Genomic DNA, 143,683 nt, shown 5'->3' on the forward strand with positions numbered 1-143,683 from the left:
AATCATGTCAAATTGAGCAACTGGCAACCACTTCAAATATGGCTTTTGACAAACTAACTCTTGCCTACTTTTAAATGTAACAAAATACCTGATTGGTTGAATTTTAGCTCCTTGGAAGTAATAGCAAAACAATCCGTGAAAAAACCAACAGTTTCTTCCCTTATATATTTATACCCACAGTGTGGTGTATATGTGACACTAGTAAGCTCATATTACAGTGTAACTGTACAGAATACACTGTAACTATGAAGATGTTCTGCTGCATAAGTGAATCATTTAGAGTTAAGCTGTTTACTTCTTTGACCGGTAGTTTGTTCATGTAGATATCTGCTTTGTTATTTAAAAGGTAAATGACTTCAGTAAATACATCTATATGTCTATTTTTATGTACATCAATTACAAATATATGTATATTGTATGTATATATGTATATGTTTTTATGTATGAGACATAGTAAACATATGACTTATGATTGTTTTTCTTTAAAAACTATGAGATATATTGGGATATATCAGGATACTTCTGCCAATAAAATCATATGTTTTTATTGATATTTTTTATTTCCCACTTGTGTTTTGAACCTAATAATCTAGTGTTTTAATATGCATTTATCTACAAGGTGTTTCTAGTGCGTTTTACTTAATGTGTTACATACACTTTATACTTTGCTCTGTGTATGTATGCATTGCCACCAGGCCTTAAACAGAAAAAAGTTGTTTATTCTGCTGTCCATAGTTTTTGAAGTTTTATGTGTTGAATTATGTGTTTTGTATTTTTAAAAATTGTGCTTTCCAGACCTAACTCTGCCCTAAACATATGCTAATTTGAATTAAGCTTGAATGGAAGAGTACATTTTTTGATTAATGACATGACCATTGATGTCTTTTCATTTATTTTAAAGATGTGTGCCATAGTAATGTTGTTATAAATTTGGACATTGGAGCTTTTGGTTTACTTCAGTTTTATTTTATTGTTGTTTTGGGGGTTTTTATAAGTTGTTAGTCGTAGTGACCGTTTGTTTTATTACAGCAATAAGTTTTATTGTATTTCTATAAACCTTAGTTGTGATTATTGAGCATATATAAACAGATATATCCAACATGATTGCAAGAATGTCCAGTTTTTTAAACATATCCTTTTAAAGTTGAAGAGCAAACATTCTATCACTAGTTTCTAAATTATTTCTTCTTCAATGTAAATGCTTTGTTTTGTGCTTCTGATGCCGCCTTTGTAGTAGACAGTTATTAATTTCACAACAATAACTTTTCATGATTGACTAATAGTATGCCTTTTTTTTTTCCTTGGTTGTCTATAGCAGCCGCAACATCCATGCTTGATAATATTCATTCTCTAAGTAGCATAGCTTGGATTGTTACAGGTCTTCTAATTTAGGACGGGCCAAAATGGCTCATGAAAAGACTCTCTAATGTTGTATTTAAAGTATTTTTGGATTTTGGTGCAGTAAGCATACTCCACAAAGGAAAGATAACACAAAACAAATTACATCATACAAAGTTTCCTTGAAATGACTTTATTATTACTGAAACTTTACGTTGCTCTTCTTGTACAGTAAATTAATTGTGGCCTTTTATTTGGAGCTTATTTAAGATGTTTTAAGTATTGACTTGTTGATATTATGTTTATAGCTTTACTTTTCCTGAGAGATTTCCACTGTTCGATTTTTATTGTGAGGTATCGCTTTACATACCTGCATTGCATGACATTTTTACGCACGTAATTGTGGCTTTTGTTATATGTTGTCCAAAGTTGACGTTTCACAATTTATCTCAACAATGTGGGCCCGTCGCCTGCTTTAGTGGTGACGCTGAATAAATCTAAAAGACACAGCCGCCACCATCACCAGCAGCGCCACCTCTAATACAGCTTTTTGTTCTTCCTCCTTCGACTATTACTGCTATCATTATATCGCCACCGCCTCTCTCGCAGCTGCAGCTACACATCTACTCTATCTAGTTCACAGCAGTCGTGTAAAGGCGATGATTCAAAAATCTTACAGTATGTGTTGATGTAATGCAAAACACCATGATTGGTTTTAATGAATAATTACCAGCAAAGGCAATTAATAAGGTGCAGGAATCTTATAGATTTTTACTTATATTGTCATTACTTCCCAGACGGTTGTACTCTTGATGCTCCCTAACGTGACGGGCTGACAACTTGTGCTAGACAGTGGGGCATGACATTTTGAATAAAGGGGAAGATAAAAATTGTGTGCTGCGCTCTCTCCCATTCCCCGTCTGTCTCATCGACTTAGTGGTTTGCTTCCTTTCTCTCTCCTTTCTATCAGATTGGGACCATCTCAAATGAAGACGATACACGAGGAGCTAATGGTAATATACTGGAACGGGGGAAATAAACATGCTCCGGACTACTGTATATCAACCAAGCCTGCGTTCTTTACAATGGAAATGTTTCTGCCAGACTTGGTGAGGACTGGACAAATGTGGATTTGCTTTCTCTCACGCACACACAGTTTATAATCTTATGACAGTTGGCGAGCCTGCCTTACCTAATATATATATATCTTGTTAATCGTTATGGAAGATAATGATGTAGCTATGTAAGATGGAAGCGTGGGTTGGGAGGAGCTGAACAAGTAGCTGTTATCGGTGACTAGGCCACTAGACAAGTATGGGAGCTCTACAAGAGGCGACTGAAGTCAATGGAGACATGAAAAGCTTAAACAAAAAACTAGAAATTAGGAAAGTACCAAAACAAATTTCAAGCTGAAAAGGTCAATACAAAAAAGCAGAACATAGTTACCTGAAATTCTGAACACCATATCCAAGCGGTAAAGATGAGTGGGCAGTACGTTAGCTGATTGCGTAAAAAAAAAAGCTATGACGTAGTATTTTGAGTTGAAGACGCCTAATTCTCTGATTTTGACGTCATCGTAAAAACTCGTCACTCGGTTCCAATGCCGGGCGGAAGGTTTTGTGCGATGATTTTCATAATAAAAGCCGGTGACTGCTGACATTTTCCCTGATCGTCTTCGATGATTTTGTGTGGCTAGACGTGTCAACAGACTTTGACAATCTTGGCCTGATTTAATTTAAAGGAATAGTTTTTACTAGCATGTGCTGATAATTTTTTTTAGTGTTCGTGTTTCGACGCAATAGTCGACTTAACAGAATGATAGAGGGAAATACACCCCATGGCAATCAGAACACACCCGGAACACGTGCATCCCGCAAGTCATCAGCACAACGTATTTGAGCAGAGGGGCTCGTGCGCACGAGATAGTTGAGTGAGCGGCTCGTTCATACTCAGGGCCGCCGAGAGCCAGCCCGGGCCCCGGGACAGACGACTTCTCCGGGCCCCTTGTACTTGTAATCGTAAATTATTTTCCCAGTATATAATGTATGTTACAATTCGAATCTCAATATCTACACTTCATTCAGTGTCCACGACCGGTTAGTCGGACATTGCGCATTCTTTACGAGAACGACAGAGAGAATCACTTCAGATTGAGACGTTCTGTTATTTATTATACACAAAAAAAAAAAATACTAAAAAAACATAATTGTAATACAAGAATTCCAGCAGGTCAAATTAAACCATACAGCCCAAGTTCACTGTTATCCGTTCTAAATCAGAAAGTATACATCCTAGGTTGGTTCAACACCGACACTACGGCAGCGCGCAGGCTGCTACAACAGTTCTCATACAGATGTCCGTTTGAATCCACATCTAACGATACGTCTCTCCGAGCACCTTTCTAGCCACCAGCAATGTCCGTGTGCTCTGTAATGTTCATCAAACACATACACACAGTCTGTGTAAACCGTCTTATTCTCCCTCTAACGTTGACGGTGGAGATTAACATTGGGGGTACGACCTTCCCCCTCTCTCTCTCTCTGGAGGTAAACTCAAAAGGCAAAAGTCTTACTTTGAGTTGTCGGCACCAGCGGACAATCAAATCGTCAGTGTCCTCAACACTCCATTGCAACGACTTTTTAAAGACGACAGCGACGGCCCTCACGCGGTCGGTGTGTCGTCGTCGTTGTCAAGTACGAGAGTGGAGCCACTTGCTCAACACTCCCCAGCTGTGATGAGATGCTGCCCCGCCTATAGTCGTCGGCTCGGGTTGTTCTTCTCTGGAACTTCTCAGCTCGGCGATGTCCACCGCTCCAGTAGCAGATTCGGCGAGGAACTTCAGCCGCAGTTCTACTGAAGTTGCGATCCCAAAACACAGCAACAGCAGCGGCTCCGTAGCAAACACGGTACAGCAAGTCCGTCATCAATCCACTCCACTCACATTTAACACAATTAACAGCCGCCGCTGTATCAATCAGCTTCTCGATCGGCTGGATGGCTCTCTCCCCCCCCCCCTCAACTCGCTGCTCGATACTTCCTCTTGTTACTCGTTTCTCCCCCCCCCCCCCCCACCGACCGATGCTACGGTCCGCCTTAAATCTTCACCCCCAGTCCACTAGACCAGGTGTCGCATTCTTTCAGCCGCACGTGAGGTCCGAAACTCACGTGGGGTTCACGACCTCTATATCCGTCAACTAATTACGCCGTTGACTGTCATCGCAGAGGGGCACACACACAGGGCTGGCTACGCCACCCGCTCCACCTCCATTTCCTTTCACCAAACTCAGGCGCAATTGCCACAAAAAACAAAAACAAAGGAGGCACGGACTGATCCGTGACATTCAGTAACGAATATAGACTGCAAACAGTAGGACAAGTGCACTAGGATTACATCACTACTTGAACATAAAGTTGTTTACATGCGAGTGGTAGTAAATGAGGACAAATGATGTTAAAAGATCAGACTTGTAGCACCCCGCTCCACAGACCCCCCCCACCTTAGTAAGGACTGTTACGTCAGCAGCGATGTCAAAACCTCGACAGATTAGAAAACGGGTAGATGTATCACATCGCCTTTTGTTCTAAGTGCTGCGAGTTTGTTACTAAGCTCACTGACGTGCAAGGAAATGTTTCTCTTATGTAAGTGATTTATACTTCTACATGTAAAGAGGAAGAACCGAAGAAGTAAATGCCTAAACAAAGTCTTCATCGAGTGTCGTTAATAACCTCATTAAAAAAGTGTTTGCTGCGACGAACAGCAGAGCACAATCAGTATTCATTTTTATCAACTTACATAACAAACACGCAGCACCTATCGAAAGTCCCTTCCTATATTATTCTTTAGCAAACCGCACGCGCGCGCGCACACACACACAATAACTACAACACGCATGCTGTTACAACGTAAACAATATCTGAACTGAACTGTCGCCTTCAGACTCTTTAAAGCAGAAATTTTGAATTCATCCAACTTTTTACGAAGCATAAACTCGGTCGACTTCAACCCCATCAGTCACTAGCCGTTAAAATACCTGCTCAGTTTTTAGAAGACAAAAGCAACTTTTAATATTTAGGAGATTAGAAGGTTTTGTAAAATGACAGAAAAATAGAAATGTTTAGCATATTTTAGCTGACTCGTAATAGTTCATAGAAAAAGTTATACAGTACTAATATTGTCATTTTACCTGCTGACTAAAAACTTTATGAGCTTTTCTCACAAACTTCATTATTGTCAGTCAATTTGAGACGCTAGTCACTCTCATTGACACTGATGTTCCTGCCTTGTCAAATGCTATTTGCCAATAAACTCGATTACTATACTGTATGGTAGTGTGGGACATCGCAGTTAGGGGGCATGGAACATAGCACGCACACAGGGAGAGTGGAGGCTGGCGATAGGGGGGTGGTCGCTGGCCGGGTGACAGTCACGTGACAGAGGGAGAGCTGGAGGGAGTCTGTTACGACTGTAGCGGTAACTTGGCTCGTTTAAAGATCTGAAAATCTGCGGTGTCACACTTTCCTGTACAAAGTCACTTCAGTCATCCGTTGAACAGAGGATAGAAACGTATACAGCGGCTCACACTGTAATATTTCTCAGTATTATTTCAATGTTCAACACTCAACGTTATAACCACATAATCAGCGGACTGCCACACAGGCTACTTACATTCTCTTACTTCCAACTCACACTGAGTACTACTAAAAACTCAGAAAATCGAATAGCGACCACCTAGGTCTACCCAGCTTTTATAGATCCCTTCTAAAATGTTAAAAATACAAATAAAAAAATATTAAAAAATATATATAAAATTAAGACGCAGTACGCCCTGACCTTGACATCGCCACTTCCGCCAAGGCCCCGTCAACTAAGAAAACTCAATTTCATAACAGGTAGTGTGCGACATCGCAGTTAGTGGGATGGAACCTAGCACGCACCACAGGGAGGGTGGAGGCTGGCAATGTGGGGGTCGGGTGGTCGCTGGCCGGGTGACGCCACGTGAAAGTGGGAAGGTGTGAGGGGGTCGACTAGCGACAGGATGCAGGTGTGCGGATGTGGTTGGGAGGGGTGGAGGATGAAGAGGTGAGGGGGAGAATGAGAGAGACAGCTAGCGCCAGCCGACGATTCTTGAGAGCATAGGACTGACAAGTAACTTGAGCAAATAAAGCCGTTTTTACGAACCCTCGCTACTATGCCACTTTTGCTCGGTCCCGGTAGGTGGCATAGTAGCGATATTTGACTGTATACAGCATCATATATGACAGCTTCCTTGAAGACAACTAGCGCACAATAAGAAAGATTCCGAGGTGGCTTTGGGGGACGGATGGTGGGCAGATAGTATCTCCTTTTTACCGGGGGCTTTGTCGGCAAAGAGCAAAAGAAGGTCGGAGGCCGATGTGTTATTACAGGGCGATGCTGGTACATCGCCGGAGGTCGTGCGATCGTCCCACACCTTTAGTTACAGTAGTCCGAGTCCTCCCGGTGACATAACTCTCCTCCCTACCTTTATCCGGGCCATCCACCCACCGTGCGAACACTGTCCTACACTTAAATTACCTTTCTCATGCTAGCCTCCTCTTTAATCATCCTCCTCCAGCTCCAAACTTCCCGCGACACCACCGTGATCAATTTATAAGCCTCATATTGCGGGACAGCAGTTTTTAAAATGTTTTGCAATAATGTGTTCTATTTTGCTTGGCTGCGATAGTATTACAGGATAAAATAGTCTCATTGTATCAAGGATCTACTGTGTAGACTAATGTAGTTTGTTTTGTTTTGGTGATGGAGAAAAAAGTCTCAGTGTTGCTTAGTAACTACGAAAAAAGCAGCTTGATGTCTCTCGCTTACAGGCTGCAGCGCCAGGGGCGGGCCCACCATGTCGGTTCACAGAGTGGCACACATCAGTAACATACCTGCCTGATCTCCACTGTTCATTCCGATTTGCTTGCAGGGCCCGCCCCCTCCTCCACCCCACCTTCCCCGTAGTGGCACCTGTAGCCAGCAATCTCATGGCACGAACGTCTTCAGGGCGGTTCACACGCGATAAAATCTTTGGTGTCCAGCGGCCGTCACCTCTTGGCTTGTCTAGCGAGAATATGATACCCGCTGACTACACTTCTCACGACAGGCCCCAGCACCCCGAAATTGTATTCTACAGACTTGAAACTCAACTTCTGTATGTGTAATGCTTGGGTGTTTCTGTCCTTAGACCTTTCTTTAAAAGAAAAAGAAAAGGAGAAGAAGAAAAAAAAATCCACTGACCAAGGCCGGGCCCCCTTGACAGCCGCGGGCCCGGGTACACCAGACCCTCCTGTCCCCCCCTCTCGTCAGGCCTGTTCATACTCGTATTATGAGAAGAGTCATTTAAATTTTGTCCGACATCAGTAGGAATATAATGCTATGCACAATTCGTGTCTCTTTTTTTTTTGCACCCTACCTCCCCTTTCCCCCCAAAAACAGACAGTCGGTACCATCTGGCGCTAATTCATGTAATATTAAGACCAAATGTTAAGAGTAAGTAGAACGAATAGGATTAAGCATTTGTGTCGGTAGGCAACATCTCGACTCTAACTCTCAGTACTTAATGCAGTTTTGTGTACTAATGCACCCGGGCAAGTCAGAGGACACATTAAGAGCCCCGTTAGAGTAAAACGGGAATGGAGTTCCGTTAACTGACGTCATTTGTTTCCAGGGGTGCCAGCTGAGGTCATCAGCTCCAGGCAACGCAGAACAGACGGGTGTCGACTCTTGGTCGTTTCTGGCGACGGGCCAAGAACTGCTGGTATTTGTTCATTGCCTTTATGCTATATCCTTGTACCTCAACACACACACCTTTAACCACCTGCGAGGTTGGAATAACTACCGACGTATGACGTCCGTGAAATAATCAAGAGATAACGGGCATGTTCGACCATTGCTTGTTCGTTTGATCCCTTCCCCTATAGCTCACCGCTTCACGGTTGTAAACTTCCATCGTGGAATGTAAATTATATAATGCACTTATATAATTATCGAGCGAATCTATGTGAGAAAATAAATGTTACAATTTTTTAATCAAGTGAAAACAGTTACCGCAATTTGCTGATTTCTGTGCTCGCCGCAAAACTCGTTCTCGTGTACACTCTACTCCCCCTACCATCCACCAACCCCCGCCTATCATTTCCTCTTCTTTGTCCATAGATATGAGGCAGTCGGTTTGTTTTTGGAGTGAAAGAAAGTTATTTCCTTGCCCACGAATGATTGTAAATAAAAGTGTTGTGCGGACTGCTCCTTTCAGAGTCTTTTTTTTCTGAAGAACCCATCAGGGAATAATGAAATCTCAATAAAATGGCGATTATCTCACAAAATCAATTTGGAAAATCAACCCCTTCTGTTCGCCATGCCGGGCTCGATCGGCTGCGCGCTTTGGGTCGGGTGGCTAGGGCAGGAAGAAGGGGGAGGGTAGAGAAATAAACGCTAGTGACTTGCAGACGTGTCGCCCGACCCGGGGTAAAGGAAACAGCGGTCTCCAGGTGTCGCTGAAGCTCGACAAACTGGGACACCTTACCTTCCAGACAATGAATCCACCCGACAATCCTGCAATCACCCTCGGGTGGTTATCTTGACGTGTGACCCTCCCGTACGACACGTACCCTGCCTTGACCTTGTCGGAGTTTACCCAAGTTACTTCTCACCGACGCCGATGGGGACGTGACAGCGATGAAAGTAAGTAAATCAACCATTTACAAGCAACAATACTTGAACATTGTGTATAGTTCTTTCGTACCATGCATAGTACTGCAGTGGCTGACACAGTGGTCACCCGAGTACCATAGGTTGTATGGGGTGGGCGCTCAGCGATTTGTGCCAGTCGCTAACTGATCACCTCCACTGGGTGCCACCCGGTTTGTTGGAGACGGAATACATGAAGAAAAACGACAGTGCTTTCTGCTGTGGGACTATATTACGACCCTTTATGGACCGATCAACAGCAAAAACGGAATATCGCTTGGTGTCTCATGAAAGAGATTAGAAAATAATAATAATACTTAACTGCACCAGGTCCCAGCTTCTAGCTAGAAGCTACTCACAGGACACAACACACACACACACGCACACGCACACATGTGAGAGAGAAAGTCAATCTATTAAATATTTCTGTTTGGGGTATCTTTTTTGAAAGTGCTAAATGTGTCTGGGTATGTAATAATAAACGAAGGTTAAGAGCACAGTGTGTAGGTGCTCACAGCAACCTCGCTTTAAAGACTAGAAATATCGATCAAATGTTCGATCGATTTGATCCAATACCACTGCATGGTGCCATAACACGGTCACACTGATTGCATTAGAAAGACCGATCGCAAACAAAGCTTTCTCGGTTTATCAAGATAACTTCGCCTTGAATTTTTCTAGGACAAGCACTTATGACTTTTGTTCTTGTGTAAAACTTTCGTGTCTGGAAAGCAAGGCACGCGTGCGCAGACCTGAACAAGTATTTTGTTGGAATATTTTCACGTGTTTTCTGGCCATTGCTGACTGCATAAAGTCTCGGTGAATGTAAGTATAAAGCTTTGACACGATCCACTGCACGGAGGCCCCAGAGAACAAAGACTGTGGGTCGAAGGAACCATGCAGTCGGCGAATCGTCTTCCAGACTGAAACCGTGACCGTGACGTGGGACGTCTCCGAAGAGGGATCGACTGGTGTAACCGAAGAAGAACTATCAAGTTGTCCACAATGGACGAGTGAAGGTTCGATGTTGTGGCCTGGATGTGACGTGTGATGAGAGGATCGGGTGTTGGAAAACGTTACAGAAACGACCACAAGCTGTCTCAAACAACAGGCCTGAACTTTGAGTACTAAGACGGTCTGTTTGGGTCTTACTGCTGTATTACAACCGGTATGTGTACCAACACACACACACAACTATACACAACACACGCAAGGTCCTACAGAACATGTGTTCTGTAATTTATCTGTCAACACAATGCTAACTAATTGACGTCTCAGTCTCCTAGCTAGTCAAGCGTGAAGTGTGTAAAGAGAGAACACACTATCAAGATCGCCTAAATGATGTGTTGCTTTGACATGAAGACATAACCTTACAAACACACTCATAACTAATTTTAAATTTCAAATCGTACATTGAACGACATTGACTATAAGATAAGTTTGAAATTTATCCCATGGCAGTTCGAATGAAGCCTGAGAGTGTCAAAGGTCTCATTTTAAATAATAAAATTTGTATAACATCCAAGGAAAATTTTGAATGCGAGCAAGCCTGAACAGCATTAGAATACCTGACGGTTGGTCTGGCCAAGTGAATTGTTCATCCGACTTATGTACATTTATCTGTTCAAGCCTGACGTTCACTACAAGGTTGTTTCCGCGAGACACCGAAGCGTGACGGCGTAAGCATATGACTGAGTCTCGCGGTGCATGTGAGTGATGAGATGAGATGAGATGAGATGAGATGAGATGAGATGAGTTATTCTGTAGCAGTAGTAGTACTATATTAACGTTCAAACGCTACAGTTAATAGAATCCACGGTGTATACTGTAAGGTCTGTGGCTGTACCGGTGCTAAACTCACGTTTTAATGCCGGGGTTAATAAAAGCAACGGGTCTGTTGACCACGGTACTAGACTTTACCCCGCCAAGTGTACGTTTATGGCAGTACTAAAACAAAAATGTTAGAATGTCAGCTGCTCAACACTCAAACGGTAAGGATTAGCCAGGACTTTTTTAAAGGCTAGGAGCTTTCATAACAAATATCGTCAAATAGCTGTCGGGTTGGGAAAGGGGGATTTCCTTGTGTATTTAAAACACCTGCTGGGGTTTTTTTTTTTCTCTCTCTCTCTTTTTAAATCAACACTATAGCTAGGCTACATGAGTCAGTGCCAAATATAATGGCAGGTTATGTGCTCGCTTTTCAGTGACAAAGCAAACACGATCATACATGGTCACCTTTACGACAGACTTTTCATTTTAAAAGGCATTGGGGTGCTAGTCGTTTAGCATGTCTGAAATGATTAGTAAAACGTCTTCCTGTTGTGTGCCCGGTCTTTAACACTTGAGAGCTCTTTGTCGAGCTTTGGCAGAGCCAACTGTCAGTAGCGGCTTCTAACCTGCTATGAATTGTTATCACTCTACCACCTTAAATTATTTATCTGCAGCGTACACAGAAGTTCAATACTTTTAGATTTATGTGCGAGACCTGTTTGTATCTCTGTTATTCGTCCAAATGTGTCGACCTGAGCTTTCACGACTATGTTGATAACGAAAGAGTAGATAAGTGAAAATTTACAAGGAAGTATGAAGTCGTCTTTTGCTTCTTGATGGTTTTTGGAGAGTTAATTTATTTGTGGCATATTTGATCCTGTTGTTCCAGATAAACGATGGCTAGCGGAAAGACTATGACCCAGCCCAAAGACTTCCGCGGTCATACGATGAAGGTACGCCATGATAAATGCTCTCACAAAATAATGAATATACTTCAGTAAAGGTGTCGTCACACCATAAATAAATATCATCGCCACTTTTATCATAAAAGTATTAGCGTACATTGTTTTTATAGGCTATCCCCTATTCCCACGATAATGATAATAAGAATTCTTGATTTGTCTTTCGTGATGACAATGTTCCACACACAGTGTAATCATTCGTTCTGTGTAACTTCGCACGAACTTCTTCCTTGCAGGGGGACAGACTGACAGTTCAGGGCTTGGGCATCACCCCCCGACCCACCACCCCTGCTCACGATTTACTGCTGCCCAGTGGGGTGGTTGCTAACCCATCGCCAGAAGTGGCCTCGTCACGAGATTCTGTAGCTTCTGATGACGGATCCCTGGAAGACGGCGAGGCGTACACCATGTTGCAAGGGGTCAGGAGCATGAACAAGGTGTAAACCTGCTTTGATGTTCTACCCGGGGTGTGTCGCTTTAGAAGTGGGGAGAGCTGGGCAATGATATCGGAGGTCCTATGTTCATATACAGGATCTCTATCATCACTGCCTAACTTTTACTGGCGGCCTAGATTAGTGAGACTTATAATATCCCTCGAAGTTAAAGTGAATCTGTTCTGCGACAGTCTATTGCCCTTCAACTTCTAACCAGTAAAATATTTGATGTTATTCTTCTCGTTATTTATACAAGGAAAAATAGCAGTATTACTTTTTTAAGAAATAGACAAACATACGCCATTCAACATTAAATTTAGCTATACATTTAATTCAGCCTTCATTTATTCATTTTAATTCCCAACTGTAGGTTTTGGAGGGCCAGGTAGAAGCTCTGCGATTACGTCTTCAGGTTGAGGAGAGGAAGCATAGTGAGGACAAAGGAAAGCTAACTAAGGCAAAGGATGAGGTCATCTCGTCTAAAGAAACAGAGATAGAGGATCTCAAAGACTCTCTGGTCAATCGCGAGGAAAGGATCCAGGTGCTGGCGCGCGCAAGCGAGGAGAAGGACCGTATTATCGAGACCAAAGTGGGCGAGATTGACGAGCTCAAGAAGCTGGTTAAGCAGACAGAAGATTATGCCAATAAGCTCCATCGCCAAATCGGCAGAATCCGTGATGAGAAAAAAGTAGGTGATGTCAGGGTCAGAGACTTTTAAACTTATGTAGGAGAGTCATGCTGTTTTCTTCTTCATTAGCAATTTGTACCTTTAATCCCACCCTCTCCTCATTTTCTCTGTCAATAATGGCAAAATCCTAGTTTGTTTGTTTGTTTGTTTGTTTTTGTTTCTACAGGCAAGGTGTGTGCGTGTGCGTTCGCTTCTGTCTGTGAGAAAGGAAGAGTTCAGACTTGTGATGCCCAAACTTAAAGTACCGTTGGCTTTAGTCTATACAGAGAGAGAGAGGAAAGAAAGAGAGATACACACACATAGCAGAAAATAAAATGAACTTTTCTTTCTTTGACTTATACAGGCGTTGGAAGGGGACAGTCTTTATCAAGAACAAAACAGAGAAATTTCAAGACTTTCTGAGGAACTCGCCCTGCTGAAAACGCGACTAGCCGAAATGGAAATCGAGCTAAAGCGAGCTCTCAAAATAATTGAAGAACAAAATTCAAAGATTCGCGAGATGGACTTGGAGCGAGGCACCATCCACGACAAATTTCGTCAGGAGCTGGAAAAAGTCTGACATATTTTCAACCTTCTTTATCATCCACTATTTATAAGTGTTTTATGCCATACAGCTTTTCGTGAAGTGTAGCACGGGCTGCTTGCTTTGTTTAAAACTGGATCTTTGGTTGGGAAGGTTGCATCTTCTATCTTATTGATCAATACAGCCTAGTTTGCTAACATTAATACACATTGAAAATATATAGTGGTTAAAAGAAGACAGAGAGATAGCAAGCTAGATAGAAACTGCGCCTACAATAATTTCTCATTTTACAGGCAACAAAAGCTATGCGTCAGGAGGTAGAGCGCATGCGTGAAGTGATGCGACAAAATTATGAAGAGATGCGCAACATTCGCGACCAGAACAACCAGATGCACAGCGACGTGAAAGACATCAAAGAACTGCTGCTCAGAAGCAAGCTTACTCCACGGAACGAGGGCACCGGCGTGCAGCGGCCCCTGCCAGCCAGCCCCATCAACATGCTGCAACCGGCTGAGTACAGTTCGCGAAGCCCTGCGCCTCCAAAACGCGTCCCTCCCAAGACACCCAGCCAGGGAATCGTGCGGCAGTCGAGAGCAGGCAAGGGATCCTTCAATTCCGCGGTCAAAGAAAGTGTAGAACAGTTAATCCCATCGAGCAAAGACCGAGCCCTCGCCAAGGGCTATTCCCCGCTGGGGTATCAAAGTCCCAAAGCTACAGCTTCGTCCAGCACAAAGACCGGCGCTCAAGGGAGTTTGCCTCCGATTTGTTCAATGAAAGATGAACCTGCATCATTATCACCACCTGGTAATAGTGGGCAACAGAGAGCCAAGTCTGGATTTAAATTGGTTACAAACAGAAATTCTGAGAAGAAATAGGAGACATAAACTCCAGAGGTGTACTGCATTGCACCATCAGCAATACTTTATTAATGTGTGAAAGTTGTCATTTGCATGACAAAGAGAAATACCACCCAAACAACACACAAAGTTGAATAGGACCATCCAGAGATCCCTTTGTTATTTTACTCCTTTGTGGTTGTTTGCGTGAACCGCAAATCTAGGACCGTGCTAGAACTAAAAACTGGTGTGCTGATGTTGGTAGTCTTAGACTTTACGTAAGAATCTCTGAACTGTGATGAGCGATTTTTGTGATGCTGCTACCTGTGGATTACTTGTGATGTTTTTTAAAGCATCAACAAACTGTAGCTGTTTGTAGCACATTCCAGGACAACAGACTGTGATAAATTCTGTTTCAGGATGCTGACAATTTGTTAAAAAGTAAAAAATAAAGTGAGTGTGGAGGGGTGGGTGGGTGCGTGTGTGGGTAAGTGTGAGTACACGTATGCATGCATGAATACAAAGACCTTGAGAGGTTTTCATGTTTGTGGATTTAACTTAGATAAAGAGGAAGTTCCTAGTGACATAAAACAGAGCTGTTTCAGAAAGATCTGATTCTGCTGGCAGCCTATTTCAATTCTTTGCCATTATCCCTTTTCATAAAATACTTTAATTTTAAAAATAGTCTAAATGCACTTTAAAGAAACAAAACATACAAAATGTAAACTTACAAATTCTGCTTCTGCTGATATTGGGCAGCCAACATATCTTCTGATGGAAAAATTATGGCAATTCATTGTTTTGAAGTGTAAAACTGTGTATACACAGCAATACCTGTTACAGAATGGTCGCTCAGAGAAAGCTAGTAAATATTACAGTATCTAGAGTTGAATTGTGTTTCTATAAGAAAGTCATTTATTAAGTTTACTTGTTCACCCATTAATCACCACCACCACAACACTGTATACTACCTCTTCTGAATACTTTCATATCCATTTGCTATGTGATGAAGAGTTTCCAAGGTTTACATTAGATAATATTTTGTTCTGAAATGGGATCCATTGTGATCTCATTCTTAAACAGCTCAGCTTAGAAGCCATAGTTTTCAATGGTCATCTTTTTGCTTTTTTTTAAACAGTTTTCTTCTGTGACAGGGCATGTTAGGGCATCTGTTACTCAGGAACAAAAAGAACGAGAAAATATTTCCAAAACGCTACTATTTTTCATTTTCTGAGTTTCATAAACTCTAAAATTTATAGAAGATTTTTTTTTAAAAAAGCTAGAAGACTAAAAGAGGTCTGGTTCTTTTCTACAAAAAGTAGGATTTTTTCTTCTCCTTAAGCACTGACAAACTTCTCATCAGTTCCAATGCCCTGTGTATGCCACAATGCAGACTAAATGAAGGAGGCGGAATCTTGGATCTTGCCATCCAAGTTAAATGCAGGGAGGTAAAGACCTAGCCTATATCCTAAAACAAAGATTTGTCATATATTGATCAGATTTCCCCTACAGGTACTACCCACATTGATGTTAGAGATCATTCATGTCTATACAGATTACATGATCCTATTTTTGCAAAATAAAACCACATTTGAATTGCAAATGACTGGACTACTTCTTTATATTCACATGTTTCTTATCGCAACTCCTATGTCTATTAAAGTTCTCAATATAAAGATCACTAAAATACAAAGAAATAAATATTGCATTAAATTTGCATTTATTTCTAGACTAGATTTCAAATTCAACACAAGCCCTATATTTTCACTGCAATAAATAAAATACCCAAGTATTGCACAAAATTTAGGCAACATAAATTACAAGAACTCCAACTGTTCATGATTGTTACATGATACTCAATCTTGTATCTTGATATAAAACAGAAAAAATATGGAAACCACTGAAATACATTTAGAACTAATACACATAAGATTTTACTGTGACCTGCTAAAGTTATTCATAAGGCATTAGTTTCACCCCATACAGACTATGACATTTATGTTGCAATAACATATTTCAATAACACACACAACACAGTGAAAAAATTACAATTTATAAGTTATAAAGGAACTTATTCAGGGAAGAAAATTTCTGTAAACATTACATCCAATTCAGTGATACAGTACAACTGAATTACTATAAGCATCAAATAAGCAAAAAACCCTGAATGAAGGGATAACATCTAAAACAATCTACATGCAAACACACTGGTAATCATAACAGACCTGTTTACCCCTACATCTATATCATATCAGGGAAAACTGAATGTATAGTGGGAGATTTAAGTCTGTAGCCAATTTTTGATTCAGAATGCAGACTAGTACTATGAAAGACCCTCTGAGTTCATAAAAGTAGAGTTTGGCTGTCCTGATACCACTCCCTACTTTCCGAGGGGAAAAACAGGTCTGTCATAACACACACACACAACCAGACTATTTCCCTGTTAACAAGATTATCACAGTCTAAAGACGTTGGCCCTGAAAATAAGGACAAATGCAGAGCTTATACTTATCTTGTGAATATAAAATGCAACGAAAGGAAAAAAATCTTGTAAATCCCACTACACAATCTTAGTGTCTTCAAAGAAAACTTGCTGAGCACCATGTTTTTGATTGCTAAAAATACTTCTGAAATGGGCAAAGTCTAACTGGAAACTGAGCAAATGTCAAACCTTGATATTACTATTTCTTTTTTCCTCTTTCTTGCATACATATGAAGTCAGTATGAACAAGCTTGATTGCAAGTCAAATTGTTGAAGGTTTTTCTTTTTTGGACAGAAACATTAATGTAAAATCTAATGTCAAATCTGATTAACGTGTAAAATATATAATTTTGAATTTTCCGTTTCAGATGGACTTACAAATTTTTTCCAGCATTAAGGTGAATAATTACTGAATTTGTTTTTCTGACATTAAGCAGATGATCTTTCAGAAAAACTTTTTAACAAAGGTATATATGCTACATGTCAACTCTTACCTCAATATTTCAATGAAAAATGTAGTTATATGCATATGTCCACATATACATTTGTTTTGTGTATAAAGATGTGTATATAAATATGCATAAAACAAATTTTTAAAAATCAGATCATCCATCTCACATCTGTATAAACAGTTTTTTCTCTCCACTTTTGATTTTATGTACAAAGATCTTATTATCATCAGCAGTACGAAAGATCACAAAGATGCCAAGGCAATTGCATTTCACAAATAATCAAGAATATACAGCAGAATTTCCATCACAAAATATCAATTTCTGCCTTGTTCAAATTTAATTTTGAATATTTTGTGAAGTATAGCTTGAAAATTCAGTTCTCATAAACTTTACATAAACACTTATATTCTATTTTAAATAAATTAGTAAGCACTTTTGTTTATGCATTATCAAAGTCTGATATATTGGACATTAGACCCAAACATGGTACTAGTACTACAAGTCTAAATATAATAAAGACCTGATTTGAAGGTTTTTTAAATCTCCAATCACAATAATTATAAACAATCTACAATTTTTTTATAGTTGTGCTACAAAATGCAACCTTATGCTACATCCTAATGTAGTCAGTCTCTCCAAAATAAATGCCCCTTGTAGCAGCTTAGGGTTAGCAGAAAAGCTAAAAGTGCAGATGCACCAACATTAATTACCCTATTTGTAAGATTTAATGTCACACACAAATCTACTTGTACAGAGCATTCTAACTTGGACTGTACTAATATTCATGAAACTCATTAACAAGTACATTTTGCTTACATTCATCTGGCTATGATGTGCAAATAACTTTAACTAAATGAGGCTGTAGCCTTCAGACATGTGTTATAAGTTCATCACACACATTAGTCGAATGTACAACCATTACACTAACACTGTTAATATAACCCTCTGAAAAAAATGTCTCTTACCAGAATGCAACACTTCTATATTTTTTAGTAAATCCAATAGTAAATTAATTACACTGTGACACTGACCAAGCTGAAAGTGGAGCATTACAGTTTACAGCGTTCAAATGAGAGTGAGCAAGAAGAGGAAGACGATGCCAGTATAATAGTTTTTGACGTCCAAAACATGGTCTAAACAAAGTAAATACAACTAAAAAAACTCTGATAATCTTTCATTTTACAGCTATAGCTAACTGGAAAAAATTAGGGAACATCATTGTACAATATTCTATGATATCACAAAACGAAGTGTTTTGTGGTAAAACTTATGTGAGGTAATTTTGTAATGACTTTCAGAAGTTTGATGATAGGTGAAAATACATTCCCCAAAAAATTGTACCATGATAAGTTCTGCTCGAAAGCATCACTCAGCATAATTTTCACAACCTGCTATCTGTGATAACTTTGAATAAATTTCAAATATGAGAGAATTGCACAATCCCACAAACAATAGTTACTTCCTTTCAAACAGCAACTGCAATCAGGACATTTTACGCAACATGCAAGCCAATAACCCAACTGCATAACACCAGCACACCACTGACAAAGCTACATTAAAATTATTCCCCTACTGCAAACTCTCCTTAACGTATATTATGTGCACCTGCTATAACCCACTTTAACTTTTTGTTCTTGGAATGTGGTTAAAGGTGTATTTCGATGCAAGTAAAGTTATGTCATCAACTATAAGTAAAATACAATAAAATGAACTGTTCTAAAGACTCTTCAGGGACTTAAGTTTTACGAACAACTAGTACCTGAAATTTTCTCAGTATTTTAGCATTTGTCTCTGAGGTACAAACAGGATGGAATGACACAAGACTCAAAATGTTAACAAGACAACTGAAAAAATACCAAGAAGAATGTTTATGTAGGAATGTCTCCTGGTAATTCAGCAATAGAACGTGTCTGCTCACTGGGAATTTCTCCCTCTACAAGTCTTGCTCGGAAAGCAAAGACAGTGCTGCAGATCAAACATATGCTGCATATTAACCCCAATGCCTGTAGAAAAAAATTATCATGATTAAAAAAAATGTATGCACAACACATGTAGACAATAAGAAGAAATGTTAGACGTCTTAATTGTTTATACTAGAACTTGTTAACATTGTTCTGGACAGTGACATACAATAATCTGTAGAATATGCAGAAAACATGTTTTCATTGATGAGAGATTGGATTTGAGGGAAAAGCAATGCTTATTGAATGATAATCAAAACAGATAACAGCATATATTTTGAGGACAGAATGCCTTAGACCCAGGTACTTCAAGAAAAAGAAATGAGTCAATCACTGACCAATAAAGGTGTAAAGACTAAACTACATGACATGCTTATGCTGCAGATTCTATCCCTGATAAATCTAAACATTTTAGTCCAATTCCTTACACTGAGTTGGTACTTTACATTCCCATTACCCAACAAAAATAATCACTTTATCACTAAAGTATTGAGGAAAGCCTCAATTACTCTTGAAAATGGTGAAATAACTGAACAAACCATATACAGTGATACCTCGGTTCTCGAACATAATTCGTTCCGGGAGGACGGTCGAGAACCGAATTGTTCGAGAACCGAAGCAATGAAACCCAAAGGAAATAATGGAAACTGGATTAATTCGTTCCAAGCCCCAGAAAATGCCTATTTACTGGCCTAATTTGTATATAATATGTAGACAAACATGAGTCTCAACAAGAAATAAGAAATAAAAGTGTATTTATTTAAACAAAAACAAAACAAAAATGTACTGTACAGTACAGTAAATTGTGTTTCATTTACTGTACCTGTACCAAACTTTATGGCAGGAGGGAATGAATGTGGAGGGAGGAGGGAAGGGGGATGGTTATTGTCACTGATGACGCAAGCAAGGCGCGCTGGGCCGAATGAACGCCATTCGGCTCAACTCGGACGTTCGGATGTTCGAGTTCCAAATATTTGTTCGAATTCCAAGACAAAATTTTCTCGAATTTCCTGGTCGAATACCGATTTGGTCGAAAGTCAAGGCGTTCGAGAACCGAGGTATCACTGTATCTAACAGATGTAATGTAAGTACTTAAATAAGGGCCCATGTACAATCATATGTTCAAGAATAAATGTTATAAGAAGCTTACTAATGCACCCTCCATTGTTCTGAAAGACAGCTCAGCTTCTTTCACAGAGATAGAATTACCCAACTGGGCGAGTGACACCCCAAGAACCACAGATGAGAGGAGCAGTAGGGCACACAGTAATCCACTAACTGGTAGATCCTGCAATGTTAACAGCAAGGAAAACAATAACTATGCATATTAAACTGAGAAAATGCATCTTCTTGAATGACTTGTTGTCTAAAAATAACTTCTACTGAAGAGAGAAAGGAGGGTGATTTGCCTTACTAATACAATCAACAACATATTATTTTTCAATGAAACTATCTCATTTCTTCCAATGCTAACATTTTAAATGGTAAAACATGAATCATAAATTTCCTTTTTAAAGAAGAATATGCAAAGCCTAATCTTTAAGCACTAAGATTTTGCAAACTCTTACCATGCTTCTGTGTATTATAAGACACTTATAATTCTGCAGTATTTGCAAACGAAAAATGTTTTTCACATAAAAGCAGGTTTAAGGAATATCTAAAACTCAGACTTCACTGATACCCAGAGGGGGAAAACCTGAGTCCAAGTCACTGACCAATAAAGCTATAAAGACATCTTCATAAGTTAAGTAAAATGTTGCATTATTATTCTTGTGCTGATTTATCAATTGCATGCATTATAATTTCAAAAACTTACAATTTTTGGTGGAATAAAAGGTTTTCTGAACAAAATGAATACTACAGTTGCAGAAAGGATGATAATGCAGATCACAGATGATGCAACAAAAAAAGTGATGTTGCTAACAAAGTTGAAGTCATGGCTGTTGAGATCTCGGTAGGTTATTCCCTTGCTGTTCCACCCAGCTACCATAGCAAGTGCTAACACAGCACACAGCTGTCAAATAAAAAATAATAAATCATTAAACCAACAGAATGCCAAAATATAAAAGAGGAAATAATTTTGTTATCAACATTTTCAATGTAAACTGCATCAAAATAAAAGAGAATGTTACACATCAAGTAGATTGAGAAATGTGGTCAACGTGCATAAACATACAGCTTAATTATTAGCGTAAGTCTTTCGCTGAGAGAAACTATCAGCACAAATATTATGATACTTTGGTATTTTACATTTTTCCGCATGCAAAATCATAGTCATCGACAATTTTAAAAGTTCCATGGCAACAGGGTAACTATGTCTTGCAGTCAAACTATCTTTCGAAATTTGTCTTTGGTAGGAAAAAAATCTACTAATCCAATATTTTATTGTCACTATAAGGTATGTTACAAGAAGAACAGCAATCAGACAAATAGGTTTCTAACACTTTCTAGCTTACGATAAATGTTATGTATGAAAAAAACCACGATAAGCGAATAAATCCAACTCCGATGTCTTTATTATGTGGCAGAACCGAAACTTCGAATCATAATGATCAATAATTTAGAGGTCTAAGAATTTTCTCTAAAAGTTTATTAAAAGTGCTGTAAAAAGATCACGACAAAATATACCAGTTCCACTATTCGGATTGCATTTGCTGGAAAAAAGAATCTTCTTGGATTTGTTGCCGCCATCTTACAATTTTTAAATTAAGCTTTCAAGAACGCTTTCGAATTTAACAGAGTTTGGAGAGGTGATGACACATTACATTGTAATAAAATAGTTATATTTAAAATATTATTAGTTATTTCGATCGATTTGGAACTTAATATTGATTTCGAAACTAAATTACATATGTGACGAGCGCTTGAAAACGAGTCTGTTGCTAACATTCCATCTGAAGCGTCTGCAAGCCGAGTCACTGCTCAGTAAAGTGCTCTTTCAGAAGTTTCTGAAAGGTTGTGATGTTATGTAAGGGGTAAAAATGCAGCTTAAGCACACAAAAACACTTCTGCCTCCTCAGGTAAGAATCAGATTATAAGAATTTAAAAACAAAGTGTGGTTGCTAATGAAAATAATTGAATTAATATAGCTAGAAAAGACTCGCAGATATGAGCTTTTACTGGAATTACTAGTAGAATTTTAAAATGAGACAGACTGTAGACATAGTGCAGTTTTTAGATTTTTGGTGATATTATTACTACAACTATGAATTTAACTGCTTAAATTATCTACCATATTATGTCACAGGAGGGGGCAGCCAAAATATGTGCAGTTGCATTTTCGCCCAACAATCACAAGCTGGCAGTGTGTACTTCAGACAGAGTCGTTCTTCTGTACGATGAACATGGTGAAAAGAGAGACAAATTTTCTTTGAAACCTGCAGATGCAAAGGTAATTCTAGTATAACTGAACTCTATAACACAATTAACGTACTGTCATCTCAGATTGTTTTTTTCCCTTTACCTTTAGCATCATTGGGCTAATTAAAAATTAAATTACTACTATATTCTAATTATTCTACTTTGATTTTTCAAGTATTTTGTTTAATCTTTTACGAGTTATTCATATTTGTCATATCATTCTTTAAATGAATTCTGTAATCCTTGATTTGGCTACTTAACTTAGCATTGTTAATTTATTAACATTTTGTATGATGTATATTTTAAGTTGCTCATGGTTAACATCTTGATATGTTATACTTATGTGTGTGTGTTTCAATTTAAGTTGTACTTCATGCAGGGCTTCTGCTAAGGCTAAATTCTTTGGGGTCCCAGGGACCCCTTCTTCAAATTTTTAAGGAGTCCCTGTTCTTCGCCCAACTTTGGAGGGGACCCCATTGACCAAAATTGAAGGGGTCCTCCGAACTTTTAATGCGTACTGTACGCAATTTTCTGCGTAAGCAGAAGCCCTGCTTCATGGATACCTAACTGACTGGCATATAGTGTGAATACTCAGTAAAAAGTGCCACTGATCAGTTATATATTGCTCCTTCCAAGGGTAAAGTGTGACAACTAAAATAAGTAACATGAAACTTAAAGCAAGCTAGAAGCTAAAAAACATAAATTTAATAATTTGTACCGAATGATCAATGTTCTTTTAGCAAGTATCTAACAAAAATACTAACTTTTTTCCATTTGGAAACAAGCTAGATGACCAATAGAAAAAAACCCGACCTGAAGGGCGTCATTCTTTTCTTATATTCAGTTTGATTTTTTTTTAATGCTTCTTCTAAATCATGAATGCAATAAAAAATGGTTAGTACAAAACAGTTCCATACCATTATATCTGTCCAATCTTGGTAGGATAACAGGCTGGGTAGATGTGCTTCATGAATACAAGCCCAGCGTGTTAAGGTGTCAGTTTCTTATACAGCACAAGCATGAGAGACTGCTAAAATAAATAGTCAGTAGTTTTAAAAGAAAAGATGACATATGAGACAGGTGCTTGAACTATCTGAAAATAACTAGCTATTAACATGGGTCTCTTTTTCAGTATGGCAAAAAAAGCTACACTGTAAAGGGTCTTGCCTTCTCCCCAGATTCCACAAAGATTGCAGTGGGCCAGACAGACAATATCATCTATGTCTACAAAATTGGGGATGACTGGTAAATAATAATATAATGATGACATGCAGCTTTACACTCTTAGTGCAGACTGCATGACACAAAGTAGCATATAGCAGTTATCTCGATAATAAACAACAATTTAACAGGCAGACACTTCTGACAGTATCTGAAATCCTTCATGATGACAGGCATGTCCTGTTGGGAGAATTTTTCCACCTCCCATTGGGCTGGTGATTTTGTGTACTTGCATGCAGGACCAGCAGATTGAGGCTGTCCTTCGTTGTTTCAACCATGCAACTTCTGTTACTATGTGTAAATGAATGCCCCAAATTGCCCTCTGGGAAAAATAAAATCTTGTTATCTTATGAAATTGAACACCTGCTCTGAACCAGTACCAGTTAAGGGTTGATTGATGACTAAATCAAGTGACAGTCAATATCACAGGACTTCAAGTTAAAATTTTACAATAAATGTCTTGTGTACACTTTTAAAGACTCTGCTGCTATCGTGTACTTCATGTACTGTTCTCTAAAAGTGTGTATTGAAGTGTCTCCCTATTGTTCAGCTAAAATAAATAAATACAATACACAGAATGTAGTCATGTTGTCAAAATAGAAGCCATATTTCTTAAAATTTATGAATTGTGAGATTTGTGAATTGTGGAATTAGTTTTATAGGTTTATTTTTTTTAAGCCTACTTACAATATAGTATAATATCAGCAACATTATACATTTTATTAAACTCTGTCAGATCGAGTCTGAAAATGTTGATATAGCCTTCTAATTATTCTTTTGCAGGAGTGAAAAGAAGGTCATTGTCAACAAATTTGTACAGCAAAGTGCTGTGACATGCTTGATATGGCCACCAGACCAGCCTATTGTCTTCGGTTTGGCAGATGGCAAGGTAGAAACACTGCACCTTTTTCAATAATCTTTGATATATTTTTGCTGTGGGATAGGAGCTGGTCATTTTATGTTCTCCCCTTATGACTCCTCAAAAATGTTTATGAATAGTCTTTGTGTATATAGCAACAGTATTGCCGCATGAATGACATCATTTTGTCTGAATGCGTATGAATCACATGAAAAGATCTTTGATGCAAGTGTTGAGCAGAATAAATAAGAAGAGGCTGAAGTGAGAATGTTGGATTGAGGAGTGGAAGGCATTTTGTTGTAACCTGGATGCTAAACAAGAGCCAGTGCCGATCATTGTGCCAGTATTTATTTGTAGAAGGAGCATTGTGTACGATAAGTGTTAAATTGTTTTACTTCATCTCAGCACATCAACAATTATAGAGGAATTAACCCTGATTAGATTGTTTGTTTTTTTTTTTACATGTAACTTATTTGTGTGTCTGTGAAGAGAGGTTGTAACATTCTAAAAACATGTTATAATCTATCTATCTATTCCTCTTTGTGCATCAGGTTGCACATAAGGCCTCACCAGAGTCCGCCACCGATGTCGATCGGCTGAAACCGCTCTAGGTGACCCATTCCAGCCCTTTCCTTTCATCTCCCTTTTCCACTGTTCTTCTCCAAGTTTCTTTGGGCGGCCTCGTTTTCTTCGGCCGTCTGGATGTCCATCGTAGGGCGACTCTGGAAAGGTCTGCTGTCTGCTGGCGAGCACATGTCCAATCCATCGCCAACGCCTTCGTTGAACCTGCGTGGTGATGGAACTCGGTTTCACTTCTTCGGTGGAGTTCTTCGTTGGTGATGGTGTTTGGCCAAAAGATGTTAAGTATGCGCCTGAGGCATCTGTTTTGGAAGACGTCAAGCTTGTTACTGATGGTTTTGGTCATCTTCCAAGATTCTGATCCGTAAAGGAGGGTGCTGATCACATTTGACTTGAAGATTCTCAGCTTGATCTTCTGGCTGATGTTTTTTTTGCCTTCCATGTGCTCCTGAGTGAGGCAAAGGCCTGACTGGCTTTCGCCAGTCGGGCTCGAATCTCCACCTCCGCATCCCCAGTGTTTGACATTTTGGACCCAAGATAGGTGAAACTGTCAACTTCTCTCAATCTCTTCTCCATTTAGTTTGATGCTGTCTTGGACTCTGGCGTTCACTCTCATACTGTTAGTCTTTTTTTTGTGCTGACCTTCAGCCCAAGGTTTCCAGCTGTTTCTGAGAAGGCCTTTGTTTTTTCCTGCATGTCTTGGTGGCGGTGTGACAGCAGGGCAATGTCATCAGCAAAGTCCAAGTCTTCCAGCGTTGTTGTTGCTGTCATAGTCATGGTCCATCTGAGCCCTCTCCTCTCGCTGTCGGTGAAGTCTTCATGATCCAGTCCATGGCCAGGATGAAGAGGAACGGCGACAGAATGCAGCCCTGCTTCACCCCGGTACTGACGTTGAAGGGGTCTGTGAGCTCCGTGTCACAGACAACCTGGGATTTGAAATCGCTGTACAGCATTGCAATGACCTGAACAAGTTTTGCAGGGACTCCGTAATGCCTCAGGATCTTCCATAAGGACTCGCGGTGGATGCTGTCAAAAGCCTTCTCCAGGTCGATGAAAAAAATTGATGTACAGCGTGTGTTCCATTCGTTGCTCTGCTCCAGAATTCTGTCGCAGAATGAAGATGTGTTCGGAGCAGGATCGCCCAGGACGAAATCCTGCTTGCTGTGGTCGGAGGTCTTTCTCAAGAGTTGCCGTCAGTCTTGACAAAACAATCTTGCTGAAGACCTTGCTGGTGAGGGAAAGAAGTGTTATGCCCCTCCAATTATTGCAGTCTCCAAGATCTCCTTTCTTGGGTAACTTGAAGATGAGCCCTGTCTTCCACGCAACAGACCTGCCCTGATTCCCAAATTTGCCTGAAGATTTCAGTCAGCTTGGGAGCTGTCCACATTCACGTCTGCTTCAACATCTCTGCTGTTATTCCATCTGCCCCTGGTGCTTTGCCGCTCTTCATTGTCTTGACTGCTGCTGTCACTTCTTCCAGGCTTGGTGGGTCTGTGCAGATGTCAAGGTCTATAGCTGCTGGCTGGATGTCTGCAAGCTGAGGGGGATCTGGTCTGTTCAGAACCGACTCAAAATGTTCCCTCCAGCGCTGTAGTTTCCTGCCTCTCCCTCGACGACATTACCGTTCACGTCTTTCACTGGCACATCACTGTTCTTAAACCCGTTGTTTAGCTGTTTGTTTATCTTGTACAGTGTCTTCAGGTCATTTTTACTTGCTGCATTTTCTGCTTCATCTGCCAGTTTCTCTATGTGATATCTTTTGTCGGTTCTTGTCATCCTCTTTACCTCTTTGTTCAGTTTTGCATATCTTTGTCTGTGTTGTTCCTTCAGGCGTTCAGATCTGTGCTGTTGATTCTTTGTTTGGCTGACTTTCTCTCTTCTATCTTCCTCCATGTCTCTTCTCTAATCCACTGTTCTTTCTTTTTCCGTTGGAAGCCCAGTTATTTTCTCTCCTGATTCCTGTAAGACTCGATTGAAGTCGTCTAAGGTCATCTCTTGTTGGTCTCCTAGTGCCTGGAACCTGTTCTTTACTTCCATAGCAAAGGCCCTTTCGGTGGCTGGATTTTTCAGTTTGCCGGAGTCCACTCTCTGCTGACGTGCCTGTTTTCCTCGTGATCGACGCAGCTTCAGAGAAACTGTGGCTATCACAAGAGTGTGGTCACTGGCAATGTCTGCTCCTCTGTAGGCTCTAACATCTTGAAGTGAGCTCCTCCATTTTCGGTTGATGATGACATGGTCTATCTGGTTCTTTGTGATCCCATCTGGTGATGTCCATGTTGCCTTGTGGATGTCTTTGTGTGGGAAGAGTGTGCCTCCAATCAGTAGGTTGTTTTCTTCACAAAAGTCTGCCAGTCTCTCTCCATTGTCATTGATGGTTCCGATTCCATGTTTGCCCATGACATGATCCCTGCAGGTGTTGTCACTTCCCACCTTGGCATTGAGATCGCCGATGATGAGCAACATGTCGTGGGCTGGAACGCTTTCTGAGGCTGCCTGGAGCTGATCGTAAAAAGCATCCTTGTCTGCATAGCAGGCTAGCACTGTCAGCTTGGTGTACTTGGAATGGAATCTTGCTCTCAAAAGCCTGGGTCCATAAGGCTTCCATTCCAGCAGTGCCTTTTCCGTTTTCTTGTTGAGGAGTAGAGCTACTCCTTCAGAGTGCTGAGCGTCTGATCTTCCTGAGAACAAGATGGTATGTCCTGACGCTAGTCTCCTCTTTCCCGTGCCGGTCCATCTGACCTCACTGACTCCCAGGATGTCCAAGTTGTAGTTGTCAAACTCCTTGACTAATTGGAGCATCCTGCCAGTCTGGTACAAGGTCTGGACGTTCCAGCACCCCACCCTCAACTTCTGCCTCGGCTTCAGTAAATCCGCTGTCGGGGCGCCAGCTCCCTTTCGGGTTTGGCTGTCGTCCGTCATTAGTCCAGTCTCCTGGTGTGCTTCATTACCTTCGCCATCTGTGACGAGTTCTCTGGTTTTAGTTTCTGTAACAGGATTTTTTTTACATGGTGGGGTTGTTAGCCCTACCACAACCTATTTTACCTCTAGGTGAGGTGTCCACCTTAGTCGCCTCTTACGACATGCCTGGCTGGATGGCAGGGACCCTATTCTTGCAATGCTTGCTAGGCAAGCATACCCCGGGGTCCCACAGGGGACATGTTATAAACCTCAGCGAAAATTAAGAAACATTTTTTGGGTTCATCTCTCTGAATGGCTTACTAGTTGAAACTTGCACATTTTCAACACATTTTCAACACTTACTTTATAACTATAAGTATATGCTATGTATTTTTCTGATGGTTTATGTGCTATTTACAAGGTCAGATCAGCCAACACCAAAACAAACAAATCTTCAACAATATACAACACAGACTCTTATGTCGTTTCATTGGCACACAAGTAAGTAATGACTTCATCACTTTTTCAAATGTTAAAAACAACTTATACTGCCTCAGTGCATTTTCTTCTAAAGTTTTTGTCAAATATTGTTCTTGCATGATACAAACGTTCAGCTGTGAATCATATTTTATGTTTCTGAGAGAGAACTGCTTCCATTTATATGTGATTTCATGCCGAGGGGAAATGGGGAAGTTGGGGATAATGGGGAAAGGGTAGAAAAGATATGTTAGACGTTAGGATAGGTGTGGGAGAAGGGTTACTCTTCCATGATGCATGATGCTGCAGGTATATGTTACTGTTGATAGTACCCTCTGTCAGTTGTTGTTCCTTCAAACTGGACCTCACAATATTTCTCTTTAAGAAATATCAGTTCAGTTCTGCTCACTCATCAATTCTTCATCCAATCATTGTTATCTGTGTGCTGATGGTTACGTTTCTGTATGGTTGACTGTTGGGTTGTTTGTTGTCTTTCATGTGCAGTGCATTGAGCTTATGTCCACATAGGGAAATGCGTTTTGCAATTATTATGTCTCTTCTTTCAAAAGTTTGGTCTGTAGGCCTGGGGTGCTGACAGTGACTCAAATACAAGTTATTGACGGTCCTTCATCTCCTTAGTTTTGTATAGGATTGTCTGGAGTGCTATTTGTATGGCAGTTATATTCTACGCATCGATTGTGATTTATTTATAATTTAATGTTTTTGTATGTATTTTAGCAAGATGTTACAGGTTGCACTGATTTCAGACAAATCTATTAAATGTATGCTTGTTATTGTTTTTCTTTATTTTTTAAGTCCTTCTGGCAAGGGCATCCTTTCAGGCCATGCAGATGGGTCCATAATCAGATACTTCTTTGACGATGAAGGTTCAGGTGATGCACAGGTAATTCATATTATTGCTCTGGGATTGTTTCTTTGTATGCATCCCAAAAACCAGACTGGTTTGATTTTAGTATATTTATTCTGCATCATAAAGGCACACACGCAAATGATAATTCACTATATTTAATAGTAATATAAAAAGAGTAATCCATTGTACTCTTTTGTGAAAGATGCAAAATATTACAATTTGTTTGTTCAAATTATAGGTATGCAAGTACAACTCCACTATTTATGCCAGTACTAAGGAGACACATGGAATACCTAGACAGATGAGTCTCAGCAATGTCATGCACAGCACCATATTTGACACTTTTAAATTCAGTGACCCTTTTAAATTCCACAAATATTATCAACTAGGGAACAACTTTGTTGTTTGGTTGTTGTTTTTTTTTTGCGTAAAAGTGTTTGCATTGGTTCATAATCAGATTAATGGATTTCTTAAACTATATTGTTTCAGGGGAAGATCTGCACTCATCCATCCCCTCCATATGCACTTGCTTATTCTCAAACTGCCATTTTGGCTGCTGGATGCGACAAAAGGATAATTTCCTATGGACGAGATGGACGCAGCTTCCAACACTTTGACTACAGCCGTGAAGATGATGAGCATGAGTTTACAGTGGCAGTGTGCAATCCCAGTGGGCAGTCTGTTGTGATTGGCAGCTTTGACAAGTATGTTAATGCATGCTGAGACTGAAATGTAAAACTAAAGAAAAATTTATCTTTAGTGTAGGAGATAGCATTTATGGAACCAAGGCTTACATTCTTGGGCTAAAATTCATACAAATAAATTCCCTTTGGTATTGGTTTGTTTTGTATTTCAATCAAAGCTTCTGATCTTTGCCTGTTCAGACTGCGATTGCTTAACTGGAGCCCAAGGCGCCAGATGTGGGATGAGCCCAAGGTGAAAGAGATTTCTCACCTGTACACTGTGACAGCATTAGCATGGAAAAGAGATGGCTCTAAAGTGGTGGCTGTGAGTGTAAAATTCCTATTGCATGGTCTTCAAAAACAAAACTGTAAATTTCAGTCAGAATGTAGTCTACTTCACTACAGTTTCTGAAGAAACATGACACAGATTTAAAGTCTGCCCGCTTTGGTTGTGTCAGAATTCATCTGTAGTTTGGTAGTGATAGCAAAGACCTGATTTCTCCCTTTCCTTTACAATAGCTATTCAGTAAACTGTTCTTTTCAACACAGTTGTGACTTGAATATATATTGTTTTCATTAAAAATGCCTCATTCTTATCTAGGGAACATTGTGTGGAGGTGTGGAAATGTTTGACTGCAGCTTGAAGAAAACAATCATCCGAAACAAGTTTGAAGTCACCCATGTTGGCCTCAGTCAGGTGTGGACATTTGTATGGAGCAATTTATTCAGGTTTAAGGCATCTCAAAACATGTTTATGAGAATCATATTACTTTATTTCATGTTATGGTTGGGCATCTCTTGGATTCATAGCAAAATGAACAAGTTATTTATATTTCAGCTGAGCATTCATTACCTAGAACACATTGTACCAGGAGAGATTGAAGAAAAAAGATGAGAAAGTGAAAACTGCTTTGTTAGAGCATGAAAAGACATAACCTTTTAATTGCTTTATTACAGGCAATTGTGAGAAACATGTCCAACAACCAGAAGGTTTCTGTCAGGTCTCATTATGGCTATGAGATAGATGAGGTCCGTGTCATGGGACATGACCGCTTTTTGGTGGTACATACCTCAGATACCCTTATTCTTGGTGACTTGGAGACAGCTAAACTGACAGAGGTAACAAAAATTATTGTTTATTTTGGCATGATGAAAGTACTTACCCTATTTTTCTGGTTGATATGGCAGACATGCATGTATTTTAAAGGTTGGGAAAAGAATATCATGTCAGTTGATAGTCTGAAGGGTCAGTATTAATCACTGTTAGACAACCTATTGATAATTCATCTCAGAACACAGAAGCTCAGTCTTCTGAGTGGAGTGAAAATATTTCAAGTGAAAATTGTGCTACAAATGAATTCCTGAAAGCATTTGCCATCAATTTATTCTGGGTTTTTTTTTTGTGTGTGGTATTGTACAGTCAGAATAGTATAATGATATTTCTATTTATTCTTCATACTGTATCAGATGACATGACTATGTAGAATTTACTCTGCTGGCTACCACAATCCTAGTTGTTTGTTCCCAAGGGGCCAGAATAGACCAGGGAAAAGGGAGCACACAAACTCAGCCTGTTCGCTTCCTTCCTGTTGCATCTAGTGAGTGAGTTCATCTCTCCCGTTTTTCCTCTGGTTTCAACCACAATAGTCATGTTTTTGCTACCTCATCTGCTGTATACACCAGAGCCCAGGAGGTTGGGTTGGGCCTAGGAACATAGCTCAAAACATTCTGGCAACTTCTCTGAGAGAAAGGGCTTCTCTTGCACTGGTGCAAGTGAACCTACAGGCTCACCTAATCCAGTGACAGAGACTGCAGACTGCCAATCCCTGAGTCTATGCGGCTATCAGTGACTAGAACGCTCAGGGAAAGAGGAGAGTTGGGAGACCAAAGCAGACTTGAAAAAGAACAATAGAGAGTGAGGCAAAGGACGTCAGAGCCACATGGGCCCAACTGAGGGGAACTGCCCCAAACTGGGTCTGCTGGCAAGGTGTTGTTGCGGCCCTATGCTCTTTGAGGAGTAACAAGGACTAAACAACAAACAACAACATGCATTCATCATGGACAGTCTTCATTTGATCTTTACCAATAGACCTCCCTGCGCTTGTTTATTGGTCTGGACCCTAGTTCTCTTTGATGGGGAATGCAGTGGCACTTTGCAGCAAGATCTCTTCTCGCCATCACAAAGGGCTATTCAGGAGCTACAATGTCAGGATCTGCCAGCCTTCTACTCCATCCTGTTCCTGGTGCCAGATTGGGAATGGCGCTGTAGAGACTGGAGACTTATTCTGGACCTGAGCTGACAGTGCCTGTTCTCTGACTGGCAGGTTGGTGCGGATGGCAGTTTCAGTGAGAAAGTTTGCTTTCAGCATCAGTTTTGCGGATTTCTGTTTTCACTTTCTGATGCACCCATCGCTTCCTCCACTTTGCTTTTGAGGGATTTTACCAGTTTCTGGTAATGCCTTTTTGGACTTTGCCTGCTGTTGTGGGCTGCTACCCAGATCATGAGTGCAGTGCTGTCACATTTCTGAATAATGATGTGCAGTCCAATGTCAGCATCTCTTGAGAGTCTGCTGCTTCATGCCAAATACTTCAGACAAGTAAGAATGGACTTACATGATCTTATCTCACTTGCATATTTATTGGAGTGGCAGATTCATCCAGTCAAGTCCGAGGTGGAACCCACAAAAGACCCCACCCTCTGCACAATATCCCATTAAAAGTATGACACATTCCGGGGAGACGATATCATTGCGGATTTTCTGAGCTGGAAGGGGCAGATTGTTCATTATCAGTGGTCCCTTCATCCAACAGTCTTTCAGCATATGCCAAGGTGCTTTCAACTGCTAGTGGACCTTCTGGTGGTAGCTAGTATAGGGTAAACTCTACATAGTCATGTCATTGTTCATATTTTACTTATGATGATTATTATTGCTTTTAGAAAACGTTAACTGAATGTTTATTAACAGGTTCCCTGGCATGGGTCCGGAAATGAAAAATTCTATTTTGAAAATGAAAATGTAAGTCTGGACAATTTTAGCTTTTAGCTAACAGTTTTTAACTGAGTGCTTGAGTAGATATCGAGCAAGCCTTATGATGTATGTTTCTGTTGTATTCAAGATTCTTTATCTCTGTCATCGCATAAAATAACATTTATTACTCATCAACAGTTCATGTGAATTATACAGACTATCAAAGGCTAGCTCAAAGCACTTTACAAAGAAAAAAGTATTAACACCCAGACATAATAATAATGGTCTCAAAACAGAGGGCTGTTCTTATATTGAGAAGAACTATATTAAAAGCAGCTTTCTATATCTAATTATACATACATTAGAAAAGTCATTTGAATAAATTTATGATAGTCAATTTTTATACTGTGTTCTTTTGTTTCCGTGAGAAAAATAACTTATCAAAAATGACCTTTTAATAAAAGAGAGATTTATTCATTGATATTTTTTTCTTTTTATATGTGAAGGTCTGTATGATCTTCTGTCCTGGAGAACTCTGCCTAATTGAATATGGTGCAAGTGAAGTGTTAGGCAGTGTTCGCACTGAATTTATGAATCCTCACCTCATAAGGTATACACTTCCAAGCAGTTGTTTATTATCGGGTCATTAGCAAAAGAAAAGTTTTGAAGGGGAAAATATCTTATATTTAATTTAAACAACACTTTAATTATAGTGATAAAAGTGATTTATAAACATGCATGGATGAAATATACTTTTATATGTTTTTGTTAAATTATTGTTACTGTTTGAGGTCAGTTTTTACATGAACAATCTGTATGTTGGATATGTTATCAGTGTGCGACTGAATGAGAGAAAGCAGCGAGGTATTGGAGAGAACAAGAAGATGGCTTACTTGATTGATTTGAAAACAATTGCTATCAGTAAGCATAATTTTTTTTCAGTTTGAAATCTCTGATTAATTGTAAAGGAAGTTTTGATCTAATGCTTACAAATAAAAACAAATGCTATTATATATCATATGTAATGCCTTAAATATTGTCTCTTATACATAAAGGATTTTATTTTGCATTTTGCTTTCTTCCACATTTGTCAGCATGTAAACTCCAAACTCATATATCAGTTAATATTATACATAATGTAAAGAACAAAAGACAAGTGCAGACATGCATACACAGTAAACAAACACAGTTATCTGCTCTTCGACTAAGTTGTTTGTTTGGTTCATGCAGTGGACCTAGTGACAGGCCTTTCTATAGCTCAAGTGGGTCATGACTCCAAGATCGATTGGTTGGAGGTGAGGAATAATTACTGAATGTCTTTCCAGCTTATAAAACTCTGTTGTATATGTGAGATGTATTGGAATAGTCTGATAACTGCTCAGCTAAATAACAGCCTTTTCAAGCTGTCAAATAAAAACAGCACATGAAATTTGCTTACAAATTGTTGACAGTACCAGTCAATTTTAAGCAGTAAGTACCATGGTGCAATGTGCTAAAGTCAGGATGATCCAGATGTTTACTAACAACTGTTTACAACCATTTCAAAAATAATCCCAACTTTTAGAAAGTATGTCTAGTCATATGTTTGAAAGACCTTTTAGATCTTTGGGCGAAGCTAGAATAGATCATGTGGTAACATTTACAAGGCAGAATTCACTAGAATCAGAAACACGATCTGTTTTTAAAACATTTTTAAAAAAGCATTTTCAAACCTCTGTTTTTGATGTAACAAATGTATTTATTTTCTTCAGATATAATTAAAGCAATTTTCTTTGCCTTCTTTTCAGCTTAATGAAACAGGCCACAAACTGCTTTTCAGGGACAACAAGTTCAAGGTTTACTAAAAACTTGATTTTCATTTAAAGTCACACTTTACAAAGTAGCTAATATAGTAGTATAGGAATACATAATGCGCACACACACACGTACAGAGAGAGAGGCAACATGTACAGGCTGGGCGGTGACCCTGTGACCAAAGGAGAGCTAGATGGGGTCGCCTAATAACAGAAAACGGTGGGTGGGTACAGGGATAGTTTTGAGGTAAGTCTGATAGTCAGATGTTAGGTAAATAAGAGGGTCAGGTGGAGAGATCACAGGGTCAGTTGGAAGGGACATCGCAGAAGTGGGAGCCATGACCCATCAAGAGCAAGAGCGTGTATGTTTCGCCTTGCGGTACCATCAACCAGCAGAGAAAAGAATAAAAGTGCCTATTTCCTGCACTTTTTGTTCAGTTATTAGAAGGAGTGTTAAACCCTGTCACCCTGTACAGTTAATGTATATTGATATATTTGAAAGACATTATTCTTGTCATTATGTGTAATAGTTGTGTCTCTGTAGTTGATTTTGCTTTATTTATTAAAAGAAATGCATCATGCTGTTGAATTACATACAAATGCAAACCTGTGGTATGACTAGCCATTCAGTTGTCTGATGACAGGTATTGTACAAGTTCTGTTGTATTATCCATATATATTGCCTGTCAGGACCTCGAACTTTCTCAAGATTACTGTTTTCTCCAAAGATTTTTTAGTAATTTGTTTACCTGAACATATTTGAGTAATCTGTACTCCAGCTTCACTGTTTACATATTACCATTTGTTATTATATACTTTATATTGTGTCTTTTTTTAGCTGTACTTATATGACATACAGTCACAGCAGAAAGCCAGCATTCTGGATTACTGTTCCTATGTGCAGGTAATATTACAGTTACAGTTGAAGACAGTTTTGGCAATTGATAGGTTAATGGTTATAGAAGTGGCAATCATAGTTATACTATTTTCCTTGTTGTTCCATCTAAAAGAATGTAATACTTTTTATGTAAGATAGTGGCAATGCATGGCATTGGTATTCTTTCTCCCAGTAATGATTTAAACAAATTTAAATGAGAAAATCCCAACATTTGTATTTTATGTGTGATTTGTTCACACTTGTGTACATGTGTTTATCATCATTATGTGCATACACATGCCTGCCTGCATATGCATGTCACTTTAGTGGGTGCCTGGTAGTGATGTCGTTGTGGCTCAGAACCGAGGCAACCTCTGTGTGTGGTACAACATTGAGCACCTGAGAAGGTCACGATGACTCCAATCAGGGTAAAGTGGTCATGAGGTTACTTGCTATGCTGAGTTTCTAATTTTGTGCCATTATATAATTCTAGGTGTCTTCTATTAAACTTATAAAACCGACTTAAAGTGTCGTTGTAATATATTTTGTCTTTTACCTCCGCTTAGTCGATTTACAATTTCAGTCACACACATTTATGGTTTCAGAATGTAATAAAGTCTGCTGTGCTAGATTAATCATATGGAATTGTAACTTATATCAGGAATAATTTATTTATTTCCCTTATAGATGAAAGGTATTCTATGTGTGACCTGCTTGCTTAAGATAATGAATAATTTTACATTTGCTAAAAATTTTAATACCATTGCTAGGTATATTCAGCATATGGCAGCAAAGAAGGAATTTTGTTGCTTGATTTTTCTACCTTATTATTGTATGAGGAGGAAATAATAGTTTCATCTTTGAAATGCAGGGCAATATTGTGGAAGTTGGAAAGAATGGTGGGAAAACAGAAGTGATGGTTTCAGAGGGTCCCAGTAACGTGTCCATCACTCTTGATGAGGGGCTGGTAGAATTTGGTACTGCTATTGATGATGGTGACTATGGCAGGTAAATGGATTTCTTTATCTTGAGAGTTATTCCGTGTCCAATAACGTCCATTCATTTTCAGTGGGGAGGTTTGGTTTGTCGTCATTACTGTAAGGAAATGCATGTTTTCCATCATCTGCTTCTTTTGAATGTTACCCCTCACCCCAGCTTTCTCCATCAATCTTTTATTTCACTGAATTTTGCCAATTAACGATAATTCTTATGCCTGAATTCCTTTTGGTTATTGCTTGTAATTCTCCACCTCTTGACAGATTTTCTTGTTTCAGAAAGCATTTTCTGTCCAAATTACTTTTTTCTGCCCAAGGAAAAAAAAAGCATAATATAAAACAAACATGTTTTCACAGACTTTTCAACAGTGGTACTATGGGGAAATACAAGAATGGAAATTGATTCAGTGTTTTATTTGTGACAACGATTTAATTTTATGGATGGCCAATCAATCCAGATCATATCACACTTTTCTGATTCTGTTTGAATATGTTTCCAGACACAATGCTAAAAATATATGTGTGCACCATAATTTATGTTTCTCCTAACTAGAGCTGTGAGTTTTCTGGAAACACTGGAATCATCACCAGAGACTGAGGCGATGTGGAAGACGCTGAGCAAACTTTCCCTAGAGGAAAAACAACTTCACATTGCTGAAAGGTAACAGGAAATGACAAATAAACTGAACAGCCAGACTGACATGTTCATTGTTTTGATAGTACTGTGTTGAAAATCACAAAAATTGTGTAAATATAGTGTTTTGTTTGTCAGTGACATTCTGTACTGTATGAAGATTGTCATGGTCCTTATCTTACATATTTGTCCACCAGTTTTGTTCTTAAGCATGTGAACATTAGCATACCTACCTGATGCAATGTTTTTGGTGTCCGTCTGTAGATGCTACTCAGCATTGGGCAACATTGCAAAAGCTCGCTACCTGAAAGAGACTGTGCGCATTGCTGAGGAAGTCGAAAAGCAAGTTGTAAGTCACTTGGAATAACTATGATTAATGACTTATTACTTTTAATGTAGACGATTTCCTTATTTTATAAACTAGTAATAAATTTACATAAATGATTGTTCATGGCAGAACCGTGTGTTTAATATTGTGTGAATTTTGTGTAATGTATGCAGGTGGATAATTTTTTTCAAACTATAATTGCATTTGAATTTGCTGCAAACAAGATTTTCTGTGGCAGGGAGGTAATGGTTTTGACCACTACAAAGTGCGTGCTCGCCTGGCAACATTTGACAAGAGGTTCAAAGATGCAGAGAGTATTTATCTCGAAGGAGTGAGTGCTTAAAGAATATTCAAAGAAGTTTTAAAAACAGTAGCCCGTGACAAGTTTTGCTTTTTCAAAATAATAATGACCTTCAGTGGTCCATGTTTTGAACTGATCTTGCTGCTTGTGTATTTTTAGCATGGAGATACTTGAAAGAAAATCTTTACATCTGTAAACCAGCAAATATAGGCAAAGACAGCATAGAGTGTGATTTCAATGTTAGAAAAAAATCAGAATATAGTGAAAGAATAAAAGATAAGAACCATTGATTAGGTATACAAACATTTCACAAAGAAAAGACTTATAGCGAGGCTTCCAGTTTTAAGGACCCTTAAAAAGTACACCTTGAGGAGTAGTATGTATACTGTGATGTATGGATATAATACACATACTTTTGGAAAATGTAAAAATTTTTTGAATTTCTTTAAAGCTGTCATTAATTCAAATTATGTAATGTCTCACACCCTGGTACATAACTTTATTTATTCATGATTGCAGAACCATGTGGATGAGGCCATAGAGATGTACCAAGAGATGCACATGTGGGATGAAGCCATTGAAGTGGCTGAAGCTAAGGTGAGCAGCTGTCTGTGTGCTTTTCTAATACGTCTTCTTAACCATGCAAATATCATTAATCATTTGACCTACTTTAATTTTGATATCTACAAATTTGAGGGTAATTATTTGAGACTGGTAATAATGTAGGACTGATAATGTTTTAGACTTTTGCACTTAGCCTAGTTAAAAAGAAGCTTTAGGTATGGGCTTGCAGTATATTAAAGGAAAGAAAATTATTTTGAATGGCTGACTTAATTGTTGTTTGAATATTTTTTTCATGCTAATCTGTGCAGATGCATCCAGAGCTGGAGACACTGCGCCGCAATTACTACCAGTGGCTGATGGAATCTGGACAAGAGGAGGCAGCTGGAGAGGTTGGTCATTTCCGTCTTTTAATCATTTTGCTCAGTGGACTCAGTCCAAAATGCCGTGCTGTTCCAGTCCCTGGACCATTTCTCCTGCCATAGTAAGCTTATCATAAGACAAACCTCAGAAGGCCCAGAATAAAACTGCTTATACTGTGTTCTTGACATGCAGACCATGGTATGCTAGTCTGCAAGCTCCACTCGCTACCAGGACCTAGCTAAATGTTTACATCTACAAGTAACAAGTGTAGAGTATGTAAATAATTGTAGAGCTTTGGATTGCTGAATAATGTATTAGATGTTTGAGGATGAAAAGATTTGATTAGATGTCGATGGCCCAGTTTCAAGAATACTTTACTTTTGGCTGTCTTGTTTTGTCTAATATAGGTCAAAGAAAGAGCAGGAGAGTATTTAGCTGCCATCAGTCTGTACATGAAAGCAGGACTACCTGCCAGAGCTGCTCGGCTAGCTGCAAGCCGAGAGGTGAGCAAAGTCAAACCAAGGCAGTCAGTCTGTATTAAATTATTGTCATGTTCATGTGTGAAGATGTTCAGCCATTTTTTTTTTATAATCACTGGGTTTTCTTTTCTAAGTTAAAATATGAATGTTTCCCCTCTTTTTATCTGCAATTACAGAATTATTCATGATTCATGTCTTTAAACTCCAGCAATTACTAACCAAAGATGAAAGTTATTGCCTTGGGGAACCTGCTATATGAAGAGAACTGGGCCTGCCTGCTTCCTTTGTTAGGCACCAGTTTCCCATGGTTAACAGAAAGACTTACCATGAATTGTGTCATAGTAGAACTGACATTTTTTTCACCTCATGTCATTGGCGAAAATTTTCCAGGAAAAATAAAAAGAATAATATGATCAGGTGCTGTTAAAAAAGTTTCATTCGTATCAGTTAGCAATTAGGGAACAGAGAAATGATCCATGCTAACTTCTTGTCTAAGGAACTGATGTCCAACTCGGAGCTGATCAGCCGAATTGCAGGTGCTTTGATAAAAAGTGAACTTTACGATAGGGTGAGTTTGGCATACTTTTTTTAAAATCCCACCCTTACATGGAAGCGACTGAGAAAGAGACAAAAAGAGAAGAGGGAAAGGCTGTGTGTGTGTGTGTGTTAAAGTAGTGCAGTTGATATATTCTTGTGCCTTGATGTAGGATCTATTAATAACTATACAGCTGCTTTCCTGTTCCTATACTGTATTTATGAGAAGACTTACCTTCACAGGCAGGAGAACTGTATGAGAAGATCAAAGACTACCAGCGGGCCATGGACTGTTACAAAAAAGGAAAGGACTACCGCAGAGGTGGATTCACTTTATATTTGTATTATTGAAAAACAATAATATTGAAAATGTTTATAGTTGCATATAGAATCAGGCCAAAGTGGATAATACAAGATGCTGAGCCTGTAGAAACTCAAATACTGGACTGATCTAGAAATTTAAGAAATTGAGCGGGAATTCTGATTCCTTATCTTTTCACAAAAACCATGGCTGTCATTGTAAACTTGTTATATCAGAGAACCTTGCCAATAGAGTCCGAGCAAGTTTTAAGCTGATGCAGTTCATGCCACATAGCAGGTCTTCAAGCTAATCTACCGGTCCTTTGGTCTTTTGTTCCAGCTGTTGATATGGCCCGCTATGCTTTTCCTAGTGATGTTGTTAAACTGGAGGAAGAGTTTGGGGATTACTTGGTGTCACAGAAACAGTTGGATGCAGCCATCAACCATTACATTGAGGCAGGGTGAGTTCTTACCCTCAGTTTTGCTTTAAAGAAAAGAACAAAATTTGTCATTAGAGCTTAATGACACAAATCCTCTTTAAATGATTTAGTAATAAATGAAAAAGTGATTCAGTCTCTTTGAATCCAAAATCTTTCCTAGTAATTTCATAGTTTTTCAATTGTTAGATAAAGGATTACTTTTGTGCTTGCCATTCATATGTTGGCAGTGCAACTTCAAAGGCTGTGGAGGCTGCCATAGCATCACGACAATGGGCAAAGGCTGTTCAGATTCTAGAATTGCAAGATTCTGACATGGCTTCTCGCTATTACAAGAAAATAGGAGACCACTATGCTTCAGTGGGAGAGTATGAGGTGATTAGTACTTTGATAAAATGTGGGTGTATGTTTTATATTAACTTTGTTTGCTATGTTAAATATTTTAGTGCCCTTCCCCTCCACTTCTTCCAAGCTTCCTCATTTTACTTTGCATTTTTCTTCTTGCTTGAGATTCTCCAGTTATATGCTCTTTTCTTTTTTCAGAATAAAATCTGAGAAAGGTGTTTTTGGTGTTTTATGCCAAGTCAGTAGTAAGAGTAGATGATGATGATGATGACGATTTCAGTAGCACCTTTCCCCACCACCAAGGCAGGCTCAAAGTGTTTTACAAAAACAACACACAAGAATAGTTGTTTTCTGTGCTAGCTTATGAATTTTAGAACTAAGGAAATGTGAGTTATCACAAAGTAGCCAGAAAAATCCATGCAGCAAGAGCTGAATAAACACACTTCTCATCAGGATTGCAGTTAATGTCTTCTCCACACACACATTCAAAATCTAAACATGTAGCAAAGCATGAAACATATAGAATAAAATGTGAAGACTGCATAATCAGTCATTCAGTCATCCATTAACTGGTACTTGTTATTGGAGTTGTTACATGAACAGACAGTAGCTGACAAGGTCCACCACTTGAGCCGTTTTGGGTGAAAGTGACAAGTCCAATCTTTGACGTTTATAGGCCAGTTCTTCCTCTGGCCTGAATACAGAACCATGTCAGTATCACTGCAGAGAAACTTTTAGCAGAAGAACAGGCTGGTTTCAGACTAGGTAGAAGCAGAAAGTGGCATTAGCGAGGTCAGGAAGGTACTTTTCTGCCACTCTAGTCAAGGGTAATAAACTTGTTGGTAATCTTGGGAAAGAAGGCTAAGGGTGTAGATTTTGGTGAAAACTTTCCATGGGGAAAGCATTGACCAAGGCCTAACATCCCCAGGTTCATGATCAAGGTGTTTTATCAATAAAAGGATCTCAGTGGGGTCTTCTTTGGAGAGAAGCTGTGTGCCTTCTACTGTGTAAGTTCAGAGAAAGGTACATGAATGTGAGACAGGAAGTCTGCTTGCCAATAAAGATCATTCAGGCATTGAAAAGCAAGTGTCTGAGGAGACTGCTGCAAATTTTCTTTGTGGAATGTACAACAAATGACTTTGTCTGAGCACTGGAACCACCCTGACGAGACACCCAGAACCTATTTTCCTAACAGTAAAGAAGCACAAACTAGTCTGTTTGGCTACCTGACCTGGCACGTTACTTTAAGACCATCCTCCAAGCTGCCTTGAAGGGGGTTCAGCACCAAGGTGGACAGAGAAAGAAACGGCAGGAAAATATGATGATGATGATCTCACTACTGGAATGCTCCATAAAGCAAAATAATTCATATTTTCAGCTTATTTCATATGTAAGTATTATATTTACTTATAACACTGCAGGACTGACTTTCTATTTGTTTAATGCATTTGTTAGCTTTGTTTAATGCATTTGTTAGCTTTGTAAATGTCTTTGTTGTGTGTAGTCTGCAGAGAAATTCTATGTGGAGGCAGGCTGCATGCGTGAAGCAGTGGACATGTATAACAAAGCTGGCATGTGGGAACAGGCTCATAAGGTTTGGCTTTCTTTCACTCTGTTCAGAATGTCAGATGCTGACAGTTTTGACTACTGTCCCTAAACTGTTTGCACCTTCTTGCACTGGGCCATCTTGCAAATATTTGGTCATTCTTTTTTTTATATAGAGTGTATTTTGTGCTTATTAGAATTATTGTGTCTGACCTAGCTGGCTGCTACATACATGAAAGGTGAGGATGTATCCAGTCTATACATTGCCCAAGCAAGACAGTTGGAAGAGCAGGGCAAGTTCAAGGATGCAGAAAGGTTAGCTCAGAATTTGGTGCATACTCAATATTTTTTAGCAAAAGTGGAGTAGTTTAAGTGTGGTCATTCCTATTAAAAAAAGTGACCATATTTCTCTAGGTATGGCACACTACATATAGGTGGAAGGCTGTGATTGTCTAATCATGAGACTACAGTACACCCTTTTTAAGAGAGTGGACTTCTGTCATGTTCATCATCAATTTGCAATGACTGTGTTTGTCTTAAATATGTTCTAGGCTCTATGTGGCAGTAGAGGAGCCAGATCTGGCTATCACCATGTACAAGAAGCAACGAATGTATAAAGATATGGTGCGCCTTGTCAAGACTTACCACAAAGATCTTCTACAGGACACACACCTTCATCTTGCCAAGGTCAGCCTTTTGTGCTCCTTTTAATGTGCTGTGAACTTTTTGTTGTGGTCTCATGAAAATTAAAATGGAGTAGCCCGACTCTTCAAAGAAGCCAACATAGGAAGTCAAGAATGAATTTTAAAAATAAAATATCCCATTTATTTGTTGTATTATTATGAGATTCATTCAATATGTGTGCATGACAGCTTAGTTATTAGTGGTATATAAGAATCATAGGACAATGATTGCCTTTTGAGATTTTTGTACCTCTGTCTTTTAAACATAGTGTGATTCACTTGTTCTATGACCATATTTGCTTTCCCTTTAAGGAGCTAGAGGGTGAGGGTAATCTCCGACAGGCTGAGCATCACTTCACGGAGGCAGGTGAATGGAAGGCTGCGGTTAATATGTATCGATCCCAGGATTTGTGGGATGAAGCATATCGTGTAAGTTAATATGTATCAATCCCAGGACTTGTGAGATGAAGCATATTGTGTAAAACTGATTGACTTCAAGCTGGCCTTTTCGTTAACATTGAAAGAAGCTGCTATTTTCTTAACTTTTACTTACTATAGATCACAATCAGTAAAGAAGTAAACAAATTTCTGGTATGAACACCTTGTGTTATTACAGATCTTTCCTTTAGCAATTACCTGTTTTTCTTTCTAATATGTATTCAGCTGGGTCATTACCTTGTTCAGGACACTCTTTGTATGATTTTCTTGCCATGCTGCATATGTTACAGGTAGCTAAAGCACATGGAGGTCAGACAGCAGCTAAACAAGTGGCCTACCTGTGGGCCAAAAGTCTTGGTGGGGACTCAGCAGTCAAGCTTCTCAACAAGTTTGGGTTACTGGATCAAGCCATTGATTATGCCACTGAAAACTGGTAAGTTGGGTTTTTGAGTCGGAAAAGGGGACTGAGCATTGAAGAAAATTGAAATTTATTTTTGAAACATATGTTAAAGGGCAATGTTATTATTGTTCATTCCTAGTAGAGAATGTGGGAACAAGTGTTTCCACAAAGATGTGACAGAGACTGAGAGGAAGACGTGTGCCTTCTTTTCAGTGCATTCGAATTTGCCTTTGAACTGGCGCGCATTGCAATGAAGGACAAGCTGCCAGACATTCACCTGAAATATGCCATGTTCCTGGAGGATGAGGGCAAGTTCAGTGAGGCAGAGGCTGAGTTCATCAAGGCCAGCAGGCCCAAGGAGGCTGTCCTCATGTGAGTGCTTATTTTGCATATCGTCGTCTTGTTCTCTTAAACCTTACAAGGATTTTATTAAGCTGCTCTTATAAAAGCATGTGTGCTATACATTGTATATAAAACTCTGAGAACCATCATGATATTCACTGAGTCATTTTACAAGATATCAGCAGTTCTGAGGTGCCCATGATGCTCTAAAACTATAATTCATGCTGAGAGACATTTTGGAATAGCTGTAAATTTTATGAATAAGTCTCTTCTTCTCATCTTATACAGCTGCATAATTTGTTGTTCTTTATATGCTTGAACTAGTTCTTGTGAGCTATAAGTATTAAGTTATTTGGGAATCAGTAATTTGACTTTCTCGGCATATGTTCATACCTCACACCAGGTATGTACACAATCAAGACTGGGGTTCAGCTCAACGTGTAGCTGAGAGCCATGACCCAGATTCCGTGTCTGATGTGCTGGTGGGACAGGCCCGCTATGCTTTTGAAGAGAAAGAGTTTGCTAAAGCAGAGTCTTTCTTGTTGAGAGCTAAGCGTCCAGAACTGGCCATCAAGTTCTACAGAGTAAGCTATAATCCCAGAGTTATACTGCATAGAATAAATAATAATAGTAATAAAATGTTTAGCTATATAGTGTTCTACTACTACATTAGTGTCATCCTCTGAATTCTGATAAAGTACTCAAACATTATGTAGGCATAAATTGTACAAATGGAAAACAATTGAAAGCTATCAGTGATATGGGGCAGAAACCAGGCAGAAACTTGTGACCTAGAACTCCTAATATTTCTTAATCAAGCATGAACAGTTTTTCTCACTTGACCAGTATATTATTATTTATGAGATAGCTTATTATTATTTTGACTGCTGAATTCATTTATATAATTTTTGGGTGGGGAAACAGGATTCTGGCATGTGGCAGGATGCTTTGCGTGTGTGCAAGGAATACTTGCCACATAAGCTACAGCAGTTACAGGATGAATATGACCATGCAATGACCACCAAGTCTGGCAAGTGAGTGCTGTTCATTGCATGTGAATTATCTTTCATTCCCTTCTTCCTTCTTTCCTTTCCTGGTGGGTGCATCAGTTAAAATGCCTTCACTGAAGCATGTCATTAACTATCAGAATTATAAAGCTGTCTCATTTCGTAATTTTTCATTTTGTGGGTTTGAGCAGTTATAAGTCATAATAAGAAATTGACAAAAGTATTAATATATTTGTAAATTACAGTAGTATTTACAAACCAATGCCTTCTTTGACAGTGGGAAAGATGGAAAGATGTGAGTATTTTCATGACGTTTTCAGCTCTCTAAACATGCTTTCTTTTTGCACACTTGTAAAAGGTCATTTTTACTGAATTAATTATTCAGTTTGTTTTGTCACATTCCATAATTGCTTCTTGTTGCTTCATTCCTGGCATCTTTCACTGGTGCACCCTTTTTTTTTTTTTAAAAAAAAAGGGGGTCATCACATATTACTTCGAGAAACGTCAAACTGAATCTTAATGTTTTAATTAGTTTTAAATATTTGGGCCTTTTTCTGTCTTTTTAAAGTCTTTTTCTCATGTTATAAGCATTTTCTCTTTCAAGCAAAGAACTTGCTACTTATTTCTTTACAGCATATTTTAATTCATATACTCTGGTCTTTTCTTTGCAATAGTGTTTGACTTATTTTTCATTATGCAGTCTCTTTAAGCCATTTTAAGCAATGTGTCCCTGTCATACATTTAGCCTGCAAAATTTTATATAAAAATACTTACAAATCTCTCTCATTGACAATGACTTTATTTCAGAAATGCTCATTCATAGTTGTTCCATTAATAAAATCTCTCCAGCTTCCTTTATTGTTGTGTCCAATTTTTTCTTCATTTGTTACGTCATGTTGGTTTTGAAATAAAATGAATAGTCTTTGATAGAAGTTATTTATAACCTCAGATAACCTAAATAAATCATGTCTTGTCTCTCGTATCTCCCACTTTTACCACTAACTGTGCACTGTGACCAAACATACCAAGAAATTTTGGGAGTAATGGGAGAGTCCCTGACATGCCACTGAAGGATCTTTGTGTAACAATTAGCCTGTCCTAATTGGCTAGTGTGACAAAGGGCTGGTATTTACTTATATATGAAGACTGAGAGGCTGACATGAATAATTCATTGGCATGACTGGCCTATAGAAGACTACTTTCAAAGTGTGACCCATGCACTCTGAATGAACAGCCCCAGCCTCTAACATGGAGGACTGAAGAAGTGGTAGAGTGTGAAGCCATGTCACTCTGAAAGATGAGAGCATAACTTGAAAAAAAAATGTTTGAGAAATTAGAAATAAGCACTGACCAGTAATATAGTTTGTTTTAAATGGTTTGGATTAGGGGGGCAGAGAGCATGGTGAACCAGGCAAGGGAGTGGGAGGCCTCTGGGGAGTATGCGCGGGCAGTGGAGTGCTACATGAAAGTCACGCCATCCATGGTCTCTGATCAAAATGTTCTGGAGAAATGCTGGATGAAGGTGTGTATAGGACTTTGCTCAGAGTGTAGAGAAGATATCTCCTTTCATGCTATATATTAGAGTTCTGTTGATGTCAGAAATATTTTGTAATTATTACAAAGCTTGCAAATCAGCCTATATTCATAACAAGTAGCAATAGCAATATCATTTCACACAATTCATTATTTTTGGGTAATGTTTTGAGGCTGGAGACTTAGCTATCAAGTTCCTTGGTGCCCAGAAAGCTCAGACAGTAGTGGAGGCAGTGGGACCACGCCTTGGTGAAATTCACAAGCACAGCTCTGTGAGTGTTCTTCTTTTTTCATTGTCAGACTGATGTTCCCTACAGGGAAACCTTTATACCTATGTGACTGAAAACAAGTGGTAGCACTTAATAAGAGATATGTTATCTGCAGAGAATTTGCAATAGAAATATTTCCATATATTTTCAGGCAGCTGAGCTGTATCTAAGCCTAGATATGGTAAAGGATGCAGTTGACATGTTTATTAGTGGAGGAGACTGGAACAAGGCAAAACGAGTGGCCAGGGAAATGGAGCCCAAGTAAGTGGTCAATGTTTATTGACTACCCATGGCAGGGTATGCACTTGTGTTAAGTCTGCAATTATCAGTCCTGTAAATCCTTTCAAGACTTTTGAGAAGTCAACAGGGGAATGCACTCCACTGTTCTGTGTCAGATTACACTTTAGTAGATGAAAGTTTGAATGCATATCGATCATGTAGCCTATGGCCTGAAATACCAGCTTGAATCACAAATTAGATTTGAAACAATGACTTAATGCTGTATTGGAGGCATAGCATATACCAGCTCAGGCGTAACAAAATGTTTTCTAGACATGTGAGCATCCCTGCCTGTGTGTGATTAGGTGAGAGTTTGTGCTTTCTCACATGTGTTTGGCACTGGTTCTGGAATCCTACCTCCCTACTAACCCATATGCTTATGAATGCATGTATGTCCAACACTTCTGTTAATAATCTGAATAAGTTTTGGAGGAATAAAAGACTTTATTGATGGATGATTACAAAGAAAACCATTCTTTCCAAAGGCTTGAGCCGTATGTGGATGAACGCTACAAAGAATTCTGCCGTAATCAAGGGAAAGCTGAAGATGTAAGTATATAGTTCATTCTTTAATTTTCTAGAAAAGTAGCAGGTTTCTTTCATTGCTATTTTTCAAATATGTAAACATTGCTGCTTGTCCAAATGTCCGTGACATAAATTAGATGATTTCTTAAAAATTTGTTAAACTTATTTGTCTAATGAATTCGCTCTAATAATCAATTTTTAAATAATAAAAATCAACAATAATAAATATGAATGCAAAAGAGAAATCCTATAATTATCTGCAGAATGCTGCAGACTTCTGCTTAAGTTACAGATGATGGCAGCACTAATTACATTAAAGTTTGTGCTACTGCATGTATCAGCACTTACTTTGCAAATAGGTGGTTAAGTTTCTGCGTAAAGGAGTGTCAAAATGTACCAGAACTACCTTACCAGACACATGTAGTAACAACATCACTGATATTCTTGCTAAGCAATATTTTTTAAACTTTTCTCATTGTCTCTCACTGGTGTGTAGCTGGCCAGCGTGGATGTGATTGGAGCACTGGACATGTACGCTGAGAAGGGTCAATGGGACAGATGCATTCAAATGGCAGAGCAACAGGTGATTACACCTGCTTTAAATCTTTGCATAAGGAGTATTGTACTGTAACAGGGAAGATGGGGGTTGCTTTCCCAATCTCACCACAATGATAAACACAGTCAACATGTATTGTCATGGATAGAATGAGCTTTACTCATACTCCGGTTGATGTTGTTGGCAAAGGTGAAACATTCACAAGCAATCTAGCAATATCTGAACTCCTCAGCACGGTGATGCACCCACCTTTTCTCTTCCTGCTCTGCCTTCTTGTCGCTACCCCTCACCCCAAATCTAGAATCTACCCTATTGCCACCCTTTCCCCCCACCTATCTCCATCTCCCTGGGAAACCCAAGTCACAGGTCATGAGATTGGAAAAACCAGGGGACATAAGATCAGGAGGCTGGAGGTAGGGCTGCCACACTCCCTTCCCCCTTTTGGGATCAGACATCAGACACCTTCCCCATTGTGTGCCAACCTGTGTGTGTGTATGTCTCTCCTTGCCTAACCTCAAGCTAACATATTACATTGTTGGATATTTTGTGAATTTGGTTAAAGAACAGTAGCATTTACAACCTCTGCACAGGTCATCATTTGTTATTTTCACATACAATTTGTATATAAGCAATTGCTAAATAGTATCAGACTTTTTTGTGACCTTCATATCTTTAGGGGTAATAATAAAACTCTGGGATGGCGCATGTTTGTGTAGTCATACTTATTTCCTTTTATGAAAATGACTTTTACAGAATTCTAAGGTGCTGCACAAGTATGTTGCTCTGTACGCCACACACCTTATTAAGGGAGGGAACACAGAAAGGGCTCTGGAGCTTTATGCCAAGTATGGAGCACCTGCACAACCTCAGGTGAAAAAAGAAATGGTGCCATTAGTGTGCTGCTAGGTGCACTTGGGTGTTAACATTTGTTTAATTATATTTATCATAGTGTTTCCTTTGAAATATGTTTTTTGAAAAAAAAATAGGTCACCAAAAATATTTGGTATGTTACAAATATTTTATAGAAAAAAACTACTAGAACTATTTATAAAATAATTGGAGTATGCTTGTTCTTCAATTTCAGAACTACAATATATACAAGCGGATCTTTACTGACATGATCAACAGGGGAGACCTGAATAAACCAGAAGCCTACAAAGTTTGGGCTGACCTCAGAGACATGTTATTTGATCTGGTAATGTGACAATTGCCAAATGTCTTTCTGCAGTGACTATTTTCTATGAATTTTTATAAAATCTTTCACTCATGAGATAATGTTTTTCCGTTAGCATGGTTTTTGCTATTTTAATATTATCTCTTCTTTCTGCTTCAGTGTGAGAGCTTTGTAAAATCTGCAGAGGTCAACAGTGCCCAGCATGAGGAGTTTGAGACGATGTTATTGATTGCTCACTATTATTGCACACGCAGTGCTGCTCTCACTCAGAAGTCTCTGGAGACAATTGCTGGCAAGCTAAGTGTTTCTCTGCTGAGACACACGGACGTTGTGCCAGCTGACAAGGCCTTCTACGAAGCTGGCATCATATGTAGAGTAAGTGTGTCATAGCAAAAAGTTCAGTGGGTTGTGCTGATGCCATGGATTTTAGTTCCTTTTTGCCATATGTTGTTAGACTCATTGTTGTGCTGTTTTCTTTGGCTTTTCTATTATCTCGGATTTTTATAATTATTATTTTCCAGGCATTAAACATTGTTTGTGGAAGTTTGCAAAGCAAAATAATGAGCCATAAGCACACCTTTAATTCATGAAAGCTTGGAAATTTATCATTTTTTCAAATGGTCTAACTTTTTTAACATTATGCATTAAGTGCTTTCTTTGTTTTTTGGCAGAACCTGGAATGGGAGAATATGGCTTTTGTGTTTTTAAACAGATATTTGGACATCAGTGAGGTGAATTTCTTTATGATTTTTTTTATTATTATTATTCAAACGGCAGGATGTTTGTGTGTGAGTTCTATGTATGGATGTGTGTTTTGTGTGTGTGCAGCATGAGAGTACCAATAGGAAGCAAATATGAGCAAGGGAGAAATATACTTTGTGTGTATGAAATTAGTACAGTAATTTTTCCCTCTCTAGTCTTTATTTTCATTGTAGCTAAAAATTTGCTGTCTTTTTGTACTTTCAGGCTATAGAAGAAGGAACTCTGGATTTGCTGGACCACAGTGACTTTCGGGAAACAGACATTCCCTTTGAAATACCTCTTCCAGAGAAACCATTTTTAACAGTATGTCATTCAAAATGGTTTTGAATTTTTCCCAGGCCTGGTTGTCAGATACTCAATTACTGAATCTAAATATTTAAGGCTATTTCCTTTATAATAGAAAATATATCAGACATTTATGTCAGAATTTTTTTAAAGTAAGGGAGTTTCTGAAAATGTGGTAAGTTTTTTTAAACAACACTTGTAATTAATTATTTCTGATTTTGAAATGAGTACATAGTGCAAGAAAAGGATATTAGAAGTTAGGGAGTTAATTGAACATTAAAACTTAGCTAACCATGGCTCTGGTTGTTAGTCACGTGATTGAGTATGGTCCACAGAGTCAGCAGCATGAGGAGATCAAGGAGTGGGTGCTCGCTGTCTCCATGGATCAGAAGATTGAACAAGTCCTTCGCAAGGATGAACGGGGGACTTATGAAGCTTCTCTTATTGCTCCAGATACCGGCATCAGATCACTGCCTTGCGTGATAACAGGTTGGAGTTTGATGGCATAATTTGATTCAGAAATCATTCATCAGCTAAAATTAAGATGTAGTTTGGTGTCATGCAGTTTCAGCTTTACAGTATTTAACTGAATGTTTAGCTTAATTTTGATAGGTGTTCAGATCAAACAGTAGTTTTTAGGATCTGTAACCCTAGATTTTTGGGAGACATTTTATCTTCATAATTAACCATGGGTAAATAACAAGAAAACACCACAGACAGGAATACTTCTTGCATTTTGATGAGGACGTAAAGCAGTCAAAAAAGATTTGCAAGGATCATTGTCATTTCAAGTACTATAATTACTATAGCTGAAAGAAAGTTGCTAGCTTTGCTCGTTCAATCAGAAAAAGAGAAAATGGTGAAGATGAATGCTGTCTTATTTACTTAGAAATTATTTGCAGCTGGTGGAATAAAGCTTAGCTGAAAGACTTCGATTGATTGTTTCTCTGAAGGACTTTATTTAAGTTTCTATTGTGGTTTTTTTTAATTTGTTTTGTTTTGGATGATTTGCAAGATTCATAAACAAGATTTTTTATAAACCTCTGTGGCAGGTTATCCTGTTCTGCGAAACAAGATGGAATTTAAGAATACCAATAAGGTAGCCAACAAAGATGATTGGAACAAGTTTCTCATGGCAACCAAGGTCTGGAAAATTTAAGAGCTGTTAAGTCCTAGAGAGGGATGGGAGCAGGTTAATCGTTGTACGATATTAATATTTCTCTAAAAATCAGATTTTACAATGAGACATAGTTACAAAGTATTTCACTCAATGCAACTGACTGATAATCCCTTTGTTTATGCACAATAAGACTAAAAGAAGGGTCTTCTGGTGGGCAGTATTCAGAAAGTAGTGTCCCACTATAACGTGTACCTTCTATGTGGTTTAACAATACAAGATGTGTAAAGTTATTGATATTCATGTATGGTGTCACTATGGCAGGTGAAGACAGTTGTTATTAAGTCATTCCAGTCTTTAAGAATAAAAAGAGATAAACTCTTTGCAGGGTCTGCTGGCTATAGCATTATTCCTCCATATTTTCCAGGTTTCTCACAGTCCAGAGCTTCAAGATGTGCTGAAATTCATTGGCAAATGGTGTGGCTCAACACCCAATCCCAGTTACTCTTTTGGTGTTGAGTCTTGAAAACTTCTACTTATAACATTCCAGAATTATTATAATGCTCGAGATGATGCAGAACTCCCTACCTTCTTCTCGGGACGTTTAATACCTTGTGCTAGAAGTTAATAGAGGGTGTTTAAAGATCCTTCTATAAATCCACAGGACATTTGCTGCCAACAAAAAAAAAATGCATGTGTAAAAAAAAAATTTCTGTAGATACTGGTGCAAGGATGTATAAGATGGAATTACTTTGCTTCTAAGGCATTTTTTCCACATTCATGTTTGGTGAGAACATGAAAATAGTGGTTTGTCATTCACAAAGCATTCAAATAAAACATTTGTACATTGGTTGATCATACATATTTTATTAATGGCAACTAAGGCACCCTTCAAACATATCATTTTATTTAAAACTACGTCTTCAAAAATAATATTAGATGTCTTCTTCTCAGTCTGATATGCCATTTGCTAAAGTCTGTATCTAAAATGGATAAATCCCATTTAAGCAAATTGAGTCACACAATGTATGTTTTTTTTAAAAATACTTTGTCATTAATTCAAATACAAAATAATGACATTGCTGCATTAATAGCAGAACATTTTTTTGGGAAAAGTCACATTTGGCATGTTTGGAGTAATATATTGAACTATATAGGTTCAAATTACTTTTGCTTAATACAAATGGTACAAATATTATTGACTAAAACACGGGGTCTTTCATGTGTATAAGATCTGTGATTATCTCAGTTTTTAAGGAGCATAAAAACTGTATACATGTACTTCACTTCCATACATATAGTAATGAGCATTTTTGATGAATTTCTTTGAAAATGTTTTTACAAAACTGTGAATTTTATACTGTTCAAACCACAAATGTTTATCTCTGGACTGCTGGTTGTCTGCTAAGACCAACTCTTAGCATCTCACGAAGTTGTAGGCTGTCAGATCAATGAACTATTTAACAGTTCAATCTGCAGAACCCCAATAAAATTCTCATAGTCAACAATAGACTTTCAATAAATTTGTTACTTAGTTAGTTGTTAATTTTTTTCATTTTTTACAAACATCCTTGACCTCAGCTTCCCACGACTTGGAGCCAATAAACTTTAGATAACAGACTATAAAACTTGAACTTTTGTACATCCATGAACAAGAGAGTTTGCATTGTCTATTCTTCTTATTGAAGTTGATACTTAAACTACAAGCAAATTTGTGCTTTGGCCTTTGTTCTTTCTTAATGCTGAAAATTTTTTTGCAAGCAGTCTAGAGATACATGTCCAATTGTCCATGGTTCAGACTATGTTGATTTGATTAAAACTACACAAGCTGTTATCCTCTGTATCAAGGTGTGTATCAGAGTGGTATCTTCATTTGTGATGAAACAAACACATGCCAGCATACATCATCTTACTCCACATTTGCCCACGGGTTAGAGACCAAAGGTACACATGTACACCATGTCTGTACATAGTAATGAGTATTGTTGAATTCTTTTGAAACTGTTTTCACAAAACTGTGAAGTTTATGCTGTTAAAACAACTCTTGTTCATTTGATTAAACATTAGACACATTAGCAATGGCATCTTCTGTACTGCTGTGGGCAAGAGAGTTTTCCACTTGCAGGCTCAAACAATAACCATGCGACCTCTTGTTCCAGAATCAAGTGAAATCAAACCTAAAATATGGTCTGTGAAACACTTACACTATGTTTATCTATCAGATTTGTCTGGTTTCCAAAAACACATTGTAATTGTGTTGAAAGTTTTCTCTTTTAGTGTTGATTTTTGTTGATCATTGTTAATGAAGGAATCACAGTCACCAAGTTTAGTCATAGCATGCCATAAAAATAAACATAAAAAAGTACTTCACACATACTGTTGGAATGTAACAAAAACAAACCAGACAGACAAGAACTGGAACAGGTCTTAGATAAGTATAGACTGGCATCAAACAAACAGCTGCATAGTGGTAACATTGTTTGCCAGCCATCCCAATTCAACTCAGATAAATAAAAATCTTACCCTAACAAAGAATTCTAAAAACTACACACCCGCAGGAAAGAGGTGTCAGGTTAAAAAGTAGCGACTAAAATAATAACTGAAAGCTAAGAACTGTTTTTCAAAAATCACATTCAACAGTTAATTAAATGTCTGACTTTATTAATTGCATTCTGGATGTGATGATCCAAGGACAATGAACTATCAAAAATTACTCAAAAGTTCCCAAAATTAACAATTTACCGTTTACATGCCAAGTTAATGCTGCTGGTGGAGATTGGTAGTAAGGAAGAACGGGATCAGCTTATAGTCTGTACATCTAATTATACAGCTGCAAGATTATTGCAGATGTGCATTCCTTGACAATCAGGTTTCCCCCTTTTAGGTTGGACCATTTTAAGTCCAGTATGAAATAAAGGCACAAAAAGGCAAATATGATCATTTCACTTGATAAAAAAATTGTACTCAGAACAGTATAGGAAAAAAACCTAGATTTCAAGGCAACATTTCAATTTCTGTGATCAACAGGGATGTGATTCAAAGTATGTTTATAAAAACAAAGTGAAAGCATTTTCCATTTAAAAACCACAAGTAAATGTGATTAAAGCTATTTTAAGAGTAAGAAATATTTGTTACACGTGTCAAAAGTTTAAGATTGCATGTACATCCACTTTCTCTTAAAAAGGAAATGTTATATATCAATGGGTATAATGCTTGACTCATTTATGACATAATACTCATGAAGATACCAGTACCTCTTACATCCAAAAAATTAATAGCTGTAATAGTAATACATCATTACAGCACTTTTAAAAAATAATTCCAATATTTAAAAAAATTGATTGATTAAAAATTCATGAAAAGCTGTGATTTATTTCATTTTTAATTATATTAAACGAATATATCATAGTAGCATCAGGGAAAAAATGTCACAACTCATAATTTTCTGATTCCGATTTAAGCATACAGTAACTAAGCATATCACTATTTACAACATCAGCTTAATTCATGCTGATTATTGCACTTGAATGTGAAATAATCATAACAGCCCTCAAACTATAGTCTGGGGCTTAAATTCCTGTAAGCATAGAACAGAATACCTTCAAGCATTAAACACTTTTCTGGGATTGTGTTTCAGAAGGTGATGATAGCATTAGGTACCATTTTTTCATGAAAATGATTTTCAGTTTGTTTTTTAAGTTTTTGTACAGTTTATTAACATGTCTTTCACATTAAATATGCCTTATCATCAGAAGCTCTGATATTTCTAGATGGTGAAGCCTATAGGACTGCCCTAATCCCTTGCGCCAGCTAAAACTCAGGCAAACTTTTCAACTTTACCTCATGGAGGTGGAAATTCTTCTCTTTTAAAAGGCCTCCTTTGCTTTCATAAGTTTCCAGTAATTTTTGCCAAACAGCATCACACCGTAACAGCTCTGCATTCCCTGTATGAAGCATGTCCACAAACAACATATAGCTTTCATACATTCGACGCATTCGTTGTTCTAAGCACAGAAACATGTAACCAAATCAACATTTTTCACTATCAACATTCTCACTATCTAACTCACCAACAATGATAAGCCCACGTCGTGCACGTGTGAGAGCCACGTTAATCTGATTCCGATCAACAACAAAGCCCATGTACTGACTGCACCAGCCATCGGAGGGATGCTGCTCTATCATGTATGGTGGTAGAGAGCGTACTGTACTAAGTATCACATAGTCCCACTCACCACCTAAAACAGTACAAAAATCCTTGCTATGGGTTCCAAGGTGATACATGCTTTGAGCATGAGAGACAATCTTAAAAAAGAAGTTAAACAGAGGCTTTAAGAGATAAACATTTCACTTTTAACAGTTACCTGGGACTGAAAGCTCTTAAGAACTTTCTCAAGTAACTGCGAGTAATTCCAGATATCTATACCATGTTGATGTGGGCTGTTTTTGGATGTTCTTGGCATTAAATAAGCTTTTAATCTCTCCTTGAATTTGAAAGGTAAACTAAGATAATTATGATAACTGACCTTGACTAGAGACAACGGTGCTGACGTCTAATGTTTTGACATCATCTCTCGCAAATAGTCTGCGTTCGGTAGTCCAGAGATTCTTCAGCTTTTTGTAAATGTCATGGCGTTGAGCATTGTACTGTGTCAGTACTTTCAGTTCAGCTACTGGAATATTGTGACGCCTCTTTAGGTACTTGAAGATTTCAGTCTGTAAAACATGAACCTGCTTATTTCATCTCACACATTCAGGAATGCTTGCACTGAATCTGTGAATGCCAAAATCATGTCAAAACTTAGCACTGTCATTGTATCTGTTTTGTATGGCTATTGTCCCAGTTGCAAATGTCTGTGGGTTAAAAGATAGGAAGACTATATATGTGTGTATGCACATGTGTATGCATGCGTACAATGTGTATGCATGCATGTATATAATGTGTTAATGTGTGTAAGAGTGTTTATTAAATGTCATCCACTAAAGAATCAGTAGTACAGATATGAATGTGCAACTGTGCATGCAGGTAAATGCTTACAGTATGGTTGGGGTGTGTGTTTTGAGGGGAACTAAATGTGTGTTCCCATCTGCATAACTATATGTGGTGTACATATTCATGGAGATATATCATTTTCAAGCATTCATTTATACTTATATATATATTGTGTAAGTTCATTTTCTTCACATAGTGGGTCAATCTTTTATTAATGCTGCTGATGCTTTTTGTGCGTGAGAAAAAGTGGATGAACTCAAGTACAGCATATGTGTGTGTGTGTGCGCCCATCTGTCCATGTGCACATTCACAAGCATGTTTGAGGGTTGGGGGTGGATAGGTGTGTTGCTGGGTGGAGAAATGAGTGGCCAAAGGATTGTTCCCTTTTTTCTATTTATGCTTTTGCTTTTTTTAAGTCTATGACAACTGTTCATAACCAGGGTTTTTTTTTTATTCAATAATGCTTTTATTTAATGATTGTAGACTAGGAAGAATTAGAGGCACTTTTAATAGCTTTAATAGAAGTAACTATTAGAAATTATCTTTACTTTCTGATTCTTCCTGGTATTTTTATGTATATTTTGTACATGTATTTCTTAATTCTCAGTGCGACTAAAACATATGTTTGCTACCATGACATAAAACTAAACCATTATACGCACCACTTTCTGTGCCTCCATTTCATTGGATTTAGATCTTTCATTGCCTTCATCACTGGTGACTGTGAGGGTCTCCTCCTCCCCATGCACATCAACAAAAATGTGAGGAACTCTTTCTGGCCAGAAGGGCAGTGGATCTCCTTGTCTATCATTCACTGATCTGTCAGTTATGAGCTGTCCATTATAGAACATATTTGATGGAAACTCACAGATTTCTGAATGCTGTTATAGAGAATAAAGAATAAAGAACAGGATGTGAATGTCAGGTTATATAGCAGCAGTGCAAAATCTTGCTTAAAATATGAAACCAAATTGGAGGAGAACTTACTATTGTGGCTTTTTCTTCAACCATTAGAGAGAAAAATAGAATGTATCTGACCAAGGAATTTACAAAATAGCCATAATGCACTTTTAGAGATAACACGATCGATGAACTAGTAAGGGTATTTCTTTGCAGCTTAGGTCACTTCTGCATGGATTTCATTACACAATTTTAATGCATTAAATGCCTTCAAATAAAGAGCAAGTTCTGAGAGAACTATACAAATGTTTGTCACTCTACTACTGTAATTAAAATTTATCAACACTCGTGACTGAAGAAGGATGATCAAAGGCTTTCAGAGTGAATTACGATGTGATCATCTTCTGGCGATATTTTATTAACTTAAGGAACAAAATACATGTGAATAAAAGAATCAACAATACAGACTAAGCTTGACCATACCATTCTGTACTGATCTGTAAGGAAAACCTTTTTGAAGTTTCTCTGAATCCTTCTTTCAAACAGACGCTCAAACAATGACTGGGTAAGTCCAAGTTGTGCTGCTTCTCTGCATTTAACAATTGGCCGGAGCTGCTTGTGATCACCAATCAAGACTACCTGCTTGGCCTTATGAGCCACAATGGGCACCAGGCTATGAGGCTCTTGTGACATGGCACACTCATCGATGATCACCTGTTTTGTTACAGGATACTTTCAAATTATCAAGTGACTAAATAGTAATGCAGATTGTATGGATACACACAAATGATTATGATAAAGATTCAGATATAGAAATCAACAATAGTCATTTTTAAGGTGTACATTGAGGGAAAAAATATTGGTGGAATTAATTAAATTTCCCAAAAAGAAAATCACACCAAGCAACTTCAGAAGTGTTCTTCTATGCAAATGAAAATTACAGTTATGTTACTAGTTACTATAGAAATCCAGTAATAAAATTATACTTTTAAGAGTTTATTTGACAATAGAGCACAGTTCCTTGCCTTATCATTCTCACACCTGCACTCAAGGAAACACACACATGCACATGCACGTGTACACTCTAAACCAGACCTGAAACACAGAGCCCCTTGTTCCATCCCTAACTCTTTTGGTGCCACCAGTAAAACAAGTTGAAAGAATAACTCTGTAGTTCTGGAGCTCCTGAACACTGGCATCGTACAGAAGCTTGCGATACTCTCTGGCTTCCTTACTGCTCATTCTGACATTCTGGAGGTTGTCCATGTAGTCTTCAAACCTTTCATCATATGACTTGATCTGCTCAGCATATGGCTTGCCAGGCTGGCGAATGACATGATGAAGGCTAATATCCTAGAACATGAAAATAAGAGATGCTCAGTCTTCTGTAGCTGTGTTCGTGACACAAAGATGTAGAGCAAATGCCAGGCTGCTTTGTATTTTCTTATGTTCACTTTGGGAGATGATTTCAAATGCTTGAAAGAAGAACACATATATGCACATGTCATCAAAGATTTTACCTTGCAGTCCTAGCAATAATAAAACAAGTTTTAGCCTGTGCTGTAAATGTATGGATTCATATTCCTCCACACACACTCACACATGCACGTATGCAGGCACAGGAACCATGCAACCTACACAACAGTAGCCTTCACATCATTTTACACAGTTTATTTTTATGTATATTTCATACCCTCAGTGAAGGATCACTCTGGACATTTCGAAGCCCACCTCTATGGCCTAAAATTGTCTTTGGATCTGGGTAATCGTTACACTCGATTGTCGAACCGTACACTCTTATTATCTTTGGACATGCATCACCCAGTTTCTCCTTCAACAACCCTGTGTAGACAAAACCACTAGAATGTCTTATTTTGATTCCAAGCTACATTTATTTTTTGACAGAGAAAAAAACTAACAGTTACATCAACATACTGAAACTTAGCAAAAAGTTGAAGCTGAAATTTAAGGTGTATTTAAGGTAGTTACTAGTAGTATATATTATTTTATAATTTTAAGCACCTAGGCATTGCAGAAAATGTATTATTAACTCACCAGCAACTAGATCCACAGACCTGTTGGAAGGGCCACAAAAGAGAATTGCTTTTCCTTTGCCTTCTCTCTCAAGCTGACTGTTGATCTTGTTGAACAGATACACTAGTTTCACCCCCACACAAGTCTTGCCTGTACCTGAATGGTGGTAACGAAATGAGAGAAGGCCTGAAAAAATGTCGATTTCTATCTACTGTCCTCTATCAGCATTGTCAGCATTTGTGTTTTAAATATGTAGTCTACATTTTATTTTAAATTTAGTATAATCTATATTTTTTTTATAAATACCATGGTCTAGTGGGTTCAAATTTTTTGCCATATTGTTACTAAAGGAAGAATGTAGTTAAAGCCTAACTTTAAATCCAAAAGGTGAAATGGTTTAGTGAGTTTGCTCAGTTGTATTGTAGCAGTATTTTCATCGTGTCTTGAATTCACTTAGTAATCCAATATTCAGACCTGGGGGCCCCTGAATGAGAGTAACACAGTTAGTCAGGGATGCTTTTATTGCTTCCTTCTGTTTGTCATTGTTGGGTGGAAGTGAAGATCCGATAATATCCACTTCATGGTTCTCATTATTCATTCCAAGCAAGGTACGTCGTTCATCTGGTAACAAAGAACAAAAAGTAAAGAAAAGAAAGAAAATTATAAAAGTTATTCATACACCATTTTTGAGCTTAATCACATCTTAAACAAGTTGGCACAGGAATGAGTTAGGATAGTCAGAAAAACTATAATGCTAAGGTAGTGTACATTAATTAAGTTGCCATGTTTTCAAGTCACTATAAACACTTCCTGCTACATTCCAAAAAGAGAACTTGAGAATATTGACATAGTTTAGCCTATGCAACTCACAAATATTGGATAATAAGAACCTACACAAAGGTTTGGTAAAAATATTATTTACACATCACTGGCATGACATAAACATGATGTATGCACAATCACACGTACTCCATTGCATAAAATATACACACACATGTCCAGTTAATAATTGTTTCTCCTGAGAAAATCTTCCCTTACCTGACAACGCACTAAGATTTGGGCAGATTTGACCAAAAGCAAGGGCTCGTGGAAGCACAAGACTCTCGTCTCCTAACTGAAACAGCATCTTCTGTGCCTGTCTTGTTTGCATACATACATTCATGCACATAAATCTATATTCACGTACTTACACATGAATGCACTTGGATGTATCCAAGGTTTACATACAGCTATACATGTACTTTCTCCTAAACACACCCACCTACCCACTAATGATTGGGTAAAACTCAGTGCTAGACATGGTTCCCCTAATCTGGGTTGATTATCTCCCTTCTGTTCTCAAGATAAACATCATGAACAAAACATGATCAACAGCACAGACATCCGCATTGTACATGGAGACATGTTGTGCAAGACTTGTCCAGTGGGAGAGCTGGGACTAATATGGGTACAAATTTGATGCAATTTTTATGTGTTTCATGCTGATGATTTTAGGCAAGCATTCAAGGACAAAAGAGGGGAGAGTATTCACCTAGATATAAGGAAATAGTCTCTTGCACAAAATTGTACCCCACGAGAAAAAAAAAAAAACGTGTGCATCCCACTAGACCTTTAAGTTCATCTAAATTTCACACTAGCATAAATAAAATTTGAATTTTCTTTTCTTAAGGGAAGGGCAAATAAATGTCTAATAGCTTTGCTCTTTATCATTGTTTTTTACTTATTATCATTTTAGTCCTCATTCTATGTATTTCTAGTTATGCTTGAAAACAAATTACACAGGAAAGACCATAAGAATTTGAATAATATTAAAAAAGATTGATTACAAATATCTCACCTGCTTACAGGAGATTTTGGAAGGATCTCAACTGTCACTTTGCCACCAGTCCCATCCAGCAGCTCCATGGGTGGGGCCTGGCAGTTGTAGTTAAGAACAAAATCTATTACAATGTTCTCCTCCCTATTGTTTCCTGGGATATATTGGTCAACTATCATCACACTGCCATGACCCACCCACCAATAGCAGCTTTCTACAGCACACTTCACACTTGATGCCCTCACTTGAGAAGCTGTGGACTCTTTGCAATTCCCCAAGTACTTGATGCACAAGTAGTCCAGGGGGCAATCAGGATCTTCTTCCTCATCACTCATTGTAGTGCCACCAAACTCAATGCATCGGTCAAAGCAGAAACTTGAAGGTAGTTTAAAATGACCTTTGTATACAACAGATCCATGTGACTGTCGATCAACTTCTTGCTGAAATTTGATTTTGACATTTTCAATTGTAACTGCATCCTTACTATGCCCTGCTTCTGTAGCTGCTTCCATCTCCAGCAAGCCCAGCCAAGCCTGCATGTAGCTGATATGATTCCTAAACATGCACCCCTGGGTGGGTTTAGTGGAAGAACGTGACAGTGCTGACACTGGATTTTTCAAATGCTGTGTGCAAATGCTTGCTTTGCGCGTATGTTGGACAAGTCCCACTTTCAGTGAAAGAACACCTCTCTCAGGTTCAGCAGACATCTGAACTAAAAGCACCTGCCCAACTGAGATGCTCATACTGAAAGGAACTGGATGCAAACTGACTGTGCCATCACCTTTCTCAGATGAAATAACATCCACTCCAGCGTTTTCATTAGATGTGGGCCATGGTGGTTCTGGTATTGCACCATGAGGCTCTTCAACCAAAGCTCGCAGTATTTCAGCCCAAGCACTTTGGCTCACTGTTTCAGTGAGCTGGTGAGTGTTGATGTTTACCGTCAGAGGCTGAGATGGATTGGAAGCAGCACTACCGGTTCCTGCTATGTTGTAAATTCTAGAATTCCATAGGACAGTCACATCTGAAGGCTGTCCTCTCCTGTCACAAGTCACCTGTGGCTGTGCACTGACCCCTAGCATGCTGAATGATATTTCCTGCGTTTTATTATGCACATGCAGCAAAGAAGGCAAGCATAGAGTTATTTGGTCATAGTCCACATCTTTCACATATGCCCTAAACAATAAAGGGTCTGTGGAGATTCTCTCAGCAATCCCCAGACTAACACATCTCTTTTCAAAGGCAGCTTGCCTAGCAGCAACAATATTCAGGTGTTCACAGAGTGCGGTGACCTCCTCATGGGAGTAGTCAGGATTCACACCATCCAGGTGTGCATGTACGAGGCGTTGTACATGTAGGTCAGCATACCTCCTAATTGGAGAGGTAAAATGTGTGTAGCAAGGACAGTCAAGGCCAAAATGTTGATGATCAGAGAGGTCTAGTCCATGGGAACATTTATATTTGGCTGCCTCAGTCATTTCCAGCCAACGTTCACTGGCAAGACATTGCAGTGGGTGTAAAGCATCCATGAAAGCTAGTTTGTCTAGGTCCTGTGACAGACCTTTCTGGACAATGAGCTTATGGTCCTCCGATGGTAACTCTTCCCTGACAGAAAGTTCACTGCCTGGAGTTACCTTTTTGCCCTGTAACTTCATTACCAACTTTGCAACATTTCCTTCTCTCTCTAGCCATTTCCCACGCTCTTCAAACGTGGGAGGTTTCTGAAGAAGAAGAATCATTACATCAGAAAATTTTGACTTCAAGAGATGTGCTATAGAAGTATTAGTGAGCACCATGAATTCTTCCACAAGAGCATGGGCCTCAAAACACTCTTCTTCTCTATCATGCATGGTCTTCAAACGAGGATCTTTATATGGAACAAAGAATCTTCTGTCTTTGAGACGTTCTCGTCTGAGATTGGATGCAAATTTGTGCAGCTGAAGAATGTCTTGGCACAAGAGTGGATCAATATCTGCAGGTAGCTCATTGTCAATAATCTTTTGTGCTTCTGCATAGGAAAACTTTCTTTTGGATCTTATTAGAGTTCTTTCTATCAGCAACTCATCATCATTCTTCAGATTCCTGACTCATCAAACTTGTAAAATATGGACACTGCCAAACGATCATAGTCTGGCAAGAGGCTGAGCAAGTCATTGCTCAAGGGTTCTGGCAGCATGGGATGTGGCTTGTGATAAAGTGGGTAAAATGTGGCTGCTCTCTCCATTGCCTCATTGTCAATGGCACTGCCTTTCCTTATGAAAGCTGCCACATCAGAAATATGAACTCCAACCACCACATCATCATCTTCAGTCCAAACACTCAGAGCATCATCTAAGTCCTGGGAGTCCTCTGGATCTATTGTGAAGATTCGCCTGCTGGTCAAGTCTCTGCGTGTTGGAGGATCCTGAAGGACTTGACCATCCCCACTGATAAAAGACTGTGTATCATTGACAACTATACTGGGGAATGTCTTAGGCACTTTGTATTCAATGCAAAGTATCTTTAAACCTTCTTTATAGCTTCTCCCACCCATTTGGAGATCCAGTATAGCTCCCAGAGGATATGCAAACTGCCTTCTCCAGCAAAGAATGACAACTTTAAATATATACTCTTCTCGTCGTTCAGGATCTATATCAACAAATTTCTTGTGTGCTATGTACCCATTTTCATCAATTGTTTTGATTTCCAGTTTGTACTTTGACATTCTGGGGAATGTGTTCCTGACAGCATCTGACATTCTGGGGAATTTTTTCCCGTCAGCATTATTCATGGAACATATTTTGGGCACAGTTTTACACAGTGGTATCAGAAGACCACCTCCTTTCTGGTCAAGCGTGCATAAAAGGATGGGATGCTTCACATCTGCATAGCGAACTCTCTTTGTCATCCCAATCACACGACCATACACCATCTTTTCAGTCTGCTTTGTGGGGTCTCTAAGAAATCTGTGCTTTGTTTCATGACTTTTAACTCTTCCAGTTTTAGCCAAGACTTCCACAATAACTTCATCATCCATGTATGTTCGCCCACATTTGGATCTCCCACAGATGTGAATCTCAGAGAACTCATTTTTACTGTCCAGAACTTTGGCTACGGCTTTGTGTGCAGACTTTATCTTCAACTGACATCGCTTATATTTTGTTGAATCTTTTTGCACATCTTCTTCTAAATTTTTAAATCCCTAAAGTCTTCATAAATTGGCAACTTTGAGCTAACAATTTCTGTGTCAAACCTATCCAATGCACTGTCTAGACAAGGCAGCTGGTCTTCACCATCTTCATGCTGATTACTTGCCAAACTCTTTTGAAACCAGTTCTTCTCATCCACAAATGTTCTGTCACCTGAGGACCACTGCACATCTTGCTGAATCTGAAACATTCTTTTCTGGAAACTAATTGGCTGCTACCAGAATAAGCAAGTGAATTTTTTTTTGGCATAAAACTGTCTATATTCCAACATAATACCTCTAGTTTCAGTCTATTTTAATGTCCTGTCATTGTGAAGGGTTTAAGATATTTCCACAGGAATGTCAGTCCGGCTAATTATTGTGACCTCCTTGTGTTGCATGTGATTATATGTTTGAGCTTGCTTTTGCTCTAGACTGCCTCCATTCCTGAAATTTTTCAGACTGTTGAAGAAGCTCTTCATCACTTCCTGAAAAGATGTATAGTGTATGAACAATTAATAAATAATAACCCAAAACCTGTGCATCCCTTAGCATAATAATACCATAGTTCTGAAATCTAAATGTACCATTTTTATACAATTTACTTCTTCACATAAAAGACATTGACTTAGTAAAGTCCACTTTAATAAATGGTTTACAACTGACCACAGAATCCTATTTTACTGTGGCTATAAAATGTTTGATTATGGAACATCACCTACAGGGAATCTTGATAAGAATGCATGAAGAATGCATGAGTCCAGAGACTTGCAGTTACCTTTCCAGCCTGGATTTTTCCTTTCATCCTGATTTCATGCAATACTTTACTCTCTCTGACTGCATTTTCATTTTAGTTGTAGTGAAAAAAAAATTATATCTTGTTTGCTATTTTGGCTTGTAGTTGGATTCTTTGGAAAATGGTCACTTGATATTAAACCTTAATAATTATTATTATTGAAGGACTGCTGATACCTGTCGCTGAAGTTTAAACAAAATCCTGATTTTGGTGCTGAACAGCAAATTTCTCCCTAGAGTCTAGACCTTTCACAGTAATGAGTAATTAAATTTCATGTTTTCAATATTTACTCTTTCAGAACAATATGTGTTGATACTCTTACTTTACTTGTACCAATGAACAACAAAAAAGGCCACTAACCCTACTCATCGATCTTGTAAGAATTTTATTGTCAGTTATCTGCCTCTTCAAGATACCCATCAACTTCCAGTGACCTTGCGTGAACAGTGCCATACAGCAGTAATTCTGTATGAGTCTGTGTCCTGACTGAAATGTATGCATGTGCTTCATTCAGTATGAAAATAAGTAAGAAAGGTTTCATTTTTGTCCACTGCCCTTCTAAAAGGTTTCCCAGGTTGTATTTTTATTTAACAGTATTTTGTCGACATAGCTGCTGAGCTCATTAGTACAAAATACTAGTTCCTAATTAAATAGCCTCATTTGATCAGCTTACAAACATTATGTTGGCAGTAATTGTATGATGTGTGTTGACACCTGACAAGGCATCTTGATAAATAGTTTATAAATAGCTCTATCTTTATATTTAGATTGAAACAAAATTGAGAAAGTATATGATATATATGTATACAGTCTTTTCATGTTTGGTATTAGGTCAAACATGAGAGTAATTATTTAATGCTGATATAAAGTTTAGTAAATGTATTTTGTGATGGTATTGTTGAAAATGAATCAGATGTTAGTGATAGTTATTGTCAAGTAGCTAATTTTACCTGCAGGTTATCGATCACTGCTAATGACACATGTATCATTGTTACTATGTGTATGTGTGGAGAGGGGAGTAATTCTCCAATAAAAATTTGAATTTTGTTTCTATCTTTTACCTAAAGAAAACTGGGTAAAACAACATAAAACAAATTTGCCAGAAAAATAGAAAACAATTTTGCCAGAACCTATTGTGAGCATACCATATGCATGCAAGTCAAACTTCCCTTACCTCAAGAATCATATAACTTGCAGCATGTCTTGACAATGTAAAACAAAAGACATTTTTCATACCTGCCTGTACTTGTTATTTTTCTTTACATGTATATATTGCCTGCAGTGGCTTAGAGAATACAAACCTTCCCTGTGATGATTGCTACTTCCAGCAGACAATGGTGACTTGTGATCTCATCGTATATGCACTGGCATTCTCAGCCTGGACATGTGAAGTCAATCCCCATTAGCTCCAGAGGATTTTTGTTGTTGTTGGTAAAAACAATGTGGCTATATGTGACTGTCCACCAAAAGGCCTTATAGACGTAATCTTTGTTAGGTCTGTGCAAAATGGCACTGCATATTTTTATAATTGATGGCAAGGACTGTAGCATGAACTCCAGATTTGTTATACGGTCACACATACTTGTTCTGTACTTTGAATTTCAGCTGCCATTGTCGTGCTGATTAAATACAAATTAACGTTTTCCTTGAATCGTCAGCGGCAAAAACGTCTACTTTCTCTTTCGATTTATTAGGTGTCGTAAGCCACCAACTCGATCGTTCACGATCACATGCCTCGAATGTGATAGACGGTAAGATAAGATCGAAGTATTAATTGTAGTGCGTGATGAGTGATGTGTAGAATATATTTATCACATTCCTTCATCCAGCCACCTCCAATGATTGAGGATTTAAGCTTGATCGACGCACCTCGAGCTGTCAAGGTTGACTTTTAAAACTTGTCAATACGAGATCAGCTCTCACATCATCATCTCCCTCATTGTTTACCTTGTATGTCAGTGTGAACGCGTCGGTGGTGTGATAATCTTGTTCTGGCGGTTCTGACTCCATTGGAGTGTGTGCGTGCTTCGATGGCTTGTACGAGACAATCTTTGATGCTGAATTTTTGCACCACATATATGCCATTCCCTCCTGCCAGCCATTTTAAAGTCTGTGATAGAAATAGAGGTCCCGCGCTGATGCTGAAGATATTTTTTTATTAGGATGCAACACTTGAAGCTGGCCTGTTCTCCTGCTAGCAGTTTCTCAGTGGTGTTGATGTGATGCTTTATTTGATTAGTAGATTAAACCTACCACTCTGTAGTTCTGGCATTGCTTGCTGTCTCCTTTTTTACTTTTTGAAATGGGTATGACTAGAGACTATACGTCTATCCTTTGGTTGATTCTTAACGATCCCAGACGAATTGGCAGTGATCGAGGGTCTTTTATTGTTTCATCCCCATCTGCTTCCGCCGTTCAGCTGCGAAGGTATATAGCACGAAAAGTATCGGACCCAATACAGATCCCTGCGGGACGACATATCTCAGGACAGAAGCATCTGCATGTGAGTAAACATCATTCACACACACAGTCTTGGTTCTGTCCATGAGATAGGATTGAAATCAGGACAAAGCAACATCAAGAATACCAAAGAGTAATGAAGTCTGTGTAGAAGTATAGAATGATCTACAGTATCAAATGCAGCTGTCAAGTTTAACAAGATGACACTGGTACTTTGTCACCGTCAGCACTGAGTAGATTATTCACAACTTTTAGAAGTGCACATTCAGTATCATGGCCTTTTCTATAAGCTGACTGGAAGGGACCAAGGATGATTTTCCTCCAAGTGCAAAATAAGCTGGGAAAAAACAATTGCCTGAACTCGAGAGGAAAGTGCCAAGACATGAGAGAAACATTAATGAAATAGGTTATATATGTGGTAACAGGAGATCTAGGCAATTAACAATCAGAGAGGATGGAATAGGATCAAGCTCACATGTTTTAGGGCTGCTTTGTGGATAAATTTCCATAACCAACTGTTCAGTAACTGGCTCAAAATCATATAACTTAGGACCGTTGTAAACTGTATCTCACACTGATGAAGTTGGAACAAGCGCAGAGTCAAGCTTTTGTTGCATCAATACAATCTCACTGGTGCAGAAAATCTGCAAATTTCTTTTAAATCTTGTGCAGGAAACACTAAGGGGAGTGGAATACTAATGGTTTTGCTAAGTAGACCGTTGCTGGAATTAAATAACTGTTTCGTTGGACTTTTTTTCGGGACTGCTATTGTAACCTTATCTCGGTTATGGTAGAACTCTTCCTTTAGGCAAGCATGGAAGTCGGAGCATCTACTTGGACAGAGGTAACATTGTGAGACCTGGCAGAGACGCGGATGGTATGATATATTTCTTTTGAGAATATCGATCCTTACTCTACATCCATGAGTCTGTGTGTGATCAGACTGCATAGAATGGATCAGCACAAAAACTGATATCATATGCCCAATGTTAATCAAAACTGAAATACTTCCGCCCATCAGTCTTTCAACTGTCGATAAAACAAATAAAACCACAAAGATGTCTGCTAATCCATCGGAACACATGTTCCATATAAGACACTTATTCATTCACACCAAGACCCAGTGTCTGCCTTGGTTCTGCCTAAAATATTGGGTCTCGTTACATCACCAGAGTTTTCATTATCAGCCCCCAACATCCCCAGAGGTGGATGCGGTGTACAGAATTTACAGCTCTCATGCTTATGCACCACAAAGCTTTTTATTCCTGTCCGTGACATTTTAGAACAAAGATTACCTCTTATCTGCATCAACGAAAATATTGTTATGCATCAAAGTTATCGGTCGCATTTTTTCTTTCACGCCCGACAATCATCCCAACGTGAACTGAAAGGTGCTCGCCCTTTGACCGGAAGCACTTGGGAACGCTGGGATACCCATGCGGCCTTTCCTCACGTAGACGTCATTTTGAAAGGTGCTTATTGAGGTTCTCTCGAGATAAAATACTTTTTCGACTGATTTTAAATGTTGTTTCACTTAGAGATAATCAAAGATTTTCATCTGTTGTCTTAGGGATCTGACAAGCGGATAATCAAAGATTTTCTTGTGTTGTCTTAGGTGTCTGACAAGCAGTAAATATGCAGAACGAAGCCGGAGAATTCGTGGACTTGTACATCCCACGTAAATGGTAAGTGAGGTTGGGGAGAATTAGGAATAGTTAAATACATGTATTGTACTGTTAAATACATGTGACTAATATTTAATAAAAGTCAGTTTTAAATTTCACAAATGATTTATTCTGGTGGTTCAAGTCGTTTGATTAAGTAAACCGTTTTTTATTCTAATCTATGCCTGATTTACAAGAACGGACATAAGAGGGGGAAAAACGTGACAGGTTTTCCACTGGCTATGTCAGATTGTGAACGCTGCAAATATGATTATTCAAATTTAATGAGGCTTCACTAAAGTGACAAAAAGTCGCTGCATGGTTAATCAACACATTGCAAGAAAAAATTAAACATGTGATCATAAATTTTTAGCTGTCGGCTGTGCTTTATTGGTCCTCTTCTATGTGTTGGGACTGTTGCTTCACTAACACTTTTTTTGGTTGGAAAAAGCCACCTAAATTAACATGTTTGTTATTTTACTTTAGCTCAGCGAGTAACCGCATCGTTGCATCAAAAGACCATGCATCTATTCAGATCAACATTGCAGAGGTTAGTTACCCTTTTTTTCCTTGACTTTTTGTGTTCTCCATTTTTCAGATGAGCCATGAACTAAGTTTTGTATTAGTACATTATTTATAAAATGTTCAAATTGTATATGTAAATCATGCTCGAATTCTTGGAAGTGCCAAAAGAAAGTATTACTACTATCACCGTATAAGTTGAAAATAAGTTATCTTATAGTTTCATCTGAACATCTATGTAAAGAATTATTAACTTTTGTCTTTAATGATAATAAGAGGTTTTATTGTGCAGCATCACAATCAAAGATGTTCGCATGGCACTGACCAGCAGTAATAAAGAAATTACATTGGAAACAATGATAGCTGACAGTAACTTTGTACATCAAACACACAGTTTATTTCGACTATTTGGATAATTTTTTAATTTTTCCTATCTAGGTTGATGAGTCTACTGGGCGTATGACTGGTGTGAACAAGACATATGCTATCTGTGGAGCCATTAGAAGAATGGTAAATTTATTTATTTTGTTTATTGTTTGTAATTCTTTCCCATGTACAATTTTTTTTTTTTTTTACTTTACATTTGCCCCTTGTACTCAGAGAACTGCATTTATCAGGGCTGAAAAAATACTTAAGAGTTAGGCTTTTTTATGAAATGAGTAGGTAAGTATAAGAAAATATGAGAACAAAACTAAAACTTAGTCTTTATCTCAATCAAATTTTGATATATTGCTGTTTAAAGTTTGTGATTTTTGTCACAACTAAATGTATTTTATTTTGGACCATGTTCGATGTCACGTACAGCACCTTGAAACATCCTGAAATACTTTCTTTGAGAAATTATAACATTGACTTTCTACTCGGGAACTGATAAATTAATTTGCAAAAAATATGTAAAAAAAAACACCCATCAAAATCTGAAAAAATATACTTTTGTTCATCATTTTGCACAAATCACCATATTTCAAGGGCATTGTTACTAAATGCACCAAAAACATTATTTCAAAGTAAACAAGCTACTCTTTTATTCATTTCTACAGCAGTAAGACCTTTTCTGTGAGATGCACCTCACAATATTTTAAAATCAACTCTTTCATAGAGAAAAAGGTTCAGCTTTACTGGACAGATTTGGTTCAAGTTTGAAATATTGCTAAAATGTACACTATCTTTAAATCTATGTTTAAAAGATTATTAAATTTTATTAGAAAACACATTTCCACCAGTCTGACTGAAAGACCTATATATCATGAAAAATGCTTGTGAACAAAAGTATAAATCAGCCCAACCATCAGAATGTGTTACATGGAAATTGGCAGGCCTGCTGCTGTCAGTTTTCATGCTGGGTACCATCCTCACAAAATACATGGGATTCTTTCAACACGGAGCAAAGCCATATTCTGTCATACAGCTGAAAAAATGTTCTTTATTTATATTTCTCTTCCTGGTGGTCCATTAAATACTTTTAAATGATCATTTTTGCGATTGCCCACTTTCCAACGGTGTGTGGGTACCTTTTTAAATAATAGATGCTGTTTACCTCTAAAGCCAGCTTTCTTAAACTCTATAAATAAAGAAGTGCAAAAAGTGCTGTTGAGCTTGATGATATATTATTCAGGGGTTGTAATTTTCACTTTTTAAAAAAAATTGTGGCCACACTAAAACCTAGTGTTATTTTTACTGTGAAGATTTTGTATTACTTTTGTTTAAATTTTTTTGCTTTTAAGTCAGACTGCAGCTCTTCTCAAGGGGGTTAATCTTTTTATACCCTTTTCCTTATACCTGTTGGTCCCCTTTGATAACATATTCACAAATGCTTATTTGGTTATATACTTCAGACTACTTTGTGAGGAAAACGTTTCTTATCATAAATCAACATAATTTTATCATTAAAACAATCATTGCTGTAATTAGCAGTAAAGTGACTAAAGCAGTGAAGTTTCTCTTTGCCCTTTCTTTTGACAAGTTTCCTACCTGAGGTTCCAGCCTTTGAATCGCTGAAAATTGCCATTGTCCTGCATTAATATGATGCATTCAAGCTTTTCTGTCTCTTGTAATTTTTTGCAAAAAGCTTACTTCCTTGTTATGCACATTTTTGTTTCTTACACTTCCAAGTTAAGGAAGCCAAAGGTTGTCACTGATTCAGTTAATAAAATGTTAAATTTTAAAAAGGTTTCTCAAGACAAGATCTTTGGCGCTGACAATTTTATTAATAGAAATGTAAACAACAGTTCCAAGGTGCTCATTACTTTTTCTATGCTCATTTGTCTTTATATCTAATAATTGTTAGGAACATGATTTAAGTGTTAGATCATTTTCCTAAATCAGATATAATTATCAAAGAGATTTGTCTTTTCAGGGTGAGTCTGATGACTCCTAATTCGCCTGGCAAAGCGTGATGGTATTATTGCTAAGTAAGTAATCTTGCGTAGTAGGCATTTTTTAGATTTGCATAAAAATATCTTTAATTCAGAAAGTTAATTCTATACATGCATAATATGATGTGTCTGCTTTGTTCAAAGGTTATAACTTGTTGCTTTTCAAAAGATCTTTTCTGTTGAGGAAAAAACTTGAATGTAATAGGAATTTTAATGATTCAGTTTTACTATCCAGAAATTAAATTTGTCCATTATGAATGGATATGTGCAATTACAGCACCTGTTTAAATATTGAAAATTTTTTTCAAATGTGTGTTTTGGTTCTAACAAGCTTTTAGCAGCTAGGGCAGAAAAAGGTGTGAATGTATCAAATAACATGTTGGATCATAGATGTTCAACTGAGATTTTTGGTCCATGTTTTAAGTTTATTTTTATTTAAAGTCTTAATTCTTTAATGGGTTTTTGACGTTGACTTTTCTATATGTAATTATTGACTTGTCAACTTTGAATGTTTTTGTTTTGTATGTCATTTTTGAAACTTATGATCATAGTAATGATCTCATGGCTACTTTCTGTTTCAGGAATTTTTGAAAGCTGATCCTGAGGCATGTTAAGCTCTCACCAATAAAACTGACCTGACTGAAATTTTGGGCTTTTGTTGCTTTTAAGTATGTAAACTTTGCATGGGCTTAGTTTTTACAAATTATTCCGTGGATTTTTTTTTTTTTTAAGAATTGATGTTGATGTCCACACTTGCAGATCCAAGTGCACCTGTTCACACTGTTCATCCCGTCTTTGGCAGTGGATATAGGAATTAATACTGGAAATTTAAATGAAGAGGTTTTATTGATCAATTTAAAGACCGAAAGTTAAAAGCAGATAAAAAAGCAAATGTTCATTCCTTGAAAACAACCACTGTGGAACGAACCCTTGTGTGGACGCCTGGAGTGTATACCAGATTAATAGCCAATAAAGTTGCATAATTAGTAATTGTAGCAGTAATAAATTTAATTTTGAAAGACCATTATTTGACCTGGTTAAAAAGTACACTAAAGGGCGCTGATTGAGAACCGGTTTACACACAAGTATGACCGCACAATTCGCTGTCAAGGACCGCCTTGAGACTAATATTTGCAAGAGGTACAAAAGAGAGCCAGTATGCTGACGTGGTCTTATTGCAGGAGACCGTCGTTTTAACTGAAACCATACTACATCTTGCTTGCAAGTTGTAATTCCTACATGGTTGCGGTAAAATGACCGGGTGTTTGTACCCGAGGAGTGAAATCAGCGAGGCGGAATAAACCAGACGGTCTGCTGGAGTCAGGTTCAACGCCTCCATGCGCATTACGCACGCACGCGCGCTCTCGTGGGTGGCGCACTGAATCCTTTCCACACGCAGACTCGACAATCAGAAAAGGAAAAAAGGCTGTGTAGGAGCTCGGAACGAGAGGACATTTATGAGCAGGGGAAATCGGTTGTGGCTGAATCGATACAGTTTTATATCACATCACGGTGTTGTGTGAACACCACGCATCAAAACTTTTAAAAAGCCGTTGTGACTGTGGTGTGTAGAGTGATGTTTTTATACCCCTCCCCCACCACCCAAAAAAAAAAAAACCCTGCTAGAAACTCGGAAGACTGTGTAATTTGATGTTACTGCGCCTCACCCTCCACAAAAAGTACGTGCTAGTCGATGAGAGGATTGGTGGGGTTAGGTCGGAGTATACAATACACTTTACTATGTGTGGATGTTGGGGCTTAGTGAAAAAAATTCAAATCCATATTTCTGATTGAAGAATTAAGAACAAACTATGCAGTTAATCGTCGCGTTCAAAGCACACCTGATACTAGGTTTTCGTGCGCACACCGAGTTGACATGGTTGTCCTTCACTTCATTATTGTTTTAGTCGCTTTCAAATCTCTGGTTTCTCTGCCTTGCTGTTCTTTATAATATTGGTATTGTTATTTATTCATGATGGCTTTATTTGGTTCTTGCGGCTTTGTTTGCATCTGGATTTAGCCAGTATGCAGAGCGATCACAGTTATGCAGTAAAACATACTGGATAGTGTATGAACGTACAGCCATACAATAATGCGTAGCATAAATCAAATATCTTATAGTAGATGTCGGTTTGTTTGTGGATGCGAGCAACGCAGTTTTTTAAATTGTTTTTCCTTCCCTTTCCCCTGATTTACCATTCAATTGTTTAGCAAAGTATCTTTGTTTTCTTCAAAAAAAACATCCTCGCTCACTGCGGTTGTTTTAGAGCAGGGGTGGGCAATTAATTTTCCAAAGGGGCCGGATGAGAAACTGGGATGGTTCTAGAGGGCCGGACTAATATAGTTAACTCAGTTTTACCCAATACTGTATATATAGTATATTTACTGGTGGGCGGCCAGCGGGCGGGCCGGTCAGAGACAGGAGGCGGGCCGGATCCGGCCCGCGGGCCGCGTATCTTTTATTCCTAAACGATGAAGCAGCTTCGGAAGCCTTCGGAACTTCGGAAGCGTGACGTCAGCGACCTTGCACACTTCCCTTCTAAGCCACCCTCCGCTTCACTCTTTGAAAGCTATGAAACTTGTTCTGGGGGACTAATTCTACAACTTTTAAATACTGTGAAGGGTGTCATAAAGTGAATTGCGACAGGTAAAATAGCTCAAGGCCTTAAACTGATGACAGGTTAAAGTAAAATCACTGAGGGCCCATCCAACACAAGCGAGACGATGTTTCTACAAGTACGTTAGATTGCAAAGCTTCGTTAGCTTCGCCTCTGTAGTCTAGTGGTTACATGAGAGGCCTGATGTTTGAAAGTAGGTGTGTTCGAAACTTGGGGTGGCGATCGTTTTCATTTTGCTTTGGATTGCGCTACATCCAGTTCTCTGCGGTGATTAATGGACAGCAGTGAGTCACCTCACTGTATGAGTGGGGCACACAGACACATTTTGTTTGTGTATGTTGTAAAGAAACACGATCTCACACATGCAAAAACAAGATTTAAACATTCTTTTGTGGTTTCAAAGGCAGGTTTAAGATTAGTACATTTAAATTATGACATGTTAATTAATAGACTTCAAGAACAAAGCAACTTGCAGCAAAGATTATAAACAACTTGTAATTTTGTTTTGTTTGAATGACGTGCTTTCAACATTAAAAAAAAATTAAAATTATATTTTCTACAAGTACAATTCACAATAAAAACTAATCAAAATACATTTCTTTTCAATTTAAAGTCAGCAAAACTGTTTTCCACCAAGCAGTCAAAATCGCAAAAGAAGAATTTTTTAAAAGTTTGAATCTGGTAATTGTACAGTGCTTTTAAGAGAGTGCATGTCGAGCATGCAATCCTGATTCAAAGCAAACCCATACATTATTTTAGGGGGGAAAGGGGAGGAATTGAAAGCATTCTTAATCGCTCTAATTAAAGTTCCTTTACCATTAGCAAAGCAATTAAGCCGATTCTTGTTGTTGTGTGTCGAGATAAAAGAAGTCGCACATTAAAAAGATGACGCCCACTAGGGCGCGTTGATCTTTGCTCACTTTTAGTGTTGTTTGTAACAAAACAGAAAAATTAACATTGGAACAGCTCTGCTTGTGTCTTTATAGTCTGATGTGGTTTTGTTTAGTACACAGAAAAGTTCTACTGCACGATTATTATAAGCTCGATGACATAACCCAGACATCGGTTTTTCGTTTCCCTTTTATTGTATGGTGATGCAGTAGCGTAGGAAGATGTTCCGCTTTGGGGAAGTAAACTCCATGCTGACAGTAAACGAGGTTCACATTCTTGTCCCTATAGTAGTTTTTTGTTGTTTTTTTTTTTTTTGAGGGGGCGGCTGTCCCCTGGGTTCCTACTCCACTGTAGTACCGTTCGCTAGACGCATCACTTATTAATCTCTTGCTTTGATCGCCCCTCCGTACAAAGTGCAAGGACCGTGCGATTCTCGGAAGGAAGATTTAAAATAGTCATGAGAATCAAACAATGAAAGTCACCTGTCGATAGTATCTGAGTCATTAACTGCGTTAAGTGTTGTACGCTCCCTTTTTTTTTTTTTTTTTTTTTTTTTCGTGTCGTGTTTTTTGTTAGTCTTCTCTCCCTCTCTCCAGATTTTGTTATGAGCTTTGCACGATTTTTACCTTAAGGAAACTTAAGTAGAAAGGATCAACGATGTAAACATCCAAAGAAAACTGGCAGGCGTTCGTCAAAGTGCTGGATAGACCGGGATGTGTGGCATGCAGGACGAAATGAGAGCAGTCATGGCTGATTTTACTAATGGACGATTGGTTGAATTGAAAGAATAGAACTAGAATCAGCCCCAAGACAATAGAACTTTTTTTTTTTCTTTTTGACGACTCTATATTAAATATTCACCGGGGCTAGTGTACACGTGTGTGTGTGTTTGTCCCCGTCTTCCGCTATAGTTTTTTCTCGCAGTTTTAAGAAAATGTCGTACGTATAGTCATTTCCGTCTTCTAGCTGTTAGTATTTAACTATATTTATTTTGTCCTTTTATTCTTTCCCCTTGAAAGCACCTACCCGTGGTATTAGATGCCAACTTTTTCATGTTGGACAAATGTGTTCGAGACATAACGGTGGTTAAAATGTATAGCTGGCCATGACCCATGGATACAATGACATGTATACCTTTCATGCTTTTACCAATTCTCGGTTATGGCGTCACTAGCTAAATTGGTGTAAAGTTAACTGTTGAAGTTGAGAGTATTCAACGGTTTAGACTCTATGACGGTTCATAACCCGTACCAAATAATCTGCACCTATATATATACATTCAATCTTTTGACTGGGTGGCGTAAATAGCATTAGACTAGAAAAGAAAAGCTGTCAGGTATACATGTACTCGAAAATTCTTTCGGACAACAATCTGCGTCAGTGTCGTTACATTAAGTCACAACAGAATTATCAAGCCCATGCTTTCGCGCTCCCTCTTTTATCGATCTACTTGGTCACTGAACATTTTCACAAGGATATGGAGTTCCACAAATAAGCCTTAGAGCGGGTGGCATGCAAAGACAGGCCCAGATATGGTGCGTGAACCTTGCGGTGTACATTCCACCATCGGACGGCCTATCATGGCTTTTTCTCAGTGGTGTCTAACCAAGCGGTACCAAACACGGTGACACAGATCACACAAATATTTTTAGTTTGGTTTGACGCTGGTCGCCTGGTCGATCAAAAAGAAGAGGAGGGGAGGAGAGAGAGATGTAAGATGAAACTAGTCATCGGCCAACGTTCACGTTGACGGAAACAGAGTTACAGCCCTTAACGCACGACGCCTGGTCACGTGACAGTCCGCTGTTTCGCTTGGAGACGCGAGCTGGTGGCAAGTTTACGAAGTTGGGACGCGGGCGTTGACGGAGTAACTTTTGTGCTAAAACGCTTCAGACTTGGTTGTGGGTGTGAAACACATGCTACAGGAGTTATGAATAGGCCATGAGTCGAGTTTCTGGCTACCCGAGTCGGCCTCCATCCAGGCCGGCCTCCGAGCAGGTAAGAATTTTATTGTCGTCTGCTTGTGTGCGACTACAGCGAAGTCACTGTATTATTCATATTATTATCGCTCATTTTGAATGAATAGCACAGCTTGATATATTGTGTATCAAGCCGAACACCAATTATACATAAAGTTATTCTCACCTACTTTAAATAAAGTTAAAACAAATTGTACTAGTTTTTAATAGACTTCAAGAACAAAAGAACTTGTTTGTTCCAAAGTTTATAAATAACTTGTAATTTTGTTTGTTTATTGGAATGACATGTGCATTTCAACAGATTTTAAAAAATATAAATTAAATATTTTCTATAACCAAGTATAATACAAAATAAAAACTAATCAAAATAATTACTTTTCATTTAAAAGTCAGCAAACTGCTTTGCACTAAGCAGTATTACAAAAGAAGAAATGTAAAATTTTGATCATGTTAAGTGAAATTGCTTTCAAAACAGTGCCGAGCAATGCATTCCTTGACTCAAAGCAAACCCAATTAAGTGTCTACGTCAATTCAATGGCCCATTAAGCTCCATGTTCATTGTCAGTTTATGGGAGGTTCACCTAGCACAGCACATTAGAGTTTTTTTTAATTTTCCTTAGTGGCCTGAACGATCTTGAAGTTATTACACACTGTAACCTGATCAGCTAAGTGCTGATAGTACTTCTGGCAAGAGCCACTCAGTGCCACAATTAACCATCATATGTGTGTACACTCATTATACACATTGGAGTATCTATCTTCTTTCACAGAAGACCTTGTAACTAGTTATGATCAAATTTATTCAGACCTCCATAATATTTTGTTGCAAGGAAGATACTTTGCTGTTAGAATTAGCAAACTTAAGTTGCACAATACATTTTAAAGAGCATTCTCCTGCAAGTCAAGTATGGTGGAGTATAAAAAGAATAGGGAACTTTTCCAGGGGAAGTGGGATATGGATTAAGAGAGGACCTAAAAGGAACAGTTAGGAAAAAACCTAGTAAAGTGGAGTTTAAAGCTGAAAACCAGAACAGAGCAAAGCAATAGAAATTCACATCAAACTGAAGAAAGAATTTTCTGTTGGTCAGCAAACAATGTCAACCCTGTACTTCAGTCTCAAAGTAAAGCACATAAAATCAATATATGAAGTCTGCCAAATAGAAACCCTCTTGAACTAATGTGTAGACATGTCACATAGCCAAGATGGACCACTCATTGGTCAATCTTTGAAAGGTGTACTATTGTTTGTTCACCAGACAGTATGCCTGGCAAATGTCCTTGGTGTTGTATGTATTGTCATGCTAGGTTCTTCAGTCAGATGTTGCCAGGTAGGGAACCTTTCTTTATAGGAGTCATCTGAGTACTTCATAAGCTTAGACTGAAGCAGTAAATCATGTTAGTGTCACAAGAAAGTCAGCCAGAACTAATGCAACTAAGTTTCTTTATTAAAAACAAAAACAAGGTAGTAAACATTAAGATGAATCTTCAAATAATCAACATCAAAGCACCAATCTACATTCTGTTTTATATAACTTAAATAGAAACACCACTGTGATAAGTATTATGTATATCATCTGGATTTTGTTTTTTGTGAATATGATAAAATCTTTTTTAATCTTTAAAATCTCGTAAAATGACCATACTTTTTAGGTAAGAGGTAAGTGACTATAATACATTTCAAAACAGAAATGTTATGGTGAGGCATGAATACTCTTCACTTGAAGGAGAATGAACGAAAACTATTTTTTCTTATCAATATAAGATGCAAATTTGCTGTTTGATTATCTAAATGGGTCAAGTCTTTATGTTATTTCTAAATCTATTTGGACAGTGATCATTCTGTAATATTATCAGTGATAATCCAGTGCGTTTGTGCTAATAGCTTAGGACAATGAGACAGTAGCCACTACGCTTAAAAGAAATGCTGGGGGGTTCTACTGAGATGTATGATAATGTAATCAGATCAACAACATAAATTGGTTGTCCCAAGAAAGGGAATAAATATGCACGTATATTAAGTGGGAATAGATTTGAATAAGTTTGCTTTTGGATATGGTTTAACAAAAACGTTTTTGATTATGCTTCATTTATTAATACATAAAGAATATACATGGTGGCACACAATAAAGCTGGCCTGTCTCTAACCACCTGCCATGAGTATGTACACAGACAATGCATAAAAGTGATCAGGGTTAGGGTCATGTAACATGCCAATCAGTCAATAAAAAAATTAAAAAACAAGTCATAAATAGATATAGAAAAGAAGATAGTGGAGACGTAGTTTAACACCAAAGATAAACAAAGAAATAGAACTATCTTGATAGTAAAACACTAACATGCATACTTACAAAGAAACTTAAAACACTTGATTACCTAAAAAAGAAACTATTGTCTTCCCACGCTATCCGTCTTAGCTGTTGATCAGCAGGTTTTTAAAGGAACAAAACAAATTGAAATTCAGTACTGCAAAGCAAGATGAGCAGCAGACGCACATATTATTAGACACTCCAGCCATTGAGGAGAATCAACACTGTTTCATTTTGCTGCATCATGTTACACAATCAACATTACCAAAAATAAAGTAAATAAAATAATTTCTTTAGGAGAGTCTTATAGTGAGGAAGGGTGGATGTGAAGAAATGTAGAGTAAATGTCTGTAGAATTCCTAGTGGTAGAGCTGTAGGCTATAGTTGTTTTTTTTTTTCAGTCTTACAAATCAATTGAACAAGTTTCTGTGAAATTTAAGGATGCAGTTGAAGGCTACTACAGGATACCTTGAGTAAATATAGTTACTGTATATGAGGTACATTTCAAAAGTTGTTTTCATCATGATTTTATAGCCTTAAATCAAATAGGTTTCAAACTGCAAGGTATTGCCTCTAGACCTTTTTTTTAAATCTGCTTTAATATTACACAGAGTTAGAGGGCCATTTTGGGTGTGTGTGAGAGAGAGATTGACACAAAACATGCTACCCTCGCCGATGCAGCTGACACGTCTGATCTAGTATCTTATATCCAAAGACTGAAAATTTCTCATTGTTGGTGTGGAATTGCCCACCCGCAGAGACACCTTTTGTCAGGACGGCTCTGTGTGCGTGCACGCAGCCCTAGAAATAACATCTCAAAGAGCATTCTGCGTGACCATACTTCGGGTAGAGACATCGAGCCTGTCTGATCAGAGGCTAGCTAGACAGCGAACTGCACGGTGCACTTGGTGTGATCATACTTGGAGCACAACCCTCACCTGTCTTATCACTGGCCAGCATGAGATACTGAACTGCATGGCTTTTCACACGACGACTGAGACCAGCGAGAGATCCGATAAAGAGGGAGAGATCGAGTGGGAGGTAGATAGATAGAATATTAATAATGAGGTGTAACGAATAATGAGATGATGAAAGTATGGTTAGAAATGAACTAAGGATAGTCTTTTTTCTGTCCAGTAAACGGAAGGTCGTTTAGAAGAAATCGAACTTCAAGAAAAACGAAATCTCGTTGGTAGTTATAGTCATCGTGACTAGAATATACAACTGCAGTTGACACTCTGATTAAAGCTGCTACTGTTTGCTGCCTGCTATTGTTGTGGACACAAAGTCAACGAAGGGGGAAGGAAAACACACATTCTTTTCAAGGAGATTAAAAGCGAAGGAAAAGAACAGAAAAATCGATCATGCGAAGGAAAGAAACCCCACTGCGCTGATCAGTTTGAAAACAAAAAACAGTGAAGATCAGACAAAGTCAATGCCATATCTCCTTCCTTTAAAAGCAACATAAAACAAAAACAATCAAAAGAAACAAGATGCGATAGATGAAGTTGGAGACCGGCGAAGCTGACATAGTCGAACTGTCTGCAGAAACCCAGTTATTCGAGTTGTCTGCTCTATAGCTAGTCATGGCTGAAATTATGGACGTCTGGATGGCTTTCCGCTGGCTTATTTCTAACATGAAAATTCACTGGAAGAACGAGCGATCCATAAGTGCGAACCTCTGTACTTGGCATTGTGCCTCTGTGCCAGTCAAGGGCTGATACAGTTGCACAAGCAATTCCACCGCTTTTGAAAATTTTGAAACCAACTTTCATACATTTTTGTACAGTACACAGTTAAGTATAAGATGAAAGAGAGCAGTTTTTTTTTTCTTCGTTTACTATAGCCGGTGTTCACACAGTCCAAGACAATTTTAAGGATATGAAGAGAGCCTTTGATGTTGTGAATGCAATCGAGTTTTTCTTATCAGAAAACAACAGACTGCAGTAATGTACCGTATGTACAGCTAGGTAGTTTAACTCATAGCCGGTACGGCACAGTGTACTCGTTCCTGCTTCTATTATGCATAGCGTGATTACAGCGCAATTTTTTTTTTGTATTTCGTCTCATCACCACTCGAGCAGCCATGTTCTGTTTTTTATTATTGGGTGAATGGGATGAGTTCACGGAAATCTAATTGCTTTTACTTTTTTTATAGCGTGTTAGCACCTGTCTGTGGTAGAGGTGGTTAACATCATCATCAGTTGGCTCTACGTCAAGTTTTGTCATAACAACCTGCCATCTCACTCTCTAATTGCTAGCGTACCCGATGACAGCCTTGGGCATGCTGTCCGGCTATCTGTTTATGGACTTTATTTTAATTTGATGTGTCGAGAGGATGAAAGAAACATAAAATATCCCGCGGCTCTCACACGGCACCGCTCTAGCAGAGCTCTCACGCTCGTTGGTGGATATAGCATAGGAACGTTTGCCGACCTGTTTGAGTGGGTGTGTTAGGAATGGCAGAATTTGTTGACTCAAGGTTTTGGGGCTTGACGTGAGTGGTTGCTGACAAATTTATCCTTGTTTTTTTAATTGAAAAGATTTACTGACAGATTCATGATGAGTTACAGCTATAAGCTAGCTCTCTCTCCCCTCTTTCTGTTTGCGTGTGCGTGTGTTTGCGCGCTCGCATGTGCGTGCGACGTCACTCAGTTCTCACCTTATCGCCCACCATTGTCCTTCTCTTGCTATTCCCCCTCAACCAGTGGTCTGATATGGCATTGAGGTGTGATCACAGAGATCAGACAAAAACGTTTCCGACTCGCTCGATTTTTAGTCAGTAAACGGTCTGAAGAAAACTGCACTTGCTTACTTTTAGACTTTTAAGGGAAGTGGTTTTTAATACATGGTTAGATCCTGTGACTGATGAAAATCCACCTCTCTTGGATTACAAAATGTGTACCCAGTCCTGGTGGTTAGCTGGCGTGTGTGTGTTGCGAAAAAGAAAATCGAGGAACATAGTGAAATGAGAAAAATCTGTCTTGTAGAAGAATTGCTGCTGCTGCTGCTGCTGCTGCTGCTGCTGCTGCTGCTTTTTGTGTACTGCTAACCATTCTTTTCCTTTTGTTTTTTTATTTTGTCTGTTGTTACTGTTTCTGTTTATCTTTTGGCCTCTGGAGAAAACACTGTTTGCAGACACTAAAGATGCTGAAGAGTCTTCCTCTCTGCCATTACCATGCTTACGTAACAAAATGGGAAGCCTTCGACACTTGAAGCTGAATGCTCCGTCATTATTACAGAATAAAACATTGAACGACTCTTTCATAATGGCTTGCTCGAGTAGGAGAGCTTTCAGAATATCAAATGCGAGATGGAAAAATGGCATATCAATGCTAGACTTGAGTTTGTCGTTACAGGCTGCAGTGTGTAGCTAAGGATCCTTCTTAACCAGACAAATATTGACGAACATTGACCAGTTTGGCAAAGTTTTTATATATCAGTCACGTGGAAACGCTGTAAAACTTGTTCAAACCTTGATCCATGTTGGTCGATTGATAACGGCCTTAAGACAGATATGGCCAACACAAAACTTTGATGTGTGAGATGTATTTTGTAAGTCTCTTCCGCTTTTCCTTCTTGACGCAATGTTTGCTCAACCGTAATATATTCGTGGGATTTCATAAATCATGAGCTGACGGCATGTTAGCACTTCGGTGTTTGAGCATAGAGAAGTCGAGAGCTGGCAAAAAGTTTTGAAAAACTAAATTACTTTTTTTTATATTCTACCCTCAGGACCGCTGAGACCCAGCACCGGCCCCTGCCAGACGACTTCTCCAGGCCCCTTGTAATTGTAATCGTAAATTATTTTCCCAGTATATAATAATCTGCTTACAATTCGATTGACCAAGGCAGGGTCTCCTTCGCAGCCATGGGCCCGGGTACAGATCCCCCCGTCCCCCCTCTCGTCAGTCCTGCCTACTCTAGGACATTTCAAGCGACTTTTTCAGGATTCTTAAGGTTTATGAAAGAGAAATATACCAAACACAGTAGGCGGAGTACGCCATTGTACATATCTATACGAAGATGTAATAAAATAATCTGTAGATTTTCCTCAGCTTTAAGTCAGAAATTCATCAACTTGCTTTCTTATGGTGACATTAAGAAGTCGTCTTGCCGTTGTCAGAGATTTATTGCACAATTTAGCAATGGCAATGGCAATGCAAAGAATCTCGCACCTTCAGTTGTTCCCGCAGATACGACTGGTCAAACACGAACTCGCTTCCAGCTTTGTGGACAGTGAATAGACGTTTTTGTCGCATGGCAACCGGTCAGGTCTTCGAAGAACAGGACTTTGGAACTGGCGCAGCATACCAACATTGGCGTGGGATTTGTTTGAAGACTGATTAAATAGATAACCGGTAACCAGTTACGGATATTGACACTGGACCAGTGGTGTCTTGACAATGGCCAGCTTTTTCCACTGCAGTCTTTCCACCTTTAAGTACTTTTGAAATATTGATCTTTACTGGGGATAGGGTGGAGGAAGGGCTTGCTTCTGATCTGTCCTCTTTCTTGTTCTTTCCACTCCAACAATTCTCATTGATGTTGAGGGCCAATGGGAAGAAACACGTTCTGCTAATCCTACCCTCGTTCATAAAGAATTCTTTTTCTTGTCCACCCGTTCCATCTTTGGCTGACTGTCCAAGTGAGGTTGCCCAGCGCGTACGCTGTTGCCGTAGAGACGCAGCAAACACAGGGCGGCAGGCAGCAGATCAGCAGTGGCTCGATGCAGCGCTCCCGCTGTGCAGCTCTCTCTGTCCGCTGTCGTTCCGGACACGCTGCTGTGCGCAGTTCAGTCAGCCGGACAAGGACCACGTGCTGTAGAGCGTGAGGAGAATCATATTGTCCGTGAGCAGCGAGATAACAGTCATGTCCGGCTCTTACGGGGGACACACATTCCGCTCGGACTGGTCCGAGAGCGACTCCGCAAGAACATTGACCATCGACAGGACATCGAAGAGAAGGACCAGCGATCCTATAGTGACGTCCTCGCCCGAACAGGTGGTGTTGTGTTTATGGGCTTCAGAAATCGTCCTGCGCTCGAAATGCGAGCAGACATATCTTCTGCTAATCTTTTTCTCTTATTTTCTTTCTTTCACGTATTCTCTCCACTTTCTGTCTGTTTTCCTGCGTCTCTCTCTTTCACACACACACACACACAGAGTGAAAGAGGAACGTGCGAACTTTCGTGTACTCATACATAAAAACACGGAAATTTATAGGCACACAAACAGCAAAGTGTGAAACAACGTTTACAAAGCGTCTGAAGCCATTAACTTTTTTATTCTTACTTCGCGTTTCAGAGATAATGTCTATCAGACTTAAATTTTTGTGTGGTTATGGAAAGGTCTGTATGCTGTCAACTAATAAGAGAATTAACCCCATTAAACTTACGTAAAATAAAATCTATTTTATGAGTTTTTGCTGGCATCTGCATGGATATTGATTATTGTATATCAAGACAGTAACTAGTCATGGGTATACATGTATTTATATTACTGTTTTCACGTCCACACTTTCTTCCAGAGCTACTTCTTCTAAGAGGATTTTAGGAAGGCCTAAAAAATTATCTGTTTTATTTTTTTAATTTGTTTTTACAGCTATGTGATTTACACGTGTACAAAGTGCCTTTGGACTTATGGCGCACCCCACTCAACAACATCCTCAACCAGTCTGTTACAGACACCGTCTCTCTGGGCATCATAAGGTGAGTTTTTACCGATTCCAACCCCAATCTCAGCTTAGAAAAAATCCATCCGTGCCATTAAGTCTTGAAGAAAATTCTTTTTTCGAGTGAAAGACTTGCAGATTATGAAATCATTTGTTGGAGTCACCAAATTTTTCCTATTTTTTTTTTAATTTTTTATCTTATATACGCACTCAGTATCTCTAGGCAGAGTGTAAAGATACTAGCACGAGCAGTCATGAAATATAGTCTACTCTCGAATGCCCAGCAGCCTTCATGCATGTGCGAAGGACATGAACTCACTGAGTCACGTAGCACAGGGAAAGACAACTGCAGGCCTACATGCGTGACGTCACAACTCCCTCTCACGGGATCAGATGGGATTTGCGATTATTGCTGGAACTTTTCAGTTATTTTTTAAAGTAACAGCAGGCGACCAGAGGTCTATTAATTACTCAAACTTGAACGAGACTGTTTTGTAAGAGTCTTTGGCTTAGAGTCGCAGTGAATGGCGTCTCAAGTTGAACTACATGTTGTAGTGCGTGACTGTAGCAACCAGGGCACGGTGCTTGCTCCTCTAGGTCTGAACACAAAGCTCGACGACATGATAAATTGGTCTTTTCATTCAGCTCTTGGTTTAATTTCTTTACTTATTTTTTGGATTAACTTTGCTACGAGTTTCATGAGTCATCACTTACAAAAATTAAAACAAAACAAATAACAATCGAATAGGAGCATGACCGGTCTGATTACCAAGTGGCTGAGAAATATTGCGTGGGTCTTATGTGTATCGGAGTAACCTGTCAGAAAGAATTTGTAAATGTGTTTCTTAAGTGAAATATGGCTGTAATAACTGTGTCCGATATTTAAAAAAAACGAGTGAAGCGCTAGTTCACGGTGACTTGCAATTAAACTAATGACAATTTTATCAAGTGAATCATGAAGCAAGAAAAAAAAACCAACAACTTAGAACCATTGTATCCTTTTAAGACTTGAAAGTAATTTAAGTAAGTATATGTAAGTTTTGTCGAGTATTTTTGTTTTCATGTCATCACTACAGCACATTATGAAGTCAGCTTATGCGAAGCTGTCTTTTAACAGTCACCCTAGTTGATGAAATATTAGAAACAAATCGAGATCAAAAGCCTCCAGGGTGCTTCAGAAAATTTCTTTTGTTACAGTCCCAAGCGACTTGCATGTGATACACTAGACTGACTAGAGCGACAATAAGCTATGCGTTTCCCTCAATCTCCCGTGACGGCATTTTCAGTGATCTGAAGATGACCATTGTAGGCAAGCGTGTTTTAATTTCGTGCTGTGCCCAGGGACGTTTAACCTGTGCTTTCCAAGTCAACGAACTGTTGAATAGGTAGTTTGGCTTTTGTAACATTGTTTGCCTTCGAGGTGTGTTTGTGACCGGTAGTTTAGTGACGGCTCTCACAATGAAGATCACTCGGCCACTTGGTCCTTGTTTGCGCATGTTTTGCGAGCAAGCAGTACCGAGGGTTGGTATACAGTGGGTCGTAAACGAAGAAATTTCCAGCCACTTTGATAATCACGCTGGTGTACCGAATGCAGACCCCCCATTTATTTACTATAGGCTACCAGCGCTTACTAGGGACGCATCGCCGAGCGCTTTGAAAAAACTGTTTAAAGGGGAACAGGAGAATGCAAATAACCGAGAAGGGATAGGGGGCTAGAGTGTTGTGTTATGTTGTGGTAGTGTTTGTTTTAGCCCTCATTGGTTACGGCAACACCAATGATTTTAAGGTGCGGCGCTCGCTTTGCAAGAGAGAGAAAAGAGTCCTTAAACATTTCACTTATAATTGTAATATATACGCTTTTTACTGTTGGCAGGTGTGATACAGTAGGACGGTCGTGTGCATGCGTTTGTATGTGTAATGTGCGTGTGAAGATCATTCCCTAACCTTTCAGGTCGTTAGGGGGTGCGGTGTTAGAGACCTCACTTTCGGGGCCAGCTTTACTTTACCATCTCTCCCTCGCTGCCTTACTTTCGCCAACCCTCTTTCGGAGTCAGGTACCCGTTCCCGCCAGCTTCATCGACTGGGGGAAGTTTGCTGCGCTACTTGGGAACTGAACCAGCGCACTCGGCTATCCGCTTCCCCTCTCTCTCTTTCTGTGTGGGTTTATGTGTGTCACAGAAAGAAAAATTTAATTTACGCTCCTGAAATTTCAAGTTTCAGACAGAGAGCGTGGAGATGGGGAGAGAGAATTGCCAACAACTAAAACTATATCATGGCAAAGTGGTCCTGGGAACACGCACTACTTTTGCAGAAAGAACAGTGTGCCTGAGACGAAATCTTAATCCAGGAGAGAGAGAGACATGACATCTTTAATACCACAGACTCATGGTCATTATGACATAGTGAAAATACAAAACAGCATATTCAACAGCAATCTATTGGCAAATGTACATTTTCATATAATTTGACCCTGATATGGTCATCAGGCATATTCTCTTTCCAAACGGGGGTGACTAATTTTATATATATATAGGTATTTCATTATACTTCCATCCATCTTTACATACACACCTGTATAAGTAGTTGAAACATTATCTATGGAATAGCATGGTATGTACAGCTGGATCTAAATATACACAAGCAAGAAACTTATTCCAGGGGATAGAGCTCATATAACCTTCAAATCAAATAAATCAGTATGAAAAATTTCAATTCACAAACATTCAGATACGTGTCTACCCAGAGAGAGAGAGGGGCAAAAAGGCGCAGGCAGACCGACAAAGAGACAGACATAAGTGCTATATACAGAGAATTTTCTCAGACACTGTTCTTATTAACTCATCAAAAGTGAAACAAATTAGCACTTGATATTTTAATGTCACTGGGCTTATCCCGATATGCTACAGTTCGATAAGAGCAGGTGTCGGCCATGGAAAGTCTTTGGCGGCCATACTGCATGCAAAGTTCTTGAAGAAGAAAACAGTGCATGCGTTCCTTGCGGGCTGTATTCTTGACTGCTGTTATCATTCCAGTGCATGTCTATCTGAACATTCTCCGACCATATTCTTATGCATGTTAAACTAAACAAGAAAGAAAAAGAGGGAGATTATTGTGAACGTACTGAATGGCTGCGCTTTTGTTTCAAGTGCAATGTGTCATGGAGATAAGCCTGGGCAAAACAGTACATCCTGTAGCGTCAGGGAGGGCCTTGAAGAATAAGGATTGAGAATTGATTATTTCCTGTTTTAACATAGGTAGAAGTATATTGTACCTGAAAGAGAGGTCAGGGGTTGCACGAACTATCTTTTTTTTAAGTCCCCTAGAAGGTCATTTGTTTTTTCGGAGGCTGACAGCTGTACGAAATCGAGTTTCCCCAACTCCCCAACAACCACCCTCCCAACCAAGCCCAACAAAACAACAACAAACAAACAAAAAATCCACAAAACCCAAGAGAAGGGCAAATCAATCACAAGAACCCGACTGTCAAATTATACATCAAGTCATATAAATCATACATGATCGCCGAATCCTTGCAGACATAATTTTTTTATGCATAAATAGCTACACACGACAGAGACAGCAATACAAAGCAAGTCGACCTTTCAAACGGAATGTGAGAAGAAGGGCTGAGCTCATTTGCTCAGAACACGATGATCTGACGACTGAAGACCGTGTTATAGACACAAAGGTCTGCCTCCTCCGTCATGAAGTGCGTGGCCTGACCAGACGTCCCGACTCCTCCGCACGCTTCCTCTCTCATCCGAGGCACATTGCGCGTCCTCGCCATGGTTACACTCGACTGTTCTGCCGTCTTTCCCCCCGAAATGTTTGTGGATCCACTTCAGATCTTAGCAAACACATTGCAAAGCAGCCACAGTTTACCGGTGGAGTCCTTGACAATACAGATGTTGCATGCGCTGTTTAATTATTGATTTGTTGTTTCCCAGCAAGTGGAGTTTGTCCCCTCGGGAGGTTTCTCTAGGCTTCTTCATCATGATTGGTCTCCTAATTGACCCCTTCTTTGTACCCTCTTCCTTGTCATCCTGACCTCGGGCTTGAGGTTTTGTCTTGGTCGAGGAGGAAGAAAAGTTAGAACAATACGTCCAACAGCTCCTTTCCTTAACGACGTACGCGTAGAGAGGAAGATGACAAGAAATGAAAGCAAGAAACGGAATGGGGAAAGAAGTAGTAAACCAGGTGTTCGGTTTAAAGGATATACAATAGGAAGTGTTGTTAGGTCAGAGAAGACAGGTGAAACAAGTGTTCGGTTTATCCGATATCTGGTAGCACCCGCTTTTATTCCAGAGATACACATCTTCCAATTGCAAAACGCGTGTGCAGAAGTACACACACACAGACGATATAGGAGGTGGTAATTTAGAGCTAGCTAATCTTGTCTGAAAATTGGACAGCAGCTGAGCTGTCCCCGAGGTGGGAATGTTAATCAACAATTGGTGGCTTGATGAGTCAGTAACAGCCGCCTACTGTCCTGCTGGAAGGTGCTTGGTGCAGATTCTCCAGAAGAGTATCGCTATCGCCAGGTATTGTGACTGCGGGCGGTAGTAAATCTCTCAATAAGGGCAGCATTGTGGACCGAATCAGCAGCTAGTCAATTGGGTAGAGGCATATTTTACCAATCCCTATAGAGGTTGAAAGGGGTAGCGTGTACGACAACCTCTTGCTATGCGAAGTGAATTAAAAAGTGTTTCCTAATCTTTGGGGAAAGGTTGCGCCAGAAGTACTAGAATAATAATATAAAAAATTGAACCTATATGTGGTAAGGAGAAGCAGTGGATAAGAAACACGTTTTAAAATTAGTTTATGCCAAGGTTATGCGTTTATTATATAACAGTGATGCCCAACCTTTTTCGGCCTGCGGGCCATATCCATTTCGGACAGCCGTGTCGCGGGCCAATTCGCCGCAAAAATACAAAAAAAAAAAATAGAGCAGATACCATTTTTTATTAGAAACAAGTTGTACTTACCATTAATTATGTACTAATTAGTGGGATATTGGAAGTTGTTTTCCCGAAACCAACCTCTGAATGACTGAATGTCCGGCTGCATCGCAGAGACACCAAGTCGGAGCACTGAATCGAAATGTTCGTCCATCGAAAAAAAGATTGAGAGACGCCCCTACGTGGGGATAAATACTTCTTCCTTTTTTTTTCGTTTTTTAAGGTCTTCTTTTATTACTAACATGCCGATTTCTTGCAATGTGGGCAGAAGCTTCGCGGGCCGGATGGCACCGCGTCGCGGGCCGGATATGGCCCGCGGGCCGTAGGTTGTGCATCCCTGTTATATAAGAACCCTGATATACCAATATAATATATACCTATATAATATGGTATTATACGATATATTTTACATTATGATTGTGTAAATATGTTCATAATACATGCATACACACATTCGTGTATGCATCTATCCGTATATGAAAGAAGTGTGAAAGAATGCAAAGCGCGCGTGTGTAGAATGATGTAATTACTCGTGTATGTAGCTTTGTGTCCGCACGACTGACGGAAACTAATTGTGTGTCCAGGGTGCCGCCGGACCTTCCGCTGATCGACCTGCGTGCGGAGATCACTCGCCAGCTCGAGGACCAGGCGCCCAAAGACTACGTCTTCCTTCGCAGTGTGGGACGTAGTCTTACATGGGTAAGTGTGCAAGTTTCGGTTTACTTCACTTTGAGATCGTTATCAGCATCATCACCAAAGGAGTTGTGGACATTTTTATTGCAATACTTTCACCGGGTAGAAGAAAAATAAGAAAGACAGGATAAGAAAAGCAAACTAGAAGTGATGGCTCTTATCCTGAAGGTCTTTCACTTTTTAAAAGGGGTTAAGCCGAAAGAAAAAAAAAATGCATTTGTTTGAATGCGTATGCCTGATCAGCTCAACCTTTGTCTGCAGTTGGGTTGGCTTTTTGTAACCGCGTCGTTATCTTTTAAATCATTTGTCGGATTCTCTGATCACCAAATTCAGATCGCAGTTGAGTGGATTTACAGTGAGTGCATGAAAGCGTGAACCAGCGACCCCGGCTGATGTCAATCAACTACTTTGGTGAAGGAAACCCACACACGGCTCAGAGCCCCCGTCATTTTCATGTGATTTCATTTGCTTTGAGTTTTCACACTTGACTTCAGCTGTCAGTCATAATACCTTGCCTTGCTCACCATTTATGAAACACGAATTAAAAAAGCGTGTCTCCATGCTTGTACTGTCTGAATGGCCTTTGTGGCTGTACGACAGAAATGCCGTCTCTACCAGCCTTTTTAAGTGTCGTGACATCTAGGTTAAAATAAATAGTGAAGTTCCCTGCCCTGGCAAAGTTCAGGACAAACTACACGGCTTCGTCATGGGCAGTCAATGCACTGCAATATTTTATAGTGTAATATTTTTTATACATCCTCTCTGTTACGATTCCCGGGTTATAGCTGTGTCAAGATCCTGTTGTCGATGTGAAATAAATAACACACCTGCATTTCAAGTAGCTGTATACTACCCATTCTTGAATGAGCCCCATATGATTTTTTTATTATCACGTGAGTCTTTTAAACAGAGGTCGCAACGACAGATATTTGCGTAAACAAATATCTATGAAATGATCATATGTAAACTAGAATGTTCTACTAGAATCTTATTTCCCTCCAGCTTTTTATTATCCTTGATACCATAAAGAAAACTCCAAAAGATCGATGTTGTATCGTTTAAGATCATCTAGTTGAGGAAAAGGGTACTAGTTGTAGTTCCGGCAATGTGTGCTACACATATACAGCTGTTAAATGTTTTCTCAAAATGTTTGTTAAGGTCTTAGGGTTTAGAAAGTGCAGTTTTGTAAAATAAATTCATCGAGATGTAAACCGTGTAATCTTTTAACATATAAATAATTTAAAATACGCTTAGGAATAAAGGTATTTAAAAACACAGCCAAGCTGCTTTATAAAAAAATTTTCATCCTTCGAGAGACAGAATGGCTAATTCTATCTATCTATTCCTCTTGGTGCATCAGGTTGCACATAAGGCCTCAACCAGAGTCCGCCACCGATGTCGATCGGCTGAAACACGCTCTAGGTGACCCCATGTCCAGCCCTTTCCTTTCATCTCCCTTTCCACTGTTCTTCTCCAAGTTTCCTTTGGGCGGCCTCGTTTTCTTCGGCCGTCTGGAGTCCATCGTAGGGCGACTCTGGAAAGGTCTGCTGTCTGCTGGCGGAGCACATGTCCAATCCATCGCCAACGCCTTCGTTGAACCTGCGTGGTGATGGACTCGGTTTCACTTCTTCGGTGGAGTTCTTCGTTGGTGATGGTGTTTGGCCAAAAGATGTTAAGTATGCGCCTGAGGCATCTGTTTTGGAAGACGTCAAGCTTGTTACTGATGGTTTTGGTCATCTTCCAAGATTCTGATCCGTAAAGGAGGGTGCTGATCACATTTGACTTGAAGATTCTCAGCTTGATCTTCTGGCTGATGTTTTTTGCCTTCCATGTGCTCCTGAGTGAGGCAAAGGCCTGACTGGCTTTCGCCAGTCGGGCTCGAATCTCCACCTCCGCATCCCCAGTGTTTGACATTTTGGACCCAAGATAGGTGAAACTGTCAACTTCCTCAATCTCTTCTCCATTTAGTTTGATGCTGTCTTGGACTCTGGCGTTCACTCTCATACTGTTAGTCTTTTTTGTGCTGACCTTCAAGCCAAGGTTTCCAGCTGTTTCTGAGAAGGCCTTTGTTTTTTCCTGCATGTCTTGGTGGCGGTGTGACAGCAGGGCAATGTCATCAGCAAAGTCCAAGTCTTCCAGCGCTGTTGTTGCTGTCATAGTCATGGTCCATCTGAGCCCTCTCCTCTCGCTGTCGGTGGAAGTCTTCATGATCCAGTCCATGGCCAGGATGAAGAGGAACGGCGACAGAATGCAGCCCTGCTTCACCCCGGTACTGACGTTGAAGGGGTCTGTGAGCTCCGTGTCACAGACAACCTGGGATTTGAAATCGCTGTACAGCATTGCAATGACCTGAACAAGTTTTGCAGGGACTCCGTAATGCCTCAGGATCTTCCATAAGGACTCGCGGTGGATGCTGTCAAAAGCCTTCTCCAGGTCGATGAAATTGATGTACAGCGGTGTGTTCCATTCGTTGCTCTGCTCCAGAATCTGTCGCAGAATGAAGATGTGTTCGGAGCAGGATCGCCCAGGGCGAAATCCTGCTTGCTGTGGTCGGAGGTCTTTCTCAAGAGTTGCCGTCAGTCTTGACAAAACAATCTTGCTGAAGACCTTGCTGGTGAGGGAAAGAAGTGTTATGCCCCTCCAATTATTGCAGTCTCCAAGATCTCCTTTCTTGGGTAACTTGAAGATGAGCCCTGTCTTCCACGCAACAGGGACCTGCCCTGATTCCCAAATTTGCCTGAAGATTTCAGTCAGCTTGGGAGCTGTCACATTCACGTCTGCTTCAACATCTCTGCTGTTATTCCATCTGCCCCTGGTGCTTTGCCGCTCTTCATTGTCTTGACTGCTGCTGTCACTTCTTCCAGGCTTGGTGGGTCTGTGCAGATGTCAAGGTCTATAGCTGCTGGCTGGATGTCTGCAAGCTGAGGGGATCTGGTCTGTTCAGAACCGACTCAAAATGTTCCTTCCAGCGCTGTAGTTTTCCTGCCTCTCCCTCGACGACATTACCGTTCACGTCTTTCACTGGCACATCACTGTTCTTAAACCCGTTGTTAAGCTGTTTGTTTATCTTGTACAGTGTCTTCAGGTCATTTTTACTTGCTGCATTTTCTGCTTCATCTGCCAGTTTCTCTATGTGATATCTTTTGTCGGTTCTTGTCATCCTCTTTACCTCTTTGTTCAGTTTTGCATATCTTTGTCTGTGTTGTTCCTTCAGGCGTTCAGATCTGGTGCTGTTGATTCTTTGTTTGGCTGACTTTCTCTCTTCTATCTTCCTCCATGTCTCTTCTCTAATCCACTGTTCTTTCTTTTTCCGTTGGAAGCCCAGTATTTTTCTCTCCTGATTCCTGTAAGACTCGATTGAAGTCGTCTAAGGTCATCTCTTGTTGGTCTCCTAGTGCCTGGAACCTGTTCTTTACTTCCATAGCAAAGGCCCTTTCGGTGGCTGGATTTTTTAGTTTGCCGGAGTCCACTCTCTGCTGACGTGCCTGTTTTCCTCGTGATCGACGCAGCTTCAGAGAAACTGTGGCTATCACAAGAGTGTGGTCACTGGCAATGTCTGCTCCTCTGTAGGCTCTAACATCTTGAAGTGAGCTCCTCAGAATGGCTAATTAAGTAATCAAAACAGTTAGGAAAGTGAATTATGGGCAAAAAAGAAGAACCAACACAGACGCCATTGATAAAACAGACGGAGAGAAGCAGGTCGTGGGGGTAGAATCCAGGTGAGGCCTGCCACTATCTAAATCGTGAATAAGCAAGTTCCGGTATGGCGCCAGTGGTGCATTAGCTGCGTATGAATGTGTGTGCACTTCAAATCGCATTTTTTGGTGTTATGCTCCCGGGGTTATCACCCGCAGGCTTTTAAAACCTAGTAAATAATTTGTGGGGATAGTTCCTGTTGTTCTGACTTGAAGAGCAGCGAACTCCGTACGTGAACTCATGAGGCACTCGACAGTGCCAGCGGTGCAGCTGATTAAAACACAAAACATTTGAAAATCGCGAGAGTTATTTTAGTCCACAGTTAAATACAGGAAAAATCACCAGGCAGTTATGAAACACCAGTTATTACCATCAAGTATATCACAGATCTATCAAAGCTTCCAAGAGCATGAAGTAAAAATAGTTTGTTTTCAAGAAAAACCCACACAAACGCTCGCTAGTTGTGTGCAAAAGGATCAGGTTACATATTATACCGCATGTCACATTCCAGTATGAAAGTTCTGGTGTCATTAAAAACTAGACTTCATACAACAACAATGAGATAACGAAGTGGGTGTGGGCATCATCACAATGGCAGACAGTTTGATTTTTGTCGCCCTGCCTTTTCTTTTTCTGTCTGCTGTTCGCCAAACCGGTCCTAAAATTGATGGTGGATCTGGTTCTGTATAGCCCACGGTTAGGTGTTATTGAAGTTTTAAGCTTGTTTACTTAAGCTTCTGAACTAGTCACCATTATTGTCACTTTCATTCCGTAAAAGCATTCGGCATTTGCGCAGGTATTGCACAGCATGGCCCAAATGTTCCTCGATGGGAGTCGTCAACATGTTATTCTGCTTAGTCAATAGAAATACCTCACTACGTCTCTGTCTTGTCTCTCTCTCTGTCACGCGCGCGCGCACACACACATTATCACACATCCTTTCATATACATAAAACATTTATTTATACATTTTTATATTTATTGCTGTTGCGATCAAGAATTCCAGGCTGACATGTGTTATAGCGTGCTAGTCATGAACCCTCCCGCTCCGCAAACTGTCGACACCCGTTGCTAACAGTACAGCCACTACTGCTAGCACCAGTTCAGGTGTCACCATCAACACCCATGGGCCGAGAGCCAAGACGGTTGACGAGTGCTGGTAACCAACAGAAACGTTCGGTCAGCCCAGACGCTAGCAACGGTGCGGCCAGCACTGTACAGGTGACTGTGTGCCGCACCTTACACACGGCAATCAGCAGGTCCGCAACATTTGTCTGCTGTTTGGGGGCCGCACGAGCAGAGGGCAAAAAGGATTCCCTAGTCGAAAGGTTGGGTGATACGAGTCTCAACATCAAAACGTATTTACGCCGCCAAATAAATTAAGGGGCGGGGTACTGTACACCCCTTGCGCGCTTTGTAACGTCAAGTACTTCGGATTAGAACTTGTGTTGAGACAAGAGGGCTTGGCTCATTGTTGGCGCCGACCTCAGGACTTGGGTTGTTTTAGAGGGCATCTTTTGACATGCAAGGAGCGATAGGTTAGCATGTTCGTGGGCAAGAGGGCTGCGTTTTGTGCTCAAAGCATGTCATCATGTCTAGGATTAGAGTTCAGGAAAGTTTTTTTGTCTTCATTACCGGGTCAAATAAGTTTTCATAAGTTTCCTCTCACTTGTGAACAAACACATCATATATGCTGTGTGATGAAACATTTCTAAAAGCTGGAAGAAATGATCTCATGTGGGAATATTGGGCATTTGGTTTAAAGAGTGACAGAAGTAATATGTATGTACAAACATGCACATCATGCTACGTAATGACAAGCAGAAAAGTCATATGCATCGGCCGATGACAAGTGTCTATAATGATAAAGGAAAACAGCGATGTGCATGGGGTAGGGGTAACCACACAAAAATAAAATACATGTACACTCGCTCACTCGCACGCACGAACAAACGTTCGCACATAAACATGTGCAAACGCAAACATTCATTGAAGATCCATTGGTCAGAGTAGGTAATCGTACTGTGTTACGGTTATTGATGATCCCTTAAAATAGTCAAATTAAGGAACCTTAATGTGACTCTCAGATTGAAAATTCCTTTAATTAGTCAAATGAGTTAACCTTTAATGTGTTACTCTTCTCTTTTGGTTTTTGTATGAGCTTGCATGCACAATAAAAAACCATTCAATCGCCTTTGCTATTATTATTTTGCTATTTTTCAGCGCGAAACACGATTTAACGGTTACAGGAGAATTTCTGTTAGAAGGAGTTGCAATTTTTTGCGTCCGTTCCGACTCAGTGAACGAAGCAAATTGCTTGCGTATTTGTGGCTATGCAGACCGATCTTTCAATGGCCGGGCAAAAAGCACTTTGCCTCTCTCTCGATTCGTTCCTGATGTTCAGCCTGTTGACGGTTGAAGACCGTTTAATACCGCTGCTCAGTGTAGGTTGTGTCGCTGCATCGATTGACAACAAACAGGAAAAGAGAAGGTTTATTCGTTTGATAGCGCAGTCCTGTGTTCTTGCAGTGAAAGGGGGCAAGGGGAATTTCTCCCCGTTACTGTTCTCCCTCTGTGACCAATGTACAGAAGTTATCTAGCCAGAGGCTGAAAAGAACAGGTACCCTGACCTGATCAAAGGGTGGCTTCGATCGGGATATGGAGCTGTGAGCGCGTTGTCAGGGCTGCTGTGTGAACTGACTTCGTGTTGAGTCCTACTGCCTGGAGAGACCGGACTTTTCCTAGCAGACAGCGCCAGGCCTCGATCCTTAACTGCGTGATCACCTTGTGTCCCTGACATCAATCAGCCACTTTCATTGGGATGGGGGACGAATGCAGTAGAGTGAGACGAAGAACTGAAAATAAACACGCAACGATAACATTCACTTTGACGATATTCCGGAAGACGTGTTGGAACAATTCTATTTGTTTCTTTTATTTTTTTCTTGTTTTCTTTCTGTTTTTTATTTTTTTGGTGGTGTTTCCTGTATTTTTTAATTTCTTTGTTCATTTGTTTGTTTTTAAAAGCTTACATATAGACCAATATATTCCCAAGTGAAATAAATGTCTTAGAAAATAGCGATAAACGTTCGGGGACATTTCCAGACAACAGCATCGCATATCTTTAAGATTACATATCGCTGAACAGTCTGGACCGATCTGAGTATCGGTGTCAGAAGTCTCAAAGGTTCACCGGAATAGCCAGCACCGTTAAAAGAAAGGTATATTGAATGTGTCGTGCAATGTGTAACAGTGAGCCGACCTAATGTCTATCGTAAGGTCGCCCAGTCACGTCAGACGGAGATTTGTACTGCCTGACGCGCACCCAACAACATCAATATACATATATACTAGCTGCTTGATCCCTTACTTTCAACCTTTGTTTTTCCCCACATTACATAATCTAACCAGATTGCAGACATTTTAACCTCTTTTAGTACTATGACTTTTTTAAACATATATAGCAGTATGGGCTATTCAATGGCCACGAAGAACTGAGAATTATAGAGATGTAGGCGCAGAATTGTAGATGTTGTTTTCTTTGTCTTGCCCTCTAGCAACGTGGCAAGTTCCTGCTGCGTTGTGTATTTTGTTTGTTAAGCAATGTGTCATGCTCTTTCATCAAAGTGAACCACTTTCACCTCTTTGTTTACTTCTGCACTAGACAGAACGTTGTGTTTGCTTGTCAGAGGCTGCAAGAACAAGAAGAGCATGTCAATTTGTCTTCTTTGTGTTTTTGTCCACAGCTCAAGTCCAAACAGGAGATCCAGCTGAAGGCGAAGCATTTTCTCCCGCCTGTGGTGAGCCTTCTTTTTATTGGTTCTTCAGGTCCCGGTGACCGATCTGTCAGATCTCGAGAGCAAAGCTACAAGATCGCGCAAATCCCCTAGGCCACAGAATTGAACCGACCAAAAGGCAGTGAAGAGAAAAATGGTCTGTGATAATAAGTCTCGTGTGCCCAGCACCAGGAAAGATAACCTTTGAGAATCCAGTCTAGGCGCTGTTATTACTTGTGGTCAAAAATAATTTGTTTTCCACTTTCAGCGTCCCCAGCATCAGAACGCATTCTTGGTCGCAAGTTCTAGACAGTTCCTCTCCACACTCTTGAAATGAATCGGTCAAATAAATCAATCATCGGGAGACCTGACAGTTCTGGAAATTAATTTTCCTCGCTCCCTATCTTTGTATTTGCGCGTCTGAGTGTATGTTGATCTGCATACGTGCACGCTTCTGTCTGAGTGTGAGAGTTATTTTTTACGTCTCCATTTGCGTTCTTAACGGTTGATGTTATTACAGAAAACATTGAGGAGTTGAGCGTTTTTTATTTGTTTGTTTTGTTGTTGTTGTTGTTGTTGTTGCTGCTGCTGTTGTTGTTTTGTTGTTGTTTTTTTCTGTCAAGAGACACATAAATAGTCCTGTTGACGTTTGTTCCGTCGTTTTGAAAGCAAACTTAATGAGGACGATGTTCATGGACTTATGATCACAGCACTATGCGCCGGAACTGTTTCTGCTGGAGGCCAACCCCGAGATGCGGGAGGCCCTCGCCATTAGTGATCGGTCGTCGCAGCAGTCTCCCAGCTCTCTGCATCACGGCTCCACGGGCCATGGCTACCAGAACAGTAACCGTGGTTACGGCACTTACCGGGACGGCTACCGGAACAAGGACGGATACCCGGGTAAGCTCCCCTTTCATGCTTTCTTCTTCTTCCCACCACCGCCACACCCCACCCCCCACCAATCTCTCGCTCCATTGCTTTCTTTCACTTGTACCCTCCAATCTCCTACCACCCCCCAAGAAAAATCTCCATCCTCTCTCTTTCGCTTGAAATCGTCGGATGTTTTAGAATAACTGGAAGCAAACGATATAAATGTTCTCTTTGTGACCGGCCATAAAAGGAGAAATCATAAGAGGAAGGGGAAAGAAAACCGGCGAGGTTTTAAAACTTAGGGCAGAGAAGAAATGAAACTGTTTCCTTTAGTTGGAAGAATGAGAGAGTCAAAGGGAAGAAAATGCAGTAATTTGCAGTTTCTCATATTTTAAACATACCTAGCTATAAAGTAAAGTATGTTTATCATCATGAAAGGAAAATGTGGTATTGTTCGAGGATTTGATAATTGGTTCTGCTATGTATTGCTTTCTTTGATTGTTACAATTTTTTCAATAGGTTAATAGTAGCCTATATGACTATAGGCATACCCACTAAGTCCTATAAGTTTTTATTAATTTTAGTTCTGATGTTGAACGTTTGATGAATCCCTTCCCACCTATGTTTAAATTAGATGGAGTGTCCTACTGTGTGCTTAAAGATTTAACCTTATGCTTATGTGCATCAGATCTTAAAATCTAGACACATCTTATCTACTTATACTTTACATCTTACTAACATAATGTTTGAGTGAGGTGTTTTCTGCAAAAGTCAGGCTTCATGTCTGTGGTTCTATTTCTGTTGGACAATAGTACAAGCAGTGGTAAAAGGCACGTTTAAGATGCCAGCAGCTACCCAGATAAACATGCGGCTGCTTATTCAAACAATCATGTAATGGTCATGTTAAAAGCGTATCCCTTTAGTGTCGCCACCATGCTGTAAGCAGCCTGAGCTGAATTGAGCCAGGATCCGAATCCTTTTGGTCTCTTCACCCACTCTTCAAAATCATATTCCTAAGTCTTCAAAATAAACTGTCCTGTCGTCTGCAAATAAATGACAAACGTTTTCAGGAGCTTTGCTGTGGTTGCAACCATACACAGAAGCTGATGACAAAATTCTGCGGTTTTTTTTTAACTGTCATCTCACCAATATTGTTTCCAGTGAATCTTGTTCAGAACCCCTTTGATTATGATATAGACTCAGGCTTCCATAGATTATTTAAAAGCTTGCATGTTTCTTTCCTAAATGTAATTTTGTTTCTTTTCGTTGGTTTATTTCGTTCTTGTTCGCTGCTCCTTTCCTGCTTCTCGTTTTACCCTGCCTTCTGCAGGTGGCATGAAAAAATAAACAATGCCATTGTTGCATTTTTACACAGAAAATCAGAATACTTTGTCTAGAAACTAACAGCATGAAGTGTCCATTCAACGTGCATCAGCCAGGCTTTCTGTTTTCCCTTCTGTCGTACAGACAAAGACTTTTAGAAACTATATCCCTGTATTAGTTTCAGTCGCCGGCCTATTCTGCTGCCCAAATGATTTGGACCTTGCGTGTGATTGTAAGTTCCTCGAATGATTGTCGGTGCTTCGGGTGGAGAAAGTGTCACCTGGTCTTTGCACAGATACAATCTGGAATGCTGCAACGCCGTTACCGCGCTGTATCTGCTCAAACTGTGTTACTGTGTTTCCTCTGTGCAGGCCCACAACCTTGCTTATATCTCCCCTGTTACCAGCCATGGCTGTCCCAGTTCTAAGTCACTGTATCTGTCTGTGCCTTCAATCGTCAGGATCTAATTAATATATTTCTCTATACTCCGCGCGACGTCCGTTCGCCGAGTAAATAAATGCAGAATCGTATCTGAACAAACAAGTGGTCTTACTGTAAACCCCACCATATCTCTTATCTGAACGTGCCTGCGTTGTCTTTGTTATTTAAGACCTAGCATTAAGGATGTCTTCGGGTACCTATCGAATGGGTGTCTAGCGTGCGTATTTGGTATCGGTGGCGGGTAGGGGGGGGGGATAGATGGGTGGCCGTGTTTGGACAGAGTGATCGCTGGGGACACTGCAATAGACGTCAGGAAGTGAACACATTGCCGTCAGTGACAACACTCGGCAGGTTTACTAGAAGCTCTGTCAGTGTGGGTCGCCAGGAAACCTGGAAAAGAAGTAAGCTCTGAGGCTGCGGCCTCACTTCTGTCGGTCGAGACGTCCATAAGCTAACACCAGGAAGAAGACGTGAAGACGTGACCAGACAACGAACACAGGCTAGAGTTTAGTGGGTGGAGGGCAAGCACGCCTGACATAAGCAGTAAATGTGAGCAGCATAGGCTTTCCAATGTCAGCAGTGGACAGGCATGACAGTCTGAGCAGCATATAGTCTGGGTGGCTAATCTGTGCACTTAGATAAGCTTGTCAGTCTTAGTTCGTCAGACCAAATCACGAATCTGAGCAGCAGACGGGCTCAGTGATTTACACAGCGAATAGAACAGGGATGGGCAAACTACGGCCCGCGGACGTCTTTGAACTGGCCCGTGTGCCAAAACGGGAAGTGCACGTGTTTTTGTTTTTTTTTTTTTTGTTTTGTTTTTTTTGTTTTGTTTTCTTTTTTGTTTTATTAAATTTAATTTAGTTTAGTTTTTTTTTGTTTTTTTTTTTTTGGTTTTTTTGCCCGATCGGCGAACGGAAACCCTAGTGGCCTAGTCTTCGTGATATCACTTTCCTGCTTAGACTGGTGTCCTCTGAGGGAGGAGAGATGTTCTGTCATGACTCCCCTTTCCTCCTATAAACTGCAGCATCGGCACTTTTGTATCTGTGCAACTACACCGGGGACCTCCTTGAACGGCCTACTCTGAAACTGTAATCAAACCTCTTTAGTCCCGCTTTACCCCGCTTATTACTACCACCGACACAAAGCTTGGCAGTCTCAATACTCACTAACTGCATTCTCTGACACAAAGCTTAGCGGCTGTCTCTAACATAAAGCTTTAGCTGAATCTACTCATTCCTGCGTGCTTGGCTGTCCCTACTGACTACTCACCTGTCACTACCGCTTCTCATAACCTGCTGAGCCGTCAACACTCACTGGCGTTGGACAATGCCAAAGAGCAGCCCCGGCCATGACCTTTGTTCCTATCTCACGCAGGTGACCGCCGAACCATACAACGCGTCCCAGATAGAGCCTCCCCCACCCGGCACTACACCCCTTTACCCAAAATCGACGCGTCGAGTTCCCAGCCGCAGAGCCAGGAGGGTTCTCCGGCATTTTTCACCGATGTCGGCGCTGACTCCCGCGACTCCTTTGACAATAATAACTATCACCAGGCTAGCACCTTTCGCCCCGACCCTCGTACACGCCAGAGGTATAAGGACAGGGAGGAGGATGATTCCCCCTCACAAGACTACGATGGCCACAAGGAGAACCAGCAGGTGGCCATCAGAAGAGAAGATGATAAACGCTATCGCGAGCACCAGCACCAGCACCAGCAGCACCAGCAGCACACACCCCAGAAAGATACTTATCGTAGAACGAGAATTCAGATTCGGAAACTGTTTCTCCCCATTCGCCAGCAGAGCGTCAGCCCCCACGCTCTACGGTGCACTCCCCTGTTAGGAAAGGACAAGCAGGCTCTGTGCATAAGGGAGGTAACCACGAGCGTGATGCTGCTTACACCACCAATACCAATGAAGATTCGGGTGTTGCAGGCCTGACTCCTGAGGATCAGTACAAAAACAGGGACAAAGAAAATTTCTATCTTGCTCTACAAAAGTAAGTACCCTGGGTGCAAGCTGTGTCGCACACTGAACGAATGCAGTATTTCTTATGATGAGTATGCTTCTACAGTGTGCATTCTCAAGCAGCCAAGGAGCCAGTCGTCTTGAAAATAAATTCCATTTTGTTATGAACCGAATTTTTGTGTGATCTCATTGTGTAATTATCTGTCCTTGGAGCAGTTTTCTAGCGGCATGAATCCTGTCGCCATTTTAGTCATGCACACTAAAGGATGCTCAGAATAAGTAATACTAGCATTTGCATAAGGTAAGGTTTTGAAATAATAAGTGTGGCGTTGTATGCCATGTTTGCACGTTTGCGCATTCAGCCAGTCTGTGCTTGTATTTTATACATATATCCACAGTTTTGCATTCGTAGACTGAGTTCTGGAAAATTAGCTGATAGATACACAGGCTGTATTTATTTTACACTATGGGTCGATTAATTTTTCTAGGCAATTAAGCAGCTAAAAAAATGAATGAGAAAGATATTACAGGTAGAGTGTGTCTTATGAAGGCGCCGGTCAAAAGATAGAATGAGCCTTTGTATATCTCTACAAAAGACATGTAGCAAATATTGATAGAATAAAAAAGTAAGGTTGGCCAAGTAGACACTTTCTAGGGAAGCTTTGTAATATCATAAATAGAAATCAAATATAGTTATAACTGTGATGGGTATGCCAAAGGAAGCAAGAATTATAATAATAAGTAAGATAGAAGGAATAAAACACACACACACACAAACACCGGAAACGAGGCTCCCCCTGACAGGCCGAGTTGCTTTTTTTTCCTTCGACTTTTCTAATTTGTGTCCAACGTCTTTGTTTATTTATATCCATAGGTTGGGTTTTTTTTTACATGTTGCATTGTTGTTTCTCTTAAACTTTCCCTTGTTATTGTTTTAATATTTGTAATTGTCTTTGTGTTTGTTGCGGATTCTACTTTAACGGCGACATTCTCCGCCATGACACATTTAGATCTGATTTGTCAGTCCTTGCTGCTTGGTTCATCTTTGTGTTTTGTGTATTTGTCTTTTATCCGTCATCCTTACTGTTGTTTGTTTGTTCTTCTGTCCCTCGTATGTTTTTCATGTCTTCTTTTTCTAATAAGTGCTAAGATGTTTCATTATTATTATCATCACGCACATACACATCCAAAGACTGTAAAAGTATTTTTATGAGTTCGTTCAAGCCTGTATTCTTCTATCGATGTTCTGTGTAATGTACAGAACCTTTTATCTTCTGCTTTTCACGTGTTTTCCCCTTAAGATAGATTTCAATTCACAAAATAGGAGAAGAACAAGCGTGTCCTCTAGATAGTTGTTAGTTGAAATGAAATCAGCAGTTGTAGGCCTTTTTGTTCGGGGTATCGATGCGCGTTATTGAAGCCCCGTTATGCCTTGGTGATGACACAATATGTTCTGTATTGCCGCAACCATACATGGAGGCACTCAGCGTGGGACACATCTGTATGATCAATGTTTGGCCGCCATCGCATTTAGACAGAGCAGACAGAAACCTTTGTATCTCGCTTTTGACAACAAGACATTTGTTTTCCCATTGTGGCTTCCTCTTTTAATCTCTTTTTTTTATTGGGGGTGGGTGAGGGGTGGGTGGATTGGTGGAAGGAGAATAAACTGGAGAATAAGCTGTCATGGATTAACTGCAAAATTAGAACGATATTTTAAGCCAGACGTGAGTAGCTTTTATAGCCTAATCGCAAAATCAGAAACAGTTTTAAAGCTGGTGTAAAAAGTAGCGGCGCTATGGAAATGCGTGTTTTTGCCTGTTTGTGTGTGCACATAAACATTAAAGCTGCACAGCCTTGACATGGTCGTATTCTATGTAGAACAGCTCTCCATGCTTGTGGACAAGCTCGTTGTGTGTTGTGTGTGGCTCGTGCAGGCTTGAAGTGGCATTATACTATCTGCGGGTTTAATTTACTGATTTGTGATTGAATACAGAAGTTCACAATATAGCTGGCTAGTCTACAACAGTAGAAAAATCAAGTTTCAGAATGTTTTTTTCCCTTTGTTTCATTAAAGTTTTATTCTCGTACTGCGAGATGAGAGAAAAGACTGACGTGCGAATCGAGAAAACAAAACTACATGTATAATAAAACTTCATTTATCTTAGGCTTTTTTCTCGTGGTTTTGGTTGGGAGGGTCTTCATAAAAGTACATGGGATGGACTACTGATTCTTCTCTGTAGCTGTTGTGGGTGTCGTGGAGTTTTACTGTAAATGTAGCACATAATAATACCTCAGTAATGTCACCGAAGATTTTTGAAAGTATGAGTAGGAGGTTACGAATACCAACAGCTTAACTAGTATTAGTTGAGGGGAGTTATGTTTATAGGGAGAGGGGATGACTGTCACAGTACGAATCTGACTTCTCATCGCCATGAAGACCATTGTGACTAGTGCACTGTTGCGTAAAAAAGCAACACGGGTATTCCGACACCAGATCCTCTGACCCCATCCACTTCACTTCCTCGGGGTCAGTGGACAAATGAACGCTACCTCAACCTAAGTGGCTAGCACAAAGCAGTCAGCTAGGACTTCATAAAATATCAGCCACAGCTGACCTTGTTTCCATACACTTAGTGCACGTTATTGGTATGACGCGCCATGATGTTTTTTGTCGTTGGCAGGGGGTGAGGGGGACCAAACTAGTCATCGTGTTCACATCCTACCCTAGGCAAATCGAGGACCAGACAGTACTAATGTATACATTCTAGCATCAGCGAATAGAGAGAACTAGTGTACACATTTCACCCTCTCAGCAAATTGAGAGTAAGAAAGAACTAATGTGTATAATTCCCAAAAATACAGGGCCAAAAGATATTAATGTCATAATCCATCCTCGACAAATCAATGGCCAAAAAATATCGCCAAGTCTAAAAAGTACTAATGTGTACATACAGCAAACCGAGGGCCAAATAGAATTAAGCCACTTTATGCAATCCAGGGCTAAAAGGTATGAATGTGTACACACCACACCACCCTCGGCAAATTGAGAGCCAGTAAGTACTATTACTTCTTGTTCTTGATAACCCCCAGTGGAGCATAGAGCCGCAAAGTACTATTACTACCTCCAATAAATCGAGGGCCATAAAGTACTTATGTGAACATTCAACCCCCAGCAAATCAAAGGTCAGAGCATTTATGTTCTCAGTCGTACTTAGACAAATTGAGTGCTAAACAGTACTAACCCTTAGCAAATCGAGGACCAAATAGTCCTAATGTACACATTCCACCCTCAGCAAATCGAAGGACATGCAGAATCGGCTCAGCAGAGATCGCTTTAACGTCGACGATGACGACGACGACCGGCTGAAGGACATGGACGAAAGGACGCTGCTAGACCGCGAACGCTGGGAGGCCGATCAGCGGGACCGACGACGCAGGGCCGCCGATGATCCGCTACCGGTCCGAGGAGGACAGGAAGCGAGAGGAAGAAGAGGAGAGGAGGAGAGCGGAAGAAGAAGAAGAGAGGAGGAGAGCGGAAGAGGATGAGGAGGCAGAGGAGGCGGCCAGGCGGGCGGAGGACGCTAAAAGCAAAGGTTCCAACAAGGTAAGTACGCTGGTACTTTGTGTAGGGGGGAATGGGAGGGGCACTCAAATGTCTTGTGGTCGTTCTCCACAACTGCCCGACGCAGGGGAAACAATTGCCGACAAATTCAGACCTGTTGTAGACTTTTAACTCCCATTAACTATGAGCGAACACGATGGGTGTTCTTTATGTATGAGGCTGACTGTAAAACAAACAAGTCTGTTTAAACTTTAGAAGCAGGCCGGCAATCAGACAGTCGGGTAAACGCTAACGAAACGACCTTCTCGACATCTTAGCGGGGATAAAATTGTTTTCGAAAGATTACTATAATGATCTTTTGTGTCTGTTATCTAGGTCTCTGACCTGTTCTGACACTACTAATTTAACACTTTCTTCTTTTCCTGTTGCATGTCTTTACCATAATACTGATTGAACACCGCGATTTGTTTCTTTTATGTCTCATGCATGTGCATCGGAACCTCAGCGCGACCTTGATCGCTTCCCCTCGCCCCCTACTCTGCGGATGTCCTCACCGGACCTGGAGATTCCACGAGACACCGAGTCGGCTCGGCGCCGCAGACGTCAGGAGAGTAGGTGGCATTTGTGTCATTGATGTTGTTGGACTGTAACCCAAGATATATGGCTTCACTTTTTTATGTTGTTTACGTCTCTGGACTCGTTCTAGTCTGATAAATAATCAGGGAGTGTAAAGTGGTTTTGGAGTCTGCACAACCATGAAGGTCAAACGAAATGCCTGGACAGTGTAGCTTGTCTATAAAATGCATGCTTATGTATGTGTTGACGTGAGTGCTAATTGCTGAAGGCGTGTGGAACCTGAGATAAATGACATACACTGCGTATCTGGCGACCATCGGCTAAAATCCCAGCCCATTTTGTAGACAAATCACAAACTAAACCAATAATAGCAGTTAATTTAAAATATTCTGTAATCACGAATAGTAGTTGTTGTTCTGAAAACCTCTAATTTGAGACTGATCTAATATTGAAAACTATAAAATATGTTGTATAAGAATATTATTTACGCTAAAAACAATAATTTTTGTTAATAAGAAAGACAACAAATTTTGCGACCACTTTGCCATTGCGTGTCCAGGGCAGACCGATCCTTCTGCTCCTTTAGTTCTCTTCGAGTGAAACGTGCTGAAAAATATTATTTCAAAATTTGTATGCGTGCGTGCGTGTAGGAGAAAAGCTGTTGGCAGAACTGGAAGACGCGAAAGAAGCTCGACACGGCACTGAGAAGGAGAGAGAAGAGCTAGTCAAGAAAGCCAAAAATCTTCAGAACAAAACTCAGAACAGACGAAACCATGGTGAGATTTTTTATATAATCTTAATTTTAATGTATATAATTATTTAATTTTAATATATGAACTTACATGAGCAGACTTTTGTTGGGGGGAATCTAAGAACTGAGGAACACTTGTTTGTGACGTTATCCTCTAAAAGGATATTTTTTTCGCTCGATGTTCATACATTCGGGAACTGAACATCGGAATATCTTTTTCCTGAAAAAGAGAGTTAAGACAACTGCAGGCAACACACACACACACAGAGTGAATGAGTGAAGAGGTAGTAATTGGTGCTTGGCTGTGCAGCGCGAGATTTGTGGAAGAAAAAATACTTCGACGAGAAGAAAAAGACAGCGCCTCTGGAGGAGCAGACAAACAGACTGCGTGAGGACCTGGAGACACTACACCGGAAACTCATGAACACGCTGGAGGGACCCAAAGAGAAGAACGTCAAGCTTAGGAGACAAGCATCCTTCCCAAAAGGCAAGATAGGATTCTTCCCTTTGCTTTTCATTGTTAAAAAAACATGAAAATACTCATATTTGGTGTGATACCAAGCAAACAAAACTTCCCAAGTACGTGGAGATCGGATTTTGCGTGTCATAAGGATATATATATATATGTGTCGATTTTGTACACAAGCAAAAACTCAGAAAAGTTGTGAAATTTGCACTGGGTGATGGGTTTCCGAAGGCTTCACAAGATATTTCTGCAGTAACAAAATGTCAGACGAAATAAATGCGGCAGAAATGTCGGATTAAGTAAGTATCCAGATGTATTTGTATCGAATGTTGGAACTAACTTAATGGCTGAATGTATGTGAGGCAGAAATGTCAGAAGAAGTAATTTTGACGGAAATAGCAAAAGTGAGAGACTAAGTGGTTGACTTCCTGTCTGGCAGAACAACTTTGTGATCCAGTGCACCAAGCTACAGCACGAGATTGACGATCTCCGGCGGCGCGTGGAGAACGCCAAGATGAAGCTGACGGCGGAAATGAAGGTAAGTGTCAGGCACGTGCCGCAACATTGCTGTAACAACTCCCTGCCAACATGGCGCCGACACGCTGAACTTCACACCTCGCGTCACTGGCTCTAACGCATCTTCCAGTGTTATTAGAGCTCAATGTAAGGCGTGGAGTGAAGTGCAGTATTCTGCGATGTAGTTGACCTTAATGAACAGCATCTGTGTTCTGTCCTGAGAACTTAGAAACTGCTATAACTGCAGTGGTAGTGAGATGATACAAGTCTGCAAAGCAAATGATCTTGACGTTAACGGTGCCTTCAAAGTATACCGTGCAAGACAGATTTGTGGATTGTAAATTAATATAAAAGTAAACTCCGGTAACGGTAACAAGGTCAGAGGCTTACAGCAATGGATGTCAATGTATAACTTTGCTTTGTGTACGACTACAAATGTAGCACCTATTTCTTCGCTTGTCTTGTGACTGCACATCACTATAGCCGCAATTAGCCCCTGCTTGTCTGGCCCTTACCATAACACCCGCTCTTCACCACTACCACTACGTCTTGTCGTTGTGCGTTGCTGATCTTGCTAAAGCTTTTGTAATCTCAGTCAAAGCTCAGCAGAAGCGTCCAAGTCTCTAGCCATAAGAAATCAGTTTTATAGTGGAAAGCACAACGAGATATACAACGAATAGTACTCGGAGAGGACGCGCAGTTATCTTTCACGCTAGGATTTTTTTTTTTTATTATTTTATCTTTTCTGTAACATTCCGTGCTAGATATGTTACTAAATATAAACTAGCAGCCGAAGTAGTCTTCGGAATTGATGCCGTTAGAGAGTGTTTTTTTTAAACATTGTTTGGATTTGTATATATTGTATTTTCATTTGCAGTTGATTTTTTATTGTTTTAAATGACAGTAAATGCTTTGAATCTAACAGATGCTTTGAAAATAACATTATGACTATGTCATTAATGAAGCAAATTGGAAAGAAATCGATTGTACTCCTGTGACAACCATGTATACAGTTCAATATATGCGTAAGCTTGTTGGGTTGTTAAGAGTGACTAACACTTGACCAAATTATGAACAAAAATTATTGGGTGAAATATTTAACATAGGAACACATTACCTTTTCTTGGAAGGCGAAATACTTCTGTTTGACACGAGAAAAACAGACATGAGTGAACAGCGGACTCCCTTTGTAGTAAAATCCTGGCATCGTTATGCACATTTTGACAGTATTTACACATTTTTCATAAGCGTCTGTTGCTCTTGATCACTGCAAATACTATGTTAAGACTATTTTCTGTGTAACTAAATATTTCGTGTAGGTGTTAAGGGGGAGGAATCACCTGTAAAATATTCATTTTAGCTTTAGAGTAAGTGACCCAAATGTTGTTGACTTTGTGTGTGTGTGTGAGTCGTTGTTTCCATCTGTATGTGGATAAGTCTCAGCTTTGGTGCGCATCTGATGTTGACGTTGTCTGCACTGTTTTCCTCAGATAAATGTGTTAGTTAGCGTGCAGCGACCAACCCCGAGGCTGGGCATTGAGAGCAGTAACAAAACGCCAGTGCCTTAGGTACTAACAGCACTTTTCTTCTCCTTCAGTTTTCTTTTTGCTTGGCTTCAGTAGTATTTACTAGGCATCACAAGTTTGTTACTGGCCTTTATTGGCATTAGATACACACACCCACACACATATGTATAGACACATACAGAGTTAATATCTCACTATTTATTTTTGAGCTGTCAAGTAAATTATCATTTTGCAGTCTATCAGACGGACAAAAATAATTTTAGTTTTGCTTATCCCAATTTTGGTTGCACAAGTGATGCAGATTTAACCACTTGAAACTTTTAAATCTGTTGAATCTCATGTCATAGTTTTTAATTTTCATGATCCAGATGATGTGTGTGTTTGTTTTGACAATCTGTCTTATCGTATTTCCGAGGACTATATAAAAAAAAACCCTATCAAAGAGTGAGTTAATCCTGAAACTCTTCCAAAAGATGAGTCGGAGATATTTTAGGTGTGTGTGTGTTTTGTAGACTACAAGACGACATAATGTTTTTTTTTCGGGAAGAGTTGTGACGCCAGTTCCTTGTTGACCATTGTTCCCTTTAAAATGTTGCACTATTGTCTAGGTCAAAGCTTATTCACTAAGTAAAGAAATCCTGTTAAAGTCTTCCATGTGTAGCTTTTTTTCCATGCATTGTTGTACGCCACAGCATATGTAACACAGGACTGCTTTGTATATCTAGCGGTGTAAGGTAGCTGAATTAATCGTTGATCCCAGTAAACTGCCAGAGATAATGTTGACGCTTCTGTTTCCTACAGTAGTGACTGACTGAAGCTGGGTTTTGTCTGTGACAGGAAGAACGATGTGATTATTTTGTTAGTTGTGGTAGCGAGTAAGGTGCATTGATTACTGTGTTAATAGCTCAACAAAGGACAAAACGATCTTAAAATTAGTAACGTTATATAATGAACAAATTTATTATCTTTTAAGTATTTAGCGTATTTTTTTCAGCAGACGAGTCACAGTAATATCTTCGAAATGACTTTCCTAATCTACTGCTAAATATATTTTGTGTAGATTTTTGTCTCAGTGTATAGTTTTTGAGACAGCAATGGCTATTTCTTTGAATTAAGAAGCAACCACTGGTGTCTCTGATCTTTTTTAACGTATATATACGTATATATAACATATGCATTTACCCGAACGGCGGGAAAATTAGTAAATATTGTAAATCTTGCGAGGAAGACAGTTTATGTTCAGATTTTTAAATCTGCTTAAAGCTGTTATTGAAACCTGAAGTAATATTTGATCACAAATTGTACCATGCCCTGTGTGCGTGTTCTGCGTCTGTCATCAAAACTGTAAATGTTATTTCCTTTGTTCACTGCGCATTGCACGCGTGTCTGGACCACCTGATCAACTAACCCGCACGTCCGCATTTCTGTCTCTGAGAACACCCTTGGTGCTGACTTCCTGCCCAACCTTCCACTTCCATGTCCAGCCCACGCCCACGCCGATTATTCCAGCACTAACCAGGCTGTCCAGCCCTGCAGTATGGTCTGCTGATCCCTCATCCTTTCGTGCTTTCCTCCTCCCACATTCACGATCGAACGCTTTCGCTTTATCGCCTCAATCGGGTGTGTGCTTTGTAGGGTGGCACTAACCGGCTTTTAAAACTGGGTGGCAGTGTCTACTTTCCCTTCTACTAATGTCACGGAACTCAAGCGCAAACATGTGATTAACTATCTCAGTGCTAACAATGCGTGATACATGTAGAAAACGTCTTGTGTATCTATAATGTCATTTAAAGTGCTTTTTGAAAATGGTTTATTGGGCCCAGACGTGTAGTCGTGACGTTCTAAATATTACTTCAACGAATGTGACATTTTGAGAGTTACTTCGTGACATATATTTGTCTGCCATGGAAATGAGATCTGTATTTTTTTTATATAAATCTGTAATTAAAAATACTTAGAAAACTGCAGTGGAAATATCGCTCAATATAAAGTGAACATCTTGTGTTAGAATCAATAATGATAATATATAGCGGCTTTGTGCTAAGACCAGTGGGCATATTTTTTAACAGAAACATTAATATGAAACGAATATGTACATTTATTGGTGCACCTCTTTTAAAAGTCATCTGCTCAACAGTTTAACAGTAACATAGTTAACGGCCTACAGTCGATGCTGACTGAGCTCAGACTAACAGCGCCATGTCTGCTGCTCTGTGCGTAGTCACAACCTGCAGCTCTCTAGTAAAGACGGAGACCCTTGCGCGTGTTTCCTCGCAATGTGCTTTTCACGAGGACTCTTAATGTCCGTGCCTGCAGATCGTGAGTGGTCGTCACAATCGACTCCAGGGAATGTGTCTTGCCCTTCAGACACCAAACCTGTCGAAAGTATACTTTGTCATAGCCCTGCAGCTTGTCAGTTTACTTTTGTTCATAGCTAGTCGAACAATGATCATAAAGATAGATATAGATTCATGTGAATGTATTCCACCTTTCTTGCTATATGACCAGGCAGTTAGAATATTTTATCACTTTAGCTGACTGCCCAAAAATAACCATCCAGCTAGCGCCTAAACCAGGTGTACGTCCAAAATGCATATACCTATCTCGAGTATGTGCTTTTCCCTTTTGCTTTATCTCCTATGTTTGTCCTTTTCTCGATTTCTGGAGCCTTCTGGCCACCTCCTCCTTGCTCTATACACTTAGTTATGGTCTCAGTACATTAACCCCGATCACTTCCCCTTCCCCCTTTCCCCAAATGCCACACCCTCTCCCATGCATCTTGCAGTTGCGCACCAACGCAGAGACAGAACTGCGGGCAGTGCGAGCCGAGGCCGTCCAGGTGCGAGCTCATGTGCAGGGCCCGCCCTACAACGTGTCGTGACCCAAGCCTGCTCTCCTTCTTCCAGCTGCGCAACCAGGCGGAGGCCGAGCTGCGGGCTTTGCGGGCGGAGCTGGTGCAGAAGAAGATCAACCTGACGCTGACGAGGTCCCAACAGTTCGCCGCCCTGTCGCCCGGAATGTCCAACGAAACGCTGGTGAAACCCGCCGTTCCCGGCATCCCACACGGCAAGGGGGAGGCGCAGGCGCTGCAGTCCTAAGCCTCTCTCGCTCTTTCTTTCTCTCCTGCCAGGTACACAAGGGTGTGATTCTCATTGACCATTCGTGCCAACGACCCCGAACGGACTTCAGTGCTGACTGCTTCTTGGACACTGCAGTCTGAAACAGTCATGCCAGTCACGAGTTGCGGTGTATTTTTAGTGTATTTCAATAGCATTTGCACCACGCATTTTTTTCTAGGTTTTTTTTTACCTCCCCTTTCCGCATACCCTCCCTTTCTTGTCTCAGATTCACGGTGCACGGGTATGTGGTGCCAAGACGGTGTCTGTCCCCAGTTCAAATTTTCGGTGACAACTTCCCACAGAATGAGACAAGAAGACTAACAGTAGCTAAGCGGGTAGGGGTAGGGGGTAGGGGAGGAATCTGCTCATAGGTCAATGTATCTTTAAATATCTGGTAACTAAGACTTTGATGTCCTCATCCCCCGAACTGCCACGAAAATTGCTAGTGAAATGAAACTTTTAACATCACGTCTTTCGACAAAAATGTTATCGCCAATGCGTTACTCTTTGCTTCAGCCTAATATGAGTACGAAAGTTGTGTTTACCATACATTTCCAATGTCTTCGTAACTCTGTATACCTTATTCTCTTAGGTGTTAATGTTTTTTGTCTTGTGAATGGGTGTAATATATAAAAATAGTTAACAAATGCCTTGTAAAAATGTACAGTTGTATTATTCATCATTGTAGAGTTTCTCTGTGCATCCTCCTACTGTGTATTTATGTTCTTTAAGTTTGAGCTAAAAGTAGATGCAAACAACTTATCTGTGATAAATTTCGAGTCCAGTATAACCTGGGAATTGTCCACAAATATATTTATACAAGTAGAAGAGAAACCCAAAACGGACTTTTGTCAACATGTGTCATCATTTACCTTCAGAATATATCTGTAAAAAACAGAACAAAATTTATATTGTCAATTTGTTTTTTTGACATTGCTATACAGTTGTATTTTGATGAGAAGACCAACATTTCCATGCTACTCCTTTTATTAAAACTGTTAATCACCGACTAGCAAAATGTTATCCGCTAATCTAGATTGTTCGAGTCGGTTCTGCACAAATAAACGTTGTCCATCTATAAGATAAATTGCATTCCTCCATTCGGACAAAGTACCGACAACTGCGTTACATCTCAGTTACCTCCCCGTAAAGGACAGACTTTCCATTACTGTAGAAATCTTTTGTTCCTAACAATAGTGACCGAAGTACTCAAATTCTCACGCATGCAGACAAACAGAAAAAAGAAAGTCAGCTCTGGCATATCTGTGATAAACAGTTGTTCATGTGACTTGTAGTCCAGTGCTAACCAGCAGACACCTGGGAGGTGGCTAAAAGCCACTCTTCTCAAACTCGTTCATTTTAATACATCTCTAGAGTAGCAGTAGGTATATCTGACTGCATTTAGCATCAATAAAAATGACGTGGTTCGAATCCCAAGTGTCGGGCTCGCTTCGTCAGCACGTGAACAAAAATAGTGTCGGTAAAGGAAAGACCAGTAAATCAGATTTCACCTTCAAGCTTTTTAATCACGTTTATTTATGTTGCTTATATAATCAAATCCTTTGAGAGTTACTGAAAAATTTAAGGTTTTTTCTGTTGTCGTTTATGTGTCATTATGTCGTCAGATATTTTTTGACTGCAATGTTTCTGCCAACTAGAAAACGTTAAACATATTTTCTTGTTTAGAAAAGAAGCACTTGTCTTGATTCTGTCATAATTTATAGTTTTTTTACAAGTTTTCATGTAAAAGAAATCAAGACACGTTTCCATTCGACAAATGCCAAGCAACAGGGACTGGAACGTGTTGTGGTGAGCCAGGTGGGACACTGTGAGCAGGATGGCTAAGATGGCTTCCCGCGTCCCGTGCTCCCGTGCTCACACAGTTCATTGGTCTGATTGTAAACTCAGTTGCTCCTTGTAGCAGGACTGTCCTTTTGATTAATGTTCTGGAATTGCACATACGCTTTCAAGAAAACAGTGGGGTATATGAAATTGAAAGTGTTGTTTTCAATAGTATAGATATCGTACTGTCAGAATCCTGAATACATGCCGTCCGTCCTGGCAGTCTGTTTAAGGTAAAGTCTTCTGCACGCATGTATGTTGTGGAGGCTGTGATAAATGTGATGACCTCAATTTGGATTTTTTTTCACAAATAAGTTTTTGAACATGTGTCTAGCATTTAATCTTTTGTCAGATATTGTAATCTTTTTCATGAATCCCTTTTAAAAAAAATATATTTTTCATAAATGTTTACTTCAGTACACTTGTGTGTGTTAGTATTTTATGTGTGTTTTGGGAGCGTAGTGTGTGTGAGAAAGAGAGTGTGTATGTGAGAAAGATAAGAGAGAGAGAGAAAGAGAATTTCAGTAAAAGTAACTGTCACATTCAGAAAAAGACGTTTGACATTAATTTTTGCCTTTAACAAATATAATCTTGATTAAGACTTAGGAGTGCATCATATTAATGCTGCAAAGAACCCGTTGAGGACGGATAGAAACTAATTCAAACACATAATACAATGTATTTATACAGAGCGGTTCCCCAGCCCCAGCCCCAGCCTTACGTTCACACCCATAACTTATACGACGACTCACGTGCACACATGTGTAGGCATCTAATGCACCTTTATATACTAACAGTCACGTGCGCGTATATATATAAAACATTCTAGTCTTTCAAATACAAAAACAATCATAAATAATCCCAATAAACATTCTCCAAATGCACATCTGCACAGATCCAACGCATAGTTGTGTCATACCTTTTTAATAACTAATAGGTAGTTTCAACTGGCAATATTTCGCGGATATCAAATTTTATTTATTTACGTTTTTCGGAGTGGGAAAACGCGCACCATAGCAGCTCGATTTAAAACGAATTTTCGTAACTTAAATGACGATTTTTTTTAAAATGATATCTTTAGTATTTGTTCTCCTTACTTTAATATCAATTCCCGAGTTGATGTTATTCGGTAGTGAGAATCTGGACTAAGGGTGCTCGATATCTCGCATCTTGCTTCGTCAAGGCGTTGGTCAAATGTTGAAACTGACGGTTTGCATCATCAGTTCTGACGTGCCTTAGTTCCATGGCAACCTCACAGTGAAACGATGAGCTGAGACGTCAGTAGGCGGGACAACGGCTTTCATCTATCACTACGGCCGATTACAGATGTCATAAATCACAAACATTCGCTCACAATCCTAACACACCCCACACACCCGTTCACATTAGCATGTGAATACAGCTCCTTTGTTTGAATATCTGCTCACGAGAACTAAATAGGACAGAAAGCTCTGGACGCTCCACAAACGCAGTTGCCTCACGTCCGTGCCATTCTTTTCCTTTCTTCCGCTTCCGGACTAAGGCTCATTGTGTTGCTGCTTTACAAGTTAAACCTGAGAGTAAATTTTAATCTCCCTCTGCTTTGTTGTTTCACCGTGAACAAAACAACCAGTTCCGATCGCAAAGAATGGTGTTAGCATTCAAATTAATTGACAGGCAGATGCACAGGTGTACAAACACAGGTTGCAGACGTTCAACGGCCCACATAAAGACTCGTGGGTGTTCTGTGTCCAATAAAGAGCCAGTGACTGCTGGTCATCGACTGACACCCAGTCGGAGTTCTTCTCGATACAGCAAAGAACGTTCCTTATTCCAGAGTGATGGTAAGTGTGAATTTATTGCTGCTTTAAGCTGAACAGTTTTGACTGGCACCAAGAGCAACTGAATTTTCATTTTTTACTATCAGAAAATACAGTGTCGACATTAAATGCGATATAAGTGTGCTTACGTTGAGGTGGGCATCTTTTTCTGGTGTTTATTGCGCTAGACTTCAGAGCAAATGGTTTCCGGCTTAAGGATTGTCAAGTCATGTGAGATTAAATTTCTCCCAGTCCACCGTGCAAGCTGGATATTTATTGACATTGTTTATGATGACAGACAGTAATATACGCTTAGACTCCTGTTCTCCCTTGTTTCACATGCCTTGTACTAGTCCAAGGTGAACCACTTACAGTTACTGCACCTGCGGCTTACGAGCATGTAAGACCATTTCCTGTTTCACGTTGACGAGCACATTTCGTCTGGCTGTTCACCCTTACCCCCCTACCACCACTACCACCCCGACTCGGTTGCTGACCTCACAGCCTGCTCTTCTCTCTGCTGCTGGCTATCTTCATCGTCACCTTGGCAGGCGTCAACGCCTATGTCAACGAGTACGACCAGCCCTTCACCTTCAAATGTCCAGCCAGTCGGGTCCTCTCCTCCATCGCCAGCGTCAACCACAACTACTACGAAGATCGTATATGGGACTTCGGCTGTACTATTCATCCACTGGAAGCCTCCATAACTGACTGTGAATGGACATCTAGTAAGCTCTCTTGACGATTATGTATAAACATTGCACTTTTGATGGATGATAAATACTGAGATAATCTTCATAATTATGAAGAAGCCATTGCTGTTAAAACGAGCTTGAATTCTTGTTTTTAAAAACTTCTTTTAGCAAAAAAAAAATAAAAAAATAAAGCACTAAATAAAATTTGCTGTTACAATCTCAGAAGGATCAAGCACGCATATACATGCATGCATAAAAGCAGAAACGGCAACATGAACAAGAAGATAATTTCTAACACCAATTGTCACAGATACACACTCACCTGTGTTTCGCTGTTTACAGCCTATGCCAATGAATTCAAAGAGGCAATGGTCTTCCAGTGTACGGGAGAAGGTTTCATCACCGGAGTAGAGAGTTACCATGACAACCGCTACGAAGACAGACGCTTCAAATTCCAGTGCTGCCAAAGTCCTCGTGAGTCGAGCGCTTAGTTGCTGAGACCTCATCTATCCACTCTTCTCAAGTTCTGAGACTGTGTGGGCGTGGGCCGCCGTAGAATATTCTCCATCAGCATTACCATCTTCACAATTATATGAACTGCTACACTTGATTATGTTCACAGGTACCGTTGTGCATTCCTGCTACTTCACAACATGGACCAACAACTTTGACGGAAACCAAAACTTTTCTCTTCCCAAAGGAAAGCTTCTGAGAGGAGTCGTCAGCATCTACGACACATACTACAAGTAAGACATTCAACATTTCTTTACAATTTTACACTCATTTCAACAAAGAAAAAAAAAAAGAATTTCACTTCAATGTATATTATCTGCAAGTCTATGTCATTAATTTGAATGATGAAAGTATATAGTTATTTTAACTGCGACACGTTCTTTCTGTAATTCACTCTGTGCATTTTCTTTATATGACATGTCAATTGTTATACATCGAGAGTTTTAGAGTTAAATTTTCTACATAATTTTGCTTACCTATAGTTGAAGTGTCAGCAGTTAATTTGTTTTCTGTGATGCCTCATGTTAGAGGTACATGACGTTACGGACAGAGACTAGATGTAATTCCACTTCTGTATTTCAAGAACTATACATATATTTTCATTTTTCTTCAGGGATCGTCGTTACCAGTTCGAAATTTGTGACGTTAATAACCAACCGTATTGAGCAGCTCAAGCACCTATCAGCTGACAAGTCTTTCCCTGTGTCTTCGTTCCACTGCTCTGCATTAATGACGGAGCTAGTGCTCGACTAACTCGGGTGGAATTTCGTTTCGAGATGTAACGGATGTAACCCAAGTTAAAATAAATTTCTTTCCAGAGCGCGAGAGTGTATGTGTGTTTCTTTGTGAATGATGAGGAGGAACGGCACTCGTGTACACTGAAAACTGCCAATCATTCATTTCAATTACGAAGTAAACTGTTTTCCGCCACATCAACTCTTCTGGGATTTGGTCCACCTCCGGGGATTTTATTCCCCTCAGCCTCCAAATAGGCCAATTGATCTCTTCCTAAATGACTTTGCAGGACTGAGAGTTGTAAAGGTCGGTACAGTACTACGTCCGCTGTTCAAAGTCTTGTCATCCGAGAGCTCGACCCTCTGTCTTTGATGCCTGACGTTTTCTGCTGACCCTCATGGGTGAGAGTCGTAAGACCTTGCTGTTGTCACCCCAGGCCATGCCCTCGTCAATCTCACGTTATGTCTTCGATCCTGATTTCCAGGGCTGCCTTCACCTCTTTACGGACCCTGGCTTATAGTGGCTCATCCTCTCACTTTACGGCGCGCAAAGGTTCAAAATCTTCTTCGTGACCCTAGGCTTTCCGCGCCTTTGGATGCCCGAGAACCTTCTCGGTCGAGAACAAGAGCACCTATTTAATGTGACCCGACAGGGTTTAAACATTGCAAACGGTTAGACCTTTTGTGAGTAGATTCGTCAGATCCACACAAAATTGTCATTACTACACATTATCTTATTTTAAACCTCGTCTTCAGCGAGACAGTCTTCCACAACACTAATTATAATAGGCATTAAACTCCTCTAAACAAATGTTGATATAAAATTTAATGATTTAAAGCGACAGTCGAGAACAATCAAGTTGGGATTAATCAATATACGACGTTATTTGACATAGAATACAACATGAAAAAACTTAATGCCATTTTCATTTTGTAAACCACATGTATTTTTACCACTGACTAGTTTGACAGCCCGTTGTTAACATTCTTATTTGTTACAAGCAACAATATTTTAATATAAGTTTTAAAATTCTTGTATAAGATTTTGGTTATGCATACAATTTTTATTTCACCCAACAAATCAGAGGTAAACAAAATAAATAAAACTACTGAAAACTTCAAGTAAAAGACTTGTATGTGCAATGTAATGTTACACAAAACTTCAGAACACACTAATGTAATCATTCGCAACCACACAATCAAGAAATGTTCTATAAAGAACTAAGAAATTTAGGTAAAAAAGAAAATGTTACAAACAAATATATACATGTATAGTTTAGTTATCCCTGAAAGGTTTCTTTCTACCCTTTCCCACTAAACTGGCACATCCTCTTGTCCTCTGATCCAGTTTCTCATGTTCTCATCTTATAAATCAACACTTGGACACACTGACCAAAATCTGCAGCTTTCAAGTTTCTACACCATCCCCTTTTACCCCTCTTCTGAACCACAATGAACAAGTTTCTTTTTTAATTTTAAAACACAATCCACATAACAAATGATTTAATTAAAACTGTGTGTACACCCAAAATTTTCTGAAGTTAATAAAAATTTAAAAATACAATTTCATATTCTTCTAACTCATTCACACAGCTTCTGCTTCTTTGTATCAACTTAACAGTATCATACATTCTGACTTAACACTTAAATACATGTTTAACAGTTTATGATTTCTGAGCTTCATGTTTAACAGTTTATGATTGTCTGAGCTTCATGTAGCTAATATTCCAAGCTAGATGCATGTCAAAACTAGACCACTGGCTTCAAGACTAGCATTTTAATTATCACAGTCGCTCAGAATTATAAATCATCTGTTTATATAATGGTCCAAAATGATCGAATTGGTGGAAATAGTGTGTTGGGGTGGATGAGTTCCTACTGTCCATGACAACCATTATAATTCTGTTTTTAAAAGGTGCTCAGCCTTTCTCAACACATGTTTACCAATGGCTGCAAACATTGAGATGGAATCTTCTAGGGTCTGTTCATCCTCAAACTCTTCAGGATCTGGGTAAGTCCAGTGCACAGCTAAGGTATCAAACTTCCAATCAAAGGATGCAGTAGTGAGGTGATTGACCTCATCATTCTTGAAATCTTGCACCCAGACTGGGTGGCACAACCCCCTGGCACATATTACCTAGTTGTGAAAAAGAATACAGAACTCTTAATTCATACTGAAGTTTTAGCACAAAACTTTACTGCCTTCTCAAATGACTTTGGCTTAGGGCTTATTTCTTCTGTCTAGGTTAAGTTTATTAAAGGTTATTCAAAGTAAAGGCAAAATGCAACAAAAACCCAAACATTTCTGCAGCCACAAAATTATTGAAAAAATTAATAAAATTATTGAAAGAAAATGGTCTGTGGGCTTACACATAATTTTACAAGGAAAAAATCCATTAAGCCAACAAAATGTTTTTAAAGACAAACATGAAGCTGACAACTTGCAGTATATGTATCAGTAAAGATCAGAACTGTATCAAAGTCAGGAGTGACAAACTGACATCATAGAAAATGTTTTTAACAAATGGAATTGATTTTGTATTGCACATTTTAGTAACTTAAAGATTACACCCATAGAATGCACATGTTCAGGTTTACACTTACAGGAATGGATTTATTTGGCATAAAAATAGATACACACATAAGCTAACAAGCATTTCCTATGTCCCTCACGTCCACATTCTATGCAACTTAAAGCAGGAAAACATACCTGTAAATGTCGGTCAACATAGAGAAGATCTGCATGCTTCTCATAAACCTTGTATGGGATGTGGATGGCATTGTATGACCAATGGTAGTCGAGGTAATGATGATACGACTCCAAGAAAAAGCGAAGATAATATGATCCTTTTGCTGCCAGCAGCACACCCATGTTGAAGACATCAGGGAAGGCTCCAGTGGCTGGGAAATCTGGGCAGGCCACAGTGTCATAGCGACGAAGATGATCAGGGATAGGTCTTACCCAAAGAACATCCCAATCCATGTAAATCCCACCATATCGGATCAACAGAAAGGCCCGAAGATAGTCACTGGCATGTGATGCAAATTTGACAATTGGCTCACTAAAGACAGCCTCTGGGAAATCCCTCCAGACAAAGACAACTCGTTTATGGTTTCTGATCATTTCCCAGTATTTTCCTTGTGGTTCAAAATTGCCATGTATATAGACCATTTCTGCATTCAGTACATACAGACTGGACAACAGACTCAAATAGGCAAAGAAACTCATTGGTCTCTGGCCAAGCCAGACATAATGCACTATGTTCGGAATAATGGTAGTATTGGAAGGTATGGGCCTTAGCTCTTCTTTCTTTCCAAATGCAGCCCAACGGGCCACCTGACCAAAATCTGACTTTAATTCAAAACATCAGCAGGAAAAATCTGCTTTGAAACTGATACACATGGGGCACGGCTAGTAATATTAAAAGATGTGCTGTCACTACATTTGATGTTACTGGATTCAGCTGTTGACAGTATGGCTTCTGCATCTAACCTTCATCTGAGCTGTTGCTAAATAATTTTTTTCCATCATAACAACATGTAGATTATTTCCATCATAGCCAAAGGCAAAAGGCTTTTGTCGAAAATTAGTCAAAGAATTAATGATGATTGTGTTCTCCCCAATATACACTCCTCCATATCTATTTAGCAAATCAAAAATAAAATCAACTTTAGTTGGGAGAGTTTCACTACACCCTTTTGATGAGAGCAGGGGCTTCAAAATTAAATTGGGCAAATTCTGCCTTAAGTCCATGAAAAATTGGTAATACCCATCTACATCAAGTTCAGGTATTTGCTTGTAGTGGAAATATATTGCAGTGGGTTTTAACACCTTATAAGTACTAAGTACACTTAGATAGTTCTGGAACTGGAAATAGTCTCTGTCACACCAAATATAATGTACAAATGGTGGAATTCGTGCTGATAACAAGTCTATAGCTGATGCGGCATCACTGAGGTCAAACTTAGTACTCTGAAACAAGTGATCTGGAAGATGGTGTGGGTGACCATGCCGAAATGAATCTGCTCGGTCAGCATCAAAAAGTAACTTAGTATGTCTGCAACCCCTAGTATAAAACATTGTCATTATAGGAATAAGAAAGCATAGCAGAAGAACACAAAAAATTTTGATTTGTTTAGTGTTTGAATGTAGCTTTCTAGTACAATTTCGCCTCAACATAAAGGGCATCAGGAAAAAATGCTTGACATATCGAAGTGTTTCCATAGCTAATCTTATACTTTTATTGCTCTATGCCAAAATAAATTCAGGTAAACTGTAACCTGGAAAAATCATGTAAGTCTGCCATGTTTGTCTCTAAAGCCTTCATTTCCCAGAGAATAAATATTTATTTAAAGCTTATGAGCAATCATCTTTGTTGATTTTCTTGTCACACATTTTCTTTTCATGTATTTGTTAGCATTGATGGATTCTATAATGCAGTTATCACTGTGTGCTGTATTTTGTACTAATGCTAATTCAAATAGCACAATATTTAGCATAGCTTATTCTTGTAGCGCAGATCACACTATGCCTTATTCCTGCTGGGCCTTCAGTTTTCTGTTACTTGATCCACAGACACATCTTCCTTTATTTCCCACTGAAAGATGTCCTCCTAACTAATCTGAAAAACAAAAAAGAATTTTAGATTTGAAAATCATCCACAATGATATATTAAAACAGTTTATGATAATCCAGCATATTTCAGACTTAAAAGAGAAATTAAAGCATCAAAACTAGAATACAGTTTTCCTTTGACGTTACTAGCTTTATAGGAATCTGCTATGGGCAGGAGCCATTTTGTGCGACACCAATTCACTGCTTGTTTTACAGATCATTGTCAGTGTACCACTGAGGCAAATTTTATTATTATTAACCCGAAACTAAAAGCATCAGGAAGCAGAGAGAATATATTCTACTATATCAATCTGACCAGACGCTTCCATTTTTATTGGATCTATGCCAATCAAACCATTCTGTGATCAATGAAATGAATGAAAAGAACATTTCTAGCTTGAGCCAGAGTAATTTTAAAAAAAAATGAAAATCAATAAAATGCTGAATTTGAAAGGCAGTGTATCACCTATGAGTACTATTATTAAACACTTAGAAATCTAAATCTGGCAGCACTACTTAATACAATGAACTGCACTAATTTTTTCCAGGACACCAAGGCACTGAAAAATATAAGTAATATCACTTCAAAATTGGGATTTCAAGCAATTATCACTGTTCTGAACCATAACACTTAACCTTCGAAAGCATTAAAGTGAAGTAGCATCTGACTATAATCAGGAACAATTATTTTTAAACCTTTTTTAAAATATTAGTTTGATACACAGTGAACAGCACAACTTTATCAACGATTCTATGGTATCTGTTTGGATGAAAGCTGTATGTTTACATTGATGAAAGCTTTGACGTGCTTACATTGATGAGCTATTTAAATCTGCATGGTAGAATTTCTTATGCCATGTTAATTGAAAACAGTTATATTTGCAGTGTTTGAGGAATGAAACAACTATTTTCAGCAGATGCATATTTCTCTTAGGCCTGTTTATAATACGTAATATATGTATAAACTTAACATTCCTAGTTTTAGTTTTCTGAGTATGCATTTACAGGTTTCCTTTTAAGATATATTACAATGAGGATGTGGTACTCATGTGCATTTAAGAGAATATCAAATGGAATGATGATTTTTTTAAATCTGTGAAACATAAATTAATAACAGTTCAAGAAAATTAATCAGGGAGCTCTGTAGTGTGATATTTCACTTAAAGCTAAATAGCTAACTTTCATTAGCCGGCATTTAAAGAAAACTTAAGATTTGGTGAAAAAGCAGTTTAAAATATACTTTATTGCAGTAAACTGAAAATTAGACTTTAATGAGGTTTTGAATTTTTAATGTATTACAGAGTTAGGGTGTGAATTACTCAATTGAAGGAAGAGTTCTTAAGTACCATTTTTAATCCTGGCAAAGTAGTATGATTGTAAACTCTACTTGAACTAGTTGCATGGCTGGTTGATTTTATTTAATTGGGCCTATAACTATGGACATGGTGAGTTACACTGACACTTTAAAAGATACCTGATGCTGTTTGGGAAAAACACCCTAAGCTGAAGGCGAAAAAGATAAGCTTTATGTAGATACTGAAATTTTCTTGAGAGCATTTGCTGATGGTATACAATTTCTGTTGTGATACCAGGATATTTTATTAAATATTTTTTTTTTGGGGGGGGTTGGGAATTATAACCTTTTATGGAATAATTGAATTGTCCAAGGCTGAATCCCGTCAGATACAACTCATTATTCTGGGGCTGGTCAACGCACACTCTGTATTGTGATATAATGGTAAGAGTATGCTAAGACCAAAGTGTCTAAAGAAATATCTCCCCTGAAGAAGGGTAAAATACAGATAGTACTACAGATAGTAAAATATTTCTCCATTAACCTTCAATTTTAATGAAAATAATACTTGTTTTTAAGCGTCAAACTGGCAACTGCTGAATCGAGTATTCACTCGGTCGTCTGCAACAGTGGAGTCAAATGTGCTTTCATTTTTGTGTACAAGCACAGCAAATCAAAAGGTAGTGGGAGTGAGGTTAACTACCACCTCTTTGTTGTTTCAACATAAAAGTACAACAAAAAAAATGATTATGATTGTGACAGTAAAGCAGATGCACCTTAGCGCTCAGGAGGCTGACTGTCCTCTACGCATGTTTTGATGACGCCACAACACCGCTCGATAGAAGTTTGAGGCTTCGCCTGTTTATACGCTAAATTTTATAACTGTCGTCGACTGTTACTCTGTAAGAAAGCTGAGCCGATATTTGTGATTACAGTCCATTTGTTATGTGCTTACATAAGTGTTTACCTTTCTCAAGTCGGCACAAATCCTCAGTACCACGGATATCATTAAATGGATGCCGCCATGTGTTGCTAGGAATAGTCTTCGGACTTCCTCTTTTGTCATGCAGCAGCCCTACCACGAACGTGTATGTATACTAAAGAGCGCTCGTTGGTCATACTGCTGTTTGCTACTAGAAAAGGGCGGGGTGGGGACATAAGATTTATATCTCCCACCTTTCTTACAATATCATCCCAGTCTTCTCCAGTGTCACCAACCCACGAACTGATACATACACCTCCATGGCTAACCGGAGTCGTTACCCTTAGATCTGCAGTTATCGCCCTTTACTGCCTGAACGCAGCGAGTCCTCGGATTGTTCTTCCTTTTTACATGTATATCTGTTACTATTTGTTTTTATCTTGTTCTACACCTTGTTACTATTTTATGATCTTGTTCAGCGCAGTAAGCTCGCCTTTGACTGAGATATTACGCTTTATAAATTCTCACTTTATTATTAACTTCTCCATAATGCTAGTCCTTTTTCGCATCCTTCCTTTTGCAATATCATGGTACTCTCAGCTCTTGTTCTTATTATTCGGTTCCTCTTTGTGTTTTCTGTATTTGATTTTTTTCGTCGTTTAGTACGGTTTTTGATTCTTTTATAGTTCCATATACTACTTGTTTTCCTGTCCCAGGTATGCTGTCCATGTTCTTAAGCGCTAAGAGCATACTCCTAATTAGGAGTGTGAGTATGCGCTTCGCAAATTTTGCATTTCTTCTTATTGTTAAAACGCTCATAAGCTCAGAAGGAGTATTGTACCAAAAGGAAAACATGTTACCAAGGACCGTGTATTCGTGATGTTACGGCCACAAGCCGGGTAAGGGGTAAGTGTTCGCAAAGTGATCAGACGAATGCACTTTAAAAAAAAAAAAAATTTGTCTGACATTTTACCTAACTCATTTGTAGAAAAAGTAGACAAAATCTTCCAGATATAGGGAGATGACTCAGTGGAATGATAATTCTTCTGATAAAAAATAGTGATGAATTATGTTCGACAATCATAGACTGGATTATGCGCAAGACAACCCTAGACAACAACACCAGTACCCAGTGGACCTTCACCAAATAGCTAGAGGACCTGGACTTTGAGCATGACATCGGTCTTCTATCTCATCAGCAACAACGTGCACAAACCAAACTCAGTAAGCTAGCCGAGGAAGCTGGAAGACTGGCCTAACGGTCAACAGAAAGAAGTCCAAAGTGACGAGAATCAACAACAAGCAGGAACTCCCAATCCAACTTCAAGGAGAGAACATCCTAGAAACAGACCGCTTCATGTATCTGGTGAGCATTGTCAACAAGGACGGTGGAGCGGATGATGATATCGAAAGCCGCATCAACAAAGCCAGGCATGCTTTCAACAGCCTACGACCCATCTGGAATTCCTGAGCATTATCCTTCCACAGTAAGACCCACATTGTCAACACCAATGTGAAAGCAGTCCTACTGTATGGTTCTGAAATCTGGAGCAAATCAACAGCAAGCTCCAGACATTTACCAACCGATGCCTACGCCATATCCTGGGAATAAGATGGCCTGAAAAGGTCTCCAATAGCTGCCTGTGGAAAAGAACCAACAAGAATGCAACTAGCCAAGATATCAAAAAGTGCAAATGGGGCTGTATAGGACACATCCTGCACAAACCAGCTGACACCATTGCCAGGCAGGCACTTGACTGGAACCCTCAGGGGAGGAGGAGAGTTGGGAGACTGAAGCAGACTTGGAAAAAAACAGTAGAGAGCGATGCAAAGGACATCAGAACCACCTGGGCCCAACTGAAAGGGGCTGTCCAAAACCAGGTCCGCTGGCGAGGTGTTGTTGTGGCCCTATGCTCTCCAAGGAATAAACTAATGTTCGACAAACTTTCCATGCAACAGTTTTCACCTACTATCAACCTCAATGACACCTTGCCTAACCAATTGTTGTTTGGGCTGACAAAACTTTCAGGTATAAATGTTACTTGATGGAAAGACAAGCATAAAAACATTCTTTCCTAGACATTTTTAACACAAAAATAGACATGAAACTTGTGGTTTATTATCACAAAGTTTATAGTGCTCTTTGATAGAAGGGGATCTAGCAGTGGGATTTGGGGAGGAGCAGAAATAACATGAACATGCACAAATATGCAACATTTACACACAAAGTTTTACACAAGAAAGATATATTACTTTATCCAACACAAAATTTATGTTCTTTACACAACCATTAATGTTCACTTAAGTGGGTGGTAAGCTGGCAGTTCATATTTTACACTAGGATAACATGTCCATTGAGAAATCTGGAAACTATGCCAATAATTTTATTTATTTGAATGAAAGGGATTTTACAGCACAGATGAGTTTCTAAGGTGTTATATTTCCATCATCTGGAGAACTTTGGACAGTACATGAGATGCAAGAACATACCAAAAACATTTATGTATTAATCTTCAGAAAAATGCAAATCGAACCAAGATAAAGACCAGTTTCCTATATTTTCATATTATAGTTGGTAAATATGGGCTCAACATTCATTGCTAGATATCAGCGAGAATCCGAAAATAGTTCCATTGTGTCACCTCCTGGACGGCCAACACGAAAACGGAAAAATAAATGCATGCTGACTGAACCAACCACTATTCCTAGAATCAAGACTCCAAATGCAATAGCAGTTCGTGGCCCTGAAATTTAAGAGTCACAAAATATATGCAAGAAAAAGGTTGTCATAATCTATGTTATCTACATATAACTACAAAAAAAAACCATCTTTGCATATAAAAACAACTATCAGATTTATCTGAAACTAAACTATGGATATTCATATGCTTCAGAATGTGTTGACATTTGAGAAGATATCTTACCTGTATGACTTTGTCTTGGTGACTTATTTAAAAGAATTTACAGCAAACCTATTTCATATGTTAATGTATCATGTAGGTTTACCTGTATCATTTGAACTTCCACCCGCTTTTTGTTGTTTGCAACCTGATGATAAAAGTATTTTTTAATGACTTGGTGCAAAGAAAACTTCAATCCACAGCCATTAACAACTACATAACATGAAGAAAAAATACAAGCTTTGTATGAAAACCCACTCAACATTTACAGTTATTCTAGCCTGGTGATCAACAAGATCTGAGGCCACTATGTGGCCAGTCATGGCCTAATCAAATGAGAAATATTATTCTATAAGACACTAAGAAAGGAATAGTATTTTTCTTGTTCCTAGCTTCAGGTATGAGAAAAAAGTGGAGCAGAGGGTGATACTATGAGATTTCTAATAGAATTTTGTGATAGCTGTAGTACCTTTGCCATTATTTGTGTTGGTAGGTGGTGAAGTTTGTACACTGGTGAGCTTGTAGTTCTGATTATTGGTGACAGGTGTGCTTGCCATTGAGGTACTGTGACTTGAGAGGGTCTTGGATGTTAGAGGAATAGACTTAGTTGCTGGGACAGAGGTTGCACCGGCAAGAGGAACTTGTGAAGTAATAGTGGTTGCTCTGTCTGCTGGCTGTGAGGTGCTTTGATTCAAGAGGACCTTGGATGTTGAAGGACTAGACCGAGCTGCTGGGACAGAGACTGCACCAGACTGTGCTCGGTCCACTACCTTTGCAGAGTCTGAAAGTTAAAAATAGTCTCTTTTTTTCATTTGGATTCAGATACCATATACAAAGAATACTTTAAAAAAGTTCCATGCAGAATTCCTAGGTGGTTACGATGAATAATGACAAATGGCTTAATGCTAACACATGATTATTTTAATTTGATTTTACTGAATTTTAATCTATTACCTTCCTGTAGTTTACAGTTACCCTTCATGATTACCTTGCATTAAGTAAAGATCACATGTTCCACTGACTGTGACATTTGGGTTTAGTTTTGCACTTGTAGAAGACAGATGGCATTCTCCAGCACAGAACTCGAAACTCTGGCAGTTAAGGTCATCAAGACACAAGCCAGCACACTTAGGGGGTGACACATCTTTGAAAATCATATCGTCATGGCCTGGCAACTCCTTGTTGGTCATCTTATCAAAGTCATAGAGGTAGTTTCCTTTAAACAATAATTTTGAATATAAAATAAAAGCACTTACAAATTACTTGAATTAGAGTTTTCAGTTCAAATTAAGCTTTAAAGGCTGGCTTGCAATCAGTTTCAAATGCCTAATAACAAGTGGACAATTGATTCAGAAGTATCTTAAAGACAGGCTGAGAAAATTCATAAAATGAATCATTTTGGCAGGTCCTGGAAGGATGAAGGAGTCAAAATGAAAATCAATGTTGCCAACAATAAGAAAGTTGAGGTCAGATTAATATTGTATTAAAAAAATATTAAGAAATTCTTTAAAACATTTAGTGCTGGTAAGTTTGTTTTTTGCCTGGGAATATAAGCATGAATTGGAGGTGTCTAACAATATGGATCCTTAAATATCTTTGCTGTTAAAAAAAATAATATATTTGCATACATGCTGCATAAACTGTTGGTACATGAAGACAGTTATGATCAGATTAGAAAGCAATTTAAACCAGAAAGAAACAAACTGGAATAGTGGGTACATGTAGAACTTTTCCCCACTGAAGATAGTTCTACATCCATCATATGCACATGTCGGATTAGGCAGTCATTTGTGCTAGGGCAAAAGTCAAAAGATCGACAGGTGTTGTGATAGCCTATGCCCATGAAACACTCTTTGGCACACATTTCTACCGAAGATGCTTTTAGGATGGCATCTGCTGCACTTTCCAGGATCTGGCCTGGGTATTCTGTGAATTCATCTGTGTACAGTCCTGTCACAGATATAATGATTACTCACTGACTGCAAAACTACACAAGAAACATCACTGCAGTCAGCTTAAATGATATGGCAATCAAATTTTTCCTTTAAGTGACTATAGCAATACCATCAAAGCAGCACAAGAATTTCTGCATCTGTTCATTTCTTTAATTAACTCCAATTAGAAGCATTAAATCATCGTTCATCACATTTTAATACCAGAATCTTAAAGGATAGGAAAATTTGCCCCATCACTAAAAACTGATTTGTTTAACTGTGTTGCAGATTGCTTTTTTTAACAATTGTCTATTCAACATAAAAAGCAATTAAAGGAGAAATAAAAAATAAGTTGCACATTCTACACTTTTCATGACCTTGACTCACGTCTGAAGATGTCACAGGAGCTGTAAATGTCCAAATTCCTAGGGTCGTCAGACCAAATGTCATAAAGGTAGCAGTCTCCAACAGTGTAGCAGTAGTCAAAGGCTTCACAATCAAAGAACTGCTCATTGAGACAGGCTGAGGCACAGTCATCCACAGCTATCCCAGACAACACGAGTCTTGAATTGAACAGCATCATGTCGTGTGTGGTAACGGTGAATTTGTTAAAGTCTCCCTCTGAAGATAAAAAGTGTTAAATGTGAATTACCTTTAAGGCTGACATTTTTTCTATGCCTTTAGATCATAATAGTGGCAATGTGACACAATATGGACAGCAACAGAATAGCATTTTTCTATAGATATTTTAGCTTTAACTGTACTGTAGGTTAAAAATTATTTTTCTAAAATAAAAGAAAAAAATACAAATTTTAATTACCTTCAGTATTACTAGGGGGTTTTGAACGTAAAATATCATTTCTTATGCCCGTTGCTGGGTAGATTGCAATCTGATGAAAACAGATAATGATGAATTAATTCTAATACTACTTTTCACCCAGATAAATAATACAAAAATGTCTAAAACAATCAAGTATAGTCATAGTTAAAGGCAAACATTCATACCCGCACTCTTGTGCAAGTTAGCCTCTGTAATTATTAATCACGAATATCAAAATAATAACATCAAACCAATATAAAAAACATTACTGACCTGTGATTCATTGCCAGTAATAGGTATTTGAATGACAAGCAAACCTTTGTAGATCACATCTTTCATGATGTCATAGGCTTTGTCTAAAGGAGGTTCCAAGTATGTAGCATTTGTTAATCCTGTATACAAAATATTCATGCTTTCTAAATAATTTTTTTCACTAATTTAAAAAGGTCTTAAACCCCTTACCAAAATAAACTTTGAGCAGACCAGAATAAATTGTCACAGATAAAACTGAAATTAGTAAGTAGCTAAATACTGACATAGCTTTATCTTTGATAAATCTTTGTCAGTCAGAAATATAATGGTCAAAATATATCAAATGCTCTGCCAAACATAAATGATCTGCGACTAGGTTGGTTGGTTGTGTTTTACACCGTGCCAGCAACTAAGGCTAAATCACAGCGAAAATTGTCAGCAACTATCACAATATATAAAAGTCATAACCCATAGTGCATGTCACATCTGAGTTGAGAGCAGCAAGCACTCATAGACGTCACAATATTACGCCTGAACTGTAGGTCTGATTAAATTGTCATGACTGATAAAAAAGCTGATTGTGGCAGTCTTATGCAACACTATCTGTCATAAGAACTTTAATATGATTGAATTTTGTTTGACTGAAGCTAGAGCTGCTGATGTCTATGATCTATCACTTGCATACACCCTGAGAGACGTCTTGCTGATCTTCCTGCCAGCTCTGCTTTAACTCTTCCTATACAGTTCACACCCATTAATGTTAATGTCTTAAAAGCTATAGCTCAATTGTGTCGATAAACCTGTATTGGATGAGTTAAAGTTGAATCTTCAGCTATTAGAAGGAAACCAGCTGTATGTCATTAGCTACACATTGTTAGAGTATGAACACTGTCTTACTGTCTCCAAACAATACACCTTGTTGAATCCTGTTATATGTTTTTGTGATTCAATAAGTTTATGCTCCTCTGGTAAACAGCATCCCAACAGCAAATGTTAAATAAACTCCCTTTAAATATATAAATAGACTCATCTGGTAATACAAGTCTGCTTCTTTAAGAAACAACAAACTGTACAAACACAACATGAGGATTTTGAGCAAAAGTGCAGGCCTTGAGTTTTGCTTTGAATATAATATGGAGTATTAGGGAGCAAATTTATGGCTCCACCTGTCAGAGTTAAAGGATGCAAATTAGTACTTCTGGATGTCAGAATCTTTTCAAGCCTCAAAACTTACGAGAAAAGTGGCGACAATTTTCTGCCTGTCCAGTGGCATTGCCATCAGGGACACGAAGAGTGCTAAGTAAGCAGTTTCCATCACTGCAATAGTCAAAGCTGTTGCACAAATCATCAAGATCATAGCATGCATTTGCACAGCTGATGACATTCGAGTTTGGCACCAGCTGAGTAGCATGGTATGGTGCAGTAGACCCATCCTCTATAAAATAAACTGAAGACACAAGACACTCAAGTGACAATCAATGCTAACAAAGTATTCAACAAGTGAAATAAGACAAATTTATAATCCTTTTATATAAGTTCAGATAACTTTTTTTGCCTGTAGTATTGCAGAAAGAATAGTATATAGAACAGGTAACTATACTGTACTTTACAGTCTTAAATACCCAGATCACTGATGTTGCTCATGATATTAACAAGAGAGTTTCAATGAGGCTGTCATCAAGAGGGAATAACATCTTATGAAAAGCACAAAGCAGGTTTTTTTTATGCTGATATATTAATTGTGTACTGAGTAGCTGCATGGTGTCGAGTTGAGGAAATTTCTACTGGTTAGTGGGGACCATGTTGGCTGCAAACAACTCATGACAGACTGGCCTCCTCATTCCAGAATCTATGAATTGTTTGCACATATATGATGTGTGCACATTCATGCATACACATATAAACACACACATGCATAAGCACAGACACCTACAGGCCTGACAAGGTTGTGGGGGATGGAGTAGCTGGGCCCGTGGCTGTGAAAGGGACCTGGCCATGATCAATCGAATTGTAAGCATATTATTCTATATACTGGGAAAATAAATTACAATAACAAGGGGCCTGGAGATGTCTGCCCTAGGGCAAGTGCTGGCTCTTGGTGGCCCTGCAACTAATTTTTTACTTACACTGAGGTGGTACATAGTCCAGCAATGTGCCAATAAGAAATGTCTGGCCTGAATTGTATGTAACCTGTAGATCCTGCAGGCGTAGTGGTGTTATTCGGAGTAGGGAGGATAGTTGCAACTGAGCCTGTTCTTTGAAACTCCACTCACCTGTAGCCAGGTATGGGTAATAAGTCTCTGGAATAAATGATTAGTCAAAGGCTAACATGAAGCTCAAAAAAAGTACCTGATCACACATAAAGCACAACATTACTATGCATGACTATGATCCATCATTATTGCATGCTAAGCAAGCTATTAAGACAAATGTTACAGGAAGATAATGTGAGACAATGCTACTGCATACTCTTACATGTGGAAGGGTATTGCTCCTTAGAACGGGAAATCACTATGTAATAATTCAAGGCCCTGCAGATACAAAACTATTTGCAATTAATATGTGAAAATATTTATTATGTTTTCCATGGTGTGTCACTCGCCTTGATACTTTATTAACGATTATTCTTCTAGACATCCATTTGCAAGGAAAGTGATACATCTGATGTTCTGCACCTAAAGATTTGTAAAGCTTGTAAACATTACTCCAGCAATGAAAAATATTGCTCACACAAAGATAAACAAAACAAAGATGTACAAAGGATAAGGTACAAGATCTTACGATTAAAATCAATGACAAAATCAATCCGCTGTTTATCCGAGAAGCAGGGGCTGACATCAAAGTTTTGGTAAGTCAAATGCTGATCATTGAAGTCGAAGAAGTTGTAGATCAGGTAGGTGTTTGCCTGAAAATATATACTGCGTCTAGTCCAAATTTCGCTCTGTTGCATGTCAGTTTGAAAGAAATATTTACGCATCATTTGTTATGCATGTAAGATCCCTGTTCAATGCCTGTTAGTGACATTTGTTCATCCAATCTGTGCATCTGAATCTACTGTACTGATTAAATGAAATCCTGCAAAGAAAAAAATGGATCAGTATTTAATCCATTTCAAAAGAGGATTAATCTTGAGGAGGAAGTATAGCACACCAGAGTCTCTTAATAAGTGAAAAAGAATTGGCCTGCTACCTCAGTATCTGACAGGGTAAGCATCACAGGTGCCTGCATTGTGACATCATTATGGTTGTCGGCAATGTATGACCAGTCACTCTGATTATAAGACAAAGAAAACATTTACTAACACACAAACATAAAATTATAATTACAATGATCTATGATAAAGAGAGTTTTAGGGGAATGAAACTGTCAAGTTAGAAGGCAGGAAAACTAAAGTGTCTGCATGCACCAGCAAAAAAAAAAGCAGCAGGTGATTTTGAATTGCAAAGTATGTTACAGCTATTCCTGTATTGTGCAGTTTTCACACTGGAGTACTACCAAAGCTTAACTAAGAAAAAACTTATCTAAGTTCCACCAATATGGAAATTGTTATAAATATCTGTCATAATAAAGCTAACAAACAGAACATCTCATTTAATGTATAAAATATAGACTAAACTAGATATAGAAGTCATGCTAGAACAGTGGTTCTTAACTGGGGTTCGATCGAACCCTAGGGGTTCGGTGAGTCAGTCTCAGGGGTTCAGCGGAGCCTCCGCCACGGAGATCAAGACACACCCGCAATTCGTGATGACACTAAAGAAGCGTTCAGTGAATGAGCATATGAAACTTGTGTGTTCGGTACCTCAAACAAGGTTAAGAACCACTGTGCTAGAATATAACAGCACTAACTCACAGCTTGGAAGAAATACTGGAAGATTGAGTATTGTGTGTTGCCATCGTTTCCTCCAACTTGGAAATCAGTCCTAGCTGATTCAAATACATCACACAAGATGCCTCTCACAGTTTTCTGCACATATTGTATCAGGAATCAGATAACTGACTATAAAAATCATATACAGAATACAGATGATGGCAGACTTATAAAAGCCTATAGTCTATGCTGTTTGCTAAACTTAATTGGTTATACAATTAGATGGAATCAACCATCAAGTGACAACAAAGAAGGAAGGACAGAAATTATTTAAGAAACGAAAATCTTCTTTCATTTATTTGAAACTGTTGATTTCCTTGCGTGATAGTTTAGAACTGCCTCATCAAAAAGATTAGGTCTCACTGTAAGACTTTCACAATGCCTACTTAGATACACCTGTACTCACCTGACCTGTATATTTATAGGTATTGTCCAGATGAAACAATTGTGAAGGAGATTTCATGCTAACCATGTCTATTCCTACCCCTGACATTGAGACGTTAAGAACCTGAGCATCAAAGTCACCAAAATTTTGTATAGGATGTATAGTGCAGTTGCCTTGGCGAGCGTCAATGTCGAATGCAATGCCTGAAACACAAGTAGATGAAAGCAAACAGAAGTTTTGAAATTACATTTTTATTCACTGAAAGATGTTGAATGAGATGTACTGGTCTCCTTGTGCTCATGACTTATAAAGTTGAGATCCATTCATCATCATTCAAATCATAATTACTCAGTCTTTCTCACATCTCTCTCTCACACACACACACACTCAAATGTGGCAGAGAAAACCAGAGACAAATGGTCAGGCCTGTAAACAGGTGTGTTACATTCAGAGAAAGGTATGTGGGAGACACGATCGATGCGAACCCATGACACCTAGTTCTCACTGTTGTAGTGACAATAGCTTTAGCCAATGTGCCAAACTATTAGCCTATAGTTATATATCCCAATTATCAGGCAAAAAATTTATAGTGATTTGCAGTTGAAGCTTGAAAGAAGTGAAATAGATACATAACACTAAGTAATTTGATCTTTCAATATCAAATGCATTCATAATATGCTGATTTCTCATTCATCAGAACTTTCAAAAGAAACAACAGCATATATGTTCCTTCTAATATATCCATGAGAAATTTAGAATTTGGATAGTTGTGATGTTTCATCTTAAATGACAGACATTTATTTCAAATGTACTGTTTCCTGTTGTTTCAACATTCTCTGCAAGCGAGATATACGTTACCTCTACTAAAATCATGGATGCGGCTGACTGTGTAGGGTGTGTAATAGGGTGGGCCTGGTACTGCACTACGAAAGTCAATGCGCACAAGCTGGCTTTTGAGTCATACCATACCTTGAAAAAATTGCCAGGGCAATAAGAGGTTGAGTTCGAAATTTTTGTAATCAAATAATCATTTACAATGTGTTTATTTTCTGGATCTTAATAATGTTTCTAAATATTTAATATATAAAATGTTTAATAAATAGTTAAGTTCTAGACAGTTTCAGTTGTACCCTTGATTAACTCTTTTGCATAAATCATATTCTACAAAATTATCTTTTTAGCCTCAGTTGAGACTTGCGCAACAACTCACAAATCAAAAGATTTGAAATATTAAAAAAAAAAAGTTCTTGTTGAAGGGAACTGACTAAAAATTCTGAAGCTCAAAACAAGAAAAGGTGCAAAGATTCTGTGCTTCACAATGAGCAGAGAAGTATTAAAAGTAAAATTGTCAATAGGATAGTACTCACATCATAGACATCAACATAAGTTGTTTGGGGATAGACTATTTCCATGCGATATGAGAACTTAGTTGGCAGAATTGGTAGTTGTACAGTATCATATTGACCTTTGACAAAAATGAGCTTTTATCACTTCCATGAATTAAAAAAGATGTATAGCATTAACTTTACTTAAGATATAATAATACCATCATTGTTCATGTGATTTATGTGAAGAAGTGTGATTTGCTTAATGATAGATACTTAAAAAAAATGTCTACAAGCAACTATATAAAGCACTAACTTAAAACTTGTAAAACCTACAAAATGATATGAGCATCTAGAAAATAAAAAATACACATGCAAAATTGCTTACCAAATAATATTTCTGAAGCTATAGCAACATAAGTAATTTCCTGAAAAAAATAAGTGACCCAGTTGAAATATGATCAAGATCATCACATTTGGTCAATGTTTGGTCAAGCTTTATATGACCAAGATCAACAATACAGACATATCAAGCTTTTTATGACCAAGATCATCCATCATTTAATCAATCTTATATATATATCAAAGCTTTACTTTGCTACCCTGTTTTTCTCATTGTTACTTATTTTAAAGAAAAGATTTTGAGTAAAAGACAGAATATATGTTGCTTTATGTCCTATTATCCAATGGTATTCCTTCTTATCCTTGTTAGAAGGCAATCAAACACTATACATGTTTGGACACATTAGCCAAGAAAAGCACTTTGTGAAAATACATGATTTTTTTGTTTAATGTGATAGCTGTGGTAGACAATGTCATGTGAAAGAATTTAAGCAAAGTGGCCATACTTTATATATATTCATATTCTCTTCCTTCTTGCTTGTAATAATAAGTACCATTGTGTATCCTATAGTTACCTCCTTCAGACCAAGCATTCTTCATACGTTGTTTATTATAAAATTTAATGAACATACACTCTGATCATCCTGAGGAATGATGAGAGCAAAATCTGGCGTCCACAGCTTATTTAGCATATTTGAGTAGGCATCTTCAATTGATGGTTCTATGGTATTTAGAGGATTAACAGTCCCTGAAAAATACATAGAACAACCTTTACGTAATCTGATGTTAACAAAATTTGTCAATAAACAGCACTACTGAAGCTGCGGGACGGACTGATTCATTCCCCTCAATCGCCTCCCTTCAGCTCAACCATCTTGCAAATAAAGTGACAATTCTGTTGATGGAACGGTCAAATGTCGACAGCCCTGTCGTTGAAAAGATGTGTGAGCAAGGCAGGCATATGTATTGTTGGTCTTTCCTTATAGCTCTTCTTTAATATCAATGCTTTTTTTTTCTTTTAGATAAAACTATAGAGACTACCTAAGGAGAGAATTATGGCTTGAGGCAGTTAAGAGGACAACTGATCACAATTTATGCCAAAATGTTATAAAAATTACAAGATATGCTGCAAAACAGCAATATTATACACACGACCCATAACTGGCGAAGAGGTACTTTAAAATAACAAAACCCGCATTCATTTATTGTTCATAAATGAACAGGAAAGAAGAGAAACGTCAGTGCAAGTCTGCTTTACTTACGTGAGTACAGGTCACACTGGCTTGGAACGACAGATACTCCTCCATCACTGATATGGCTCCGGCTGAGTCTACAACCCTGCCGGTCGTTGGGGCAGTACTCGAAGCTCTTACACTGGAATTCAGGGTTTTGGACACAAAGGTCGCTGCAGGCGGCGGCGCTGGAGATGTTGGCGAATTGACTGTCGTCATTCTGTTCGATGACCTTGTTCATCAGGCGCGTGAACTGTACTGGGGCGCAACATGGGGCAGGTCGAGTGAGGTTTGAACGAACAGCCACACAGGCACATTTCATCAACAAATTATTATATAAGGACCTCAGTTGTACGCACCCACACTTCTGGTACAGGATGTTATACTTACCTAACGATGGGGTGCGGTCAAGAAGACTGGCCAGGAGGTAGAGATAAGAACCGTCATACTCAATTTGCACGTGTGTCACGCGCAGAGGGCTGACTTGCAATGTCTGCGCCAGCAAGTTCTGCCCTTTCAGTTTCACGATATGCTCCGTGTCGCTGTTGTAGGTACCTGTGTGGGCCACATGGCCAAAGCAGATAACTCATCAACGAGATCATTACAATTTTGCACGTTATTCCTGTAAGCTGATCTTGACACAGAGAGAGGAATTTTCGCCTGTATATAAACACCTCATCCATTATCGGCTGTCTGTATCTTCTCCTTCTATCCACTCCATGCAGATTGCATGCATGTGGTAGAAGGGAGAATAACGTTTCATCTTTGTCTTAAATGAAGATTTGATGCGTTTCTATTCAAAACTTAATTTTTTTTTTGCCGGCGGTAACAAAGATACCTTTCAAATAAATTCAGCTTGAAGAATATAAGCTTGACAAGCATGGCAAATGAATTTCCTGACTAGTATACATCGAAAATTGTTCTTCAAAATCTGATCTAAGCCTAACTCAGTTGTGAAGTCACACAAAAGCGTTTTACTCTCTTTCAAAATTAGCATTTTGTTTATGTCACTGAGTTAAATGTAGGAAAAGATTTATAAATGCAGAGGGAAGAAAACGCAATGGCAAGTACCTGGAAAACGGACTCTAAAGTCAAGCTTGGCAGAAGAATCGAAACAGCTGGTCACATCAAAGACTTCGAATTCTGGTCGATCGGTGTCGAAGTCAAAGATATTAAAGACGATGTCTTTATTCAGCTGAATTTAGGAAATAAAAAAGAAAGAGAAAGAGAAAGAAGGAATGAAGGAATCGCCAGTAGGCATAAAGTTGCTTCTGATATGACATACCAAAAGGATAACTCTAAACCTCCAAGTAAAATACTGTTTACATACCAAACATGCATACATTTTATCTCGTTTTCAGCTGATAATTCTAAAACTAACAAAAAGTAGCATGAGAAGTTGATTAAATTTGCTTATTATTATTTGATAAACTTAAATATATATGGATGCATGACTAAATAAACGAAATCCATAAGATAATTTTGACTTCGATGGATTTTTTTTGAGAGAGAGTTGCTGTTCGTGCTACAGGTGCTTGCACTGCACATCACAGTACCGCTGGTATGGTCAGTTCCACTCTCAAGGGAACGTTCGTTTGAGATGTCTCATAGGAGCCAACGGCCATATCCACCCCGTCATACTGAAACAATCACAGTGTGTTAAATACTCTAAAGTTTTCGTTGAGTGTCTATGCTGTCTGCAAATCTGTAATTTGTTAATGCTACACTAGTCAAAACTCGTTGGTGTTAATCTTATTAATTTAAGTTCGAAATATAATGTACAACAGTCAACCCAGAGCGGTACTTGAATTAAGGATTATAACCTATTTGACCCCAAATCCAGTGTCAGCTCCAAGCACCTTTCACGGTTAACCGTTCTACATACCATTCCGAATTTAAGTAACACTTAGGGTTAACAGTTTTTACACTAAAATTCCGACCCCGAGTTACTGCTTATAATTTGTACTGCTAATCGTTCCGAACAGTACTGTACACACTCACCAGAAAATACGCCTCAACTGTAGCTGTGTAGACGATGCCGTTGTCAAAGTAGTCGAAGTTGGTGCGTCGGGAACTGAACACGTCACACATGATATCCCTGGTCTTGCGCTAGAATCATCAGGGACAAACAAACACACACATTGCTATATTAGCCCAGACATTGTAAGTTACCGACAACACAGCTAAAACATCAGGACTGCACCACCTCATCCACGGATAATGCCCTCCTACAACATGCTATTACATCGATGGCATTCAAATTTCAACAGGAATGTGGGACTTCATCGGCAGGTAAACAAAGCCCCTTTATGAGACGCAGTTAAAATGTTGATGCTCACATTCCATGAAGACTACATGAATGGGAAAAAAATGAAAAATTGTTTTAAGCTAAATGCTGAGTAAATTTAATTTTTATTTATACTGATGTGATGCAAACTCACACAAAAGCCACTTGCCCGACAGCGCATGAAAGAAACAGCTTACTTGTCCTGAGTAAGTGAAGTTAGAGTCAAGGTAAAAGAAAGCTAGAGGGTCTTTCATGCTAAGCGAATAGCTGTCGTTCAACTGGAAAGCTTGAACGTTCAGCCTGGAGTCTGGGAATTCTCATCTAATGCCATCGGTGTACATCGTCCAGAAAATACGTCCGTTTGGTAGCGTGCCCCTGCAAGCAATCAAGAAGTGAATTCTATTAGTTTGGGTTCCACAAGGGATCAATATCTATTCTTTCATATCTAGCAGTGTCTGGAGCTCTATTCATCCCATTCTCTCTCTCTCTCACACACACACACGCGCGCGCGCACACGCATAGAATGTTTTAAGCACGTTTCGATTTATCTTCACACATACCAAAATTGAAGTCGTGCACCTCTGACAACGCGTCCGCATTAGGCATGTGATAGTCGTATCGATACAGCTTGCTCTCATAGTCGTACCATACCTGTGACACAGGTTCTCACATTGTCAGTACGCCTGCAGGTGAAACTGAACTTGCGTGCTTACGGCATGTGAATGAAACTACAGTAGACACGCGTGTGTGCGTGTGTGTATGATAGCAGTCTTGTCGCTTTTTGTTTTTTTTTAAATTATTTTCAGTGTCTGAAGAACAGATTGCTCAAAAGATACTTAAAAGACCATCAATGTGTCTGGGACTTTAAGGCCTTCATATTACGCCGTAAGAACACTCATGATTTTCGATCTATTGCTTTACAAATTTCTAAGAAGTTGTCTTAGATATCAAGTTCAATTGTCATGCTTTTGAATAGAAATAGGGGTTTTCTAACCGGATCCTCCACAAGCCATCGAGACTGAAAAGTGATTAAGAAGAAATTGATTTTAAACATGAATCGCTAGGTGAATAAAAAAGAAATATACACACCTCCGCTGCAGTGACAATCGTGTTTAAACCATCAACTGTTTCTACTCGATAATGGTAGAACTTGCTAGTTATCTGAGGAATATTCTTTAAGCTTTTCCTTCCAGGACACACCACTCCTCTGGGTGTCTGCTCAGAAATGATAAAAATAAAAAAAATAAATAAAATCACAGAACTGTATAAACAAGAAGTATCCATGGTCTGTACAATAAAACTCATTTCTGCTTTCGTTGGTGCAGCAACATTCCCCTGGTCAACCCAGCTGTCGAATGGGTACCTAATTTCTTAGACAGTTAAGAAGAAAAAGAAAGAAAAACACCCTAAATTTATAGAGCTTGGTTACTCAACAAAGTTTGCCTCACAGCGTTTTACAAAAACTATCTGCACTTTTACAAACTGAAAAAGTCTTATGCAACACCTTCGCTATAGACATATGTCAAATAAGGAAAAAAAATTACAAACA

The 143,683-nt window shown here is 39.1% G+C and overlaps 11 protein-coding genes across 12 annotated transcripts in view; 6 read left to right on the top strand and 5 right to left on the bottom strand.

The window, feature by feature from the left end:
* LOC112573697 (helicase with zinc finger domain 2-like) overlaps positions 1–1,738 on the top strand; it is a 13,350-nt gene extending 11,612 nt beyond the window's left edge. The window contains 1 exon segment of the mRNA XM_025254276.1: positions 1–1,738. This exon segment is cut by the window's left edge and continues 1,410 nt beyond it. The gene's annotated coding sequence lies outside the window, so the exon portion shown is untranslated.
* Positions 1,739–8,750: 7,012 nt separating this feature from the next.
* Positions 8,751–15,862, top strand: LOC112573943 (peroxisomal and mitochondrial division factor 1-like). 2 transcript variants are annotated; one of them, XM_025254659.1, is made up of 6 exons: positions 8,751–9,040; positions 11,706–11,769; positions 12,015–12,215; positions 12,583–12,900; positions 13,244–13,453; positions 13,717–15,143. In XM_025254659.1, the coding sequence occupies exons 2-6, from the start codon at positions 11,713–11,715 to the stop codon at positions 14,296–14,298; spliced, it is 1,368 nt and encodes a 455-aa protein (XP_025110444.1). In that variant the 5' UTR covers positions 8,751–9,040; positions 11,706–11,712; the 3' UTR covers positions 14,299–15,143. The 2 variants fall into 2 exon arrangements, with proteins under 2 accessions (XP_025110444.1, XP_025110445.1); XM_025254660.1 differs by lacking the exon at positions 8,751–9,040 and adding an exon at positions 10,025–10,214 and having other exon boundaries at positions 13,717–15,862.
* A 100-nt stretch (positions 15,863–15,962) lies between these two features.
* LOC112573944 lies at positions 15,963–21,856 on the bottom strand. The gene is made up of 4 exons (XM_025254661.1): positions 21,783–21,856; positions 20,971–21,168; positions 20,305–20,442; positions 15,963–19,196 (listed from the first exon to the last, which is right to left on the bottom strand). The coding sequence occupies exons 1-4, from the start codon at positions 21,843–21,845 to the stop codon at positions 19,062–19,064; spliced, it is 534 nt and encodes a 177-aa protein (XP_025110446.1). The 5' UTR covers positions 21,846–21,856; the 3' UTR covers positions 15,963–19,061.
* A 161-nt stretch (positions 21,857–22,017) lies between these two features.
* LOC112573418 (intraflagellar transport protein 172 homolog) lies at positions 22,018–53,766 on the top strand. The gene is given in 51 exon segments (XM_025253774.1): positions 22,018–22,174; positions 22,402–22,545; positions 23,647–23,759; positions 24,519–24,624; positions 28,493–28,572; positions 29,365–29,452; positions 29,909–30,123; positions 30,304–30,427; positions 30,704–30,799; positions 31,060–31,221; positions 33,069–33,119; positions 33,578–33,681; positions 33,907–33,992; positions 34,302–34,366; positions 34,859–34,906; positions 35,703–35,768; positions 36,069–36,135; positions 36,138–36,169; positions 36,613–36,749; positions 37,290–37,397; positions 37,635–37,719; positions 37,937–38,029; positions 38,519–38,596; positions 38,872–38,952; positions 39,331–39,426; positions 39,899–39,970; positions 40,180–40,258; positions 40,577–40,697; positions 40,904–41,048; positions 42,523–42,612; positions 42,781–42,878; positions 43,115–43,250; positions 43,559–43,675; positions 43,975–44,117; positions 44,298–44,456; positions 44,830–45,010; positions 45,351–45,460; positions 45,711–45,728; positions 46,820–46,955; positions 47,140–47,238; positions 47,387–47,496; positions 48,000–48,063; positions 48,536–48,622; positions 49,349–49,465; positions 49,680–49,790; positions 49,929–50,144; positions 50,441–50,500; positions 50,736–50,834; positions 51,152–51,305; positions 51,869–51,960; positions 52,361–53,766. Coding segments are annotated over 51 exon segments (5,277 nt in total). The 5' UTR covers positions 22,018–22,135; the 3' UTR covers positions 52,460–53,766.
* A 389-nt stretch (positions 53,767–54,155) lies between these two features.
* LOC112573698 (helicase with zinc finger domain 2-like) lies at positions 54,156–64,692 on the bottom strand. The gene is made up of 12 exons (XM_025254277.1): positions 63,848–64,692; positions 61,698–63,758; positions 60,899–60,999; positions 60,335–60,481; positions 59,882–60,016; positions 59,520–59,668; positions 58,922–59,179; positions 58,310–58,540; positions 57,589–57,807; positions 56,460–56,649; positions 56,004–56,171; positions 54,156–55,877 (listed from the first exon to the last, which is right to left on the bottom strand). The coding sequence occupies exons 1-12, from the start codon at positions 64,690–64,692 to the stop codon at positions 55,744–55,746; spliced, it is 4,638 nt and encodes a 1,545-aa protein (XP_025110062.1). The 3' UTR covers positions 54,156–55,743.
* A 4,791-nt stretch (positions 64,693–69,483) lies between these two features.
* Positions 69,484–73,304, top strand: LOC112573419 (40S ribosomal protein S21-like). Its single transcript, XM_025253775.1, is given in 7 exon segments — positions 69,484–69,570; positions 69,714–69,783; positions 70,249–70,312; positions 70,723–70,794; positions 72,641–72,653; positions 72,656–72,695; positions 73,241–73,304. Coding segments are annotated over 6 exon segments (249 nt in total). The 5' UTR covers positions 69,484–69,570; positions 69,714–69,733; the 3' UTR covers positions 73,251–73,304.
* An 11,607-nt stretch (positions 73,305–84,911) lies between these two features.
* Positions 84,912–116,635, top strand: LOC112573699 (trichohyalin-like). The gene is given in 13 exon segments (XM_025254278.1): positions 84,912–85,457; positions 86,057–86,163; positions 91,669–91,783; positions 99,220–99,273; positions 99,960–100,149; positions 103,261–103,825; positions 107,277–107,460; positions 107,924–108,029; positions 108,645–108,770; positions 109,056–109,185; positions 109,187–109,232; positions 109,651–109,749; positions 114,160–116,635. Coding segments are annotated over 13 exon segments (2,046 nt in total). The 5' UTR covers positions 84,912–85,325; the 3' UTR covers positions 114,352–116,635.
* Positions 116,636–117,110: 475 nt separating this feature from the next.
* LOC112573469 (dermatopontin-like) lies at positions 117,111–121,061 on the top strand. The gene is made up of 5 exons (XM_025253871.1): positions 117,111–118,037; positions 118,534–118,741; positions 119,051–119,182; positions 119,331–119,454; positions 119,835–121,061. Exons 1-5 carry the CDS (start codon positions 118,035–118,037, stop codon positions 119,884–119,886), a joined length of 519 nt encoding a protein of 172 aa, XP_025109656.1. The 5' UTR covers positions 117,111–118,034; the 3' UTR covers positions 119,887–121,061.
* On the bottom strand, positions 120,767–124,042 carry LOC112573700. The gene is given in 4 exon segments (XM_025254279.1): positions 120,767–122,092; positions 122,666–123,312; positions 123,315–123,448; positions 123,846–124,042. Coding segments are annotated over 4 exon segments (1,221 nt in total). The 3' UTR covers positions 120,767–121,849.
* Positions 124,043–128,901: 4,859 nt separating this feature from the next.
* On the bottom strand, positions 128,902–141,938 carry LOC112573701. Its single transcript, XM_025254280.1, has 20 exons — positions 141,849–141,938; positions 141,404–141,487; positions 140,919–141,042; positions 139,878–140,402; positions 139,248–139,363; positions 138,662–138,701; positions 136,970–137,151; positions 136,546–136,659; positions 135,882–135,962; positions 135,474–135,597; positions 134,819–134,992; positions 133,927–134,139; positions 132,714–132,832; positions 132,441–132,510; positions 132,008–132,241; positions 131,391–131,636; positions 130,675–130,902; positions 130,156–130,467; positions 129,793–129,834; positions 128,902–129,530 (listed from the first exon to the last, which is right to left on the bottom strand). Exons 1-20 carry the CDS (start codon positions 141,936–141,938, stop codon positions 129,394–129,396), a joined length of 3,255 nt encoding a protein of 1,084 aa, XP_025110065.1. The 3' UTR covers positions 128,902–129,393.
* Positions 141,849–143,683, bottom strand: part of LOC112573366 — a 7,104-nt gene continuing 5,269 nt past the window's right edge. The window contains exons 7-10 of the mRNA XM_025253663.1: positions 143,224–143,349; positions 142,695–142,785; positions 142,332–142,509; positions 141,849–141,956 (exon numbers count right to left, since the gene is read on the bottom strand). Of these exons, the coding sequence (XP_025109448.1) occupies positions 142,430–142,509; positions 142,695–142,785; positions 143,224–143,349 (297 nt within the window). The 3' untranslated portion in view covers positions 141,849–141,956; positions 142,332–142,429. The remainder of the gene's footprint in view (positions 141,957–142,331; positions 142,510–142,694; positions 142,786–143,223; positions 143,350–143,683) is intronic.

The sequence above is a fragment of the Pomacea canaliculata genome, linkage group LG10, assembly GCF_003073045.1.
Source record: "Pomacea canaliculata isolate SZHN2017 linkage group LG10, ASM307304v1, whole genome shotgun sequence".
Lineage (NCBI taxonomy): Eukaryota > Metazoa > Mollusca > Gastropoda > Architaenioglossa > Ampullariidae > Pomacea > Pomacea canaliculata.

What these genes read in the sequence shown, in the direction of transcription:
- LOC112573944 (XM_025254661.1), bottom strand. Translation starts at nt 21,845, where the DNA reads ATGGCGGCAACAAATCCAAGAAGATTCTTTTTTCCAGCAAATGCAATC. An exon ending in CTTTTATTCCACCAAAAATT is followed by an intron (nt 20,443 to 20,970) that starts GTAAGTTTTTGA and finishes TTAACATTGCAG; the next exon opens with GATCTACCAGTTAGTGGATT. An exon ending in GAACAATGGAGGGTGCATTA is followed by an intron (nt 19,197 to 20,304) that starts GTAAGCTTCTTA and finishes TTTTTTCTACAG; the next exon opens with GCATTGGGGTTAATATGCAG.
- LOC112573943 (XM_025254659.1), top strand. Translation starts at nt 11,713, where the DNA reads ATGGCTAGCGGAAAGACTATGACCCAGCCCAAAGACTTCCGCGGTCAT. An exon ending in TCCGCGGTCATACGATGAAG is followed by an intron (nt 11,770 to 12,014) that starts GTACGCCATGAT and finishes TCTTCCTTGCAG; the next exon opens with GGGGACAGACTGACAGTTCA. An exon ending in TTCGTCAGGAGCTGGAAAAA is followed by an intron (nt 13,454 to 13,716) that starts GTCTGACATATT and finishes CTCATTTTACAG; the next exon opens with GCAACAAAAGCTATGCGTCA.
- LOC112573469 (XM_025253871.1), top strand. An exon ending in TGACTGTGAATGGACATCTA is followed by an intron (nt 118,742 to 119,050) that starts GTAAGCTCTCTT and finishes CGCTGTTTACAG; the next exon opens with CCTATGCCAATGAATTCAAA. An exon ending in ATCTACGACACATACTACAA is followed by an intron (nt 119,455 to 119,834) that starts GTAAGACATTCA and finishes ATTTTTCTTCAG; the next exon opens with GGATCGTCGTTACCAGTTCG.
- LOC112573701 (XM_025254280.1), bottom strand. Translation starts at nt 141,938, where the DNA reads ATGTGTGACGTGTTCAGTTCCCGACGCACCAACTTCGACTACTTTGAC. An exon ending in AGCTTCAGAAATATTATTTG is followed by an intron (nt 137,152 to 138,661) that starts GTAAGCAATTTT and finishes CTTGTGTTTCAG; the next exon opens with GCATTGCATTCGACATTGAC. An exon ending in TTTTGTCATTGATTTTAATC is followed by an intron (nt 134,993 to 135,473) that starts GTAAGATCTTGT and finishes CATTTATTCCAG; the next exon opens with AGACTTATTACCCATACCTG.
- LOC112573698 (XM_025254277.1), bottom strand. Translation starts at nt 64,692, where the DNA reads ATGGATGATGAAGTTATTGTGGAAGTCTTGGCTAAAACTGGAAGAGTT. An exon ending in GTCTGTGGATCTAGTTGCTG is followed by an intron (nt 59,669 to 59,881) that starts GTGAGTTAATAA and finishes TTGTCTACACAG; the next exon opens with GGTTGTTGAAGGAGAAACTG. An exon ending in AGAGTGATCCTTCACTGAGG is followed by an intron (nt 59,180 to 59,519) that starts GTATGAAATATA and finishes TTCATGTTCTAG; the next exon opens with GATATTAGCCTTCATCATGT.